We start from the raw sequence: 143,719 nt of genomic DNA, 5'->3' as shown, positions 1-143,719 counted from the left end.
AAATTTAATGCCTGCCAGGTAATTGTTTTGCATTTAGTTAATATATCAGTATTCAGTTGGGTATCCCAAGTCATTAGTCGTTGAGATGCAGTCTCTCTGTGAGTCAGTCATGTTTAACATTCATAAAACTGCTTGTCAAATAATGGCACTGTCGAGGATATGTACTCGGCTCGAGCAATCGCTGTGCACAAGCTGGTCGTGTGGATACAGGCAGCAAACATCCCGGTTGAAACATCCTTCCTCGCAATGTAGCTCAAGACTAGGTCAGGGCCCCACTCACAAACGTCTATACTTTGCATCTCTTTAAGCTGGACCACTTTTGACACTACAAGCCATTGCAGCGAAAACAGTGTGACACATGATTGTAAGCTCGACGTACCATGGCATCCAACTAGAAGGTCACATGGCTTGCAGCTCCTGCCGTGGTTAACTTTAAACTGAGATAGTTTGGAATAATGCTCTCGGTTTTTAGTGTTGCCCGGCACGGTTAACAATTTGGTGATATAGTGCTGCATTGAGAAATCTGCATTCGTGACTGTATCACCTTATGAATGCATACTAGCTATTAAACTCTCCATTCTGCAGAGAAATGAAATGCACTTTGCTTCCAATTGCAGCTACTTCTGGAACTTCATGGTATGAAGCACCTTATGGCTGCAAGCTCTGACCGATCTTGTTCTCTGGTCTGCGCAGGCCCATTGCAGGGAGTCACTCCGAGAGCCTCACCAGAGGTTCCTGCCCGTGGTCGTTCTAAATTTTTTTGTTGTAGGTATGCATCCTTTCTGTCTTTCCCTTAATTGTACTCGGGCGCTTTCTTTTCATTGTCGCAGATTTGCCTCAAAATTAATTCAGCATACAAATGGATGCTGTACAACTGTATCCCGCATATTTTGTTCAAGATAACTTTTCTTTGCGAAAGTTAGATTTTTTTATGAAGGTTAGTCTTTTTTGTTTCTATTTACAAATTTATTTGAGTTTCCATGGGCAACACTAAAACGTTATGCCATGGGCAAGGACAAGTTCACTGCTCTAACTTGTTCTCAACTGATTGCAAGAAATTTTGTTGATGTCGTGAAACCTCTTTCCAGCACTTGCTTGGCAGCATGAAAACAAATTATACATGGGACATACTCTTTTTTAGACTGCTTGCTCATTCTTCAGGTCTGCCTTCTATAGATGTCGTGCTACTGGAGAGCAGGTGAATTCGATTGTTGGTTTTGCCATTGCTTTTTTTTAGCCGTTGTCTTAATAGTTCTTTTAAATTTAAAAATTTTCCTAAAAAGCAAGTTGGCAAGAATATCTAGTTTGACTAGTTAGCTGAAAATAGTGATCTAGTACCCTTTAGTCAGTAAAATAGATAGTGTGTGCCGCTGTTAGTGTCAAGTAGAGATGCACGCTTTTTAGGCATTTTGCGCAGGGTGGTACCAATTTTTATTGGTTAGCCTCTTGGTGCGCCAACTAAACTCTTTCTATCCAGACACCTGCCCTTTGCTTTTATTTGGCAGGCTCTGGCAATAAAATAATATAGTGTTATTCCTCGGTGGCTTAATAACCTAAAGAAAGAAGTTTCTCCATGTTTAAACGCAAACTTTTATAAAGGCAAAAATGAAATAAGCCAGTAGCAGACGGCACATAGCCTCAACAGTGCTCCGCGCCAACAGCGTTGCGTCAAAATAGCGGTCTTCTCCTTTTTGCTGCCTTCTCTCTCCCTCCTTCGGCGCTCTCCTCCCTTTCCTCCTCTCCGGCACCTTTGTCACCACACCCACTGGCTAAACTCTCCCACTATACAGCTCTGCATTGCAGTAGTAGTTTTTTTTTTATAGTCTTTAGAGTTAAATGTGAATATTTGACAGAAATCTCCCAGGTTGGGGTGAAAGAGGGTTAAATGAATGCATTTGATCATTCGCCTTAATTCGGTATCCATCATTTCAAGGCCTGTGTGGCCTTGTCCTGGGGTGTGCCTATGACTGTGGCTGTGAAGGAGCAGTTTTTTAATAGGTACAAGTACAAAGTATAAAAACAAAAGGATCTATGTGCTGATCACGAAAGAATATGCTAGCCATTCTAATGTAGCTCTGCCAAGTACTTGATTGTGATTTGTTTTTATTTCCAGCTACTTGGTTGCCTCAAGATCTGGAGATCCTAGTGGCCACAAGCTTGGACTCAATCTTCTTCTGTGGTCCGGCCAGGACCATGGGGGAGGTAATCCCAGCAACAAGAGCATCACAGTATCTCCCTGCCTGTGACTTTCGATTAGCATCACGACAAGGGAGTCCTCATGCCACCAAGTGTTAGGTATGCTACTCGAAATAAGCATTCTTACCTATTCTTGAAGTGAAACAGCAAAAGCACTACTCAGCCTAAAATGCAAAAAAGCATTCAAATCTTGGGTTGGATGGAGTTCCAATTACAAAAAGGCGTCTGAAGACATGATTCACATGTGAACTTAAAGCCCACGGGTGTAGGTTCGACGGAGTCACAGAAATAACTTCCCGCAGATGGCTTCGCTAGTGCTATACCCAAGCAAATTCTTAAAATAATCATTGTGTTACGTTGGTGTCATCAATCTTATGTACCTAGCCCACCCAGCAGCCGGGAGATGTGAAATATAAAAAAATGGGAACTTGCACATTGTCAGCTCTGCAAAGATAATATATTGAACCGAGCGTAGCACGTTCAACTTAAGAAAGCAATTCAGTGCAGGCCTAGTTTTAAGGTTCACATATTTGTTATTGCCCTTCATAATGAAGGAAAAACTGCTTAAGTTGTGGCCCACTACAGGCTTTCTATTAGTGTTAAAAAGTGTTATGGCAGTTTGAACAGCTCGCTCCAAATATTTTCTTGAAATGCATAGGTTTATGGAAATTATTATGTGGATGTTTGCAGACAGTCATGGTGAGACCAATCTTTAGTGCCAAGTGTTCCACTTATTCAGAGTTGGTTGAGACTGTAAATATTGTAGGTCGCAAATTAAATTTTTATGGTATGCAATGGGCACAATCATCCGTAATGACTAGCTCTACCTAGGGGAACTTTATACGTTTACTACGGCAAGATGGTTTCGCAAAACTAAGTATTTAGTTTATTCAACTCCTGCACTAACCTTCTCTCTAGAAACTTTTTATATTCTTTACGATGCTGAGTTAGGATTCTGGAAGTAGTTTTTCTAGAACTACGCTAGACATTTCCAGTTCATCATTTTTCTCGCCAAGCATTCGAGAGAGCCAAACCCTGTAATATATGGATGGAACTCGCAGAATGATGCGACTGGCAGTTTGAAACATTCGGCACTGTAACAGTAACAATGACATGTCACTTGCCTATGTAGTGCTCATTTTCGCAGATCAAACTGCTTTTTCCGTCTGCACTCATTTTCAGTGGACTCATTCAGCGAACTCGCACCCGAGACTGCAGCGCTGGGTTCTGCGAAATAATTTGAATGAATATAGATGCAGCAGGTTTCTTTGAGTGTGCGTCTAACACGTATTCTTCATATTGAATCTGCTACTGTATTTATGACCATGTCCTTAATTGTATCCACATTCCAGCTTATTTTTATTTTGACATTTGAGTTTTCTTCAGTACTTTTCTCAACATCTGTGCTTGTTGAGCCGTACTCAAGACCATACATCTTGTCTTTCCCTATTACATTAATATATAAAACTGTTGATGCCGAATACGTACCGAATCTGTCGTGCGAGTTAAATAAGAACCAATAGAAATCTCTACAAAGGAAATTTTGTTAAAGGAGGCTGTATAATCATTAGAATAGCACATGCCATGCTAAAACAAAAAAAAAAAAAAATACAAATTCTTGTTAGGTTGGCAAGGATGACACTGCTGTGCTGTTTCTGATGTGTCACAAAAAAAAAATCAGTGCCATACAGTGTTCCTTGTGGAAATACAAACTGTCGAATTCGAAGCCTAGAAGTTTTATTCAAGAATGTTCCTCAATACAAATGTATTTAGAGATCTGAGCCACCGGCTCATACATGACTATGTGGTGAACATTCATTTTCATGTGCATTATAGTTTACAAGGTCTAGTCTGCATTGATTTATTGCATTCATGCTGAAACTGGGAGGGGTTCTCTGGGTATGAATAAAGATATAAACATTTCTTGAAATCAAAACATTTGAGAACGGACAAAAGAAAGGATCTGAGAACCTGATCTTAGATTCTCTTTTCTTTTTCTTCTCTAATTTTCTCTTTATTTCACCTGATGCATTTAGTTTTTTTAGCGCAGCTCTTAGCGCCCGTTTCCGCGTTTTGCGGCGTCGCTGTCGGCGTAACCGCCCAACTAAACGGTGCAGGAAATTGAATTAATGTTGCGGTCATGTGACGTTAATATTTCCGCTAAGTCTAGCTGAGAAACTGAATTTTTTATGGATGACATGACACGGTCATGCGACGTCATTTTCCCCGCTACTTTTAGCAGAAAATCTGCATTTGTGTTGAGGTCATTTGTGTTGAGGACAAGGTCTAGTCTCCATATATTTTTGCATTCATTCTGAAACTGGGAGGGGTTTCCGCGCTAAATTTAGTGGAAAACTTAACCCGCTAAATTTAGTGGGCACATTTTCCCGCTAAATTCAGGGAAATTTCCCGCTAAATGGGAGGGAGCCGAAGAGTAGTAGGGGAGGGGGAGGAGGGGCATACCCTCCCATACTCCTCTTCAAGATCTGTGCTCTAATTTCACATTACAGAGTATTCTAAACGTCTCATATTTCATCTCATGTTTATTCAACTTTTATATTGCAGGTGCGCTTGCAGCACAAATCTGGGTTGTGCTGATCCTCTACGCACAAGTTAGGAACTCCTGAATGGCAAGAGTGGGAGTTTGGTCTGACAGCTCAAGGGACACCATTGTTCAGTATTGAATTTTTAATTATCTTCTTTTGAGCAAAGTTAAGCTTTGCTGCTTGCAGTTCTTCTAAAAATAAATACCTGCAACCAAATTTACCAGGTCACGACATTTTGCCTCTGCTCTTAGTGCTCCTGGTGAGCCTTGGATAAGAGCTTACTGGTGTGCAAACATCATGTTTGTTTGAAACCACTCACTAATGTAGACTCGCTGACATCCAGCATTCCAATGAAACGCTGGATGTCCACAAGTCTTTCTTGAACAATGCAAGCGGGAAAGGAACCATACAATTGTATCGTATTGGGGGACATTCTAGAGAGTGTTTTTTTGTATGTTTTACAGACTTTAAAAAAGCCATGAAAGCTACATTTACGCGGTCTGTGCACGTGAGTTGCATGGCCAGGGCGGCATAGTATAAAAGACTAATTTGTAATGTTCAGTCGGGTTATTACAGAGATGTGCCAGACTTCTTTCAGAAAACTAGATGGAGGTTCATTCTAGCGTAGTTTTATCCCGCAAACCTAAATATCCCATTCGTTTTCCACAAAGATATAACTAAACGTGAGAAAACACAAAAAAAAACCTCCTACCAATAGTGACATCGTAAGAAGACCTTTCGGCCGCGAAGCGTTTGTCGCTTAAGGGCTGCGCGTCCAATCGCAAGTTTTCTAGGTATATTCTCTCGCATTGGCACCAGTCGGGACACATTTTTTTGCCCTTTTAAAAAATAGCACGTGCGTGCATAGCTTTGATAGGTGCTGAAGATGCGTGAGCAAAGATTCCGAAAGCTGCTTTTGTGACGTCGCTCTCCAGGGAAGTGCTTTCACAGCGCTTTAAAAATGACTCTATGCAGCCTCGATTCATAAAATTACCAAATAATTTTGATATTTGAGATTCTGGAGGTCATATGAAGAAGATTTAAAAGTGTTTTCTCAAATACAAAACCGCTTCAGCCTCTCTCTAAGTATAGTATGTTCCTGAAATTTTTAATCAGTGAAAATAGATTCATGGTTCCAATTAGAAACTTGCTAAGCGTCATCAAAACACACTAAATCAACTTTCTTTGTGAAGATTTAAGACAAGAGAAGCATTTTATGGCGTTCTAAAAAAATGGTCAATTTGGACGCGTTTCCAGACTTCGGTTTCTTACCAGAGCGCATCTTTGCACCTGCGGTCCTGCTGCCCGGTGGCCGCAGTGCGAAGCCGACCCCTCGCCTCCCTCGTAGGATGGAGGGAAGCAAGGCGCACATGTGTTGCGCGTCTAAGCCCCTGGGGAACAGGACTGTGGGCGCAGACATATGAGCTCTGATAAGAAACTGAAACCTAGAAACTCGTCCAAATAAAGCGTTTTTACAGAATGCGTAAAATGCTACCCCTGCATTATATCCTTCCAGAAAGAGTTGATTTTGTGGTTTTCAATGACTCAGCAAGTTTCTAATTGAAACCATATTTTCATTTTCACTAATTAAAAAGTTAATTGACAAATTGTATTTAATTATCTGACTGATTGTTACGATTAGGTCCCTATACTATGTACACCTGGCCGTATAACTCGCCTGCACAAACCGCATTAATTTAGCTTTCACGACCTTTCTAAACATATACGTAAAGCTTAAAACTAAATCGCCCTGTACAACAGTGACAAGGCGAAACCAGCATGGTGGAGCCATACGGCTCCACCATGCTGGTATCGCCTTTTCGCTGGTATAGGATGTCCCATATTACGTTATGCATGTATGGTTCCGTCCGCCTCCATGGTTCCGCCATAATCCACTACGCTGGTATAGGATGTCCCATAATACGACACGCTTGTATGGTTCCGCCTACCTGTATCATTCCGCCTTAATCCACTATACTGGAGCCGAGGTTTCGCTTGTATAGGATGTCCCATATTACGGTTACGCTTGTATGAGCCTTTTCCATCATCTTTCCATCATCGAAATTTTCCAATAGGGGTGAGGGGAATTCACCATAAGCAAAGTAATGAAGCCTAGATTCCAACATGGTCTCTTACGGGCGTGCCTGTCATACTGCCTGCAACTAATCTGTTTCTTCCAGGAAGGGTAGCGAGCCATCACCGAGGTGCTTTGTTGTTTTGTTTGGTTGCGTGCCTTCCTTGTATTCCTGTGGAAGGTGCTGTACTTGAAAGTGCTCCTCCGGTGTGCTTGTGCTGGGGTTTCCACTACTGTTGCAAGGGGAGTTAGAATGTTGTTGGAGGTCTGTTTGGGAGTGGTGACATGTCCAAGACGGTGAGCTGTGGCTGCGAGTCGACGGATATCCACGACCACCTGATCTCCAGTCTTTAAGACCAGTTTCGTTACAGGCGAGTCATCAAAGGTGTACAGATCTTTGAGTGCGTACAATTATCCACCACTGAAAGCCGTGAGCACCAAAAGGATGATCATCATCTCGTAGAGGAGCCAGACTTTTGTTGCTTGCGAAATCCAGTCAGATTGGTGTGTTGGTTTGCTAATGCAAAAAAACTGCCATATAGGTTTCATGGATGTTTCGTCAGGGTAAAGTTAACCTGCCTGCGGTGAGTTGTACAGCCGGGTACAAAAGTCCCCAGGATGCGCGAGCTGCGACTGAAACGCATTGCTCTGCCATCTGCCGGCGGGTCGCCTGGTTTTGAGATCACACAAAGGCGCATGCGCGTTCTACTGTGCCCGCAAACGTGTGTTTTCCCGCTATTTTGTGGCAGGGCGCCTAACTCGGAATTGGGCGCGTGGTACTGCCTCGGAGATGGCGCTTGCGGCTGACGAGCATCTGCTGCACATTCCGAAACTAAAGATACCGCCTGCGACATTGCGCCGCATTTCGCCATGTCAGCTCACCTTGCTTTATAACCAGTCGAGTTTATCGCTCAGTTGAGCTGCCGTGACTTCTTGCTTTATAGGTGCCGTGTCAGTAAGCGCTATCTCCGAGCCCCTACCACGCGCCTGATTCCGAGTTAGGCGCCGCGCCGCAGACCAGCGGGAAAACACACATGTTTGCAGGCACAGTAGGACGCGCATGCGCTTTTGTGTAATCTCGAAACCAGCCAACCAGCCGGCAGATGGCACAGCAATGCGTTTCAGTCACAGCTCACCCGTCCTGGGGACTCTTGTCCCCGACTGTACAAGCAGTAAGAAGAGCCATTCGATTTCTCTAACGAGCGATGCTCTGTAGTGATGAAAACAATCCAACCAGTCGTGTGTGCAGCACAAAATTGTGTACATGACGACACGCCACCAAAACCGGATTGACTGGCCGTGATCTTGTAAACATCAAGCCTAGCTGGCCTGCGGGATGTCGACCATTCTGCTCTCAGTGGCGGCTCCTGGACCCACCCTTATGCGAGGTAGTTGGGCATATCTAAACGTTTGTATCCTTTCGATTGCTTGTGCGTAGCAAAGCTGGTCTTTAAAGGGGCCACGAAACGATTTTCGGACTTCGGCCAAATAACTCCGGCAGTTGTTCTGCTCCTCAGCTGTACACCGCCTTCGGATCGCTCGATTTATGATGTGCCATGAGGGCACATTGGGGAAACCGGAGAAAACCGACTTGGGCGTCGAAGGTCAGGCTCGTCAGTCACCGGCCAACAGCAAACTGGGAAGCGGGGAGGGAACACTTTCATTGACTTCGGGTAGATGGCACCACTCAATATAATACAGCAGCTGTGACCTGCCGCTCGGAAGCTAGCGAACCGCCTCAAAAGTCATGTTGATGTTGCCGGGCAATGAGCGAGCACTCTGCGTGGCGTCTCAAATGTTGCCCTTGCGTGCAGACACAAAAATAATGCGATATCCACAACGCAACGGTTGTGAATTTCATGTGAACTCATCCTTTCGGAGGTTCATAAACCTGTCCCGTGTCACTGTAGGTAAGCAGGCAGGCCTCCGGCACCCGCTCGTCACCTCCCGTTGTGCTTTGGCTGCACAGGCTCTAGGCCCCATCATGCTCCAAGCTTACGAGATTCCAAAGCATTCTTGAAGGCAATAAGCTTGTGCCGTAGATGGGACAACTGCAAGGCCATGCTGCCGTTCGGGTGCTATTACTAACTATAGCGAACACAGCAAGCGACTATGGCCCATGTGTCTGCTACAGCAATAAATATGGGGCTTAGGAGTGCTGTCACTTGCACCGCTTTGGCTATCTAATTGTATCATTGTCTAGCATTGGTTGTATTAGCTGTGCAAAGTAGGTCGATGGAGCTGTTGGCACAGCTTGTACCATTGAAGCCAAAGCAAGCAGCTGCAACTCTTATTTTTGTGGTGACACCTGTCAATGGCTATACATCATTCAACTTGGGGCTTTCAGGGTGGCGTCATGTTGTCCGATTGCCGTGCTGTCTATGTGCATCTGGGCAATTCCACGGAATTCGGCAGGGCGAACGAAGGAGAGGGCACGAGCCAAGTGCGGGCATTTCGCCATTTTCAGCTGTACCTTGTGGTGGGCTGTACTAAACATCTAGCGGCCCCCTCCTTACTGCTTGTGTGATGCTGTTCGTTTGTGCAGCGCATGAATGGCTGTTTTGGGCTCGGTATGTTGTCTGCTGCTCCTTTCATGCGTTAATCACCTAGCATAGGTATTCCATTATTACGTCCAGAGAAATTTCACCTACTGGCGGCACTGCCTCCGGCTACTACGTCTATTGCACGAGAGACTAATATGGTTCCGATTTCATACTTTGCAAAACTCATAGTTGGTTCCCTCGATCCTTGACGCAAATGCACGATTGTTCTTACATACGAACCTAGAGACAGCTTAAGATTTATCGCGCTTTCAATTGTGCTGATACCAGCCATAGATGTCGACTATACTCGGTCTCGCAGGGTGTGCGCAGCAAAGACGAAGGCGAGGGCACGGGGGCATAGGACTGCAGTGAGCTTTGTTTGCATGAGCACTTGCGCAAGAATGGCACGTTTGAAAGCAACGTGCTCGTGCCTTTGCACCTGCTGCAGACAACTTGTGGGATGGAGCATAGGCAATGAGACCACCAGATAAACGCCAATCTAGAGCAGTGCCGCTCCATGGAAGTTTGGCGCGTCCACCTGAACGCAACTGCGAAGCCGTGGCTGTCATGGCCGGTCCTGGGGCGTCTCAGAGGGCCAAGTAGTGACGTGCTGGCATCGCCAAGTGGCAAAGCCAATAATCGCGCCAGCCTGAAAGTAGCGTGGCCTGTGGTCTGTGGGATACGAAGCAAGCGACGTAACAAATGAACTCTTCTCCGACTGCAACTTGTCGAGCGCCTGCCAGGGTGGGTTGTTTGGAGCAAAAAATATGGCCATCCACTCGAATTACAAATGTGCGATTGTTATTTACGGATATAATTGATCACATCCAACTTACTTCTGAACGTACCAAGCGTTCTGTCCCATGTGCCACATCTAAAAGGCAGGTATGTGACTTATATGTCCCCCCGCCCTCTCTTCTGTATACACAAACTCGGCTCTGTTACGTCACACCGCGGTGGTGGCGTGTGGGGCGCACTTTCGGTCTGGGGCTGTGGGCGAAAGTACCCCATGTGAGACGTGTATTCCTGCATTGTTTTGAAAGGAACCGGACAAAAACCTGCTCTCTCGTCAGAACTCTGCGACTGGGCCTGTACCAAAAGAGTCGAGAAAGCTTGTGCTCGGTTCGTCTGAGAACGTGGATATGTGCCGTTGAGAGGGAAAACCAGACGCCGCCGGACCACGATTGCTTGGGCGGGAAGCACTCTGGGTTGAGTTCACGGATACTTGTGGTCATCAGATTTATTTGATGAACATGAACGCCAGAAAACCGTCAAGTTGTACGAATCACCTGCGGACTACGCTGAGTGCGTCTTCAGGTTAAGCGGCCACCTGATCGTTCGCACTGTTGTGTGCTCTTTCAAACGTTTCTGCTTGTCATCTCCTCTTTTAGACGACACCGGCCCGTAGACCGAATGTTGGCCTGGTACTTGTGATAAGAAGTGCAGGCCTCAAGAGACTGAAGTCTGAAGGTTGTTAAGCAGGCTCGATATAGACAGTAGGTACAAGGAGATGTTGATCATTGTTACCAGTGGGCGTCACTGACTTGTTATGCCTGGTTCACTTGGTCTGATTGTGCTTGCGATTTTCAGTATTGACGTCGACCATTTCAGTTATGGTTCATGCTTTTGCAGCCCCAGCGACGTTGCAACTGAAAATTGCGAGCAAAATCTTATCATGCGAATCAGGCTTAAGCATGCATTCTGCGGCGTCCGCGCGGAATGAATCGCTGCATGTCGCATTATTCACGCAAAGTTTTGCGGTGTAACGAGCCCCGGTAATTTCGTTGAGGCCGCTCAAGTAGTCAGACATTGCCAGGAAGACGTAGAATCAACGATTCGAACGCGAAAAAGGGCAGGGGGACTCACACCAACGCCAACAACATCGCATTTCAATGGTTTGTTTATGGGCGACGGCAAGCTTCTTGCCCACACTCCATCGTGCATGCGCGGCGCCGGTGGCGTCCGCTAGGGGCGCTCCGGTTTGTTTGTAAACATGAGTTGGTGTATAACGCTGCCACAAATATCAACAATAATGTAAGCACCCTTGTTTGTTTTTTTTGGAAGGCTTAGCAAGCACTGGGTTTGAGGCGCGGATTTGTTTTTCGTCGACGAAATGCCTTGAATATGCATAATCTAGGGGGTTCAATGAGTTCCGATCCAAATTGGTGTAAAGCTTTTTCTGTTTTGTTGCCAGAGCAGACTGACTGTGCACATTGTTTATGTGCTTGTTTTCAGTTTTCTGTTTCCTTTGCACAGGAGATGGTTGCAAAATTGTGCCCTGTTAATCTCTTCATCAAGTATGGCATTGCATGCTAACCCCCACTTCTAAATTTGCACCTGAAATAGCTTAAATGTGAGATTTGGAACCATGTTGCATGCTAACGAATCATTTGTACAGCTCGTTTCTTGACGCAGACGACGCACCGAGGAAAAGTCCCGTCTGAGTGCTCTGGTTCATGGGTGCGTCTTCTCTCCGAGTGGAATGATCTGTGCTGTGTTTCTCCATAACTTGGCAAAAGGCAACGGCTACAGCATTTCCTCACCATCGCGGCAGACTGTTCCATCTGCGCCAAAAAGTACTGCTACCGTGGCTTTGTTTTGAAGAGCTATTAATCTAAATTTTTTTGAACTGTTATTAAAAGCAAAGCAATAACTTTTACAATGTTTTCAGTCATATCGGCATTCGCTGCCCTGCTCTTCCATCCGCCATGGCAACAACGGCAAAGGAGGCTGCTGTGGTGTATTTGCTGCCACAGTGTGAATGTGCATGCTCTTGTTCTTGCCTTTTGCCCGTTTGTGTATCACAAGCATTCACAAACAGTTCGATGCATTACTGTACAAGGTCATAGGCATGTTTTCTTTTGTACGTGTTTCAGTTAAAAAAAAAAAGTAGCATTGTGTTGAGGATGTTTAGACAGCGAAAGGTCGGCCTGCCTCGAATGGTGCCAAGCTTGCCGCTGTAGATGAGGAATTTAGCCAGGGCAGTATGACCGAAAGCCTGGGATCTTTAACGTGCATCATGTAGTAGTGATTACACAAACGCCTACTGGTATGATCCTTGTCCAGATCGAAATGAGCAAGTGCTGGGATTTAGCCCACGATCCCAGGTTCTGCAGCGCAAGCTTTCGCTCCACATGCCCGGAGCTGAGACGTGCTAGCCGACTCGGGCCACCGTTCCGCCATGTGTTTTAGTTGCGTTCAGCACTATTGTGAATTTGAAGTTATTTTCCTAGTAGTTCAAGCAGGGGAAATTGAAACTTCTATGGTACAAACCAACATTTTTGCTAGAGTTTGCAAGCCGACTGAAAGTATGAATGCCTTTTTAAAACCATCTAATGTCTTTAGGTACATGGGGTATGTTCTTCCCAAGTGTGCTAATTTCACAGCAGACTCCTCCGGCTTGCACAGACGCCGCAGTTTCTACAGTTTCCCAAATTAATGTGAAACAGAGTGTAGTGGATTGCATGCAGGCCTACCCTCTTTCACACTTGAAGAGGTGCAATGTTTTCAGGTGGCTGTAGGTAAACCTGGAATATGGAGAGGTTTATACGTTTCCCATCACACACAAAAGTAGTTCTTTTTTTTTTCTCTTTTACTCGACTGCCAAATTAGCAGGAACAAAGAAAATTGGACATTATTTGTCGAGAAGAAGGAAGGTCGTTCTGGCAGCGCATGGTGACACTTTGTCACGCTCTATGTGAGAAATTTGACTAGTGCGGGTACAACCGATAGCCCAAAGTCTTTAAAATGATTCATATAGCAGTAATGCACGCCCATGTGTAGGTGCAGTGCTCATCCAGGTCAAAACGGGCAGGGGCGATCAGTGCAAGTTTTCGCTCCACACACTGCGAGCTGCAGTGGGCTAACACACTCTGCCACCAGGCCCCTCCACATCAGCACGTCCTGTCGAAGCAACGTGCAATTATTACTACTGCTGCTGATGGGGGCACGCACACGTAAGGAAGGAAAATAACAGCCAGGAATTCTGGTAAGGGGAGGATGCCATACGTGATGGAACACAGGAACAGTCTTGGCTTGAATCCTTTTTGCTTCAGGATCACCATCACTACTCCAAGCTCACCACAGACTTTGCATTCATGGGAGCTTTCTCCAGCAACCGTTTCTTTTTATGAGACACTGCACCGCTTGCAGTGGCAGCTACTCTACGACACCTGCTCGCTGATTTACAGCTGCCCGGCCTGGTATGTGGAGTCACGATAACCTGTGGGTTGCACCTGTTGTGACTCTTCCTTGGCGGTTTCTTTAGCTTAGTTATTTTGCATGGCACCAAGGTTTAAGGTTCTCTAGGACTTCAGGGTCATGTGGTAACTGCATTTTCCAAAGTGTTTCTGACATTAAACAGCAAGCACCCTGGTTGTGCTTGTCACTATGCCACAGTCACCTGTGTGGTGCATGAAGCAGTGGTTTGAACCATTGAAGGGTGCACTGGTGTCTCTTAAGCTGTCCTGGGCACTCATCGGTAAGTAATATTTGTGCTGGTGATCCAATATTCAACGACAAACATTGCAGCAAGAAGTTACTTTTCAGTGTGCACACATTACTGTTGTACAGCCTAAAATATTTCAACGGTGAAGAATAGGAGTGACTTGCTTCAGGCTACTGGAACACGTTATTGTGTGGGCCTTTCTTTTATGGAGGGGAGGGGAGGCGAGAGCAGAAGAGTAGCAGAACAAGGCACAAATAAAAATTGAAAAAATCCGCAGCGGAAAAAAATAAATAAATAAAAGCAGTGTGAAGAGTTGCGTTGCTTACACGTCACAAACTCGTGTCAAAAACGCAGGCTATACTCTGTTTCACCTAGTGTTGTACCGCAGGAAAGGCTACAAGCGCGAGCTCCTTGCTCTAGAGCACAGCTCGACGGTACAAGTTCTCGTGCAACAAGGGCAGCTGCCAACGCTATGAGCTCGCGCTTCTGGCCTTCTCTACGGTACAACATAAGGTGAAACTGAGTATAGACGGAGAACGACTCATTATTAATCCGAGACGGGGACACAAATAATAAAACGAAGAGACGCGCGTGTGGTTGCCCTTCACTTTTATTTTTTTTTATTTTCCCCTTGTTTTTCTTACTCCGCAAAGCCGACATAGTACGAGAAAACACGCAGAAGTAGGAGAGCAAAGAGGCTCCTCGGCGGGCTTTGCCGTCTCGCGCGGTTCTGGGGTATTCGTATTCGAGTTTGGATCATTGGTAAAATGTATGGGCTGCGCGGAACTGAGCGCTGCGTGACAACCATACGTGCGTTCATCGGTGGTTTTGTACGTCACCACCATCGGCAAAGTGGGCGACTGAGCACGTCTACCGGTGCAAGGCGAGCTTCGCGCGGATGATCACGGAGGATGATGGTAAAAGCGGCCGACGCGATCGCGGGGTGAAACGGTCGACGGGACGATACGCATTCAACCGGAGTCTGGGTTGTTTAATGCACAAGCCCTAGCACGTCCACACACACACACGCACAAAGAAACATTACTTGTGAAACTGGAACGGAATTAACACAATACAATTTTCGCATAAAATGCACACAATCGCCGATGTCGTGTTCGCGTTGACAGCGCGGTTTGTCGGTCGTGGAAACAGCGCCGTCACTTTCGAATAGCCAACAAGATCCGACCCGACATGAAGAAGTCGAAAGCGCCATCCGCCGCCCTCGCGGCTCTCCGCCGTCACTCTAGCCGATGTATTTTTCTCCTAGCCGAGCTAAACCATTTGGCGTAGTCAAGCCAAGACGCCTTGAAGTTTACTTTTCGGCCGCTAACAGCGCTTGACGAGGTCGCCCGAGGTCGTATCACTCCCACCCCACCTGTCCCCTCCAACCCTTCCACACATTCCCGAGACCCGTCCGTTCCCCCTTCCTCTCTACCATAATGACCCGTCCGTTCCCCCTTCCTCTCTACCATAATGACCGCAGCCTTCTTAGCATACGGAGCGGACCACCCCACCCACCAAAAGCTCCCCACGTTATCGCTGAATCAGCGTGAGACTCACTCCCTCTCCCCCTCATTAGGGAGGGTCCCCGTTTTGAAGGCGGATTCCGGGCCGGATACCGAAGTATACCCAAATAAATAAATTCCCGAAGGAGCAAGCAAGGACGACGGGTTTTCGACAATTGTCGTTTGTGCCATATTTGAAGTGCGCTATAGCCGAAGCTATTTAGGGTAGAGATGTTAAACATCTTAAGAGTGATCTATGTATAGCCTAGGTAAGTATCGTTTTAAGATATGAATGTTGCTGTTCAAGAAGAGTTTCGAATATCCAGCATATATCTACGGGCAATTATGCCATAAACTTCGTAATTGTTTTCGTCTAAATTGTTTGAGGTATCGCATTTAAATTAACACCACAGACAGTATAGTTGCCATCTGCAGAACACAAAATAATGTATTTATTGTTTTTTCACGTTGAGGAATAAATTAACTCATGGGGAAAGATTTCTAATGTTGTTCAAATTCAGCAAATCATTAAAAAATTTTTTTTTTTTTTTCGTTTTACGTTTTTGGGACGTGTTTCTTTTAGTCTGTACACATTTTGGTAGGAAAAACTTGTTTCTAAGTTCTGGGCCTCTGAATCTGCAAGAATACAACGCTTCCGGCGGATTCTTGATAGTTTCTTTTTTCTCGCCAGCTTATTATTTAGCATTTATTGTTATGTTTCTTTTTTTTTATTAATGGCACAGCTATTTAGGTTGCAAAGACATTGCTTTAAATTTCCGAACCACTAAGCATGTGACGACTAGTGGCTTCTGACAACGAGTTTCTAACAATGACCATCTACGCGATCTTTGATGCTGTGATGAGCGTTAGTAGCTATACATATGCATAAACAATTTTAGATTAAAATAAGCTCGACCACGCCCTCTTCCCCCGTATTGTTTTCTTTAACAGTCCGAAATACACCCCCCCCCTCCCCACCCCCTTTTTTTGTTTCTTTACCCCAATTTTTCCTCTTTCGACGCCACCGGTATGGTAGAACACTCCTCGACCTCGAGTTTATTTATTTATTTATTTATTTATTGTACATACCCCCAAGCGCCGAAGCACTGCAGAGAGGAGGGGCAAAGCAAACAAAAATAAAACAAACTGACAAAAAAAAAAAAAAAAAAAAAACAATCGGCAAGAAATTCAAATATCAAAAACACACTGCCATTGGCAAAAGCAGTAAGGAATATCTGTTACGGACAAAATAAACAAAATAAAATTACTCATATTGGCTCACCAAACAGAAATGTAGACAAAGATTGGCGAAAAAGAAAATAATAAGGTATAGTTGGCGATATCTGCTGGAAGGTGGTTCCAGTCGTTTGATGTATGCGGGATAAATGAATAAAAAAAACTGTTTGTTTGGCAACGTGTTAAACCAACTTTATTCGGATGGTCCAGACGGGAAGAGTAATAGTTAGGCAATGTAAAGAAATGGTCTCGCAGCGTCTGATGATGGTACACTTTATGAAACAAGCAAAGTCGAAAAAACTTTCTGCGCAATGACAAAGAGGGTAACAACAAACTGGACTTCATTGATGACATGCTAGCTGTTCGATTAGAATTAGACATATTGAAACGAACAGCGCTATTTTGAACTAGTTCGAGAGCTTTATGCAGAAAGGCGTGGTTAGGATCCCAAATAGAGGCTGCGTATTCCAATTTTGACCGTACAAGGGTGTTATAAAGAAGAAGTTTTAAGCTAACTGGGGCCGTTCTGAAGTTTCGTCGTAGGTATCCTAACATGTGGTTAGCGTTAGCGATTATTATATCAATATGAGGCTTCCAGGTTAATGTCGACGATATAGTAACACCCACATAACGGTACGAGTTTACAGATTCAAGTTGAATGTCGATTAAGCGCGAGACTCTTTCGTAAACATAAAGCTGTGACAATTAATCATTTGTACAACTATCGTTTGATGGGAGTCTACATTACGGCAGTAAAACAAGATAACACATTTTTCTTTTCTGTACTGTCGGGGTTGGAGAGAACAAACCGGACGTATGAAACTAGACACACCGAGGGCTGGTGTGTTACCATCTTCCCGCACGAACAATGGACTAACTTCTTTAAAACATACAGTACCATCGCTTTTAAATGAGCTCGAAGGTGAAAATACTGACATTACTAAAAAAGCAAAGGGTATATGCTACGCTACATGCTATTGAAAAACAGTGATAACAACTTTTTGTAGATAATCGATGCAATAAGGTGTAGTACCTTGTTTTTTGCTTGTCCTGTTTGAAATGTCTCTGCTGCTTTGCCACAAGGGGTAGGGCCTCGTCAAGCTGCAAGCCATGCAACTTTTTGCCCTATCTCCTTTGTATATAAAGTAAAAATAAATTATTATGTTTATTATTATTATTATTATATACTAGCAGCTGTCTTATACTAAGAGTAAAACACAAAGTAACGACCAACTAACGTAAAACTAACGTCCTTTAGTCATGGGAAGTAACGAGGTCGGTACTTCGTTACATTTGCAAAATGGTAACGGAGCTTTGTAACGCGTTAGCTTTTTTCCAAGCAAACGAATAACGCTATTTCGTTACTTATTTTCGGTATCGGGCACAATACTGACGTCAGGGAACATCTTGGGCAATCCTTTGGCCCAATGGAGTTTCGATGCTCAAAGCTGAAGGCACGATATATGGTGGGTACTGTTCATTCCACGTCGCTGCTGTGGATGACGACATTGAGGCATAGTTCGACCCAAACATCGGGCCGGAGGGCAGCCTCGTCGGAAGGTTTCAGGGTCGACTGACGGAAAGCCGCGTATATGATGAGTGTGGACGTATAGACTGACACGGCGGCGCGGCTCTGTTTACCAACACGGCCGGAAGGCCTTGCATGCGCAGAAGTTAAGGCCCATACGCACATTCGCGTTTGAGCGCGGTGCGTTCCGTAGCGGAAAGCGGACGCGTTGCGTTGCGAAGACCGCTTGCGCCAAACTTGTACGCACAGTTGTGTTGACACGCAGTCAACCGCAGTGAAGAGCCAATAAGAACGCGCTATCGTCGCTAGTGGCTCACCAATAGGAAGCGAAATCCAAGGCAACATGGCGGCGCACAGCGACAGCGTTGAAGTGTTCGATCTTGGGGCAATCTCGCCGGCTTCCCCGACGTTTTGTCAAGCTTGAATCATCGCAGCCTTGGAAAATACAGTCCCCCACCGCTCCCTAAAGGGGTGTCCAAACAGGACACTACAAAACCCGCGACTCCGGCAAATCGTGCCGCGCTCTGCCGCGATCCCCTTCCGGCCGTCGGAGGGAAATTTCCCTCCGTCAATTTTTCCCGGGGGGAAACTTCCCTCCGTCAAATCTCCCCCTCGCTTCCTCCACGGCGGCCTTGCTCTGCTCATCACGTGGGTCCGGAGAGCCACTCACACGCTCTGTTGGCTGTCGGTCAATTGCTCAAGGCCTCCGTTCACAATACGGAACCGCGTCGGACGCCATCACGACGAAAGTGAATCTCGACAAAGAAAGCAGATCCGAGGCGGGCGAAACGCACCCTTCGACGCAGGAATGTCCCAAATCCACCCAAAGCTGGACCTCCTTGGCCTTCGAGCCGAGGCGACGGCGGTACGCGAGGGCGTTGGCGAGGTAAGACAGAGACGCAGGTGGCGTGTGACGTCAATCTGAAGAGGAGAGCAGTCGTGATCGTAAAAATTTTCACGACTCCTGCAAACATTTTCACGACTCCGACAGACCGTAAAAATAGAAGCGTCCGCTTCGATCTTCACGATTTGTCGGAGTCGCGGGTTTTGTAGTGTCCTGTTTGGACACCCCTTAAAACGAAAGAGCAAGCACTGCGACCGGCGAACCGCGTACGTCTCGCGGAGTCGGCCGGGTGGGACGAGCGAACACGTCAAGGCCCATACGCACATTCGCGTTTGAGCGCGGTGCGTTCCGTAGCGGCAAGCGGACGCGTTGCGTTGCGAAGACCGCTTGCGCCAAACTTGTACGCACAGTTGCGTTGACACGCAGTCAACCGCAGTCAAGAGCCAATAAGAACGCGCTATCGTCGCTAGTGGCTCACCAATAGTAAGCGAAATCCAAGGCAACATGGCGGCGCACAGCGACAGCGTCGAAGTGTTCGATCTTGGGACAATCTCGCCGGCTTCCCCGATGTTTTGTCAAGCTTGAACCATCGCAGCCTTGGAAAATACAGTCCCCACCGCTCCCCAAAACGAAAAAGCAAGCTCTGCGACCTGCGAACCGGATACGTCTCCAGACGTCTCGCCGAGTCGGCCGGGTGGGGCGAGCGAACACGTCACCCCCTCTCCTCTTTCGGCTTCTGATTGGTCGAACGCACCCGAACGCACCGCAACGCTTCGGAAAGTTGAACGAGTCTCTACTCGCTTGCGTCGCACTACCGAGCGTTGCGGGGAGGCGCGCGTCGCTCTGCAAGCGACCGCGCCTGGCCGCAAGGACTCCGCAACGCACTCAAACGTGTTCGAACGCGAATGTGCGTATGCACCTTCACCCTCTCTCCTCTTTCTGCTCCTGATTGGTCGAACGCACCCGAACGCACCCGAACGCACCGCAACGCTTCGGAAAGTTGAGCTCGCTTGCGTCGCGCTACCGAGCGTTGCGGGAAGGCGCGCGTCGCTCCGCAAGCGACCGCGCCTGGCCGCAAGGACTCCGCAACGCACTCAAACGCTTTCAAACGCGAATGTGCGTATGGACCTTTATGTGGGCAAGAGCGGCCAGGCTTTTCGTGTTTTCGCCATTGCGTTTTGTGACGTGCGCTCGTTGTTGACGTTGCAGATACGCTTCTAGCTCTATATGTGCGCCGTACTTTTTGTCAACGTATGTCGTATGTTATGCCCGACTATTTGAGCTCGATACCCGAGCCTGAACGGCAGCGGTATAGAGACAAACTGTGCGTGAACGGTGTTGCCTTAGACAATCCGTACGCCGTAAACAAGGACTGCTGGAGTTCCGATATGAAGTTGCCGCCACCGACGTCGATGGTTCACGTCGTCGTTTATTTAATTTTTTCCGCAAGCCAGTTCACGGCCGACACGGTGCAGGCGTACAAGTCTCTCGAGGCCTACAATTATATCGAGCCGCTTTCCTCGCTGCCGGCGGGATCAGCACAGTAGATCAGCAGACTGTGGGTCTGCGGAAGTGTATTTATTAATAGATTAAATACAGACAACGTCATTCGAGTCAAGGTATGATATTTTTCTTACCCTCATGACCGCAAGGCACGACAACCGGTAACACTTTTTCCGTTCTGCCGCCGGTCTCTTTCCGCATGGTATGCGTAGCGAGCAGTGTTGTAGGCGTTACCAGAAAAAAAAAAAAAAAGTAACGAAATACGTTACTCGTCGTTTTGAAATAAAAGAAACGCGTCACCGACCTACGTTTCCTCAAATAAAAAAAAGGAGTTACCGTTAAAAAGTAAGGCACGTTACGTTTGCATTACATTTTATTTATAAATTGACGGTAACAGTGTTATTGTTTCTTGGCGATAGAGTTTTTCGACACTGGGACAAATGGCGTAGGCGTTGGGGTTTTTCCGAAGTGGGGCTTTTTGCATGGAGAAAAGACACGCAAAATTTTTAATGTAGGTGGAGTGTAGTGCAGTAATTAATGACTTGGCGCCTATACTTCGTTACAACTTAAATCCAGACGCAGCCGAAGGTATACGAGCTACCGGGACCAATCAAGCTGCATCAAAAGAGAGAGTCACGGGGTCTTTCTTGTTTATGATTGGTTCAGCGATAGTGGAACACATACAGAATCCTGACGGACACCATGATGGTTTATTTTTGACGCTGTTGATTGGTCCCATCAGCTCGTAGCGTCGGCTGCGTCTGGGCTGAAAGTATAAAACAAAGTATAAAAGCACGAAAAAAAAAATTTTTTTTTTCAGATTTGGGAAGAATATGTAACGAGTAACGTAACCACTAGTACGCGTTATTCAAGATAAGTAGCAAAAGTACGTTCTCCGTTACTGTTTTGGAAAGGTAACGGGTACGTTATTACGTTACAAAAAAAAGTACCGTGTTACCGGCAACGCCGTTGCTTGTAACGCGTTGCCGCCAAGACTGGTAGCGATCCACCGACAAGCGCTTGGCCGGTGCTTTGTGCGCGAAAACCGTAGGAAGAAATACTAGGTGGTCTCGATCAGACGACGGTTTTCCTGCGTATAAGTAAACCTCGGGACGGAGATTGAAATGGGAGCCACACTTGCCTTCAAGAGAGTGCTTCCCGCACAGACGGTCGTCCGCGCGAGGCGACCATTCGTTTCAATCTACGGATATTATCCACCTTCTGCGCCTTTCAGAGTCCGCCCGGAACTTGTGGAAACTCACTCCGATACTTTTGCTGAACCTTTCGGTGCAATTGACGGCTACACAGCTTCGCGGCATGCTGAAATACTATGACGCCCATGCAAAACGCGCGCCCTTCTGCCCACACCACCCGGCTCCGGCTAGGGTGCCTCCATTTGTCGGCCGCTCCACTGACAGGGTGAAGACACCCGCCATTCTGTGCCGAACTTTGCGATGCTCTAACCAGCGTCATATTGCGTCTACCTCTCCAGAACTTTCGCTAAACACAAAATTTTTGCACCACGACTTTGTCACACACACTCCACAGGACCCACACCCAATGTGGAGCTAAAAGTGACCTCAGGCGCCATATTGTGGCGCTCCATTGGCTCCATTGGTGTCTCCACCCTGTCAGCGGAAGCTGCCGGCAGATGGAGGCACCCTAGCTCCGGCGCGATCGCAACGCCGCCGCAGCTCCAGGACGTCCACTGCGCGTGTCGGTCTATAGAGTTGATAAAATCACCTAAAAATGACTAGCACGGACAAGTTCCTATCAGAACGTTCGTGGCCTTCGTACTAAGGGGCACTGAACGTCTTTTGTCATGTTATATCTACTGATTTTTTCTATATTTTGTATCATGGAAACCTCGTTAACAACAGGCTCGTCCTTTACGGAAACCTGGTTATGCCCAGAAATACTGTCTGGGGAGTATTTTTCGACGGATTTTCTTGTGCATCGCACTGATCGTGATTTATCTCGCGGAAAGAAAACGGGAGGCTGTGTCTTGGTTGCACTCTATAGGTCTTTGAAGCGCAGCAGGCGCGTTGATCTTGAGACCTATTTAGAATCTGCGTGGGTAGAGCTGGAGTGTGATAGTAGAGAACGCGTTCCGATAGGACCTTTTTATTTTCCTCCATACATTGAACCGGATAAGTTTAATGATTGTCTCCTTAGAATTGAGGATATAGCAGACAAACTGGTTGAATGCAACCTAGTAGTAATTGGCGATTTTAGTTTACCAGACGTATGCTGGGAAACTCAGTGTTGTTTCAAGTAATTATTACGATGCAAAGAAGAGCGATCATCTTGCTGACTTTTCCTCTTTCAAGGGCCTGAATGAGTTTGACCTTTGCTTCTCATTCATTTATAACGCTTTTGTTACTGAAAGCGGATTTCTTTTGGTGCCGACTGACAAATGTCACCCTGCACTTGAGGTAACTATAACCTTGGATGTACCTGTCGGCCGTATACCGGCTGCTAGTCTCACTTATCTAGGCAAATTGCATAACGTCGCTGCTGGTGACTATGTGGGATTATATAACCGCTTTTCCAACTTCGACTGGTCCCCTATTCTGCAACCATCTGACGCCAATTATCAGGTTCTTCAATTCACCAAGGTGGTGCACAGGAAGGAATGGCTCATTAAAAACCATGAACAAGCAGACCAGTTCAAAATTTCCCTCCTGGTTTTCTCCGTATTTAAAAACAGTTTCTGAAGGAAAAAAGATTCTCTCACCGCAAATTTAGACAGACTGGTAGTCTTAGCGGGAACGCTGAGTTCGTTCATTACAGACGCAACTGCAAGCAACATCAGAGGATTGATCATAAGATATATCTGGAGCCAGTAGAGACCGACTTGATGAGAAATCCAAGAAAACTCCGTTTCTTGGATTTCCAAGAAATGAAGTTTTCTTGGAGAAACCCAAGAAAACTTCTGCCTCGACAACTTTCGTTGTCGAGGCAGAAAATCGATACATCCTGCAGGCTTACTTGCAGTTTAAATTTGTGACTGTATGTAAATTTTTTGAATATAGATTTGCGCGTTTTTACAAAAACATCATAGCAAAAAATTATCATTTTTTTTTCACATGTTGTTTCTACTGTGCCCCACATTACGCCGTATACAACCAGGGAAAGAACAATTTTGTCTTACCCAGATGTAGAACAATCTATGGCTTTACCGTGTTGCGGTGTATCTTGCCTACGTTTCTGAATACGCAACTTTGTGATCACCATGAGTGATATGTCTTCTTCTGCCCTCCGGATCGCTTTTCTCTAATTTGTCTGTGCTTCAACCAGGCACGTAGCTGGGATTTTGATGTGGGGGTGTGGTGGCCGCCCCCCCCCCCCCCCCCCCTTCCCCAAATCATACCCCATGACCTCATACTGCATGACAAAATGCAGTATGAGGGGGAGAGGAGGCCCCAGCAAAATAAAAGATTGCGGGGGGCGGGCCCCATGGGCCTTCCCCCCCCCCCCCCCCTCTTTCCTCTGGCTACGTGCCTGACTTCGACCATGTGTAACTTCTGCAAACTACGCGCACAACTATGTGTACCTCTATATGCTTTTCATTTTCTTCGTATTTTATTTATACCGCGTTTACACTATCGACTTGTAAGGGTGGCCAGGCTCGTCAAGCAGTGGGCGGCACTGCTTTTTTTTCTCGCCACCCCCTCAGTTTGTGTCTAAAGCTGAGATAAACGCTGACTGATTGATTGATCGAAAGTTACGTCACACTTTCCATGCTAAATTTAGCGCTTCCTGCTAAATTTAGCGAAGAAATCGGGACGTCACATGGCTTAGTGTTACGTGACTACGATCTCACATGGACATCTAACGTCGTGTGACGTCAAAGTATCACGTGACGTCCCAATCATCGCGCTCGATTTAACGGAGAACTGCTTCGGCCAAACATGAAGGGTAAACAGTTAAGTGGCGTTACAGTAACAGGTGACGTCTTACGACGTCACAATTTTCCCTCTAAACTTAGCGGGGAAACGTTTAACGCGATGCCGAAGTGTCCCGTGACGTGATGCGTCGTCGCAATTTCCACGATAATTTTAGCGAAAAAACAATGCAGGATGAAGCGGTTCTCATTACGTCACAGTGTCACAAGACAGTGCGAGTCCTCGAGATTTCCGCGCTAATTTTAGCGAAAAAACAATGCAGGGTGAAACGGTTTTCATGATGTCAAAGTGTCACGAGACAGTGCGAGTCCTCGAGTTTTCCGCGCTAATTTTAGCGAAAAAACAATGCAGGGTGAAACGGTTTTCATGATGTCAAAGTGTCACAAGACAGTTCGAGTCCTCGCTAAATTTAATGGTAAGTGTTTCTCGCTAAATTTTTGACGGCTATAAGGTACACTGTCCACACACCGGGATCAATATACTCTTTTGAAAAGTCGGCGCCATGGGCTCTTCTCGATATTGCTTTTCACGTGCTCTGAACACGTATTGGACACGAGGGCTGCGTCGACGTTCGGCGTGACCTCGGCTCATCTCGTATTGGAAGCGAGTGCTACGTCATCGCTCGGCAAGGACTCGGACCCAATCACGCGTTTCGTGCCCCACAATTGGCGACAATCAATCTTGCTTTGAAAAGGGCCTATTGCGAAACCTCTCCAATGACGACTTTAGCTGCGAAAACGTTTCTGCAGCGAAAAGGAAGCGAAACCGGGGCCCCGTCTCAAGCTAATTAAAAAAAAAAAAAAAACAATAGAAAAGAAAAAAAAAAAAAAAGACTGTTGGCTACGTGAAGATGAGACTTCAACTTACAATCTTGTAGCATTGCTCTCAAGCACTGACTTATTTAGAAGATTGTTACGAGTGCGTGTGCTTTCTTTTTTTTCCTGGAGTGCTACAGTCGTGCGACGCAAAAGGTTACATAAAACATTCCCCAGGTGAGGCTCGAACTCACAACCCCGGCATAGCTCACAAGCACTGACTTATAAGTACCGTGCGCTAACCAATTGCGCCACTGGGGAGGTCTGAAAAAGCTCCGGGGACTCATCACCGAGCCCTAGGCGCGAACAGAATAGCGCCATGACATCATGAGATTATTTTCTTTTTTCTTGCCTCTCTAGTAAAGAGGAAACAGCTGCGGCTGCTTTATCTGGGCAAATGGCGTTTCTTTCTTTTCCGGGCGCTTTGTGTCGTTCAGACGCTATTCGCGACTCCAGCAAAACGGACGCCGCCAAGCGGGAAAACCGGGAACCAGTCGGTCCAGGTCGCTCCGCGCCCCGCCGCGTCTCTGATGGCTTTCGCGGACACGTGCTGTCGGCGCGGGGGCGAGCAATGTAATTTGACGAAGGTCCGAACATTTCTTAAGTTTGCCTGAGTGTTCATTAGTGTGGTGTAGCCTCAGTAGATTGTTTCTTTACATCACGTGTTTGAAAGCCCGTTTACTCCACAACACACGGTCGAGTGCTTTCAATTTCTTGGATGAGGAGGAATCACGGAAAAACGTTTTGATTTCTCGTCTGTCTCTAATCACATTCAAAGTGGCGACTGCTTGGTAACTGATAAGTGGTTTCTTTATAAGGATGTAGAACAGTGGACTGAGGTCGACAGACGAAGTGTTTCACTGGAGGGAACACCAATGTTGCAGTCAAGAGAATGGGAAGGTTCGATAGCTCCTTTCCTTGAGTTTGGTTGTGCTCGATTAGCTTCAAGTTAATTTGAGCCACTAACACCGGCCGGTGCGTTGGCTATTCATCTTGGCAGCTTTTCGCCGAAAAAGACCACAATGAAGGAGTTGGGCTAATTTCGCAATTACTTGATTCAGAAACCTGCTCGCTGCATATGATTAATGAGGGAAATTATCTGCTTTCAAAAGGTGGGGGACGCGTCTCGCAAAGTTAGAAGCTGTCACGTCATTAGGATCTATCGCACCTCCAATATTTATATTATAAACCCTGTCGAAGCCAGCAGCAATATACGTCTACATTGCTCAGGTTGACCGGCCACAAAAAATACTCATTTTATCCGTTCAGGATTCGTAGTCAAGTTCAATGCAGAGAGGTCTGAGTGAATCTCCGATGAAGACTCTCCTCAGTTTGTCCGCATTCGTCTCCGTTCTACCGGCTAGAACCATTTGGCTAAGTTTAAGTAGCATCTCTCTGTCTGTTAAATATATTCTTATTCAGCAGTTCACCTAATACTTAGTTAACTAAGTTCATATTTCAACCCGAAGAATATACTCATATCGCTTTAGTAGGACATAGTACGTAATATAATACATAATCCGCATATTCGTCAAAATGACTTCTCGATTGCTACTAAAACCTGAATTGAAATACGAGTATCATTTGCTCGGTGAAGCGCCAGCGAGTTGACATGCTCCTTGGCTCAAGAAGCGCTTGCTTAATTTTCGTAATTTTCCTGCAGCCTGTGCTCTTGACCGAGCACACGACTGGAGCTGTTTCTTAAAATGCGGACAGGCACAAAGGCTCAATTTCGCGGACAGATAAGTCGCATGGTCGAGGCATGCGAGTTAGCTAAAAATTACTCTCGGTGGAACAATTTTGTAGCCCTCGCCGCTTTCCTTAGATGGTCAAAACTAATTAGAGTCTACTACCGTTTCTCCGGAGCCCATAGTTTCGGTTTTGATCGAAGTCTCTAAAACGAAAGTTTGACATGAAAAGAAGAAAAAAACACCGGCAAAACAAAACTATGCTCGGCAAGTTTATGCATACCGGCTACACTTAACTGTCTCAGTTCAAATACCCATAAAATTGGGCATTCAACAAAAGAAAATTTATTAAATTGAATGCGCCACCCATTCAGGCGGCCCGGCCGAGCCGACGCTAAAGTGAACTAGAGGAGGGGTAGTGAGATCAGGCGCCGAGGCGCGCCATGCATTGCTGTGAAACGGCGCATGTGGAAAGGTCCCGGATGTACGCGGTGGCGCTGCGGACGTAGTGGCTGTAGGATCCGACCGCCTGCGAGCGTTCCGGAGGCCCTGAGCGCGCAGCTTCGGCTTGCGTTTGGTCGATTTTGCAGCGTTTGCAGCTCGAAGTTTGCCCCCATTTTGAACCGCTCTTCACCCCGTGTTACCCGTGTCTGCTGTCGTTTATGTCCAATGAAGTACCATGCCGAATCGACGTCGACAACGCCACTGCTTCGCTCCGGGGTGCCAGACAGGCTATCAATGGCGGAAAGGCGAGCAGCCGTCGCTGTTCTCAGTACCCAAGGAGGAAGAACAAAGAAAACTTTGGGAACGGAACTTGCATCGCAAGGATAAGCTCCTCGACGAAACGTGTTCGGTGTGTGAGCTTCATTTTGAGCCATCGTTTATAACGCGAGACTACGTTCACGTTGTAAACGGAGAAGAGGTGCGCAATCCGCGCGGAAAGCCGCAGCTCTTGCCTGGCGCTGTGCCGACGTTGCTGCCGAATGCTCCGAGCTACCTGTCAAAGAAAACGTCGCAGCCGAGGCCCCCGAGAAAGCGAAAGAACGCCGATGCTTCCTCAGTTGACGGTAAAAAAAAGCAAAACACTGCCTCTCCAACTGCCTGCAGCAGCACTGGCAGCACCACACCGGTTGCAGCCGATACCGGGGCGTTTGATGAAGCTGATGAAGCCTGTATGCCCGAAGAATACTCCAAGCTGTGTGTCCCCTCCGAGTACTGGAGCTGTCACCGAGTTCCGAGCCTCAGTGGTCTCGTGTATTGTAAACTTAAAATGTGTGACAATGAAGTTTTATCCGAGAGAGTAGTTATTTTTTCACGAGACAGCAGGCCTGGAGTTGTATACACTGTTCATCTTTGTGGCCGCATGGCTGAAGGAGGACGCGTCGTCAGCTGCGAGGAAGCGGAGGTTCTTCTCCGAGACGTCGACTCGTATCGTCTCTGTGGAGGTGCCGTGCCGACGAGCGACGTGCCAAGATCCTACCTTACAAAGGGCCTTGAGGGGCAAGTGGTCACCCGTGAGGGCACATACTTCAGCAACCGCTGCACAGGAAAAGAACCAACTGAAGGTGTGTATCAGTGCCACTTGGGAAGAATTAAGAATGTCATGCCAACATCGTCTTTGTCAAATCGAACATAGTAAATTGCGATGTCTGATGCATTGTTATTTAAGCTGAAAGATGTTTTTGGTTTCAATTTTAAATGTTTTCTTTTTTTCTTCACAGGACAAGCATGCATCTCCTGCCGATACCTGAGAAAGGCGCTTCTAACACGGCGGTCAAGGGTTCAGCGATCAGTCAAGAAGCACGTTCGAAGCATCACTCAGAAGCTCCGTGCGGCTGCGCAAAAGAACCGAAGACTGTTGTCTCGCAATGCTAACCTCCAAGCCCAGCTCAAGCAAATGCAAGATGATAATGCCTCAAAACCTGACGAAGTACTACAGGCAAAGATTGCAACCTTGCCTCCCAAGCAGCAAGAATGCGTTAGGCAGTGTTTTTCAGCAGCAAAGAAGAGAAGCTCGAAGGGAAACACCTACTCAAAGGACTGGGTTCTGGAATGTATCATGATGAAAATGAAAAGTGCCAGGCTGTATGAACATCTTCGCAAACACGACATCATTTCCCTACCAAGCAAAAGTACCTTGAAGCGCTACCTCAGAATCTACAAGAGCGGGTATGGTTTCAATCACAAGGTGCTGAAACAACTAAAGCAGAAAACGAGGCACATCAGTAGCTGTAAAAGACGTGGTGGCCTTTTAGTGGATGAGATCAAACTTTCTGAGCACCTCACTGTAACACCTTCTGGACACATTGAAGGCTTCGTTGACATGGGACCTACTATGACTGAGGGGCAGAATGTTGTCTGTGACCATGGCATGATCATCATGTTCGTCCCTTTCACTGGTAAATGGACTCAAATTATAGGTGCGTTTGCCACCAATGGAAATGCCAAGGCAGAGGAGCTTGCAAAAGTTCTAATAGAGGCTACAATCCTGGCTGAAGCAAGCGGACTCATTGTTGATTTCCTCACTTCAGACGGTGCTTCATGGAACCGTCGAATGTGGAAAATCTTGGGAATCGGCGTTAAGTCAGGGAAAGTTACCTGCAAGCTTGAGCACCCTGTTGATTCATCTCGGCATCTCCATTTCCTGTCAGATTTTCCTCATTTACTCAAGTGCCTCAGGAATACGCTTCTCAAGTATCCATTGAACACCCCGGATGGAATGGTATGTGTTATTACTTCGTAACAAAACAAGCACTTTGCAATTTTGCTCTTTCTGATCTCGCGTTTCTTGCTATGCCGATGCAGAGTCATTTCATAAAAGCTATTATCAAAAGCATTTATATACTCGTGCTTAAACACGCATGTCTTTATGTGAAAAATGCAATATGGATGCAATATGTTACGGCTACTGTTTCAGGTCTCCATGCGGCCTGTAAGGGAAGCATTCAAGAAAGACTCAAGCAATGTCACCCTGAAGGCGATGCCCGGTCTTACATCTGTCCACCTTCAACCAAATGGATTTGAAAAAAATGAGGGTGTCCTTCGCCTTCCAACTCTTCGGAGACCGTGTCATCAACGGACTCCAGTTCTTCCAGGATGAGCTAGAGTCCTCCTGCAGCAGCTTCGATGCAACATTGTCCTTCTTTAGGTAAGCAGAAACCTGCTAATCAGTTAGTTTGCTGCCCTTTGACCTAATGAACCCGTCGGAGAAATAATGAAAACACGTGCTAAGTACCTTTGAAGGACTACCTGAGAGAAAATTTGTATTTGTTAAGTCTGTAGCCTCTGTTTACATTCCGGTATAATATTTTTAATTTTTACTGAGCAGATCATGAAAATTTAATTTGTCTATCGCAGCAGTTTTGACTTGTATCGACAATGGGAAGTGCTAGCAAACTGTATGAGTCTATTTGTATTCTTTCAGAACCATCAACAACCTGATCAAGATCATGACTTCCCGCTTCACAGCAAAAGCTCTGCGTCCAGGGTCCAAAGAAGTGGAGTTCTTGAAGGAATTTCTTGATTTTTTGTCTTCTTGGGAGTCCCATGCAAAAGGAGTGGGGGGATTTTTGAGCGACTCCACAGCAGATGGCCTTAGGGTCACAGTATCCAGCACTTTAGCTCTCTTAGATTACCTCACAGCACACGTTTTCAGCTACCTCATGACATCTCGGTTAAGTCAGGATCCCCTTGAAAATTTATTTGGGATTGTCAGACAATCTAGTGGCTCCAACGACCATCCAACGCCAACGCAATTCTTAATTATTGTCAACTGCCTGTCTTTTTATAATTTGGCAAAAGTAGCTAGCTCGGGCAACGCCGAAGTCAATGAAGATGTCAGTTCTTTGCTCAATGCATCTGATGGCTCAACTACAGAAGCCAGAGTTGCCGAAATCGACAAACAGATTGAGGCGGGAAACTTGGGGTCCGCAGAGTGCCTGCTCCGTAGCGTTCCTAGCGAACACAAAGCATACGTAGAGCAAAAAAGTGATTCCCGGTTAATACATTACATGGCAGGGTATGTAGCTCGCAGGTTCCTTGCCCGCAGCAATTGTTCAGAGTGCCGCAGACTTTTTTTGGGGAGCTCTTCCGACGAGGAAAACTGCGGGTTTACGAAAATTTGCGACAAAGGTGGGCTTTTGTATCCTTCCCACGCTCTCTTCCTCGCCGTGAAGAAACTGGAGGATATTTTTACTTTCTTTTTCAGTAAAACGCAGCTGTGCAGCAACAGCATTGTCGATATTATGTTGCTGGTGGAATCCCGCTTCCGCCATACCATAGGCTGCAGCCAACATGCAAGTGTGCTCACGGCAGCATTGGTAAAGTTTTACGTTTTAACAAGGCTTCACTTTTATGTGAAAGGGCTGAACCAGTCGCGAGAATCGCGTAGAAAAAAAAAGATGCACACAAAAATCAGTCGCTGCTCTTAGCTAGGATTGCTCCAAACACGCCCTGCGTTGCCCTTCGAGTGTGATAGAAATGTAAATACTGTAAACGACTTAATTTTTGCGAATCGCCTACAAATTGCGAAAAAATGGGTCCCTCGAACAATTCCGGTAAAATGTAAACACATTGGAATCTATAGTGAGATCCCACCGTGTCGCAAAAATTAGGTCCCGCAAACAATTCCGGTAAAATGTAAACACATTGAATCTATAGTGAGATTCCACCGTGTCGCGAAAATTAGGTACCTCGAACAATTCCGGTAAAATGTAAACACATTGGAATCGATAGTGAGATTCCACCGTGTCGCGAAAATTAGGTACCTCGAACAATTCCGGTAAAATGTAAACACATCGGAATCGATAGTGAGATCCCACCGTGTCGCGAAAATTGGAACCCGCGAATTATTTCAAAACTTTAGCTTTGACCTAAAAGCTGAATCTAAGAGAGCTTAAGTGCTGGATACTGTGACTCTATGCTGTGTTTATGAATTTCTCTAAGGCTTTTGACGGTTCCTCACCAGCGGTTACTAAAGAAGTTAGGCAGTCTAGATCTTCACCCTATGTACACCAATTGGATCCTTAATTTTCTCTCGCACCGAACACAATCGGTAATTTTCAACAAAGGAACTTCTAATACAATAAATGTAATATTTGGAGTTCCACAGGGCTCAGTTCTTGGACCGCTTCTTTTTCTTGTTTGTATCAATTTTCAGAATCGCCTTTGCAATCAGCCATTGAAGACTGGAACAGTCTACCTGAATCCGTTGCGGGTCTGGCGGACGTCGCTCTTTTCAGAGACGCCTGTGAAACATTGTTCAGTGACTTTTTCTTTAGGCGTACTGTGCGTGTACACCACCTGTATGTTATACCTTTATAGGTATGTGCACTTGCGTTACCACTGACTGTCGTCTGCTTGGTTAGTTGAAGCATACTGTATACCTACTTTTTTTCTTTTAAGTATGTGCGGATGTTTTGTCTTTCTCACATTCGCGTGTATTTTGTATTAGAATTTAATCAGCTTGTACCCTCCCCCCTCATTTAATGCCTTCGGGTGACTTGAGGACAATAAATGAAATGAAATATATGTAATCACAAAATATTGAGCCCACCAAAAATAAGTCGTTCACAGTATTGTGTTTTTGCTGAGTTTAACTAATAAAGTGTATTCATGTATAAATAACAGTTTGCTGTCTCACGAGTTCTTTTTGTCCAGCAGTATTTACCCAACAGGTTTCTTTGAAATTGGCTTAACGAGACGCATAATGATGAATCAATAAAGGAGATTAAACATTGGGAGTAGCTTTGCACGGTTTCTATATTAGGGATAAAAGGCATGGCCTGTTGAAACGATCGCATGCCATCCTTGAGGCTTGAGGTGTGATTGTTTAAATATCTAGGAACCATCAGTATGATCCTGTCTCAATAATATAACTAGCAATTTATGCGGCGAGTGAAGGATCTTGCCCATTAAATAGCTTCACCCTGTTTCTAATGACAGGCTCCTAACAAATTCACCTGCCATTAAATAAAAAGTGCAAGAACACTTGGGTTTCGAAACGCCGCCCAGGAAATTGGTCAGGCGGTGTTCGCCTTCCACGTCGCGCATTTCTGCTTCGTACCCCGCGCAAAGCGAACACTGCGTCTATTTTGTGTCGTGTATTTCTTTTAAGGGGTTCGGACCTAAAACGGCAAACATTTCGAGCCGAAAAGCTTCAACAAAGAGTCTTCAGTCGCGCAGCAAAAGCAATGCGAGCCGCCCTGGCCACCCGCTTCATCCAGCCCATGCATTCGCGACGCCCTCTCGTGCCGTCGACACGAAGTGCGGCCGCCGTCAGCGCGCTCTGACCTCACTACCCCCCTCTAGTTCACTTTACCGACGCGACCTGGACTTAGCCGCCATGTTTGTTTGGTGGTGGCGCCCCCTATAGGTCGCTGGAGTCGCGAATAGACCCTTTCAGGCAACATTTCAAGGGCGCCGCCATCTTGACGTCACGTGACCCTGCCGCCATAGCCGCCATAACCGCCCTTCAGTTTCTCGCCGTTCCTCCGCGCTGTGTGCTGCACCAGCTACTACCGGAGCTTTGTTTTCGCGTTCTTTTACGTTCCGCGTTGAAATCGTGGGTTTTCTTTAGGTCTTTTCGATATTTCGGGCTTTTATTTAATCATTTGATATCTCTATTTCAACATATCTCTTGTATTTTCTTATTTATGAAATGGAATCAGACAGCGAATGGGATCGACGATACAAGATTATGGCTTCAGAGACCATGTGAGTTCATCCCATTCTAACGTTCCTCTCGCTAATAAAGGGAAGTCAACACCATTCCGACATATGCAAATTTCAACTGACGCAGTAAGGCTATCCAGTCGTGTTTCTCGCTGCATGTGCGCGCTTGTTTTCGTAAAGCCGACCCGCATGTAAGCGATTTAGCCTTGCGACGAGACGAGCGACAACGACGAGAGTCAGCGACGAAGATTTCTCACTGTCGCCTGTTGCATCGCTCGATTTTTTTGGGTTTCTAGAAAACGTCGCTCACCGTCTTGGTTGCTTGCTCCCGTCGCTTCCACGCGCCTTGCCTCGTCGCGCGACTGCCCGAGCGACAGCGAAGCGGGTCACCGTCGCTTGTCTTGTTGCTCACCGAATCGCTTGCACGCGGTTCATATTTATTATCGAGGCGCCAATGGTCCAATGCTGTGTGCATGAAAATTGAGTATAAACCGCATGTAAGCGATTTGGCGAGCGACCAGATAAGCGACGGCGACCCGCTTCGCTGTCGCTCGGTCAGTCGCGCGACGAGGCAAACCACATGGAAGCGACGGAGCAAGTGACCAAGACGGTGAGCGATGTTTTCTAGAAATCCCAAAACCGAGCGATGCGACGGACGGCAGTGAGAAATCTCCGTCGCTCGTCTCGTCGCATGCAAAATCGCTTACATGCGGGTCGGCTTTACGGAAACGAGCGCGCTCATGCAGCGAGAAGCACGACTGTGATAGCCTTACTGCGTCAGTTGCAATTTACAGATGTCGCACGAGTGTTGACTGCCCTTTACTAGCGACAAAAACGTAAGAATGGGATGAACTTACATGGTCATTGAAGCCTCATAATCTTGTCGTCGACCCTTTCGCTGTCCGATTCCACTCCATTAATGAGAAAATACAAGAGCTATGTTGAAATATAAATATCAAATGATTAAACGAAAGTCCTAAATGTCGAAAAGACCTAAAGAAAATACAAGATTTCAACGCGAGACGTAAATGAACACGAAAACGAAGCTCCGGTGGTGGCCTGTGCAGCACACAACGCGGAGCAACGGCGAGAAACTGAAGGTGGCTATGGCGGCCCGGAAAGCGCGCGAAGGGCGCGCCGACTGGTGACAGCTCGAGTAACTGACTCGCTGAAAGCGTCAATACGAATAACTTTGCTTTGTTTCGCGTATCTCGAAAATTTCAGACGGTAAAATTTGTTTTAGTTGGGCATTCGGTGAAGGCGCAGAGGGTTTTCGTGTGCCCAACTGACTGTCGTTTTGCTGGTGCTGTCAAGGCTTCAGCTGCTGAGCGCAGCATTGAGTATTTAGCATTTCCACTAGCCCTATGACACCTAATATTTCTCAATAGCTTCGGGGAAAAAAAGAAAAAAAGATGGCTCACGATGCGTCCCACGTAACGTTTAAATATTTTTTTTTCTTTTGCACTGGTAGTTTGCGGCACGGTATTTTATATTTTATTTTTGATGAATCGCAGGGTAGCCAAGCTTGGGCAGCACTGACGTACAGCGTGTATAGTGTACTGTGAAGAACGTCTGATTTTGACCTGCTCTGCTGGTGTCCCTGCTCTCAACCTTCGAACTTCGAACGCGTCACGAGGTAGCCCACTCAGTGCCACAAAGAATGTCTTCACTCTGAGACAGACAGATATGTATGCACCCTATCGATATGCTGGAAGTAGCCTTGACGCCACCAGGAACATGACAGTCAGTTTAGCGCACGATGTGCCCTCCGCGCCTTCACCGAACGTCGAACTGAACACAAATTGAACCGTCTGGAACCCGAACACTTTCGGGATACACTAAACAAAGCAAAGTTATTCGTATCGAACGTTTGAACGACATAAAGAACCTGGAAAAAAAAGGAATGCCCAGGTCTTTGCCGCTGCGGCGCTGCTGCCAGCTCAAAGATGCTAGCATGGTAATAGATGCATGATACATGAGTCGTAAAGCGTAGGACCGATCTCGGCCAATGGGACAAGCAAACGATCTTCGCACCTCCCTTTCTTGCCCACCAGAAGAAACCTAAACTCCGAAAGCACGCTCGCTATGTCGGATGAGTTGGTGGCTAGGCAAATTCGAGGTACACTGCTACTCTCAAGAAATGAAGTCACCGAAGCGACGTGAAGCCTGAGCGCCTCTCGTGCAGTCTATGTGCTCGGAAACGCGCCGCTCCCGTAATCTGCTCGTGACCGTTATCGTGATTATCATCATCACAAATTATTAAACCTTACTTAAACCTGAATTATTAAATCAAAGGAGGTCACACCGTTGTATTGTTTTGAATAAACCCAAGCGTAATCTCTCCTGACCCTTTTTGATGGACTATGATTACTAACATCAAATAGTACTAACGCTAAGTCATTAAATTTATTAATATTTATAAATCAGGCGCACTACCTGAAGCATTAATTTATCGATAAACTGTGCAAGCAGTTCGGCTTTTTGAGCTAAAAATACACTGGCAATGCCGATGATAGAGGCGTCAGCACCGCCCTCGACGATTTCCTCAACTTTAAGAGTCATCAGTTTTTCGGCCTCCCACCAGGGGTCGCAACAAAACATCATAATAATTTTTCCCTGTTTTAGGGCGCAGCTCTTAGGCGCCCATTTCCGGCTTGAGTAACTTCGCCGTCACCGCCGGCGCCGGCGTAACCGCGCGTTGCATTATAGGTCATTTCCCATAATGACGTCACGTGTGACGTCACGAGGGTTACGAGTGACGTCACGACGGTCACGAGTGACGTCATGTGTAACGTCAGGGGGATGACGTCACATGTGCCGTCACCCTTGTGATATCATACGGCGGCTAAATTTAGCAGAAAATTCCCAGCTAAATTTAGCGGAAAAATTTTCCCGCTAAAATTAGCAGAAGAATTTCCCCGCTAAATTTAGCGAAAAAATTTCCCCACTAAATCTACCGGAAAAATTTCTCTGGGAGGTCACGTGACCTGGGAGATCATGTGAACCCCCCCCCCCCCCCCCCCCCCCCCCGAGAACACTCGACCCTCATTACCCTTCCCTCCTCCTCCTCAAGAGCTGCGCTCTAATGCGGCGTTACAGGGAGTTGTAAACGGCTTTAATTTTTTCCCCTTTTTTTTCGTTATTTGTTTGCCAGAATAACTTATTTTTTTATTGCTTCAATTATACGTAGAACGAAAACAACTTATAAAGAAGGAGTACAGGTGAACTGTTGGACTCTCACCAGGATGTAAGCAAATCCCTCACTGGGGCATGGTAAAATAAAGTTTCAGAAGTGGAATGAACAGAAAAAAGTGAAACAGTCTCAGGTGAAACCTGACGCGGTTTGTTGTTGCTAAAAAATGACAAAAGAAAAGTAAAAACTCTGCCTTTCCCCAGGTGAGGCTCGAACTCACAACCCCGGCATAGCTCACAAGCACTGACTTATAAGTACCGTGCGCTAACCAATTGCGCCACTGGGGAGGTCTGCGACGGCGGGGCTTTATATCGGAGAGTTCCAGCTGCGAACAAATTAGCGCCATGACGCCATTCGATTTTTTTTTTTTTTTGTTGTTTCTTTGAGTGAAAAGGCAGCTGCGGCTGCTCAGCTCTAGCTGAGCAAAGGGCACGTTTCTTTTCCCCCGGCTCTTCATGTCGTTGACGCATTCTACGATGAACTTCGCTTTGTTCACAGCTTTCTCGACGAACATTTTCGAATTCCAGGCGCTTCGATTCGGTTTCTTTTTTCTAGGTACCTCAGAGAATCTTCGTTAAACAGAAAATCTACGAACAACAAAAAAATAAAAACTCAAATACCCGAATATAATTTGGATATTAATAGCCTATATTTTTCTTGATGGTGTAGTCATAAATACCTTTATTTTCCATTCTGGTACATGAATGACGGAAGCAAAGAAGAAAAAGAAGCAGTATATCTTGACGGAGCACCTTGCTCCCTTGTAGTTTCATATAACATCGACTGCAATAAATTATACGCAGTAACAGCATACTCAACATAGTGCACAATTCAAAATAAACCGCTTTTTGCTAATTCATTTACTTATTTCTGTTTAAATCATCGCGCAAATCTTCCATTGTGATTAGAATTAAAGAAAGTCGATGGTATTGTTTAGGTGAGCCCTCAGTGTAGTATAGGGCATGTGTATTGTAGTGATTGCATATCATAATTATTTAGACAAAGTGACGCAGTCCACAGTTCCGCCGAACGAGTTGGATAGAAAATATATGCTGTCTCACAACAGCAAGATTCACTATTTTTTGTTTCTAATTAAAAACGGACCATCAATCTGTATACCTGTACGATCTAATGAGTGGTTAAAACGGATGCGTAAAGCTAACCAGAAACTTTTTTTAAATGTTTTATCTTAATAGGAGCCGGTAAATAATTAGTGGCAAAATGTACGCTGCTGATGTTTTCGTACATAAAATCGTAGACACGTTGCTAATGCAATTACTACGAAAAGTCCACATCAAGGCGTGTTTTACTATGTTCACGCTTTTTGATTCGAGATTGACCCTTCAAGGTAATATCGGCTAGTGAAACTATGTTCTTGGTTACGAACCGATGTTTTTGGTTTCCTCTTCACGTTGCGAGGCGTATGACCTGTTCGGGGCTCGTAAATGAACATGTCAATGATGTGATTCGCGTTTGTTACTCATTTTGTGCCCTAAATATGTCGGCATTTTTTTTCTCCTATCTTATGATTAAACTTAACTCATGTCTACACTAACGTGAGAGTAACAGAATTGCTCCATCAGAAGAGCCAATCAGAACCTCGAAGATCGAAGGTGAACGAAATTGGACGAAAACTCAACCGAGATGGGCGAACTTTTCGCCCTGTAAGGTTTCATGTCCGTTCAACTTTTATGCCCCGCGACATCAGTTCGGGGAGCTTATGTTGGGTGAGCACACCATCCATGAGTTTACCTCCGGTGAATTTAAGTTTAATGAGCATACTTGCGGTGAACGCACTTCCGGTGAGCGTGTGTCCGGTGAGTTTTTATCCGAAAATGAGGCGAACAAACAGTCAACTGCGCTCGCTGACACGCCAAAAAAAAAAAAAACTGTTCGAGGGTTAGAGGAAGTACGACCAGCCGGTAATTATCACAAGATCAGGAAGCTTTTTAATTGTATCAATGATTGTGATGGCCAGCATCTTCGCGGGTGCTTGTCGCGTAAATGCGAGGCAGGTGGGGGGCCGTTCGTAAAGTTCACAAGCGGTCGCGGGCCGCTTTGTTTTTTTTCTTATCGTAAAACATTGCTCATAGTTAACATTGTAAACATGTTATAACTCTCCAAATCCTGCCACAAACGCGCTCCACCTTATAACAATGGGTGACGACGACAACAAAGGCATGTCAAGTCGGACTCTCCGCCATGTCTCTCCGCCGGTCACGGGAGGTCAGCGACTGAGTTGAAACAACCGCAAAAAGAGATCGGCAAAAATCCTAAGTTCCATAGAAATCATTATTCATTCCACATCTAAACGTACAATAGATATATATGAAATTGTGGCTCTTGCGTCCCGATCGACTAAGACCGGATTGGAAGCTCACCTTCCGATGGACTGCCTTCGAAGCTGCGAGCCACCAGGCCCGATCAGGAGCCAGTTAGAAAACACGCGACATGTACAGCTCTGGCGTGCGCATCAGAGTGGTAAGAAGCACGCACTAATACCCGCGTCGGGGTCATCTCCCACGAGGTTTCGAATTGGCTCCTGGTTGGACCAGCCAGCCCGTAGCTTTGCCCCTATGTATACCGCTCGATGGGGGATAATCAACCTTTTGCGTCTTTCGCACTATCGCACAGCACACGCATGGAGTATTTCGTGACGCCTTATTTTTGCCCAAGTCAAACAACGATAACCAATGTGAGCACGACTGCCGCGATCATTAGTGTACATTTTTTCATAAATCTCAAAATGCCGTGTGCGAAGCCCCCAACAAACCGGGGAAATGTCCTGTACGCAGCACGTGACACATGAGTAGAGACAGTGAGGTGGGGGGAGGGGGGGGGGAGCGAATTCGCTCAAAGTCGCCCCCGGTGTCTGCTACAGCCGGTTCTGTATACAGGTTGTTCCCGGGATTCCTTTCGGCGCAGCGGGTAGCGCTGCAGGCTTAGCAAAAAACGTTCAAACCCGAAGACGCTTCTCTTTGTTCTTGCAAAAGCTGTTTAACGTAAGGGCGCGGTAAAAGCCTTGAAATTTCTAACAAGGTACGTCTGCGTGGTTTTGAACCTCGGATACTGTTTGGATTTGCTTATCCTGGAGGCGCTCAATAGGCGACCCGAATTGAAACCGTCGTTGTACTTCTTGAACAACGCCTCATCGAGGGCCCAGCCGTTCCCGGGTCTCTTGATCAGCACGCCGGCCCCTGGCCAGCCAAGTTCGTTCCCTGACGCCGGTCGGTTGCCGTACAGCGCCTTCATCGGTGGGAAGGACTTGTATGCGTAGAAGTACTCCACGTCCAGAGAAGTCACCCTCAGCGAGGCATCGGGATGTCGAGTTTGCATCAGCTCGTAGGCTACCCGGCAAAACTGGAAAAAGAGACGGAGACACCATTTCACTGAGAGTACATTCTTCTACTCTCATTTACGGTAGATGGCGCGCCTCTCCGCACAAAATCCTCCCCTAACGGCGTGGACAGAGTGTGTCTGAGGGAACACAGCCGCGTCGCGCCTGTCCCCTTAGAGATCTACTAAAAAAAAAAGTCAATAACGTTCAGCGTGGCTATTATATAGGACAGATACACCCAGCTGGCCGCCCTGTGACATGAATGAAATATCGCATTTTATACTGCTTTTCACAGTAAGTTCGAGCAAAGTCGACGCTACATTCCCGTGGAGCCAATGGAGCAGATTAAAAAGCGCATCGTCAGGGCGCTCGTCGCTTTTGTCGCCGTAATCCTGCGCTTTTTCGGTGCGTGATTTGTTTATCCGCTGATAGAAAACTCACAAAGAGCATAGAGTAATACATAATGTAACCTTACAGAGTGACCGATCCCATACGCCACAGCGGCTCACTCGACTCTCCGCGCACTTGTTGTGAAGCTGGTCTTGGATTTCTGTTTAGGCGCTTCCGTTCGCTACATGGCTGGAGACATTGATAGCTGCTATCTAAGAGAGTGGGTAACTATTACTGGTTCCGTTGCGTCACCTAGTCTACCGTTACTAACTATAATTTTTAATTTAGGTAAGAATCGACTGCTTAAATGCTCGCGTTAATTTTAAATTTCAGAGCACACTGTGCACAATAATGGCGAATTCAGGTGGCCAATCAGCGGCGAGCCCTTGCCGGTGGCACTGGCGACCAAAAACGCGCCAGAGGTGGACCACGTTACCCTCTCCACCCGAACACAGAGCGCCGGCAACTGGCGTTTTTTAGGGTGAAAGACTTACTTGTCCCAGTAAGCGAAAAGCTGGCGTACAAGGCCATAAAATAACGAATGAGTGGCACGCGCCGCTCAATCGTATGCTCAAGGACGACGCTGTGCTTGGCGTCGTCTTTGAGCCCTTGACGCCGTTCTCGACGTCTTCCTAGGGGTCGTCCTAGACGCCGTACTTGGCGTCGATCTCTAGAACTTCGTCCTCGACGTCATCCTATACGTCGTCCTAAACTTTAATACGTGTAGAAACATTACTCGAAAAGCCTTTTGCTCTCTCCTCCAAGACGTTTGTCTCAATAAAGTATATTCAATTCAATTTCTCCCGCGGAACTATAATGCTTTCGACCAGGGTTTGTAAAGTACCTTGTTACAAGTAAATGGAAATCGGTATCTAGGTAGTTTTGTTTTTCCTGAGGTGCAAACCTAGGTACTTTCATTTCTCGGTATCCGTATCTATATCTTAGGTACATTTTCCAGTAAGTTGTAACAAATTGAAGTGACTTTTTACAGGTACTTTTTTATTCACTTCGTCAAAATAGTAGAAACTATAAATCTTTAAGTATAAACACACTACCATGTGCCGTGATTAACGTAGAGTTGGGTACGACCTGGGAGGCACTGACTTGATCGAACGACGTTTTGGCGAACGAAGCCCGCCTGGTTCGCTAAAGTGTCGAGTCCTCGCCAGTGGCGAGGACTCGAAACATGGTTTTTAAACCCGACGACAAAAGGAGCGGTAGCGCGAGGAACGCGAGGAGGTGGAGCGAACATTCCATCGCCCAGGAGAAGTGTGTTTCAGCGTCTCGCCGCAGCGGGGCGTTCGTCACGTGGCTCTCTTCTCATCCGTTCTCTGCCGCTCTACCTGTTCAATTTCGGTGGCCGCTTTTCGTGGCGATCTGTCAGGCTTTGTCACTATAGAGGAGGCTATGGTAATGCATGTGCTACACACGTGGTTATGTTTGTATTGTCAAAGCGCTTAGAAGCTTGGCATTGCACGTGCTTGCACCAGCAGAGGAAGTTGGAGTATTCCAGCTCTGGGCTGTGGAAAAATCGCACCAGGAGGCGATACCCAAACCTCTCGCTGCGGGTATTCGCTGGACGCTATATTTGAGGGCGGTGTTTATAGAGCCCATGCTCCGAACGATCTCACGTAATTAGCCTGCTAAGAGCGGCAATATCGATGGTGCCGAATGCAAGTTGCCAAAGAACTGAGGACGCTCGCCGTCAGCACGTGCTCAGCAGCCGCGCACAGAGCTATGACCGTCAGTGAATACTCCCTAGAGCGTCAGCTCGCTTGACTTTGCGGAAAACAGAAACGAGCTTCGCCGACGCAGTTGACGACCAAAGAGACGCTCGAAACACTCTCCACGTGGGGGTCCATATCACAAGAGCGAATGACATTTTAGCGAACGGCGACATTTGAGCGAATGGTCGTTTTAGCGAATAACGGGGGCGCGCGTTAACCCATCCGTCGCGCTGCGCTTTACGCCGCTTCGCGGCGACAGTCTGCGGCAACTCATTACAAAAATATGAACTCACTTGGCCCACCCGAAAACGCCGCTTCGCGGCGTCCGACTATTCGCTAAAGTGTCGTTCGATGAAACGTGGGCGTTCGCTAAAATGTCATTCGATCAAGTGAGTGCCTCCCCTCCACGTGGTTGCGCTTTAACCGTCTTACCTTCGCCACAAAGAAAGAACGTCGAGAACTCCACACGATGACAGCAACAGCGCGCCGCGTCCGCACCCCACTACCTTGGCTGCTGTTATGGCGGGTCGTGCGTCTCGCCAAAGCTTCAGTCGCAGTCTTAACATTTTCAAAAACGTTCAAAGCTACTATTAGAAGCATGTAAATTAAAGTAGAACTATTTACTCGTGGTAGGCATATAACGAATGTATAAATAAGTAGGCACCACTGGGTCAGCTAGCGGGTGTTGTGATAGGCCGGCATAGGGCTTTAGTGGCAACTCTTTACGTACCACGAGATTACTCCATGCAAAAACGACGATAGCCGTGACGATTCACTTTTGAAAGTGCTTGACTAGCTTTACTAGGCCGTAAAGCGGCAGTTGGGGGCGAACTTGGGTATCTCAAGTAATCAAAAAATTATGATAACGGCATTTAACGCAATTCTAACTTGGCAGCAATATTCAGATGAACGACCATGAGAGCAAAAGAAGCAATACGTAACGAACATGGTTCACTCACCCCAGAGGACAATGTGCAGACTAGAAAGTCCGACTCGGCCAGCAGAGTGATGTCGAGCATTACACCGAAGAGCGCGGAGTTGTTTCGGCTGGTGTTCCTGGTACTTGCCTGGCGGGAAGCCACCTCGTTGTTGATCACCTTGTACTGAGGATATCTGTGGCACCAGAAGAGCATGTCGCATCATGTCGCTTGCTCACGGTATTGGGGACGATATCCAACCGTCGCGCCTCTGGTGGCCAAGTTGAGAACCTAACCCGCCAGACGAAAACCACATAATTGATTTGTTTGTGTTTGCGACACAACGCGAGACGCTGCGTCACGTGACGTGACGTTACGAGGTTACGTGACTTGACGTCACATTGTACCACGTCATGTGACGTCATCGCGTCAATGTACATCTAAACTTGAATTAGTGGTGTCAATTCACTCCCCAAAACGACTGTTTAATGTCTTGTGAACAAATTTAAACGGGCTCCTTAAATACAACATTCCATGCGTCATATAGGACTTTAATTACAGTACTCTCCCTTAATTCTATAATCCTGGCTGTCAACAGATCAATATAGTTAGAAATCGAGAAAGAGGAAGAGACGAAGGCGAGCGGGATAGTGCGCAGGCGAGTTGGTGGAATTTTATCTCCATGATTTATGAAATCTGCGACATAGCGGTTTCGTATACAAAGAAGGCGTTTCAATGAAATCATTTAGCTAGGTTAGAGACGTGTTTGTCCCAATTTATTTGCTCTACAACTGTAAGAAATGTTTCCTCCTTCTGCTCCAGTTTCGGGCTAAGATCATAATTTGCAGCGATAATTTGCAGCGATAATTATACTACATTACAAGAAGTCACGACATCCGCATTTTCGTGTTGCATTTTTTTACAGCGAAGCTGTTTATGGCTAGGGTTCCGTGGATTTTTCGTGCGCGTGACCAAGAACTCCACGCTCGCACCACCGCACGCGCCGCACGTGCACGCGTTCTCCGTATAAATGATTCGAAGTAAGTAACAAAAATAAAGCGTTGACGAACGCGCGTGCAAGATGTCTTTTGTTTAGGCTTTTGCTTTAGAACAGTATTGCTGCAGACGCCAGCTCATGCGGCGCGTGGAACACCATTCCCTTCATTCTCCTTGATGCTTGGGTAATTTAGCAATAGGTCTATTTCACTTGTTTACTCGTCGTAATGCGGAGGCAGCGTATAGACCCGCTGCTCGCGGGCAGGGTCCGCGAGCGCGTCCGCGAGACGCGACCATGTTATGCCGGCAGCACCATCCAGGCGGCACTGTAACGTTCGATTTTACACGTGCCACGTTCGAATGCAAGCATCTGTCACCATCTGTAGACGCGTGATAATAAAACGTCTAAAAAAAAACTAAAATAAAAAAAAAAAAATAATGCAGCTCGTGGCCTCAATGTCCCACTCAGCTTTATAATTTTATTGCGTTCTTTCATAGCTTCCGTGAGCCCGTATGTTTCACTTTACGTGATAGCGAAGCTGCATTTACTTGCAAAAACATGTTCCCCTGAACAATCCTCGCACTGCACGAGCGCGCGTGGTTGCAAGGGACACTGCAAGCTCGGAGCTCGCTCTTCTAGCCTCTGCTACCCTGACGCCCGTTCGAAACGCGAGCCAAATATTCCATTTGACTCGCCTGGAGCGCTGCTCAAAACTTGAGAGCTACGGGCCTATAGACCCGTTGCACTCGGGCAGGGGGCGCGAGCGCGTCCTCGAGACGCGACCATGCTATGCCGGCAGCACCATCCAGGCGGCGCTGTAACGTTCGATTTTGCATGTGCCACGTTCGAATGCAAGCATCTGTCACCATCTGTAGACGCGTGATAATAAAACGTCTAAGAAAGAAACTAAAATAAAAAAAAAAATAATCATCTCGCGGCCTCAGTGCACGTCCCACTCAGCTTTATAATTTTATTGCGTTCTTTTATAGCTTCCGTGCGCCCGTATGTTTCACTTTACGTGATAGCGAAGCTGAAGCTACTTGCAAAAACATGTTCCCCTGAACGATGCTCGCACTGCACGAGCGCGCGGGCTTGGAAGGGACACCGCAAGCTCGGAGCTCGCTCTTGTAGCCTCTGCTAACCTGACACGTAGAATGGAACTGAGTATAAAAAAAACTGCAGTCGGAAAGCGTGACGACGCCCGTTCGAAACGCGAGCCAAATATTCTATTTTACTCGCCTGGAGCGCTGCTCAAAACTTGAGAGCTACGGGCCTATAGTCCAGGCTCCCGAAAAGCAAGGCGTCTACGAAGAGCAACGGCGGGAACGGCACCGAGAATGTCAGCGCCAGCGGCGGGCGGCAAACACCACCGATGAAGATCCTGCCAGACAAGACGACGAACATCGGGAAAAGAGAACGCATAAAAAAAAAGAAAATTCTGTGTCATGGTTCCAGCTTCGTGGTCATCCACCCTCAAAGAGTGGAATGGCTCCTTTTTTTTATTTTTTTTCTTATTCCTAATTATCAATGATAAAAATAATCTCGCAAGGTAATACACGCCGTTAAACAATATTTCTATCTCAAGAACGGTTTATAGCTAGCATTTTATCCAATAAAACAAGTTTTGATTATCGAACGTCTTTACGATGGTTCGTCCACGCTGGAAGTCGTTTTTTTTTTTTCGCCGTATCATGGACGAGGCGCTCGATCGCCGTCTGCACAATAAAATATGTTTCTATAAACTGACTTTTAGCTCGTGAAATGCATTTTTGTTTACTAAAATGTGATTCTATACTATAGAAAATACACGCGCGATTCCCTTGCTTCCATACCGTTCCGCGGCGTCCGTCGGCCAACGTCCGTGACGTCACCGGAGGGGCACTACGGCCTTGTCGTCTAGGCGGTGTTGGCGAAACGCGCGCTTCGACGCAGGAGTCTACCAAATCCACCTGGAACCGGACCTCGTCGGCCTTCCTGCCGTGGCGACGGCGGTAGCGAGGTCGGAAACCACGGCAGAACAGATGGACCAGCAACAGACACACCAGAGGCAGGTGGCCTGTGACGCCAAGTCTGACGAACACCGACAACAAAGAAAAGCAGACGAGGCGAAGAGCAAAGCCGTCCTGTTTTTTCTTGTGGATGTCAAAACAGAAGACGAACTGCTGGACTCCAACTTCCACTCCAGAACGCGCGAAAAGTTGCTTCGCGCGTTCTGAAATATCCTAGCTGGTTGGACATCCTTTTATAGAATACGGCATGCTGGCGTCCGGCGTTCCCAGCTTTAAAGGCCCGTTCACACAGCGGCGTCTGACTACGTTAAGACTGCTTGCGTCGAACTGTTGCTATGGCGACCCTTGCGACGAGCCAATGGGGAGGCGCTGAGCTGCTCGACACAACGCAGTGCAACGCTGTCGACGCACTTGTGTGAAGGAGCCTTAACGAGTTCGACGAGGGCCGTGGAGACAAAGGCCTTTTAGTCTACCCACTGATCGTTCCAACCAGAGCTCGGTATTCTGCCGACCCCGCACGCTCTTGTCTCCTCCTCTTCCTTCCTTTCTGCCTGCACAGAGATCGTGAGCTGACTTACTTTTCCCGGATCTCGTCGACGACACGGAGATCGTCCGTCGCCACAAACACCCTCTTCTTTTCGACGTGTGTTGTAAGGGAAAGCTTGGCGTAGTAATCTTCCACGTGGACCATGTACTCTTGGACATCGTGACGGGCTGCCTCAATGTACTTGTCCCTCCTCCTAATATGCACTCTGTGGAAATATCTAGAATCAGATAGCTCTTTATGTAAAATAGGAGAGCAGCGCCCATTCTAGACGTGTGCAAACACCAAATGGATCACGAGGCCGCAGTCCTGAATTTTATACGTCGACTATTGAATCATTAGCTCGGGGCATGTATTGGACAGGCTACGCGAGCGTACGGCTAAAACTAGGTTTCAATCGGTCAGGACACGAGTCCATGCCGAACACTGACACAGTGCTCGTATTCAATATGTGGTGTGCGCTGGTTGTCAGTGACCAATACGAGTTTCGTTTCGGCCTGCTTCCAAACGCAGCCGACACTACGATGTAACGGGTCCAATAAATGAGGCTTCAAAAGTGCAAGACACCAGGCCTTTTCTGTTTATGATTGGTTCAGCGATGAAAGAACACGTCTACAGAAGCGTGACGAACACAGCTCGTGGCGTCAACTGCGCCTGGACTATGGTTAGACAAAGTATATAAAATTGTGCCGTAGGACGTTTCTGCGGTGTTGCTGGAGTAATCAATCAGGAAATAACACCACCAACAAATCCTGTTCCTTTTTGATGGGATAAAGCCTGACACGTAAAGGTTCATACGCCTCCCGAAGCTTTGAACAAACTGTGGCGCCCTCATTGTATGTACAAGGTGACCTGATTGGGCTTCGCTCAACTTTTGACGCCTTCACTGAATGTTTTTCTTTCTGTGTAGTGCTGAAGGACGGAAAAAAGCCTTTTCTTTCGCCGTCCGAAATCGGCTACATTCATCGCCGAAAGACAATCAAAAGTGTCAGATTCATGGCACCACAGTTATGGTATGCGCCTCTCTTATCCCTGGGTGGTGCCGTCAAAACATCAAACATTCCGACGCTTTTTTTTTTGTATTTTTATTTTTTATTTCTAACATTTTATCACATGAAACGGCGTCTCTTCAGCTCACGCTCTTAGCTTTGACGCGTTTTTCGACGGTACTCGAATTTCTGTTGTTTCTCTGCATTTTCCTCGTGATCGCGTTCCGCAGCAGAGCAGGCACGCTTCTGCGTGTGTGAGACGCTCAACACTGAACTGCCCAAAACTCTTAACAAGTTCCTTTTCGCAACGCCCCCTGGGCAACGCTGGAGCCCTCTATCGCAGTGAAGCAAAAGCGACACCGCGTGTCTCAAATGAATCTTTCCTCGATCTTTGGCTTGTTTCTATAATTTCTGATCCCGTATTATCTCAAAAGACATGACAACCGATGCCTGAGCAATCTTCCGCCCAGAAGCTGCGTGATCGTCGTTGGTCATGTCAACCCTCCGTCTTGAACCACTCTCTGCGCATATACTCACGCGTGACAGTGACAGGCGATGTAAAAGTGAGGCCAAACAGTGGGTCCGGCTAGCACGTAGCCTCCCCAGCCCTTATCGCTTAGCAGCGAACGGAGTTTATACATGTACGGATTCCGTGTCTTAGGTTTTTACAAATATATCGCGAGAATTATTCCCCTAGTCGGTTTTGTCGGTCAAGTCAAAATTTGTTAACATAAGGTTATTTAATTACACTCATTCAGACGAGCTCCCAAATTATTCAAAGGAAACTGTCGAAGGGACCCCCTTGGTAGTAAAGGGTTTGTCAGCGATCAAGTTGGCATCACTATGTATAAAGAAAACAAAAAAAAACTTGAAGACAAATTAAAAAAAGAACGAAACATGATTGCGGTATGTACATAAGCAAAATATAAAACCAAGTGAAAAGAGAGAGAAGAAAAGCCAGAAAGTCAAGGGAAAAGGAAATAATACAAATGCTGTGTGTGTGATTGTGGAATTGTGTGAATGGTGTGCGTGGAGAGAAGAAGGAATCGGGGGGGGGGGGGGGGGGCGGATAGAAATGATTGATGAATCATGCAGATAGGATGTGTGCATGTATAGCTTGTTTAAAGATACAGAATGATGGCATGGCAGTTAGGCTGTGTGGTAGGGAGTTTCGCGTTTTAGTAGCAATGTGAACGAAGGTGAACGCGCCGCAATTAGTTCGTATGTATGATGCAGAATGTGCAGACAGTGACGCTTCGGAATGTGAACGCACAGGATTCATGACATCTTGATGAGTAAAACTAATTGAAGAGCATGTTATCTGATTGGTGATGAACTTAAATCTCAACAATGCTGTACGATAATCAAGGCATTACTGAACTGTTAAAATGTTGAGGAGGCTGTATACAAATTGAGCACTTTCGTGCGATTTCTATGGGTTTTAGTGTTGTTTTATATGTCAATCAATAAATGCATAAACCGTACGTAATGTGAGTGTAAATAAAGCTATGATTAAGCATTTGGAGGGTTCGTAAGAAAAATATGTGCCTTAGTTTATTTAGAATTGGTAAATTTCGACATATCTTGTTAGTGGTGTCTTTTACGTGTTGATGAGATGTTAATTTATGATCATGTGTTAGTCCTAAAAATTTAGTATGGTAAACTCGGGTTAGGTTCATACTTCCAAACGAAAGCTAAGTTGTGTTTAATTTTTTTTTTTTTTTAGCAAAAATTATGTAGTTTGTTTTCGTTATATTAGGAACCATTTGTTGTAAGTTAGCCAGTTAGCTAGCTTTTCTTAAGTGTTATTAGCTTCCATGTATAGTTCTGCCACACTTGCATGAGATATAAAAATATTTGTATCGTCGGCATAAAGAACACAATCGTTTTGTAAATAGGCTGCCAGGTCATTAATATATATTAAAAAAAGAAAGGGACCTAATATTGAGCCTTGCAGAACACCGATGGTAATAGGTTTAGTTGTTGAAATTGTGTCACCTAAAGTGACAAATTGATATCTGCTAGAAAGATAACTTTCGATTAGATTAAGAGTAAAAACACGAACCAATTAAGCACTTAATTTATGTAGTAAAATTTCATGGTTAATGAGGCCAAACGGTTTTTTCTAGGTCTAAAAAGATTTCCATTGTATCTAACTTCATTTCAATGTTTTGCTTTGTTTTCTCTGCCATATTTAATAACGCAAGTTCTGTTGATTTTCATTTAAGAAATCCATATTGTGAAGGAGTGATCAAATTATTTTCAGAGAAGAACAAGTTTAGTCGCTTTAGTAGTCGTTTTTCGATCACTTTGTAATAACAGGAAGTAAGGCCATCGGTCGATAGTTTTATGGCTTTAGTTTGTCCCAGTATTTAAAAATATTGGAATAACTTTCGCTATTTTGAATGAGCCCGAATAAGAGCTAGTCGTGAAAATTTTGTTGATAATATCAGCGAAAGGCTGAGCGATGATGGAACCACATTTTTAGTATTATCGTCTGTATTCTGTCTCACCCCGACGACGAAGCCGTTTTTAGGGTGTTAAGGGTTTTATAAACTTTTTCTGGATCGACAGGGTAAAGACAAAAAAGTCGTGTCATTACGAGCTATGTTTGGCGTGCCAGTGAATAGATTTGTGAATGAAAGGTAGTCATTGAAAAGTAGTCATTCTCAAGAGGGGGGGGGGGGGGGGGGGGCGATTTAGCAGTTTCTTGTTTGTCCGTAATTATGCCTTAATCAGTGCTTAAGGCTGATACAGTTTGTTCGGTAGCACTCTATACTACCGAAACAATGTCGTTTTATGTGTGAATGTATATGTTGTATCCCACACCTACTTGGGCCTTCGATGGCTTGTAGTATCCTCTAAAAAAAAAAAAACTCTTATTTAGTGCATAATTAATTATTTTCCAGGTTTTTTTAGGATTCCTACTGGCGCTAGAAAGTTCAGTAAAAACGATACTGCTGTTTAGCTAGGTCAACCAGTTTCTTCAAACGAACATTACACGTTTTGTGTTCAGATTGAAGGCTTAGATTGAATGGATTGCGTTTTCGTTGTTTTGTTTTATATACATAATGTTTTTGTGATGGATAGATCGTTGTAGTCCGTGTGTTAGCCAGGGGATTTTACTGACTGATCTGCGGGACAGGGTTTTTCTTATCGTACCTTTTTGAATGGAAGATTTTAGTGTTGCTAAAAAGTTGTCTATATTTAAGTCTGCCGTGGGCCCTGAGTATACGTTCTCCCAAAATCAGGGAAAACCAAAAAACTTCGATTTTCATCTGCCCTTAAATAAGAACCTCAGCATAACTTCATTGTTCGGAACCGCACACCTGGTAATTTTTTCTTCGCAAGAAACCCTGATAAACTTCGATCCTGTTTGACACCGAAAAACACGAAGTAAAATCAAAATATGTTTGTTTGTTTTAGTTCCGACAAGACAAGTCAAAACATTCAATCGGTCTGTTTTCTTTTCTTTTGTTGCTGCATTTTTCTCGGATTTTAAAAAGGGTCATATATCGGCGTGCATTTATTTATCGATTTTTAATTTACACTGCTTTTCAAAGACCCTATGGTATGTATGATAATAGCATTCATCCTTACCCGACGATAGGGTGCTTGTATCCCCTGGACATCTTGAAGTCCGAGATTCTTTTTAATGTAGTGGCTTGGAGCCTGAGTATGTATCTCATCAGCTGTCCGTACCACCAGGCGTAGGGGCTTCCGTGATTAGCCACCAGGGGTTCGGCGATGGCGGATGGAAGCTCAACGATGTCCACCCTAACCCCACCCGCTGCACAAATGTTTCCATTTTTAATAAAGTGTCAGTTTTATTGTTTATACAACAATGTTTATAGCCCCCCTTTTTGTTGTCTGGAATGTTTGGAAATATTAGTGTCGGTAAATTGATCTAAATCACTGAAAATTACTAATCGCCCAATTCTAGCGATGCCAATCATTCTGGTAGATGTAAGTGGCCTTCGAAAAGGTCTCCAAACGTTTTGGCTAACAGGCCTGATTGAAGACATGACGCAGACTAGAGGGCTGGAAAGGAAATACTACAATATAAACGACGAAATGCTAGGTAAATATGCCTAAATAAGAATTTAAAAACAAAAAATTCACACTAGATCAATAATTAAAAGAAGAAATGTAAGGTGGGTGAATATGTGTAGTTCATTTTTTTAACCCAAAATATGAAGATATTGAAATTACAAAATAATTGTGACCCAGAAAACTCACTGGACATAAATGGAAGCGCATGGGAACTGTGGCATATTCACACTGGGCAGAAGGCTAACCAGAATGGTCGATCTGATGACGTAGAATGCAAAAGTTATGACGCTAAGCACGATATACAGAGAACGGAAAGGAATTGTTTCCTACGTTACGCAGACATGAAGTAGGGAACTACGAGTGTGTAATGTTGGTGATGACAATGAGCAATAAATAATATGGCGAGAGAACCCGGGTTTGCATGCGGTTTTCAAGCATGAGATGCTTTATAACGGTACCCTCAATCCCACACTTCTTTGCGTCCATCAGTTCGCTACATTTAGCGAGAAAAGTGGCGTCGCGTGACCTTCCGGAAATTCACGGCACATGACCAGTACGTCCACTCCGTTTCACCACTAAATTTAGCGGGAAAATTAATGTCGAGTGGCCAAACCATCAATTCAGTTATTCCGCTAAATTTAGCAGGGAATTGATACGTCACTATACATCAGTTCTGTTACCCACTAAATTTATCGGGAAAATCCACGTCCTGTGACGTAAACACCAAAATCCAGTTTCGCCGCTAAATTTAGCGGGGGAAATTGACGCACGTGACTTGACATCAAGTTACCTATACACCGTACAGTTTCCCCGCTAAATTTAGCGGGGAAATATAAGACACATGACACACCAGTTCTCTAACCCCCATGCCTCCTCCCTTCCCCCTACTTTTCTCTTTCCATCCTTCCAGCTCCTAGCAACCTTTCCTGATAACCTATGTCAGGGGTCTCAAACTCATTTGAGTTTGGGGGCCAGATATCCCACCCCCGAAAAGTCGAGGGTCAATTTAAGAAGGTGACTTTTATGGAGAACGGATTTTATGGTCTTGCTTCTTACATATGTAGGTTTGATTCGTTTTGAGGACTAAGTTAGGCTCTTCCTGCTGTGATAACAAGAATTAAAATGACACTGCCTCGCCATCATGCTGATATGTTTTGTATAGAACAACAGAGTACGCACACTGTATTTCGCGTTGCTCAATTCACTCGGGAATTATTCAAACTCAAATTGTTTCGAAAAACTTTCTTCATACGACAATTATTGCTTTACTGACGATTTTTATAGAACACCCTGATAAAACACTTGAATTTTTATGGTGATATTTTCTGAACAGTAGAATTCCTAGTTCATAGCTTTATCTTCAGCAGTCGCTCCTGCTTAGTGAGAGTTCATGCAACTGAGGTGAACAAAAGCTAGCGAGCAAAAACTAAAACGAAAGAAAGCGAATATGTTATAAGAGCACAGCTACGCATCGAGCAGAAATGAATCGGTGACATTAGATTATTATGGCGCTTGCTCGGCGCGTAGCGCTCCAGACACAGGGAACAAAGGCTCGTAACCGGTTACTTGCGGGCCGTGACCCAGCGAGTCACGGGCCGCGTGTTTGAACCCCTGAGCTAAGTGATGTTCCTCCCAGGGTGTCCTTCCCCATCCACCTTTCTCTCCACCTCCACCCATCTCCAATACTATATTCCTATAATGTGCTATAATCCCATAACGATTATCATCCTATCAGGTCCTATAATGCATTTTATGCGTTATAAGACTTTGAAGGTAACGTCCCTGCCAAGTTTTTTTCTCGATCTTTATTTCGCGCTTTTGGTACACGTCGCGGCGCTAATTCTTTACGCCCGCCTATTTCTGCTTTTGTAGCAACGTTCCTCCGACCCTGCACCACTGAAGAGACAGCGGCCAACCACAGGCCGGGGTTTGGACACCCCTGCCCTAAAATGATACATAACATTTAAAGAGACCACCCCCGTATGTACCAAGAGTCCCTATATTCATCGATCGCAAAAAAGAAATAAGAATTTCCCGTGACCACTTTTGTCCCGTAATCACTCTAAAAAAAAACACATTTTTGGTTTTGTTTATCCGCAAAAACACCTGTAAAGAATGGCCAGGCTGAAAGTATGTTTAAGACGCAGAAAAACTTTCTGCGAAGTGACACTGAGCATGACGCACCCGCGTGAGACATCGTTACTGGAACGCGCCTAGGACCTAGGACCGAGTCTAAAAAAAGCGGTCCTCGATTTTTGCCTGGTGACGTTGTGGAAGTGCCACGCTTCCACCGGTCACGATCCTGGCGGTACGTGTCTCAGCAGCAGCGGTGATGGATGTGGCAACGCCTGTTCTGCCGCAGGTCGCTCTCTGGTCTGACAGTCCACGGAAACTCTGGCAGTCAAGAGTTGGGACGTCGCGACGACAGCGACACCCGCGTTCGCTCGTGCTTTTAGCCGGAACTTCTACGACAACCCGCCAAGATCGCGACATCCAACAGCATGACAAACCTGCTTTTGTGACGTCGTTTGTCACCACCATAGAGTTATAGCGCAGGCTGACGTTTTCCTATAGAGTTTTCCGCTTACTCTGGTGTACTAAAAATTGTATTATTATTATTATTACTATTATTATCATTATTATTATTATTATCCGGCCACTTTGTTCACACATCCGTTATACGCAATGAATAAAAATTGACAACAACAACCTGGAACGAGCGAGAGAAAAAAAAAATAAACGAGGTAGTGATAGCTGGCAGCCGAAATAACTGGCAGCTGAAAGTGACGACCAATCGGCCGCCGCCATGTTGCAAATTTTCGACCGTAAAACGTGACGTAAAACCTTATAGTTTTACGTCTAGATTTTAACGAACTGCCGCGCACAAGTAATTGCTTATTGATTTTTGTTAATTGTACCAGCAAGATAAGTTATGTCTCGTTTGTTTCAAGTCCAAGGTCTGCACTTACCACAAAATCTCAAGCAGCTTCGCAATGCCTCCGCTAGATGCCGTCAGCAGCGGTGCTGTATCTTGGGTTTTTATCGGAGCTAGACACTGATTTCTGGAGCTAACAGTATTTAAAAGGTAGTTTATCATGTTTTTTTTTTTTTTTTTTTACGGCGATCGCACTACAAATCTTGACTCAGTTTTGCGTAAAAGCCTCATGATTTGGTACGGTCACGTGTCTAGTGGTCAAAATTGTACAACATGGCGGCAGAAAAGCGGAGGTCACTTGCCTGGTGAACGGGATACCAGCTTATCGCTCTAAGCCTCTCTACCTCGTTGAAAAAATACATAAGAGGCAAAACAATAAGGATTTGACGACCAGTGATAAAACCATGAACAGCTTCCGGTTGCGTGATGAGGGAAAATGAAGCGATGTTTTTTTTTTTCCCATACCGAATGTCTGCGACTCAGAGAAAAGGTCTATGCAACTAAACATATTTTCAGTCAAGTCATTTGCCGAACTCCGTTCGAAGATTGGCAGCAGTAGACTCTCCCCAAACGCTTAACGGGAATTTAGACGGACCAGATTTCTTTGTGTTGTAGTGTACATCACATGCCTGGTGTGAAGAAGATATGTGGATCGACTCACAGCCTTTACAAACACGCCCTAAATGCAAAAAAAAAAAAAAAACGTAAAAAGAAAACGGCGCCGATTTTTTGAGCGGGCGATTAAAATCGCTGTTGCAGAATTATATTTGTTCATACGTTTCTGGTCGCTTTAAAACAATTTTATTGACGTCAGAGACTTTGGCAATATTTGCTGGCGCCCTGTGGAACGATTCGTTACGATTGTCAGCGACCTTTAGCAGCGTGACGGGCCCTTCATAACCTGTTTAAAACGCTTGTTAATGGCTGAAAGATCGTTTCCTTTCTTCCCTTCCGGCAAAAATTAAAATTAATGCGTGCTCGTCGAGAAAGTGGGGGCCCGGAGTCTGCGAGAAGAGGCATGCATTTACTCCACCGTTGCATCTTTATACGGATAGAGCTCGAACGGAAATTATCGGATCTGTTTTAAAGAACCGCTTAATGGATTTTCGCATCGTACAAGCGAAATAGACCTATTGCTATAATACCCAAGCATCAAGGAGCATGCAGGGGTTGGTGTTCCACGCGCCACACGTGCTGGCCTCAGCAGTAGTAAATTTTCTAAAGCAGATACCTAAAACAAATGGCATCTTGCACGCGCTTTCGTCAATGCTTTATTCTCTCTATTTACTTCAAATCTTTTATACGGGGAAGGCGTGCACGTGTGGCGCGTGGTACACCAATCCCTGCATTCTCCTTGATGCTTGGGTAATATAGCAAATGGTCTAATAATCATCGATCGCAAAACGTTGGGAGTTCCTAAAGCCGGGGTCCCACTGCTCATGCATCATACAAAAGACAGTCTGCAAACACGAGTCACCGCAATATCCGCGGTTCGAATGCCGCCTGCCCAGGTTTCTCCTTGAACTCACTGCCACGCGGCATTCGAAGCACGGATCTCGCGGTGTCTCTCGTTCGAATCTGTATGCAGGCTGTGTTTTGTGTGCTGTATAAGCAGTGTGAACCCCGGCTTAAAGGTAGCCTCGGTGATGAAGGTAGAATGCGAACGTCTGTACCAGGTTGCTGACTGAACAACTAAGACGGGTTTCGTAAAGAGTGAATTTTAGTTCGAATCACGCGGCAGTGTCGTCCACTGGCGGCGGCTATATGACATTACCCAGCATAGATGGCGCTAGTTCCCCGTAAGTTGCATTGAGAGCCTCCATTTAAGAAGAGAGAATAACTCAAGCTATGGAAAGGGTTTGCAATTTCAGGGCGGACGTCTCATGCACCGATTAGTCGCAAGTGCGCATGCGTGGCTTTGTCGTCGTGGAAAGGAGGAAAGCGATCGGAGAGGCCGAGACGCTTGCAGACGACCAACGCTTTCGTCGCCACCTTGCAGCTCGTACTGCCAACGTGGCCCATATTCCAAGTGACGCGCTCTAACACTTTGTAATCTAGGCACACCAAAGTTGCCCGGAGCTGGCGCCGTCTGTGATCCGATGCGTGATGTATCGGGCTCCCGTACTTCTGCTACCATGGAGAATCAGAGCTGGCCAAATTACTCATATTTTGTAATTAAATTACATTACTAATTACTTTGCTGAAAATTGCTGAAATGTAATTAAATTACATTACAAATTACCACAGCCAGAAAGTAATTAATTACCATTACAAATTACTTTTAAAAGTAACGACATTACTTTCGCATTACTTTTGTATACTTTTAAATATAAAGGAGCTAATGATAACTTCCTTTTACAGGTAACTTTATTTACATTATTTACACAGTTCATGGCACACAGCTAGAACTCTCTTTTGCATGTTTACCGATGGACAGAGGAACGCACGCGACTGATCCGTTTCCCACCCCAACCCGGACAACTATTTTTGGAGATGACTGAGGCCCATCGCGGATTATCTCTGGGAGGGGGGAGAACAATTGTCATGGTTCGCAAAATCGCGTCGAGGGCCGTTCCACCAGGGGCCTTAGTTCGACCTCCTTCCCCTCCTTCGTTTCCCGAGAATGTCGAGCAGAAAAGCTCGAATGGAAGGCACTTACCAGCCCTATTTCTCACAGTGGAAGATAACACAGAGAGGGTACGCAGTATGCATCAGAAAAAGTAAGCGGAAACTTTCCAGAGGGGCCAGAAAACGTCGAATGCAAAACCGCAAAACATAGGTAGAGGAGAAGAGGACAGGACGAGCGCTGACTATCAACTGATGCTATTTATTCAGAAGAGGATGAAGTGCGCGAGACTCGAGAGTGCCAAAATGCACTTTTTTCATCAGCCACCCGCGCGGCAGCTATTTGCACGGGAATGGCCTGTGCCAGCCGGCGTCACATTTTCTTCAACCGAAAGCGCAACCAGAAAGCAAAAGAAAGAAAGATAGAAGAGAAGGAAAGAAAAGAAAGGAAAGAAAAGAAAAAGGAAAAAGAAAAAGGAAAAAGAAGAAAAGAAAAAGGAGAAAAAGCACGTGCTATAGTTTGCTGACCCAGGCGTGGTAACCTTCGCCACCTGGAGACCATTGAGCGTGCGATTGCCTGTCCTCTTCTCTTCTATCTTCCTGTCGTCTTTGCGCTGTTCAAACACTAAGTATGAACCAACTAGCCCACCGCAGTACCTTATTATAGGTAGAGAATCGCGCTGAGCTGGTTTTCACAGTTCAAGAGAGTGGCAGAAAATGTCTAGCTGATAGCGGGCGCGAGAGTCGCACCAGCCGCATTAGCATCAGCAACATAGCGGCGGCCAAAGAGCGTTTTTTTGGAAACGTGTAGAGGAAAAAGCAAAAGTAAAATAAAAAGGAAAGCGCTCTTGTGTATTGTGGACACAAAAAAATATGCCTGGTGCGAAAATGTAATTAGGTAATTTAATTACAATTACCGTCGCTGGAGTAATTCATTACATTACTAAATTACCTGCTACAAAAAGTAATGAATTACATTACTAATTACTGGAACAAGTAATTAAATTACTGTAATTTAATTACAGTAATTGCATTACTGCCAGCTCTGTAGAGAATAGAAGGGTAGGAGAAGGCATGACGTCAGCCGCGTAGCCTCCACAAGCCATGCTCCCTTGACGCCTCGCCGCTTTCTCATTTCCCTCCTTACTCTCACCACATCACGTGACAGTAGCTAGCCTTCGATCTAATAAAACCTACCGAACGGAGCGCGCGCAAGCCTGCAAGGAATCCTCCCACAATCAACCATCCATCTCGCACGTGACATGTCACGCGCACCAATCGCCAGACAGATCTGCGGTCACGCTGGGCACAAAATCAATTAAACTTTTTATGACTGGGCTTCACCAATATTGCAACGTGCCCCCTCCTAGTACTTCTAACCTCCTTGTCTGCTACTGACAGGGGATGGCGATCCTTCATCAAAATCGTCAAGAAATCAAGTAGCAAGGTTCGGTACATGTCCGTATCGGTAGGGCTAGGACGTTCTCGCCCTCCTTTCACCGATGGGGCTATCACTGGGTGAAATATGAGCATTTTTTTAAGAGAGTTTATACCTTGACACCATAACTTTATCAAAATTTTACCGAAGATTTTCCAGGTGCGCCAAACCAGTTGAAGCGCGAGGTTCGACAAAAAGGTTCGGGATGTCCTACCCGCTACCCTTATCGTGATGACTCAAAGAGCTCCCTGTTACCTTCTGGGATTGGGTTCTTCGTCGTGTTCCTCGTGTCGGCGTCCGCACAAGACGGGCCCAGGATCGGGAGGAACGTCTTGACCCACTTGTTTTGGGGGGCGTAGCGCCACACTGAGGTGTCTACCACCAGCGTCCTACCACTGCGCAAAGCCTCCACCAAGCACCAGAGCAGGATGTGGACAGCCGATCCAAATCCGTAATTGTTCTTGAGAGGACAAAAGAGCTTCGGAGCCGCACTGCAATTGGCCGGATTCTGGAGAAACAGGCAGAAAGTGTGAGTATATAAGTTCGTTTCACCCGAAGTATGAGCGCAGCCCACGCTGGGTACTTCCATCTCAAACGTCCCAGACATTGGGCTCGACCATTTTCTACGTTTAAAAGAAAATCCGTGACTTTTTACCCCAAGGTCCTTAACCTTCTCCTAAGATAGTTTCATAGATTTTTTTTTTTCTTTTCGTATCGTGAGCGTGGTTTCAACTTTTAAAATGAGCGTGAAACTACGCATCATATTTTTTTTCGAAGCGCTTCATAAATTGTTTAATTAAATTCGAGCAAATTTTAGCTCGCTTTGTTTTGATAATTAAGCATATTTAATTGTTCAAATATTTTTTTAATCCAACGAATTGCGCGAAAGAAAGCACTTTTTCCATTTTTGTTTAATTATTACTTAGCGCCTGGCAAACATATATATATATATTTTTTTTTTGAATCCCCATTTCACAGACGTATTCTAAAGAGGAAAAAATGTTGAGGCTGTACAACAAAAGTCTTCGCAAAAAAAAATATTCCCAAGTTGCAAAAAAAGTTATCTGTTGCCTAAACACTGGTCTATTCTACCCTAAGGTGGTCCAAGTGAAAATATGAAACATAACGGCTTTAGAAGAATAGTTTACGGTTTTTCATTTCCGAAAGTGTAATCTAAATGATTTTTGTCTAAATTGAGCAAAAAAAAATAATACCGGTTTTTGCTGCGAAAGTCTCTCTTTTAAGTTTCAACCCACCAGCGGAGGGCGGTGGAGAAAAGCTCACCGGAGAAAAGCTCACCGCAAAACCTGCAGATATGGAGAAAAGCTCACTGATCTTTGTTTTAACTCAGCGAATTCTGCGTCAAATGTTGCCATTTAACATAATTCGCATTCGCCACTTCATTAAAAATATGTCAATATTTTTTGTAATACTCTTGAAGTACATTGGGCATATTTACTGATTCATCAGAATTTAGTAATCACCCATTCTGTATATTAATAAAGCCGCAAGTACAAAATCAGAACATCGGACACCGGTAAAAAACACAACAATTTATTGACAACTGGCAGTGTGCCGTCGGAATAGTTCTGTCAAATAAAGAGGTTTGTTCTTCGCAAACTAATACGAATAGCGGTGGGTGAACCGTTTCAGTTCCAAATATTGTGTAGTGCCTAATAGGTAAGTAGGTGTTTGTTGATGTAATCAGTGTCGGCTACGCTGTTTTCTTTCTCTTAATTTCACTAACAAAACTTTAGTTGCGAGAACAGATTCGTCCTCCTGTCGTGTTTGTTGTTTTCACTCTGTCGTTGTTTGAGCGATTTTCATCATGTATGACGTTTACCAACTCGCCCTATTCGCTACCTTACAGAAGACTACTTCGTACATAGGTCACGAGTAACAACGGTGCCAGTGTGCAGCTCTGAAAGTCATGGGTAACTCGCCGTAGAAGGGCACTGTCACACGAAGGGAACGCCTGGAAACACCAGCACGAACGGCTACAAAACGTGTATGTCCGGCAAGAAAGAAACTTCAATATTCGACTGACCGTTTTATCCTGTTTTCAAAGGGTAACAAAAGCTTCAAAGAGGAATTCAGGTACCGCGTTATTGCGCATGCGCTTTCGGATGTTCGCCATTGACAATTTTACCTTTTAGGCTTTATGCAGACATTATTAAATTTTCGGACTTTTTTCTGTTCTTCAAGTTCATAAACTTTTGAGTTGGGCTTTCGTTGCTTACAGAGTAAGCCACAGAAAACACTCGCCAGTAATTATTAATTTGGGAGCAATATTATTCAATGAGCTTAACAAATAATACAAAAAGGACATTTTTTTATAAAGCTGACGAATTTTAATGATAATAAATTGATATATGTTACGCATGATCCAACAGCCTCCATATAAAAAGAAGAAAAAAAAAATCGGTGAGCTTTTCACCGCATCCGCTGGGTTTTCTCCGCATCCGGTGAGCTTTTCTCCGGTGAGCTTTTCTCCGGTGAGCTTTTCTCCGGGATTCACCAGCGGAAGCCACTGGCTTCACGTGAGCCGTCGTCTGTCACGTGCTTCCACAGCTCTCACTTCGAAGTCGACGCGCTTCACAGCGCTACGAGTCAGAGGACTGCGCGATCCGAAAATCTGAGAGCGCTCTGAAAGAACCCGCCGAATATACCTAGAGCACCCGACTTCGACATACCGAATGTTCATCGTCTTTTCAAGGTGCTCCGAGACACTGGAAATCGACCAGCCCATATACTATGAGAAAGGAATCGAAGAGGTTGTTGGTTCTATGACAATTATAAACAAATATTTCATTAGATCTTCTATTATGCTTTGCAGGCCTCATTTTACGCTTTTAGACATACATTTTATGCTTTCCGTCGAAGTTTAGATATATAATCTTCGGCGGCACGATTCGACGCGTTAGTGCGTGCCACTGCGTGGTAACATTCGAGAACATTTAAAATAATTATATTCCCTTTATCAAACAAACAACAAATGTGATCAGAAGTTGCTTTTAACGCTGTCTTGGCGAGGCCACAATAATCAATCGTTTATTTTTAGACATCAGCAGAAACACAAGGCCCCCGCCTCGCCTTGTTCCCTTATTTTCGCTGAATGCAATTAAATTACGCTCTTTCAAGCACATAATTAAAAAAGTAAGTTTTTTTTTACTACTTTACGGTTTTATTCACACATGCCTTGTTCTCGGGGCTTTTTTTTTACATGCAAGGAAACCCTAAGCAAGATCATGCATCCCTAAACTTATTTCCACACTTATAGACTAGAATCTAGATTATCAGACAATCATGTGTACGCTGAGCAAGCTCTAAAACATGTAATTTCATCTACTTCTCTAAATGCTCTTGATCAATAGCAAGACGATCGAAACACCTTTCAAACGACAAACGAAGTAAGTAATGTGACACTGACGACGAAATTCGCCGTTGTGACGTCTAGATAATTGTCGCCTTTGGACCTTTACTTTTAGAGCGTAGAAAAAATTAGTGGAATCTTTTTGTGACCGTTCGATCCGAACATTTCACAAATTGGCTCTACAGGATTTTTGCTGAAAAGATGACGCGTGGGCAGTTAGCTCTGATTAGAAGGATTAGTGGATCGACGCAAAAGCTATCTGTCTTTATCTCTTACCTAGTGCATATCCCTCCAATCAGAGCGAACAAGCGCGTCGCGTCTGCTCCTCGTGCAGTGTCTCACGTTCAAACGCGTTTGGACAGAGTGACCAAGGCGACTGGCCTTTGGGTCTACTCACTCATCCTTCTAATCAGAGCAAGCCACTCGACGTCACCACGCGCTCTTGTCTCCTCCTCTCCCTCAGTTTCTCTCAAGAACTCAACTCTCCTACGTCACGCCGCGGTGGTGGCGCGCCGGACGCACTTCCGGTCTGGGGCGGTGGGCAGAAGTCGTCGTGCCAGACATACATTCCTGCGTTCCCTTGGAAGAAACGAGACAAAAAAACCTGCGTTCTCGTCAAAATGCTGCGACGGGGGTTGTACCAAGAGAGTCTGGAAAGGTTTGAAGATCAGTTTTTATGTGTTCCCTCCGTTCGCCTGAGAACGTGGATATGTAGCCGTGAAAAGGGCAAACCAGACGCTGTCGAACTACGATTGCGTGCGCGGGCAACACTTTGCGGTCGCCAGATGTATTTGCTTTGTTCCAACATAAACGAGAGAAAACCGCCAAGTTGTCCGAACAACCCACGGGTTCAGTGCGTCTTCAAATTCGCACGGCCGCTTGATCGTTCGAACTTTCGTCTGCTCTTTCAAACGTCTGCTTTTTGTCGTCTGCTCGTTCAAACAAAAGTGGCACGCGTAGACCAAACTTTGACCCGATAATTGCGAAAAAGAGTATGCAGACTCACACAGACGCCGACAACGTGACATTCGAGTAGTTTGTTGACGCGGGACGCGGTGCTTCTTGCCCGTAACCCAATTACGCATGCGTTCGAACTGTCGTCTGCTCTTTCAAACTTGGCTGCTGTTTGTCGTCAGCTCGTTCAAACGACAGCGGCCCGTAAACCAAACGTTGACCCGGTAATTGCGATAAGAACTAAGTGCAGGCCTCAAACCACTTTTGAAGGTTGGTTGGGGTAAGTAGGCTAAGTGTAAACAGATACAAGAAGATGTTTATCATTATCGTTACCGGTGGCCATCACCGACTTGTAATGTCCGATTCTACTTGCAGTTTTCAGTATCGACGTCCACCATCTCAGCTAAGGTCCACGCTTTTGCAGTCCGAGCAAAGTCACGTCTGAAAACAGCGAGCAGAATCTCATCGTGGGAGTCAGGCTTTAGCGCCCATTCTGCGGCGTCCACGTGAAATGAATCGCCGGACGTCACATTATTCACGCAAAGTTTTGCCTCGTTAGTTTTGCCGAAGCCGCTCACGTAGTCAGACATTGTTAGGAGGACGTAGCATCAACAATTCCAACGCGAAAAAGAGCACGGGGGCTCCCACCGACGCCGACAACAACGCAATTCAATGGTTTGTTTATGGGCGACGGCGGGCTTCTTGCCCACCATCCACCGCGCATGCGCGGCGCCGGTGGCGTCCGCTAGGGGGCGCTCCGGTTTGTTTGTAAACATGAGTTGGTGTATACGTGTCTTCCACTGACTCACTTGGTCAGACATAATGACATAATGACGCGTGAGAGCGTTGTTTCCGCTGCGTTAACGCTTCTGGCAACCAGAAAGAGGGGATGACTGGCATAGGTCTGGATCCCAACACACTACTCTCCAAAATGAATTAAAAAAAAAAGAATAAACTAACAATTTCTATAAGGATTAAGCTTTAGCCAAATTGACCGAGGAATCTACTTACTTGCAAATCGTGAATCGTTTGTTGTACGTAGTTTTGAAGTTTCTTCATATTTTCCGCAACACGGTCTTGCATACCATCCATATTCTTTAGACGCTTCACGTCCTCTTGCGCAATTCTGAATGTGTCGTGACCACCACGAAGTAACGAAGGTGAGTCAAAGATAAATGGTTCACAAATTAGTAGCGAACACAGCGTACATTCAACATGGTATACTGCCTGACGAACACCTATCCCACAGGCTAAGAGAAAGTGGGACACACCATAAAATGCTTACATCATACTGTGGTCGTTTTCTATGAACCCCAAATGATAGACAGTCATGTTTTTGTTTTTTTTAAACTACGAGTGACATGTTTGCCTTCTCACTTTTTGGCAGACATCTATATTTATTGATTATATTGACTGTTTCATAACCAAGCAATGCAAATGAAGCCTGGAGCTCATAAGAGGAGGTCGTTTCGACTTACTTAATTCTCGCAGGCCGCATAGAAACAAACATCGGTTCCAGTAATTTTTTTTATGCTTCCGCTGTGTCATTCCTACGCACTGACTAGAAGAAGGTTTCTACCGTCCAAAAATCGCTTTGCTTTTATATGTAACACGAATCTTATGCTGCAGTGCAAGAAATTTATGGTGATCCGCGTGCCTGAACGACGAAAACGACCTCCTTTCGTCCGCCATTTTGCCTGACCAGCGCGCCCCCCCTAGTTCACTGGAGTCGCGAACACCATTTGTAAGGGGCGGTAGCTTGCGCCACCTAGCCGAAGTCTAAAAAGACAAAGATGGCGACCGCCAATGTTTCCTGGCGGACTTTTGGAAAGGGTCTATTTTCAGGCTAATCAGAGTCGATAAAAATTTCGCCGAAGCTCCTATATCTAAGGTTTCATTGAGAAGAAATACATGTACATCCCTCGTAAGATCGTAAAAATTCAAACAAAAGGCTAGCTCACGCAGTCGCGTTTTCTTACGTTGTTTTAGTTATGGGCTGCTTACGTCTGCTTACGCTGGGCATCACGGGACATCATCCGTGCTTCTTTATGAAGCGTGGCAACCAGGCCAAGGAGTAATTCTGCACGCGACATAAGGAGCACGGATGTATCGAATACTCATGACGTAACGTAAGGAAACGTGAGTAAAGGCTTCTGTGTGAATGGCTCTTTATTCTCCGCTCATTTGCAGTGGATTCATGACGCTGTTTTAAAGCATGCCAACCTCACGCCTTCAACGTTTTAATTTAAGTTATTTTTCTTTTAGGGCCCGAAAGCATTATAGAGAAAAGTGCAACACTGTGACATATGCATACAAATATAAAAACAATAAAAACGCACATAAATATAAAATTACAAGGAAACATCGTTTAACAAATTTGAAATAGCAATTCTAAGCTTAGTAAGTTATAGTAATTGTAACCATACAACTGGGGAAAGGCGATTCCAGTCAATCGAGTTTCGGGGCATGGAAGAGCAGATGTGCTGTATCGGCGGGATCCTACATTTTAATTAATCATTGGTTATCGTTGACGTGTAAGATGGTTATGAAAATAGCGCCTGAGGCAACAAACGTGACTTATCGCATAAAGCAAACTTGCATTCTTTGAAGACAACGGAATTCTGACTATCTGTAAATGGGAGGTAAGGCTTTGGATATTCCGTCATATTAAAGAGAAATTTACCTGACGAGTAATCTTCTATATGACAACTGATTCCACGATAAGGCGAAGAAAACAACCAGGGGAAAGAAACGCTACAATGTTTTCTCTCATGTTCTTGTTCAATGAAGCATTCAACAAAAACCCGAAGTACAAGCCTTGCTTAGTAAGATATAGATTATAGACGCTTTAAACACGCGCCAGATTGAGCCGCCATAGGCGACCTTCTCTTGTTTTACCGACATACCGAGTCATTGAAGCGAGCGTTTACGACAGAGGGCTATGTTGGTGACAAGGACGCAGTAGCACCTAAAGCAGCAATAACCTATCCTACTGTGGTTATGCTGAAGTGAAGTGAACGAAATAAGAGGAAACAAAAACTGAAGTTCGGTTATGGCGGCGCCCATGCACTGCTGCCGGAAAGCGTCTACATATCACGTACCTCAAAAAGTCCATAGACTTCTCAAGAATTGTTGATTTGGGCTCCTTTTTCGTCTTATCCTTCTTGGTTCTTAAATAATATATAAGAAAATTCCGCAGGTCGTTTATTCCAACTTGAAGTCGGTTGTAAATTGTTGCTTGCTTGTCTTGAGACACTAAAAAAAGAAAAGAAAGAGCTGATTGAAACAATAAATGGAACTCGCTTTCTATTCCTTCTTAGACTTTAGGGTTTTAGTAAGCACTTAAAGATCACGAAGAAGTGACCCTCGCAAAACGCTGATATTGCCACGAAGAAGAAAAACACGGGCTGTAGCAGGTGCCTTGGCAGCGTCGTCAAGCACGTGCCTGCGCCAAGCAGTTCGAAAAGAAAAATAGTAGACGTTTTGTTTGTTTTCCCAATAATCGTAACAATGTTTAAAAATATAATAAGTGCTCATCGCGCAGTAACAATTAAAAGCACGTGCAGTTTCAAACAAAGCTACCTTCAAGCCCTCGCAAACAAAGGACAGCCATTTGTATATAAACATGCAAATGCTTGCGAGGAAAACGCAGGTGGATACATTTCGACTGGGGCACGCCTATATGCATGCACGCACACGATGCACAACCAGTAAACTTTCACGCAGATACTCAGACATAACTAAAAACTTTCAGCCTTTCCAGAAGGCTGAAAGAAGGAACACCAGCGAAGCTGTACTTTGGTGGGAATGAAGTAATGACCGGCCGCAAGCCGGGAAGCCATAGTGGAAAGGCTGGGAAGATTGCCGCCATCTATGAGTGACGGCGGGAACCAGACAACCCGCAAGCCGGTTATTGCCGCCGCTGCTAATAGATGGCGGTAGCTGTCCAGAGTTTTGTGTCGAGATTTGTTTGCCCACGGACACAATACTGGAAAACTAGCCCTTAACTGCTCTGCTGTTAGAACACGCATACTTGAACACGCACACACATTTAGATGCGCACAGCCATACACAAACGCAGACGCAGATACCGGCACCCACAGGCGACTCATACATACAAAAACAGACACATACATACAAAAAACATGGGTATTCTCCAGCACATAAACGCCTTAAAAAGACAAGGGTCTGCTTTTTTTACATACACAGACACCAACTTACTATACACACATAAAAACAAACATAAAACCGCTGTCACTCAGAAACAAACGCATTCAAACTCAGCTTAGCAAGCGCAAACTTACAAAACAGGATCATCATATATCGTGGTGACTGATATCTGCAGACTGTCTAGCGTATAATGTATAAGCAGTATGACCCCGCCTAAAAGGTACTTCTAGTATAAAGCGAGCACCGCAATACGACCCGCAAAAATTGCGTAATAAATATTGAAAATTTTAAAAGAACGACAACACGGACTTCAACATATAGTAGTATCAAACCTCGTGCTCAGGCTCAAAGAGCTACGCCAAACAACGTGCAAAGACAAAAAAAAAAAAAAATCAGCATGATTATTTTTATTTAGGGAATTACAAAGTTTTTATATACGGAGCTAATTTTTTTCTAAAATTTTATACGTGATACAAATTGCCATCAAATATATCAAAAGGCGCGCTTGTAGCGCTAGCCGCAACATGTCCAGGCGAATATCTCAATTCGATGATTAAATAAGTATTACAAATCGTCTATCTACGTCCCCAAAGCAGCTGTTCACCCCTCTACCACAATATACAAAAATGTGTAAATATAAGTTAAAGTAGCTCAACGGTAACAATACTTTTTCTTGAACTCATCTGCCTCGCGCCATGCTGTCGATGACTGGGTTGGGAGCGCCTCCCCGCGGACAGACGCCCCCTCGTTCTCTTTTTCCGACGACGCCCTCTCCGCAATTACTTCCAAAAAAAAATGAAAGACGTTTAAAACTCTCTGTAATGCCGAATTAGAGCGCAGCTCTTGAGGAGGAGGAGGAAGCGAGGGTACGGAGGAGATGGTATGCCCCTCCTTCTCATTTGTACCCTCTCCTCGTCCCTCCTCATCTCCTCCCCTGCTCCTCGCCTCCTCCCCCTCTTCCCACTCCTCCCCTCCTCCTCCCTCCCGCGCAGTGCATTATAAAAAAACGTCCCATAATGCAACGCGCGCGTCACCGCGGTGCATTATGGGACGTTTCCCGTAATGCACCGCGCGGTTACGCCGACAGCGCTCAAACCGGAAACGGGCGCCTCAGAGCTGCACTCTAAAAAGTAACGTGGCAGTTACAAATTTACTTAAAAAATTAACGTATCTCGCAAGTAATCCTTTACTTGTAACGGATCGCTTCCCAAGTCTGGTTCAAGCGCAAATGGTAATTGAGACCCTCACGTGTTTAGATGCAACTTCACACCCCTTTTACATGTTCTCTCTCTCCCTCTCTGTCAGCACTCCTTAGATGGCTTAAATCTCCCCCCCCCCCCCCCCACCCCCCCACACACACACACCTTAGATGTTCAACCATGAACTAGAAGCAATTACAAGGCCCAAGAGAAACCCTGGAGATGTATGACTCACGTTTCACCATGGTGGAATCAAACCTTTCCGTGATGTTGTTTGCTGATAAAACGATGTCAGTATAGCTGAAAAAAAAAATAAATAAGGGGGACGTGGTTATAACTGAGGATACGTTTGATGGAACATGCACTGCAGAAATTTTCATAACTTATCGTACACCTTGAACGAATTGCGAAACCTAATCAATGTCGCGTAGCATTAGCTTTATTTGAAAGTTGGCCTTTTACATACACAGTCTTGTAGCGACGTTGCGCATTGATGATGGTACTTCTCCTCAAAAATAAACCAGAGGCATTTTTAGAAATTACTTAATATTTTCTACTATACAGGAATGTGGCGAATACAGTCAACACCTCCTACACAACTTTCAATGCCTGCGCGTCACGTGACATGACGTCACGTCCCGGAGGCCTGCACGGGCACTGATTGGATGCGAGTACTTCGTCAGCGTTCGCGTGAGACTCGTTTCCTATCACAGTCCCACGCGAAGGCTGACGCGGCACTCGAGCCCAATCAGTGCCCGTGAAGGCCTCTGGGACGTGACGTCATGTCACGTGACGCGGAGGCTTTGAGAGCTGTCTAGGAGGTGTTGGTGCAGTGCTGTCAAATAAAGCTTTCTGAGCTACACGCGCATAATTTGGAAGCAGTACTACTATTTAGTACTACTTTTTGACGCCAAGAAATATTTAGATTCACTCTGTTAATTTAAATTAGCTAATTATTTCCAACAACTTGCAATTTGTACAGATGCCTGCGTATTATATTGTCATTTATGGTTTAAATGTTATGTCTAAAACACTGCAGAATCGCGAACTTCCAGTGTTATTTATTTTTTTCAGTTTTTGAAGGTGATTTTTGCATTCTCGGGCCTATGTTGCTCTGGAACACAAATTTCTATGTGTTGGTTCAATCTGTGTACATGCCTACGCAAAGTAGCGTACATGTGCTTAGAGTTCGGCAAACTTCCTACTCTTCTTTGTTTAAAGGTAGCTTTTGGTTGCTTGAGAAAAAAAAATCATAGACTTGCGCCCTTACGTTTTGTTAGAAAATACACTCCAAGTTCTTACATCGCTTCGTGATGAAATCCTGTATTATATCAGGCTCGTTCTACTTAGCACAGCTGTTTTCTAACCTGTGTTCTCAGCAGTATATTTCTTTTGTTTTCAATTTTTTTTTCTCGTACATGTAATATTTGAAAACTCGTTAGCCTCAGCGAATTTTTCACGTCGATCAAACGGTAACACTCAGCACATGCCCGCTTCTTTTATTTATTTAATAATAGAGTACAATTTTTATTTGCTCCTTAAAATAAGTTCAAATACAAATCCCGCATAAGCCAATACTGGCTTTTGCGTGGGACGCGACAGATTCCTCGGCATTCTTTTATTACAGAATCATGTAACTTGCACTAGAGCGCGCCGTTGCGAAAAAGATGGAGTTTCTAGCTCGAGAAACATATAGTTACAGTCTCTTGCACTCTTTCATTAAAGAGCCATAATATATGTGTTGGATTATGACACTACTTGCGTCACGTCGGAGGCAGTGTTTTGTGCCAAAATAAAACTGTAAATGAAGATTTTCTGCCGCAAAGGTTGGATTTTTCTCATCAAGGACCGATTTTGATAAAACCAACTTGAGGGTAATTTTTTTGGTTTATCGAGATGTACCGAAAAGCCTAAACCACAGTCTCAGGTCGTGCGAACTGGGCACAAAGTTAAATCAAGATACTGTTATTTCTTGTTTCGAAGTGGGAGATATCGCAATCGTGTCTTGAATTGCGACACTTCGTGTCGCTGATGAGGAAATACCTCTCTACTTTTTATATTTTGAAGCGTGCTCAGGCATCGATATTTATAAACGTTGAAACATGCTGATGCATCAGTGTTTATAAGCGTTTTATTTTAGGATCTCGTGCCAACGAGCGTGTCTTTTGTCGAGATCTAGAAACAGCAAAGTCGAGATGGGCCTATTGCCGGAGCGATTGGATCAATGATTGAACGATTCGAAATTAATGCATGAGCATGTTTCAACTTTCAGCAACAGAAATTGAAGGTTTCTTTCCGACTACATTATGTACTAACTTTGAAAACAGGGAGAATCTAGTCGCGTCGTGATGGTCAACATAGGTTCACGGCTCTCTGGTATCGCACAGGAGATCGCAATTCAGAAAAACCGATAGAATAATGGAAAAAGACAAGCGCCGAAAGCTAAACGTACTGATAAGGAGAGCGTACAAAAACGCGCTGGGGCTACCGGAGCGTACGGCGACCGAGAAACTGCTTAAACTTGGGGTGCATAACACCATAGAAGAACTTCATGAAGCTCAACTAGTGTCACAGCTGAAGCGACTCTCTTCCACAGTGAATGGAGCGTGGCTTCTGGACAAACTGGGAATGGCAGTACCCGGCGGTTCTCACGGGCCCGGAGACGCGGGGGAAGAGCTGCCGGCTGAGACCCGGCAGAGATTCACGATCAGTAGAATCCCCCGCAACATGCGGGGGATTCTATTATGAACCAACTGGCCCAACGCACCATTTTGTTGCGATAGAATAACTTTTCGACAATTTCTAGCCACACTCGGCGGCGGTAATGAGCCTTGAACAATGTGTTGTAGTTGATAAAATAGTCATTGTCAACAATTCAAAATATTAAGATAAATTCAGTTACAAAAAGTTACAAATTGAAACAGCAATTAATCACGAGTAAACTTGCAAGCACCTTGCGAGCGTGCCCCATATTTACCGATGGTATAGCCGTTAAAGGGGTACTCCGCCGATTTTTGAGCTACCTCAACTAACTATATTTTCTGACTCCCCGGCCTTTGCCCTTTCTGATATGCTATTTAGTATCGCGAAATTCATAATAGTTATTGCGAAATCGGCAAATGAAAATGATGCAAAAAAAAAAAACATTCAAATATACCCGCCCTTTTCAGGGCCGTGACGTCAGTGGAAGGTTAGCTTGCCAGTCGGGCGAGCAGTCTAAAAAATAGAATATGCCAATCATTTGTTCCGTGCCGGAGCGCGGGTCCTGGAGCGAGCTTCCAAAGCATTAATTTGACACCATGAAACGGCTTCGAATCAGCTGAAAACAAATTCTAGAGTCCAAAGAGTGAACCCCTGAACTTCCAATGACGTCACTTTTTCATTGTTGCCAGTAGAGACTTTCAGTTTGGAAAACACGGTGAGGACCAAAATTGTAAATTCAATAACTTCGTGAAAAAAAATTATTTTGACCTAATATTTGGGATACTATTTTGGCGATGTTGTTTGGCGAGTTTAGCAAAATTTCAGGCAAATCGGGGACCATGAAGAAATCGGCGGAGTACCCCTTTAAGTGCGGTGCGCGCTCCATTCCCAAAATGTTCCGAGCAGAGTCGAGAGGATGGCGTTGGGGAAAAATCGTTTCGGTTGACGGACGCAACGCACTACCCCGGGAGATCGGGGTCATGTGGAAAGCGATGGAGGTTAAAGACATTGCAGCCGCACTCGCTTGGCCAGATTCTGTGCAAGCTACATAAGTCTTCGGACAGTATTCTACCCCTTTCTGTCGCTATTCGTGCACCCTATAACGGAGCAATGGTGTCCCGATGACCGGATGAGACTATCGTCATCAATAAAGAGAAGAAAGCGCGAACGAAGTTCGGGCAATACAGACACCCAACACAGGCGAAGCCTCTCATCCGGGACTTTCACTCTTTCTGACACTCCAGCAAGGGGAAAGCGCCGGTAGCACTTTCCCCTTTTCTCTCTCGCCCCCAAAATGGCGCTACCCACGATAAAACGGTCCGCCGCGTTTTCCGCCCAGCGTTTCGCCCCAGCGGCAAAAGCTGGGCGGATTCGCTAGCGGATCCGCCAGTGTAAACGTGATGTCCTGCCCGTCCTTATGTTCATTCTTTAAGTTTTATTAATCTACCGTAAGAGCTGCTCTCTAAAAAAAAAGAGAAACCATCTGGTTCACGCTGCTACACGCAGGTGGTACAACACAAAGCAAAAGCATAAACGTTTTTTTTTGTTTTTTTATTAGGTGAACACTTAAAAGCAGATCCAGCAGATACGAGCGTGCGCAGTTTACTTTCTTTATTGAGTAGCAGTACAGTGTTCTAGAACACGGTACTAGCAGCTTCAACAAGATATTTTTTTACCGCTTTCCTCCCTTCACGTGCATAAGACAAAACAAAATTTTCAAAGCAAATCCCCCCTCCCCCTTCCCCTCGACATACACAGTCGTGAAGTTTGAATATGATAAATGATCCACCTAGACACATTTGTGAAAAGTTTCAACGTACTCCATTCATTAAACTAATTAAGCGTCTTTTTTTCTTTACGCACGAATATCGATTACGAATACACTCTATAAAGCGCCAAGTATACTTCTTTTACTTTACGCTCCACCGCACGTTACATGGCGCCCGGCGCGTCGCTGTGGTCTCCGCTGGTCTCCGTACCCCTCCGGAAGGTCATGTCACTCATGCGATATTGCGCGACATTGTACCATTGGATGGGTTCCGATTGTTTGTAGCGCCCGCTCTCCGGGCGCTCGTTGAGCAGGAAGAAGCGATGGGGAGTTTTCGTAGGCCGCGTTTCCCTCTCCGCTAATTCTTCCGCAACGAAGAAGCCGCTACTGCGCCTGCGCGCCGATAGCCTTGGCTGTACAGTACTGGGTATCGCAGCGAGTTGCGGTGAGTGTTGCGGGACGGCGAAAATGATCTACGAAAACTCCCTGATAACACCCTTAGAACATGGGCGGACGGAGGTAGGTCTGTGCACCTCCATTCTCCGGTCTCCTTAACGCGTCTTTGACATCGGAAATCGTCAGGAAAAAACAACTGCAAAGAAACCTCGGTAACACGCGATATTGCTTCGCTTTCTTTTCACTTTTATGCCGCTGTGCCAACCTCGCCTCCGTGGCGCAATCGGTTAGCGCGTTCGGCTGTTAACCGAAAGGTTGGTGGTTCGAGTGCACCCGGTGGCGAACACTTTTTTTTTCCTTTTTTTCAGCGGAGCTGTTAAGGGCTACGTTCCCCAGAATCATGTTCAATAGCAAAAAAAAAAAAAAACAAAAAAAAAAAAACAAAACAAAAAATAATAATAATAATACTGACACGGGACCTTGTACAGCTACCGCCATCTACGAGCGACGGCGGCAACCAGGCTGGTTGCCGCCTTCGCTAATAGGTGGCGGCAGCGGGAGCGGAACGAGCGGCGATGTGCGCAGCAGCGGGAATGGTTCCGCAACCGCTGCGAGGCCGCTATCGCCTGAAGTTCCATTGCGCCGAAGGCTTCAGATTCCCTTGCGAAAGAAGAGCAGATCGCTCGCCTGGAAAGCCACCGCAAAGAACAGAAGCTACAGCTTCGCTGCTCTTCCTTCTTCAAGAGCGTGAAAAGGCTGAAAGTTTTTTTTTTTTAACGCTATTGTATTTTTTTATGGATCATAAAAGTGCATTAAGGTACTAACAATAATATCTCATTAGCATTGAAGTGTAGAGGAACTTCTTTTCGCATTCTTATGTAGCAACAGACTGCCCTGTCTGCTAAATGGAACCAATCGTATTTGGATCATTGACAAATATTTCTTTTTGTCCTATGAGCGAAGGCGGCAATCCCGATTAAGTTTACAACCAAGGCGCAGCGAGTGCATCCGTTTTGTGGAATCATGAAAGGCGAACCTGACCATTAATCAGAAGATTAGTTATCAGAAGCTTGTAAAGAATTATAATTGAGAGTTCAATCTCTTCCAGGTCACAAAGAAAATAAATTACTCAAAACTCAAAGCAGCACTTACTAAAAAAAAAACTTTGCAAAAAAAAATTATAAAATTATTTCGATTTTTTTTCCTGCTCATTGTGCGTTTTAACTGGCCAATAAAATTCCTTAACGCCGTGCTGATATGTTTTATGACTTTTACTTGATTTGTTTATGTTAGTCCATATTATTCCATAAAAAAAAACCTCACCTTTTCTACACGTTTTGTCTGAAATACGACTTTCGTTTGCTTTTTCTATGAAAAAATCTACGACTAAATATACTTCCGTGGTGAATTAATACGGCATCATAAAAAAGATATATATATAATGGGTGGTTTTATCTCAAATCGTGCAGGCGAAAAAAGTCGAATTTTTAATTTCGATGAAAAAAATATACGTTATGGCGCCGCTTCTAAAAACGCAGTCGCCACAAACCGAAAGTTCGTCGGAGGTTTTGTTCTCGACTTATGAATTTTTAAAGAGGCCGCGGCGAAAAGCAGTGTTTTTCACACCCGTCTTGGGTCGGATGTTTCGCTTGATCTCCCGCCGTGTACTTTTAGTCCACATTATATTATCGTTTTTTCAAGCACTCTGTGGACACATTTAAAAGGCTCCAGTACCATAAAATAATTTTAGGCGTTTTTCTTTTTTTCTGTCAAAATGTCAAAAACGCCCCCTCGATCAATTGTTGGCGAAATTTGACAATTAATTACTGGCGATCTACTTGGGTTATATTGATACTTTTTATGTCCACGGAGAGCCCAAAACAGGCTCTTTATATGTTTATAAAATGACTCGGCTGTATGAAATATCCTTTCCGGTACGTTTACGTTAATATTATGCGAAAACCAAGAAGTACCATTTTTGAAATTGATTTTTTCAAAAAAACCATTTCTTATTTTCTTTATTTTTTGTTAAAATGTAGATGTGATAGTTTTCTACACGAAAATCAAGTCGAGAAAGTGTATATTTTGTTTGTATGTTCTATATTTAAGCATCAATATCGTAAAAAAACGTGTTTTTACGGCTCGAAATGGACTTGCGAATTGCGCGTCTTCACAAACTTGGAAATATTACTGCCTTTTCCAACCTTCCCACATAACAATCAAATAAAGTAGTTCCACGCTGTTATATTTATTGATTATTTAAATTTTATTATAGGCGCCAAGCTACATCGGAGGAGTTCAAAAGAAAAAGCAACACTTCTTAACAGACCAGCAGGTGTCTTAAATTTTTAACGTGTAGGAGTCGGCAGACGTCGTATTGATTTGGGGCCCTCGTTGGCCTGCATGAACGTCCCGCCCTTTCGGAGCCAGGAGATGACCACGACCTTTCGCGCTCGTTGTGTTAGATAGGACGGCCCGTGACAAAAAAGCGAGCAGCGCACCCTGTGTCACGAGGAGTGAAATAAATGGCACGAATGTGTCGTTGACGTGGCGAACAGTGACAGCCACCCAGGAGGAGTCCGTCCAGGTATTGCACAAGGGAAAGCAAAGGAATCGTTGCCTGAAAGGATGAGGACACCACGGCCTTACAATATCGACGGTCAACAACTGTTCTGCCAGCCAAAACAACGCCGCGTGCGCGCTACAACCGGCGGCGCGGGACATAAATCCCGCAGACGCAAACACGAAGATGGGCCGGTTTCGTTAGGGATAAAAATTCAAAAGCGCAAACACCAAGGAAAAGAAGAGGGGACAGGACAGAGCGCTCTGTCCTGTCCCCTCTTCTTTTCCTTGGTGTTTGCGCTTTTGAATTTTTATACAATGTGTAGCCAACTAGCCCAACAGTTAATTTTGATTCGTTAGGGATGTGGGGAAATTCGAAACCAGCCATCCGTGCATGCGTGAAACGATACCGCTTGTTTGCCCTAGCTTCGATCGCGCCCTATCCTTACCTTGAAACGGCCGTGCTCTATCTCTCTCCGGGGAGATCCGATAGCACCGAAGGGTTATCTATTAAACTCGAGGAAGAAAACGAGAAGGGACTCTTTAAGTTTAATTATCCCCACCAACCCGCTCGTTCTGTCCTTATAAAGGGTTATCTCTTTTGGAAACAGCAAAGCCCGGAGACTGGCATTAAAACGAGCGTGTTGGTAAATATACTTGTGTTTGTATTCTGCCCGGAGACTAGTTAAGTCGAAGTCAGCCTACTTGTTAACTAAAACCGTTTGTGAAGAGTGGGCTTCTCCCGAGATGAGAAGTTAGCGCCGGCTGACGTATTCTTCTGAAAAAGGGAAGGGGAAAGAGAAAGTTTGACTAACTGCAGAAACTATACCTCGAAAGCTCCTCTCCCGATATAAAGCTTGAGGCATAGTCTCGGTTACCTACTCGCTCATCGCTGCTCAAATCTATTCTTCACTTTGTTTCGCACAGCCACTGTTCCGCACAGCCGTCGTAGATATGCGTAATAGAGTGAAGAACAGATTTGAGCATCATCTGGACACCGTCATCCTGCCGGGCTTCAGTGTCGTGGGACCGTCTCGTGTGTGTTTCTTCACCCCGCTGAACTTTGTTTCCAGAGTGCGGTTTTTTTCTTAATGTTTTTTTTTTTTTCAATGTTTTCTTACTAATTTTTTGTCAGCGCTGCTCAGTTGTTGGGTTTATTTCGTCATGGCGTAGCGGCCTGGCGGTGACGTAAAGAGCGTGTTCGTACGCATTTGGTTGCGTCCCGTTTAGGCAATGCCCGGAGGTGTTGGTTTTTGTTCTTGCCATGTGCGGCAGAGTTTTCCCGTCTTTATTAAATTATTTTTTTTTTTTTTTGCCTTTACGTGTTGTCGACTTCTTTGTCTGACTCTCCACCAGGCGTGGACCTTGCCACCGCCTTGCCACCGCTCGAACCTAAATACTTAATTTTTTTTAACACAATTTTCGTTAAGATCGGAGTTGGGCAATTTAATTCCTATTTATTTATTTTTATTTCCTACCCCTCTCCGTGACACACACTCTGTGTGTTTCGGACCATTTCTGCGTCATCACTTTTGTGTATTACGGAAGTGAAAGGACATTTTCTGGTGACCTGTGCGACGTGCGGTGAACAAACCCCATTGTTTGGTTTCGGAAAGAATTGTGTATAATATATCGACGATGTGGTGACTTTCTTTGTCTTAGTAATATGACAACTAATAGCTAGTCGTGCTAGTTTACTGTGAAAGGTTTATAAATCGAAATAATACAACGTCTGTGCCTTTTGGTTATTGAAAATCTACTAGGCCTGCTGATTTAGTTAGATATGTATCTCGTAGTTCCCTCTCTTATCAAAACATAAATAAATATTCAATGCCATAAAATCCGTTTATAATTGATAACAAAATGCAGAAGAAAATTCAAGAAAACGTTTTCACAATTCATAGAGACGCATGGGTCGCTATGTCTGACTTAGGTCTTGCAAAACAAAGACGTCCTTTTCCGATATTGAGACCTAAATATAAAACACACAAACAAAATATACACTTTCACGACTTGATTTTCGTGTAGACAACTATCATATCTACATTTAAATAAAAAATAAAAAAAAAATAAAAAAATGTTTTTTTTGAGAAAATCAATTTCAAAAATGGTACTTCTTGGTTTTCGCATAATATTAACGTAAACGTACCGGAAAGGATATTTCATACAGCCGAGTCATTTTATAATACATATAAAGATCGTGTTTTGGGCTCTCCGTGGACATAAAAAATATCAATGTAACCCAAGTAGATCGCCAGTAATTAATTGTCAAAGTTCGTCAACAATTGACTGAGGGGGCGTTTTGACATTTTTCCGGAAAAGAGAAAAACGCCTAAAATTATTTTATGGTATTGGAGCCTTTTAAATGTGTCCGCAGAGTGCTTGAAAAAAGATAATACAATGTGGACTGAAAATCCACCGCGGGAGGTCAAGCGAAACATCCGACCCACGACGGGTGCGAAAAACACTGCTTTTCGCCGCGGCCCCTTTAAAAATGCATAAGTCGAGAAGAAAAAATCCGACGAACTTTCGGTTTGTGGCGACTGCGTTTTTAGAAACGGCGCCATAACATATATTTTTTTCACGCAAATTAAAATTTCGACCCTTTTTGCCTGCACGATTTGAGATGAAACCACCCATATATATATATATATATATATATATATATATATATATATATATATATATTTAAACCGGGTGTTTGTGCGAAGACTTTCAAAAATCCTAAAACTTAAAGCGTAAAAAAAAAGAAAAAACTTTCTTCGGAAACAAACTACCAGCCACGGCGGACGTCAGGAATTGCCAAAAACATAGTAATTAGCCAAATAATTAATTAAAATTTGTTAATTAACTTTTTAATTAGTGGAAATAGACATATGGTTCTAATTAGAAAGTTGCTGAGCGTTATCGAAAACCACTAAATCAGTCACTTTCAAAAAGAATTTCGGCGCGTGAGAAGCGTAGTAGTGCACTAAAGTTACCGCTCTTTGAGCAGGTACAAAGCTAGCGGTTGCGATAAGGCGCCCGCGCGATTTTTCCGTCTCTTATCTAGCCCCAGCCTTGTACCTGCTCAAAGAGCGGTAACTTTAGTGCACTACTACGCTTCTCACGCGCCGAAATTCTTTTTGAAAGTGACTGATTTAGTGGTTTTCGATAACGCTCAGCAACTTTCTAATTAGAACCATATGTCTATTTCCACTAATTAAAAAGTTAATTAACAAATTTTAATTAATTATTTGGCTAATTACTATGTTTTTGGCAATTCCTGACGTCCGCCGTGGCTGGTAGTTTGTTCCCGAAGAAAGTTTTTTTCTTTTTTTTTACGCTTTAAGTTTTAGGATTTTTGAAAGTCTTCGCACAAACACCCGGTATATATATACACACTTCATAACTTGACCATCAATGTAGAAAACTGGTCATACCGCACCGCGCACAAGGTCACTGATCGTGACAGTACTATGACAGAACATACCGAAACTTAAATTCGACAAAATAAGAGGTTGCACTTTGATATTGCACGTATCTGATCTCATTTGAAGAAATCAAACCCCTGAGAAACCAATTTCAGAACTTGGCGTACCTCTTTCCGGTTGTTGGTGGGGGCGGTGTACCGGATTCTGTATTTCTGCAATCAAAAGCCAGGCGTAAGCATTCTCAAGCAATACTTGTCCGAGAAGATTGACTTTAAAGGGATACTACAACGAAATTTCGACGCTCATTTTTCGGTCTCTATGTGTTCAAAGGAGCAGCATCACATCGAAAATACCAATATCTTGTTAAAAAGTCACGAAAAAGAATTTTAAAACGAATTAAACGATTAGCAAAGAGCATCTGGTGGATGTCGCTAGCGCCTCGCTTGTAATGCCCGTCTACGAACGTTGACAGCTAGTGACGGAGGTTGTCTCGCCTCCGGCCACGACGAGAGAAGAGGGGAAGGAGCTCTTCCCGAGAATGCCTTTTGTATGTCGCAGAAGTCGCTATTGTCCCCCTACAAGATTACAGAAGACTAACCCGTCACTGAAAATTCGTACAAAAGCAGCCGCCTTAGGTGACTGGAACGACTATAGTCGGTTACAGGTTAAAGGGCAACTCCGCTCAATTCCAAAGATTTCGGGAAAATGAGTGACTTCGAATTAAAAAGCCCGAGTAAAAAACACTACGTCGTCTGCTTCGCGAAAAATGGGATATATATTTTTAAATCTAATTTTAAACACGAGCGGAAATCGAAACCGAAACTTCGGCTCCGTCTGGCAACATTGGCCTCGGGCCGCCAAATACATGGTCATCACGTTGTACGTGATGTCACGTGATCCTCGGCCCAACGACGGGCGGGATTGGGGCGGGCGTGCGGCAGGCGCGAGTGTCGTCTGCACCGCACTCTTCGTCACGTTTTGGTGTCTACGGCATTCGACGACGTCTGCACAACTGCGGCATAAGTCTGCGACTCTGCGCACGTAATGTCCATAGTGTAGACGATACTCCGAGAGGCAATAATCACAAACGGTGAGACGACGACGGTGGTTGTGACGCGGAATACGGCGATAACGGCGAAACCACGGCGGGCGGTTGGTCTGCTCCCAAGAAGCGGGCTGCGCAGGCGCGTACGCCAATCACGTGGACACCGCTGAGCGCCGAGAGGCAACGTTGCTGACGTCATGCGCTACACTCGATCGGAGAAGTAAAAACAAGCAAAAGGGGGCCATGATGATGACGTTTAGCTCAATGTTGGCTCCGCCCATGCCGTAGCCTTGACTGCGCTGTTGGTTGCGCCTGAATTCGCCCGCTCAAGTCAGCCGATTTCGGCAACTTGGCGAGTTGCAAAGTTTGCTGGACCGTTTAAGAAACATTTAGACAGAACTGCGTCGTAATATTTGACATGTGGTCTTCCTAGGCGATACCGAAGAGGACTGCATTGTTTTTTCAAAACCAAAAATGAAGCGGAGTTGCCCTTTAAGAAGGTAGCGGCGAATGCCCCTCAAAGGGAATCATATATCCCTACGCCACCTCCGTATCCAATAGCGTCCCGTCGTTTCCGTGACGTCGCGGCCAACGCGCGAGGAGGGTCTTGCCTTTTGTACATATTTGCTTTATCGTTCGACTTTCACTTGGCATTGTGGAAGCCACTAGAGGGAGATTAGAGTTTCCCCCCTCCGATGGAAACAAAAACGACTTTCGGGCATTAGCTTCCCCCTCCAATGGATACAAAGGCTGCTTTCAGGGGCTTGGTTCCTTCTTTAATGAATACAAAGGTCGCTTTCTTAAAAAAGTGGGATCGGAGACAAGTTAAAATCCATTGAAGCGGAACAAGGAGCGTTTCCAGTGAACTCTTCTTTCGACTGTGGAGAGATTTGAAATGGTCGCATCACGCTTGTGGGAGGAGCTTCTCCTACCTTCTTGACTTGCCTCGCCGTAGCTTTGCTCGTCCTGAGATGACCTACGTCACGATTGCGTTGGATGTCACGTGGTCTCCGCTGGGCCTTCTCCGAGCGCTTGCCAGGGACAGCCACCAGGCTCAAAATACAAACGTGCGATTGCCATTTACGGATATTCTGGATCATATTCAACCTATTTTTGAACACAAGGAATATATTTGAAATTTCGTTGAAGCATCCCTTTAAAAGCATGCTTCAAAGGCTCCGGTAGTGCGGAACGCGGGGCGCGGCAAAGGTTTGCGGGTTTAATAGAAATCGGGAGAAAACTGCAAACCGGCAAACAAAAACTAATCTAAAAAAAGAGTTTCATAACATGATTATTACTTTTTACAGCTTTAATTTCTGCTAACCCAGAGCCCAGCCCATGCTGAAATATAAGTAAAGCTGCTGCTTCCCTAGGTAATAGCACCCCTTACCTCTCGCTCCCCTTTATTTTCGGTACCGGGACGTCTTCCAAGCATTCGAGGCAGACGTGTGTTCCCCGGAGGATGAGGAATTCCATGCACGTGTCCGGTTTTCTTCAACGTAATCCCCCACAAAAGCCCTTCTTTTTTTTTTCTTTTTTTACCGGAAACAAAAACGGTAACCCCAAAATGCCGAATCTGCGTGAACAATTAACCTCCCAAGAAACACACTTTAATTCGAATGAGAACTGTAAAAGTGTAAACCGTAAAAAAGTGTAAAGTGTGAAAGTGTAACTGTAAAGCTTGCTGGGCTGGTCCTTTCTGCGCTGCTCTTTTAATATGTTGAATCAAAACGAATGCTGGAAACACTGAGCCCCCAAGGAATGCCACAATGTACGCCCCCTTCGCGTGGTTCAATGAGGCGACGGTTTCATGCAACCCAAATCGCCGACCCCGTTTGCAATAGAACCTTTTCATAAATGCGCTCCATCTGGTAGCTGCTGCGCCAGTTATCCGAGTTGGCCATTGTTTGGGAACGTACTCTGAGCACCTATTGGGAACCAGAGTTCGTTGCATCAGAATTCGGCCCAAACTCGGCTCGGCTCGCGTCAAAAATGACTACTCCGTCAGCGTTTCGTGAGGACTCGGACCCAATTACACATTTCATGCCAAATGGATGGACGCATGGATGGATATCAATGGCTATACCCCAGTCTTGGGTAAGTTACTTTTAAAAAGTAATTCGTTACAGTTACTGTTACTTTCAGAAAAAAGTAGTGAAGTTACCGTTACAATTACCGCAACAAAAGAGTAACTCGTTACAGTTACAGTTACTCTTAAAAAGTAACGACGTTACTTTTCAGTTACTTTTCTATAACACAAACAAAATTTGAAAAAAATAGAAAGCGCCCCTCACAACGTTTTATTGCATAAAACTAAAAACTACGCTTTTTAATTCCTATTGTAATTTAGCAGCAGTTGCTTTTCGAAGTTAGTGTTTGAAAGTTTCCGTGCCAGAGTTGTGGCGCAAATCAAAATACGAGACATGTGCAGTGTCCTCCACGTGTATTGTTGTTTCACAGTTGATTCACCCGATTAAAAAGCGCTTGCACAGAAAAAAGAAAAACCACAACATAGATAGTGCTTCAAGACACTAAGGTGTAAGTGTTCAGTCACAAAGTACAAGCGCGTGCGTAAAGATAACTAGATATTTTTTCATAAAATCTACACGTGGCAATATTCGGGTCGTGACTCGCGAGAAAGAACGTATTCACAACTCTGTGCAAGGCCAACTTGACACTCGAAATGTCGGAATAGACGATTTGTAAAGCGCAAGGAATGGCTAAATTGCACTCGTTCAGTGATATATTATTCATAAAGCACTGGAAAGTAACGACAAAAGTAACGTCGTTACTTTCATCGTTACCTCAGAAAAAAGTAATAGAACTACAGTTACAAGTTACAATTTTATAAAGTAACTCGTTACAGTTGCAAGTTACAAAAAAGTAACAAAATTACAGTAACGCGTTACAAGTAACGCGTTACTACCCAAGACTGCTATACCCTTTATAACGGGCGGTAACTTGCGCCACCTAGCCTAACCCCCGAATTCATAGATGTGACTTCAACTGAAGCCGAACTTCGACTTGCTCAAGTCCGCCTTAACACCAAGTTCGACTTGAAAACGCCCAAGCTGCGTTTTACGTTTCACAGACGCTCCCGCGAACTTCCTTCGTCAAGTCCCGTTCAAGTCGCGAGCGGTCGCGGCCCTCCTCACCTGGGAGCGAGAGTAGGCTGCAGTTTTTCTCGTAAAAGTTCTTTCAGACTTTAAAATAAGGTACTTCTCTCAATTTTCTTTATAGCATGTGTTTACCAAACATAAATCGCGAGAGATCGTAAGGGGAAGTTTAATTATTTTAGTGATTGTACGCGTTTTCTGGACATAATGATGATTTCGTCTAGCAACATACCAAATAGCCGCCAAGCACGCTCTTCGCTCGTCCGGACGCTCCAGCCTTCCCTTCTGTGCAAGTTTTCTTCTGTTAAACGGTAAAACTTTTGAGATTCCCCCAACCCTTGAGCAGCAGTGGAATGGCCACTAAAAAAAAACAATCGCCGCGCTTCACCGCTGATGAAATATCTATTCTATCGGGGCTTGTCGGCAAGCATAAAACGATCATTGAATGCAAAAAGACAGACTCCGTATCTTCGAACCTCAAAAACGAGACCTGGGAGAAACTCTGCAATGAGTATAACTGCTTACCGGGGGTTAGTCCACGGGACTCTAATCAGCTCAAGAAGTGTTGGGGGAACCTCAAACAAAAGTGGAAGAACGAGCGCTCGGACGAGAAGCGCAAGACCCACAAGACAGGTGAGTGTTCTGTCCCTTCTCGTGCATGTTACCAATGTTACTCGGAGTGATCGATCTACTCTAGCATTTGCGATTGGCGAAAGATCACATTTGGAAAACTTTTCGCGCTTCCTTTTTGTCAGCGTGTGTCATTCCGCATATCCTTCAGTACAGTATATAGAAAGATCGTGATATGCGCAATGTTTCGAGTGCCGTGGAATATCCCGCTCCCGTTTAGATCCACTTTAGCTCCGTTGTACTGAGGCACACTGCAGATGTCGACATATCTTCCGTAGGGAGCGGGGAAATAGTTGTTTTGCATGCGAAACGGCATGATATGGCATTGTTGCAGTTTACTCTTACGGCGTTATTGCCTCATTGATCAACCTACCTTTCCATTTGTTCCCTGTGTCACAAAAATATTGTGCTAAAATGTCCCAGCCTCGTCTATTTACAGGAGTGCTTCTTTAGAATATTCAGTATGTGCCTATATCTCGACTCCTTTAATCAAGTGACTTGACATACACGATTGTTCCTTAGGAGGGGGGCCGCCCCCCACACCGATGAGCGCAATTTCTGTGCTTGTGGGGGCAGTAGCGGGGCACATGGCCACCCGCCTTGACAACGATAATGACTCCGACGGAGCGGCCTACCTGCCCCCTGTCCAGAACGAGCCAGTGGTGCGGTTGCTGGAGGGCATGATTGACTGCGACCCAGTGTACGAGTATGCAGGTACAGTGTTGAGACACTTTGATCTACACTTTAGGCCACTTGTAGGTTGCGTGTGATGGAAAAATATAAATAAAGAGACTCAGAACTCCAGAACGGTGAAGATAAGAAGGAAGATATTTACAGTCGTAAGAAAAGTAAGTAAGAAATAAAGCGGTGTAGATATATAAACTAAGTTCAGTTCGGCAAACCCGCTTACGGCCCGGTGTTGCACGTTGTGGGATATTGCTACCAACACAGGTACCGATAGAGTAACCAAAGGATTGTCTCAACAGCGGCGGCGTCTCAAAGGAGCCGTCAAACCTAGCAGCGCGGTCCCCACATCTCCGCGGCAATACAGACAACGTTTAGGGCTACATTACCGCGGGTCGGTTCGATCAATTACCTCCGTCGGTGCCAATGATCGTCTACCTTGTCTCACTCTCTCGAATATAGCGGAAGAGAAGACACACGTACCAGAGTAAGGACAGAGTCCAAGAGCATTTATTAACATACTCTTTCAAAAGAACTACAATGTCCCCATCCAAAATGCCCCCCGCGCCGGCAAGGTAAGAAAAGGTCCTTACCTGGCCAGACGCGGGGTTCCGGAGAGCCAAGACCGGGGAAGCATCGGAGAAGTCGCCGACACACGTCCTATCTCTTTCGCGGTCACCCGGACGAGTCCCTTTCCCGAAAGCGGGAAAACAAGAGGCGAAACCTCCTCGCCTGTCAGCAGTGATCCGCATCTGAGCGGGGGAATGGAAATCGGTTTCCCCGGGAGAGAGTGAGAGGAGAGCCTCCCAAGCCAGGCGGCCCTCCGCCTCACGAACAGGTCGGAGCTCACGGCGAAGAAGTCCGAGCGTTCCGACCCGCGGCCGTTATCACAGCCATCGGGGAAGGGAGACCAGAGGAATCTCCACAACGTCGGCATTGACATGGAGTTGGCAGGCTCGCTTGGCACAAGTGGATGTTTCCCAGCAAGCTTGGTTAACAGCCCCACGGGCCTGGATTCGTCTGTCCGGGCTCTTCCTTGGCTGCCAGGACTACTGCTGTCGAGCCGGGTTCCGTGTCGTGCCCACACTTTTTTCACGTATCACAAGCCTGTGTCATCTTCCTCTCATCACGTCTTCCTTTTTCATTATATCCATCTCTTGCTTTTGCCTTGCTGTCTTCGTCTTCTAGTTACTCACATCTTCACCATGTTCACTGTGTCTTCTTTCTCGTTTTTTGCTCAGTCCAACTCACAGTTTTTATGTATGTCATTTTTATCATTCTTGGTTCCCCCACATCATCACAGTGTGCACCTCACAAGGGATTGGTAACACAGAATCCATTCTATAGCTTTGTGGTAATGTTGCACAAATTAACCGGCCACAATGGCGCCCTAGCGTGGTATGCTACTCACTCGCAGGAATTTCACGGGGCTTGGTTTCTTCTTTCGGTAAGCCTTTTTCCACTCCCTGTGTTTCCTACCGTCCCGTGCTTCGGTCATGTTTGTGTTTGTTGTATTGGTTTGTTTTTGACCGTTCGTTTTGTGACTGCGGCAATAGTTTCGCACACTTGTGTTGGTTTCTGGGGGGGCGTTTCTTTTTTTTTGTGCTTGCAGCCATGCGCACACGGGAGCAGGAGGCTGCAGTGGCCGCAGCGGCACAAATGAACCTGCTCAAAAGGTCACGGAGATGTGCAACTTCGTGATGCAGCGCATGGCCCTTACGCCTGGCCAGCAGGAGACCCCGCCGCAAGAGCCCCGACCACACTTGACTGTACCAGTCTACATGGGGTACGACGACGTTAAGTCCGTGGCAGACTTCCTGGGCAAGTTGCAGACGTACCACCTTGCCTTCGGTGCCTCGAAAGCCTTCATCATGAGCCGCATTGTCCCGCTGGCGTTGCAAGCCAGTGCTAGAAGCTAGTTGGGGTTGCAGGCCCCGTTCACGAGCTTGGCGGACTTCCAGACAAGGCTTCGAGAAGAGTTCCTGCCTGTGGGCTACGCAACGCAGATTCTCCGAGAGCTCGAGGCAAGGCCGCAGCATTTGGACGAAAGTCAGGACCGGTACGTTCAGGTCATGCAAGAGCTCTTCAAGAGGGCGGACCCGAATACACCGGAGTCGGACAGAGTAGCTCGGGTCAGAAGACAGTGCCACCCAAGATACCACGCCTACCTCATCAACCATACCTTTGAGGCCCTTGAAGAGTTAGCCCGGGGTGCCTGCCTCATCGAGGAAGCTCTTCATGCTGAGCGGAACTACGTGCCGCCGCCACCAGCCAAGTACGCACTCAAACCAGCATGCCCCGAGGCCTCCACACAAGTGGGCTGTTCGAATGATACCTCTCTTCCCCACCACATCAACCGGGAGAGTTGGCATGACATGTATGGCGTTCGCCCATGCAAGATAAGCGGGTGTTCGACTAACTCTCATCGAGAGGTCCTTGGAGGTCACAGCAGGGCCTGTGAGGATCTCGGGCGGGGGTTGCCACGACAGGTGGGAGGTTGTTGGCCGTGCCCTATCGCAAGTTAGGGCCCAACGGAGATCACTATCCAAGCGGACCATCTTTATCAGTGTGCTCTTGCAAGTGCTGGGGAAAACTGGCACGCTGCGGTCGAAATCCCGCAGCCATGCAGCATTGACCCCCGCCACAACGGAACAACCCCTCCCCACAACAGCTAATCGCAAGCCTGGTAGAGGCCCTCCCATAGTGGTTCTTTACCCGATCACTGGAGGCGGGCGCCTCGGTGCGGGTGACCTAAGCAGGCAACTGTTGTCGGACTGCTGCTACGAGTTCGAGCAGCCCGGCCACCAACGAAACCAGTGTCCAAGACTTCTGGACACTACAAACAAGAGGTAGCACAAGACGGCGGCAAAGGGCTGGAACCAGAACAACCAGGGAAACTACCACGGCCGCCGATGCTGAAACCAGGCAGCCACTGGCTGAAAGCCGTTACAGTCTCGGAGAGCAGTGAGGCCGCGGCACAGATTCCATCGCAATGTTGGATCCAGCCCGAGCCTATCATCATTGAACCGTGCACGACGATCACTTTGCTCGGTTTTCCTTTTGCCGCAATTTTGGATTCTGGGGCCGCTATCTGAAAGGGGATTTCGGTTTCGTACTCTGCAAAGCAAAAAAGATAGTCTCCGGGAATGCAAAACGCTATTACAGCTGGCTTCTCTGACAACGTTCGAGAGGCCCGAGAAAATCTAGACGTCGCCCGAGTGCAGCAGTCGTAACAGTACAACCAGGGGCAACGTGACCTACAGTTCGAGTTGTCGCAGTTTAATTTGGATACAGTTTGAGCCTATCATCATTGAACTGTGCATGGCGATCACTGTGCTCGGTTTTCCTTTTGCCGCATTTTTGGAATTCTGGGGCCGCTATCTCAGAGGGGATTTCATTTTCGAACTCTGCAAAGCAAAAAAGATTAGTCTCCGGCAATGAGAAACACAATTACAGCTAGCTCCTCTGACAACCTTCGAGAGGCCCGAGAAAATCTAGACGTCACCCGAGTGCAGCAGTCGTAACAGTACAACCAGGGGCAACGTGACCTGCAGTTCGAGTTGTCGCAGTTTAATGGGAATACAGCTCCATCTCATGCCGTGCAATTTATAAACATTGTACCTTGTGCTAACGACTTGTAATCCAGATATGGGTTTACACATCTTGCGACAGGAGATCACTATGAGCCTGGTAGCCCCTCTGTGGACATCGGAGAGCCAGAGGCGAGTACCAGTGCCGCAGCAGCCCCGGATCCCCCCACCGAGCAGGCTGTACCTGCTCCTGCAGCTGCTTCAAGCTGCAGCAGCGACAGGGTGGCGGCTAGTCACGACGAGGCCAGGCCGGCCAGAGGGAGGATGGTGCTGCTGGAGCAGGCTCTTTCAGCAGAGAATGATGTACGTTGTTCTCTGCTGAGGGCAGAGTCTGCCCTCCGTATGAGGCTCCTTGAGGAGGAGCAGCAAATGAAGGTGGTGGAGCACCACGTGCGGCTCCAGGTGGAGCAGACAAACTTAAAGATTGCTGAATGGAAGTTGAGGGAGCTTCAACAGGGAGGCGGAAAATAAAGAGCAGTGCCAACGCCTCGACTTTTGAAGGGATCTAATTTATTTCACAGAAGTTGAAAGCTGGGGCTATATCCAGAAAGGGATAGGGTGCGATTTCAGCTTGTTTCACGTTAGGTATGCTTTGAGAAAATGCACGATTACATAATGGCTCCTGCCTGTCATCTATTATTATCATTTGAACTAGTAAAAAGCCACTGCACAGTCACTACAGCAAAGGGTCTGGCAATATTTTCACATTTTTATTGGTGAAGAAACAGGAATAAAGAAAACATTAAAGGCATTTACGAAATACACTAAAAAATACTCATTTACATATAAACATACCTGCAGACGATGCTTATAGGACAGTTTCAGTGGACGCCGTGCTATTTACTCCAGTACAATGAAAAAAAGCCACTTTCACGAAAAAAGCTTTAAAGGGGCAATGGAATGATTTTCGTGCTTGATGCAGATACCGGTTAAAACAAATCCCCAAAGTTTATGAGCTATGAAACATGCTTGTGTTTTTAAACCCGTGCAATAAAAAATGCCGAAGACAAAAATGAAATAAATGGCAGCATTTCCCCCTTTAACTTGCAGCCAGAAAAAGTGGCCAAGTGATCTGGAGACGATTATATGCCACCAACGTTCACCATAGCACAGGACACGCACCGAATTGCTAACATTGTTGGTTTGGCTATTGTCGTCGTTGTAGCACTTGGACACGAGCCACTACCTGAATGATTGTCAACACATGCCCAAATCGAGTGCTCACACAATACTACAGGGTCCAATCTGCGAGCCGCATTCAAATATTGTCACTGGGAGGTGGGACTACACCGACAATGCGACCCCTGAGCTTTTGTGGAGTTTTGTGAAAGAGTGATTGAAAGAAAACGCTTGCCTTTACCTGTGAAATTACACTGCAACGAAAAATGTTTCTCGGTCAGCGGCATTGCATTCAAGTATACTTGGGTTCCTCTAGTGCCAGTAAGCTTGTGTAAAGCGAAAAACATTCTAACTGCATATTGTTCCACCGCCCCTTTAAGGCAAAGCTCGATCAGTCATTGCTGAAGGGAGCTTCTTCGAAAGAAGCTTCTACTTGAAGCTTCGTTCAATTATTCGCTCCCGTGTCTGTATGCCTGTGAGGGAGTCCTCCACGATGTCCACGGGTGGCAGGTGGACTGGCCGCGTGGCCCTCCTCCTGGGTCTGCGTGCCCTAGGCACAACTGGTGGAGCTGGGGGAGGTGGAGGCTGTGGGTCCTTCCTCAGGCAGGCCAGGTTGTGTAGTGCAGCGCAGGCTGTGATGATCTGTACGGCCCGACGTGGCTTGTGTTGCAGCCTCATATCAAGACAGGGGAAGCGCCGCTTCCAGATGCCAAAGGCCCTTTCCACAGAATTCCTCGTCTTGATATGGGCCTTCTGGTACCTGATCGTGTGAGGGAATATCATGATTGGCTAATTAAAATATAATGTTGCCTGTAGATCCCCTTCATATCTTTCTCCCGAATAGCTTGATTTCAAAATGCTTCAGCACTAGCTGCAGACAACGACAAACAGGAGAAGCTTCACTTGTCTCGCCTCTAGCATCAGCATCATACATTCGGTAACACTTTGGAATCTCGCGTACCTCGTGCCTGCATGTGCAGCCAAAGCATGCCAGAAGGTATTGAGCCTGCTCTGGAGGCAGGGCAGAAAGACTTCCTGCAGTTCTCACCGTGTCAGTGACTATAATCTTTAATAAGGGTAGATATTTGCGGGGCTAATGTTGCCACACCCAGTATCTAACTTATTTTGTTCGTACATTATTTAACCATCGCAACTAGCTCACAAGTTCTGTAGTGTTACTACTGTTCCAGATTTGTATATAATGTTTTCCTTGTCTCCACACATAGCCCTACATTTGCTCAGGCACTTGTAGGATTTACTTGCCTGCCTCGTGGCGTGTTGGCTGGACCGGGATCTGCCAGGGGGGTCATCAGGAAGAAGAAGCAGGCGTAGCCCATGTCCCCAAGCAGCACCCCTGGCACCCGGCGTTCCTCGTACAGCACCCGGACACGGGAGTTATCGAAAATCCGGCTGTCGTGCACCGACCCAGGCCAGCTCACAACCACGTCATAAAATTGCAGCTGGGGGCCGGTGACAGCCTGCAAGTAGATTGCATTGAAATGAAACATGAAGACATGAATAAGAAAAATTAGTGGCAATGGTCCCATCGAATGAAGCTGTCGTAATACTTGACAAATATTTTCATTACAAAAACTGCTCAGGTGATGTGTTCTGACAATGTCAATATGAACATTGCAAGCTGAATGTAATTTTGAATTGGAGAAGAAACATGGCCAGAGAGAAATTTTTTCTATTAGCAAAGTGAGAGGTACACACTTGTAACAATTTACAGCTGTCACTCCTGTGTCTCAAACTATATACACATAATTAGCACAAATACTGAACACAGGTGTTTAGAAAATTGCTGCCTATAGTCCATTGCCAGACAAAAAGGTAGGACGGGGGTAAGACGGGCCTGGGAGCAGGAAGCAGACGGAACGCTGGAGAAGAGAGGGGGAAACCTCCTCTCTTTAGCCTTCTATCTGCTTCCTCCTCCCTGGCCCGTCTTACCCTCGCCCTACCTTCTTGAGTTGCACCCTATAGCCACAGTTAAATTTTGAAGATTTTACTGCAATGTAATATCAACAATAAAAAACCTTCCTAACTTTTTTCTTTCCTTTTTTAGCACATTAGGCGTGCTCGAGCACTATGCTAGTTTGAAGGTGTGCTTTCTTCTAAGCGCGCGGCTGAGCTGCGGCGAAGCGAGTCACAAGATTGCTGTGTCCGCTCCGCGGTTATTGCTTCTCCGCAGTGCATCCGTGCTTGAGAATCGCACTCAAGGGGGCTAACCCGTTGCAATCAACACTTCGAAAAGTATGAATATGGCAGTTCATTTGGTTGCGAATATCAACGTATTATTTGAAACTACTATTAGAAAAGGATATTCGTGCAGCCCTACTCTTCGCACATAGTGCTAAGGCATCAAGAAAAAAAGAAAACTGTACTTTCTTAATTTTCAGTGGCATCGCCAACCATGCCATGTGCCAGACGCTTTAGAGCAGCATGTAGCGGGTTATTCGTTCTGGCTCAGTTTGGCGCAATGGGCGCAGCAGTTCAACCACTGCATATAGCGAGGCAAAGACGAGAGGGCTTCGACCAAGAAAGTTCCAAGTTATACATGTGTAATGCTTGGGGCAGAGTATCCAAATTTCATGCAGTCGAACATGAGTGCATACTTCAGTGAATGACATCTCGCGATCGCGCAAGCGTTGCTCTAACCTGATGTTAAAAGCTTTTAAACTCAATTCGGTAAACCGCGGAGAACTTTGCACGATCGTTACCTGGACGTTGATGGAGAAAACTCCCTTGCGGTTGCGGAACACTTCCGCGTCGTCGCCGCCGGGGCTCTTGATTCGCACGTGGGTGCAGTCGATGCACCCGGTGACGGCGGGGAATTTCGCAAGTGCGAAGAAATCCATCATCACCGTGTTGAATTCGGCGGCACTGGGGAAGTGAACGAGGTCCCGGAACAGGTGCCTCGCGATCAGCTGCGTAACTACTCCGACCGCGCGGCACACTGTTGGTTTGGACACGTTCACGAGGTCCCCAGTCACAACCTGGAAGGTCCCGGCACCATAAAACCGCAGCGTGACCAGCAGTTGCAGCATGGGGGTCAGCGGAAGCCCCCTGCAGTCGGTGCTCGTTTGTAGCGGCAGCATCCCGAGCAGCTCTCGCACGGTGCCCTTCGTAAAGCGGTACCGCGCCAGGAACTGCCCGTCGTTGTAGCGCTCCATTGGGTTTTCCCGGTCCCGAATCGATGGTCGCGGGACTCGTGGCAAAGGGAACGCGTCCCCGAAGACGACATCGCACGCGCGAGTTGCGAATTCGAAGGCGGAGATCCGCTCTGCGGCGTCACTTCGCCAAGCCGCCATGTTGGAACGACTACGAAGTCGCGTTCAAGATAGGTCCAACCCAGTCTTGAAATTTGGGCACTTCAAGTTCGGTTCAAGATCGGTTCAAGATCGGTTCAAGTTAAGGTGCATTTATGAAGCGCGCTTGCTCGTTCGGAAGACTAACTTGAACAAGTTGAAGCTCGACTTCAGAGCAAGTCACATCTATGAATTCGGGGGTAAGTCTAAAAAGACTCAAAATATGATTCCTCCCGCCTTTCTAAGTCCAATAAGACGAAAGAAATTGCAACCACCAATGTTGCTCGATTAACTTTTGAAAAGGGGTATATATCAGGGGGGAAAATTTCGAAATAAAAAAACAAAGCTCACCCTGATTCAAGTTGTGGCTGTGTTTCGAAGGCAACCTGTGAAGTCACCGCAGGTTTGGACCAGTTAATGCTCACGTTCAGACCCTCGTGCACCACGAGATAGACCGACGCCAGGGAAATAAGTAGGGCTACAGCCGCTGCGCACTTTCCGAAGATGCCACGTTTCATATCCAAGGTCCGTTTCGTATCTAGAAAATAACGATGGTGAACATTTTTGCCGGGGGTGATGCGCACCACTTGTATACGTCATACAAAGGACCGTCTGCGTGCAGATTCGAACGCGAGTCACCTCGAGATTCGTGCTTCGAAAGCCGCGTGGCAATGAGTTCAAGAAGGAAACTCGGGCGCGCGGCATTCAAACCGCGGCTATTCCGGTGACTCCTGTTTGCAGACTGTCGTTTGTCCGATGTATACGAGCAGTGTGACTCCGGCTGAGTTGCATTTCCGTACAGCTCTTAAATTTGTGCCAGGAACAGCGCTAAAAAAACGGCTTGCTTTCATTTCTCTCAGTCAAGTATAACTGACCGCCTTATCCTAAAAATGCAGTAACGTATAGCGTATGCCGTTCAAATGGTTTTGAACTTCCTCAAAAAATAAATAAATAAATAAATAAATAAATAAACAAAAAATTGAGTAACTGTTTTCGTATTATTTTTGCAAGATTTATTAGTTCCACTGGCTTAACCGAAAATAGGCTCATTAATAGAGATTAGCTACATTGATCAACAGCTTAAAAAACGCCGGGAGTGTATTATTATGTGGACGTTTATCCGCGTTCTTATCATCTAATTCGGCTACCTCATTGGCTGCCGCGCGACGATAAGATTCTCGAGGCATGCATCACCTTGCGTTTATTAAGTTTGGAGCGCGACTATGTGGAGAGCAAGTCGTCTGCTTCTTGCTCAGGAGTTGTGACGTACGACAGAACGACGCCAAGCTCTGATTGGCTCATTGAAAAAACAAATAGTGGGTAGATCTAAATTCTGGGTGCCTCGAGGTCTACTCACTATTTGTTCAATCACCCAACGACAGCTCGGCGTCGTTCTGACGTCATCGCAACCCCGGCGCAAGAAGCAGACGACTTGCTCTCCGCATAGTTTCAATCATCAAGTTCAACATGAATAGAGTGAAGGAGAGACAAGTACGTGGGCACGAAGAGGGGATGAGAGTACAGTCCCGTCTTTGTGTCCACGTCCTTGCCTCGCGCTCTTTATGTTCAATACGCTTGAACGCCTAAATTTATCAAACCCTGATGAATTGCCTTATATATATATATATCTGGTTGCATGATCCAATTGCACAGGCCAGTTATCACAGCAGGTACGCCGAATAGATAGGGGCAAGATAAAAGCAAAACACGAAAGATGAGACACTTCTACTTTGCCAGTTGGAAAAAGTATGTACTCGTTTCTTTGTTAGCGAGACTAAGTAACGCTAGGGACGTTTGCACGCAAGGAGAAATCAACCGCACGCCGTGAAACGACAGGCTTACCTTGATCGAAATAATTGGATGACTCGCTGTGTGATTTCAAGAGGTATAAAATATGGCTGTACAATGAATGTATATGGCTATACTTCGGTTGCATTTACACGCCGCATGCTGCTACGTCTGGACCGTGGGCGTTACACCAACCCAACAGACACCCGTGCTCGGAGGCAAAAAGTGACAACAGAAAAACGTTTTCACTATTTTTTATGTTCTGAAAAAAAAAAAAAAATAGAAGATTTTGAAACCTACTTTTTGTTTTCTTTTGTTTTTGTGGTTAAAGGAATATCAGTGTTTTCCGTTGTATGTTTCCCAAACAAAATACGCAGTTCAGACGAACTTGAAGGAGCTTGTTACTTGCTTTATTTAAACAGGTGCAGCCATGCGGAAGCTCGTGTTTCTGAAGAGGCAGCTAGTTTAGAGTCCATTCATGATCGGCACTTGACGGAAGAGCGGAATATGCTCCTCGCTTGCTCGCTTTTCACGAGGCTTCTCAAGCTGTAAAAAATGCTACAGGTGTGTCGTATAGCGACGTCTGAGTCGTTCGTCTATCCATAGTTTGTCAATACGGCGTTCCAAACAACGAGCGGCGTCGATATATGCGTACGCACGTACGCAAGCGCATAAGGGTATTCCATCAATAATTTACGGATCCCCAGGTGGCGGGTTCGAATTCCGGAGGAGGTACTGGCCGCAATCCGGCGGTGGCTTATAGCGAACAAGGCATCGTGTAACCAAGATGTCGGTTGCACGTCAAATAATGCCCAGGTTGTCGAAATCAATCCTCAGTTGGGGCTTGCCGAAAACAGGGGCTTGCCGAAAACCACGAAAACGGATTTTTAATAAAAAAAAAAAAAAAAAAAACACCGGTTAGTTTGTGTTTTACGTTTTTGATTATGTTGCTTTCTTTGGTCTTTTAGTTTGTTAGATGATGCAATGACATATATGAACAAGCAACAAAGTGTTAAATGGTACCTTGTACACAGATTTAAGGTGTTTGCCCAAACAGGTTTTAGGTATGACTCAAGTAAGTGTATAGGCTCTGCTTGAAGAGCCAGAATATCGCGCTCCTTTTCCTTTCGCCGCTAACTCCGTATTGGCGGAGAAGCGATCACGTGCTCCGAGCTGGATCCAGCCTTCGTGCTGGAAAGTGATATTGCCGGCGCCGAGTTTCGGGCGGAGAAGATTTCAAGTTTTGTGTTTGCGAAATATACATCCTACACTAAAATCCAACAAACTGGGAGGTTCCATGACCATAGAACATTATTTGTAGCCACTGGGTACACTATATTCTTTGATAACATGAGCGACGTTTTAATCAATGTTTCCAAAGTCTGAGAAGCAAACGACATGGAGGATGATCGCAAAACCCAGTTACTTTGCGCAGTTACCTCTTACCTTTGCTATCCCTCGAGTCACAACCCCTTCGTCAGCACCACACATCATGGAGGAGTGGTAAACCATTTGCGAAACCAAAAGAACCCCCCCCCCCCCCCCACAACAAAAAAAAAAAAAAAAAAAGAAGAGCGAAGCGAATTTGAAGGAGCTTGCTCGGCCGATTGTTGCAATTAACCAGAAAATATTACGAAGCGTGAAAGAAGGCTAAATCGCTCGCCACCAGATGGCAGGGTCCAGCAGAGTAATTGCGACTAGTAGGCGCTAGGTACCTCCCAATTTAGGGGATACAAATATATTTCATCCCCTCACGCCACCACTGCCTCCGAGCAATTTAACACACGTTTTGCGTAACACAAGAATCAGGTGAACACATACAACGAGAGCATACATATACACAACTCATGCAACCATCAATACAACATCACACTACCCAAATTACTAGAACCGATATCTGCGCTTCCGCCTTTTACATTCGTCGTTTTGAAGGTACTTTTTTTTCGATTAGCACCTAACCATAAATAATATTCCGAGCAAGTTGATTTTTTTCACTGTAATTTCATACTCCGAAAGTATTTTGAACGGGTCAAAGGGTGATTCTCTTAGTAAAACGTAAGCGCTCATGCCGTAATTATTTGAAAGCCGATAAAACAAGCCACTCCACTGTGGTTCTAAGTCATCTGTTCGCTTCCCCGCACAGCATCTCGCAGCCAGTTTTTCTATCGCAGTATTTTTTTTTTTTTTCAATTTGTTCTGTCCAAGCGAGTTTGCAATTATCTTCTTGAATTAATCTATGTAGAGGGGGCATTCACTCAGCTGGAAGCGATGCATCACGGGCAGAGAAATCGCTTTTCGATCAACAGGAATGCAGTCAAAGTCGCCACTGGCGGCAGATGCCAAGTGTACGGAGCTACGTCGTGGGGAGCTCCTCAACTTCTAGCGCTCATCCCACCGTGCCACTTAGAAGGCAGTTTCTCCAGGAACCGTAGTACATTTAAACAGCAAAATAAAGGTTAGCTTTTTAATGAGAAAGCATTAACTGGGTCCCATGGAGCGAGCCGACGTCATCAGCTTGGAAGCAGCGCCAAACGGCACCTTTAATCCTTTCTACAAGTGAAGCCAGCTCCCAGCTATGAAACCACACGAAAAGCCTAGCAAAATGGCGCCTAGTTTCCCGATTTTAAAGGAGCGGAGTAAAGCTGATGGATTTCGGCTTCGGTCCCACTGGCTGGCGAGTGTCGACGAGGCTCCCATTGGCCGCTGTGCGTCAGTTTCACCGACCACCACCCCATGACGCTGCGTGTCTGTGAGCGCCGGTAACACGAAGCGTCCAAGGTCAGAGCATCGAGGAGTGCTCGCTCTTCCGTCGACGCAAATACGTCGCAGAGAAAATAGGGGAGCGGAAGAATGACATCCATGCTTTCGCATTCACAACTCATAAGAAGTGCTTAGGTGTACCTCGAGCCTTTTATCTTCGATTTTACCTACCATCTCCTTTATTGCTTAAATTATGAACTGTAAATTTACGTGCTCTCCGTCATATTTCAAGACTGTTCAGTCCTTCTCAGAGAGCGCAATCGCTCTCGAGGAGGGTCAACAGGACATTGCGGAAGACAGTCACATTGGCCACTGTACGACAGAAGCTATGGTTCCGACCAGCGTTCCAACATGACCCTACTCCGTTTTATTTCAAAATGAGCCGCAGCCAAACGCTACGAACCATTCCAGCAAATTTACTGCATCGTATGGACGTGTCATGAGACTGCTCGCCCCGCGCGCACGATCCCGTGGCACTCGCATGGCACTGGATTGGCGTTCATTGTTCGTAGCGTCCTCCAAAGGCTTTCGTAAGGTAAAACAGAGCATATCCGCAGGTTCATCGATTGAAACGTAATCTCTAATGCGGTCTTAAACACTTTTGTCAAGCAGAATATTAACCTGCGACACCCCATCCCCTCCGATCACAGTTCGAACTGCGACATCAATGCCCGACAGTTTACGTCATCTCTCCTTGCTGTAACACCACTGATACACAAACATACAGCCACGTTGGCGACAATTCCAGCCTTCGCTCACAACGCATAACTCTGCCATCGCGGTGTTGCTGCTATGTTGCTGACACGCGGAAACGCAAAAGCAGGTTGATGGTCGGTAGGAACTCGGCATCGGGAAACAGCCTAACGCAAGCACAGAAAACGCGGGCACCCGGCAGCAAAGACGCAGTTTCCGCTATTTCATTAACGTTGTCAACGTCGTCACGTCGTTCCGCAGCATGGGGAGGGTATCACGTGACTTTTTTGATGGCCAGCCATACAAAGTTTATACGGTACTTGCAATTGGGGGGGGGGGGGGGATGATACGATACTATACGATGCGCTACGATACGACACATTACGGCACGTACAATACCACATGATACGATACGACACGACACGAAACAATACGATACGATACGATATGATATGATACGATACGATACGATACGATACGATATGATGCGATGCGATGCATGCGAGTTGAGTGGTTGGTCGTGTGGGATGCGGCCGTAGCGTATACCGCCCGCTTCCGTTCGATAGGGTTTACGTGGGTGAAGCGAAGTCGAGGCGGACGAGGCCGTGGCGGCGAAGACCCGAGGGGCGGACGACGAACCGCGATGCAAGCGTGACGTTTCGATTAAGTAATGTAAGCGTGACGTTGTGCATTGCTTAATGTCACAACTCAGATTGCGTTTTTGGGTCTAAACTTATGTTTCCGCATCGTCATTCGTTGAACTGTCTACGTAAGCTGTAGTGATTGGCTCTCCGAGTGTTGTGCGGGAAGGTAGACGCACGGGGCTTTTAAAGAGTGTACTTTTTGTTAGCATAAAACAAGCGCATATCTAATAACACTTCTGTGAAAAATACATATATTTTACCAGGTTTATTGTCTTTTCTTAGGTTTTTTACTCCACTGCTATCGATGCTACACACTTGGTCTCCTGGATCAAGTGTGGTGAGTTCACATATCCCACTCGGTGCGGCACTCTAAAAAAAGCCCGTGCGTCTACTTTCCCGCACAACACTCGGAAAGCCAATCGCTGCAACTTACGGAAGCAGCTCAGCGAATGACGACGCCGAAACTTATGTTCAGACCAAAAAACGAAGTCTGAGTTGTAACATTAACCGCCAAATTCACAAACCTCACTCAAACTGAGGGGCCCCTCCACTTCCTCGAGGAAGGCTCAAGGGCCGGCGCTGGCCAATCGCGACGGCGGATCCGTCTTCGCGATTGGCCACCGCCGGCCCTCGCGCCTTCCTCGAGGAAGTGGAGGGGCCCTTCATTTTAAGTGAAATTTCCGAATTTGGCGTTAAGCAATTCATGCGTGACGTTCCGTACAACTCAGACGGCGTTTTTCGGTCCATACATATGTTTCGGCTTAGTCATCCACTGAGCTGCCTCCGTAAGTTACGGTGATTGGCTCTGCGAGTGCTGTGCGGGAAAGTAGACTCACGTTTCTTTTTAGACTTACTTTTTATTGGCATAAAACAAGCGCATATCTAATAGTACTTCTCTAAAAGTGCATTAATTTTACGCAGCTTTATTGTCTTCCATTAGGTTTTTTTACTCCACTGCTATCGAGGCTACACACTCGATCTCCGGGATCAACTGTAGTGAGTTCACGGATCACACTCGATGTCAAGTGCGTTCTTCGATGAGTGACACTAAAAGTAACCTTGCGGCACCGCACGAGTTACACAAGGGGCGAAGTGCACTCGCTTCATTTGACACTAAATTAGCCAGTTTGACCGGAGGTGTTACTCTAGGTAGGACTACAGGACATGTGTTGCAGATATTGAAAACAAAAGTCAAAAAGTCGGATGACCATCTTTAGGCGTTGGTGTTTACCTAGCTGTTTTTTTCTAATTTGCTAGGATCTGCGCATCAGTGCATCTTAATTCAAATCAAACAAAAGTTGCCTCCTTCATAAAGAAACTTACTGGCCACGAATTTTCTTACTTTTTGGGTCGGCACTCCTGCGCGAAAGCACCCTATAAGAAAGACGCCGAGCTACAAAAAGTTAATTCACTCAAAAAAGTAGGGCATTTTTAATTGGTTCAGCACCTGTTAAATGTTACAGGATTTCAAACTACAGACTTTTAGTTCTCCTAATAAAAGATATAGTATTGTGGTAATTTCTCATCATGCGCTGCAAATAACTTTGACAATGATGTTATAAGCGACCTATTATGCATCAGAAGCACTCCCGAGATATCACGAGAAGTGCCCACATTAGTTTTCCCGAATACTGCGAATCCTTGAGTCTTGTACTACAATACTGACAAGTACTGCAATATATTCTAGTACTGCAGTACCAAGTACTACAAAACCCCAAGTCAATTCGGAAGTGTTCCAGACGCACCGATAGATGGCGCCAGTGTGTCATTTCGTTGTAATTAATCGCAACGCAATCGATCAAACTCAGATGCAGATCCGTGAACCAGTCGTGAACGACAACGTTTTGCTGTATCACTTGTGACAGGCATTTATTCCTAGCTTAGGCTGGCGTTTTACTTTGATCAACTAAAGCTCCTGTCATTCTTTCTCTGTAACTGATCTGAGAACATCCAAATATTAGGGCTCTTTTTGTGATACCATAATACTCGCAAAGAAACTGCGCCCCAAAAACAAATTCACTCGAAACAAATGGGAAATCTGAAACGATCGAAACGATACTTAAAATAATGTATGCATCATAAGCGCACGCAGAAAATACCTCACACGAAGCAACTTGCCGCAAAAAAAAAAGAAAAAGGTTGTTGAAAAACTCGCACCATTTATGTACAAATTTATGTTGACAAGAGAAACCTAAAATTGACTGGAAAACGGCAAAGGAGGGCAATAAATGCCATTAGAATTATATACGTATCTATTACTGTATTCCTACTTTTGTAGAAATAAAATATAATGGTACAAACAAATTATTCTAATTTTTATTTGAATATCCCCCCGATGATACTCAATAGCGTAAACAAAGGCAGTTTCCTAGTGTAACTCAAATAGAGATAATCATGCTCTCATGATACCAGGATGGTAAACGATCACGTTTTTTTAATTAAATAAATGAATCAATCTTATTTGATTTGAGTCAGATTAATTTTATGTATATTCGAGTAATTTTATTTAAATCCCTGTAGACCGAACAAGGTTTTTCTTTATCACTCCTCCTAGACGTATTTTGAAAATAGCAAGTTAATTTATCAGTAATTCACATCATTAGCAAAAATGCGGAAGAAATAATTGCTGTATATTTAAACGTTTAAGTTATATTTTTATTAATAACTTATTGATTGAAAGCCCGCAGCCTGGGGAACAAAAATAGCATTTTTTTAGCGCAGCTATTTTTCCTGTCTTGTTTTTCTTTCGCTTTTTGATCTGCTTGCAATGAGACATTACTTTTTGTCTGTGTTCTCGCTCTCTGATTTGCTCGCAAAGGAGCCTTATACGTAACGGACGAACGAAGTCCCAGGCAAAAAGAGAGTTCAACACGCTGATTTGCTCGGAAAAGCGCCGCCTTTCGCTCGTATTCATCCGTCTATAAATATTTCTTGCTTGGTGAATCTTGGATTTAAAGACAACATAAATACGCATAGAAAATATCAAATGATAGACAAAAAAAAAACATCTTCTGGGGATTTTTTTTTTTTTTACGGGAAGGTTTTATTTAAACGTTACTGGAAAACAGGTGCGCTTTTAATTACTATTTAAATCATCCTGACGTTTATTCTCAACTTGTACCACCCAAAAGTAATCACATGGTTCACACAATCGCGTTCGGGTACGACCCCAATTCCAATAGATGGGCTGGCGCCGTGTATCGGGGATAACTGAAATACTTCCGTTTCGCGTATAACTAGACTGAAAGTCTCAAAGAATTTGCGGGATCAACTACACGCAATATGCGAAATGGTCGCTTATGTCATTAGACAGTTTTAGTAGATCGTACGCTAAAGCCTTGCGTACGCAATAAAATTGCGGGTCGGGAGTGCGCGTGCGCAGAACGCAATAGAAGAGCTAGCGTATTGCGTACGCACGCAATGCTGGGGATTTTGCGTTGCTGGCTAGCGGGCTTTGCGGGACGTTCTCGAGAGATCTCGGACCCAACGAGAGCGCCAGTTTCAAGATGGCGGTTACCTCGACTGGCGCAGCAAAGGCGACGTGGTGTTTTCGAAGTTCTGTGTTACGTGAAATTGCGTGGTGTTCAGCTCGGCAATTCTTTCCGGGACCTACGGCGGTCGAATCAGATCGCCGTGCAGCTGAAGGAGTGCACAGTGAAAATGTTCGCCGCTTGGAATGTGCGTCAACGCTGCGATCTGCTATACGCTAAGCCTATTCGCACAGTTCATCGCCGACGGACGAGCGACTCTAAAAGAAATCGCCGAAGTTCTCGCTATGTACTGGACATCAGTAGGTCATCAATTTCATTCCGCGATAGCATTGATGAAAGGTGCCGTTTCAAAGGGAAGATTGACGGAGGCTCCGTGATCGAATTTGGCTACGCACTCTTAAGCCTGGTTCAGACAGTTCCGTTTGACTGCGTTTGACTGCGTTGCGGCAGCGAGAAACCAGGACATCCCTGCTACTTACACCGCGTGCTAAGATGATTCTTTGAATATGATTGCGCGCTTCCCACGAAGCACAGATGTGCCGGTGCAGGGCCGTACCCAGAAAAAAATTTCGGGGGGGGTTTTCGGAGACAACGGCGGCCATTTTGTCTTATTTTCGCCTATGAATCATGTGCATCGGTGGCATATAATGGAGAGTCATAGCAAACCAAAGAACCGGTCCCGGTTTGGTACCCGGTAGCCGACCGGTGCCACTGCGCGTGCGCATAGGTGGAGATTAAAATCGGCTGGCTGCAAGTGCACCGACCAGGGCCGTGCCCAAAAAAAAATTTGGGGGGGGGTCAGAACCCCCTAACCCCCCCTGGTTACGGCCCTGTGCCGGTGACTCGCTTTCGGTTCTCGACGCAACGCAGTCAAACGCACTCAAACGCAAGTTTCTGAACCGGCCTTTACTCGTAGCCACTGTACCCCGCAGAAAAGCGCGCTTGACGAGGCAGCTGCGGCTTGGTTTAATTTGAAATAATAAAATGATTGGACACGTTTTCATTTTCAATATTTCTTTCCAGGAGCATGGTTGCGCTAGAAGCACGCGGAATTCTGCAGCTCTAGCAAATCTAACCAAGATCATGCGCAGTGTTCACTCGAAAACGTAACGCACAACTAAATTCGGTCCGAGCAGGTCATTTTTAGCGCACGCTATACTATTGCGTATTGCGTACGTAAGAGCCAGCAACGCTATACTAAAACTGCCTATTGTCAGAATTGTATCAAGCACACGGTGAGAGAATTACGCGTAAAATATACGCAGATCGGATCAGTTCCAGCAATACCCGACGGATGGCATTAGAGTGTTCCCCCGTTGTAAGCTGCACCAAGTAGCTGCAACGCAGTCGACCACAGCCAAAGGTACACATGGGAACCAGCCTTACGCGTCGGCGCCTTGGTTTGCAATAATCTTATTTGAAGAGGCACTGTCAAAGGACTAAGGAAACCAAGTGCTACCTCAAAGGGCGTGCCTATGAAGGTCCTATTTGTTGTACAAACCTGTGTGCATGCAACTTCGAAACATACAGATGTACGAAGAATACGGTGGTCTGAGCGTGCCTGAGGATTGCGCCCGCAGAAAATTCTCTCATGACGTCTGCATAGAAACACCGTGTCTTTTTGTGTGACGCACGCGAACAGCGTGAACGCGGCGTTAGGCTTGCGACGGAGGCGCGGCAAAGGCCGCGTAGTCGGCCACACTGTACGTCTGCGTCGTCTTGAACCTGGGAAACACGGACAGCGCGTCTTTGGTCGCACGTCCCTGTACACGGCCCATGCTGAATCCATCGGCGAATTTCTTCTTCACTGCCTCGTCCACGGAAACGTACTTGCTTGGCGCTTCGATCAGCTGCCCTTTGCCCGACCAACCCAACTCGTGCGGTAGCGCGGGCCTGTTCTCTTCGAGCGTCTTCCTGGGCGGAAAAGACACGAAGGCGAAGAAGTACTCCACGTCTAGAGACACGGTCTTGAGCGACGCGTCTGGATGGCGGACTTGCATCAGTTCGTAGGCCACCCGGCAAAACTGCAAAGGGAATTCGATGCGCCTTGAATATAAATTTAACGCGTTTTTTTTTACAATGATCGTAGTGATAATATTGATTTCTTTGTCCCGTACTCCAGAGCAACCAGTCAGTTTCTTCGAATGTGCCAGGCGGCACATACAAAAGGTACCATACACAAAAAAAAAAAAAAAAAAAAAAACTCTATTGCATTGCAATTTCATGCAAGACTAAATTGAAAAGGTGTACGCCAAGTTCTTTCTGAGAAGGCAATACGGCGAGCAAGTGTTCTAAAATGTTTCTTTGGCACATCGGAACGCGAAGAGGGGCACGCCCATCAACGGGCACCATAGATAACGTGTGAGAAACGTGCGATGACCAGGCAAAAAAACTTGCACTGTCACTGGCTGAAGTCGGGGGTAAACCGACGCACGAGCTGCCCAAGAAGCAGACGAAATTGCGCATCGAATACTCTGCAAATACATCAACATGAAGCGTCATGTTTCCAAGAAAATCTGAAGCGGCTTTGTATGCACATAAAAACATTTAAAATCATATTCATTTGGCCTCCAGGATCACGAATATCGAGATTATTTTTCAATTTGGCGCGCGGAGATTGCAGGAAATAATATTCAAAATATACAACCGAAGCCTCTGCATGCTTCCCGAAGTTACGTCATAAAAGGAGTTTTTGGAACCTCCGCCTCGCGCATCTTCAGCGCCTCTCAAAGCTATGCACGCGCACTCCTGTTATTTCCAGAAAAGGCAGAAAAAGACGTCACGACTGGGTCGCTAAACTCGTCAAGCACAACTTTGTGTCCGAAAGTTGCGGAACGCGCTAATTGGACTTTCGCTACGCTGACGTCGCGCCGAGCGAGGTGTCAATCATTCAAAGCAAAGTTCATCGAGGCGCGCGTGCGGCGCGTGAGGGGCGCGTGCGGCGCGTGAGGGGCGCGAGGAGCTCGCTGATTGAACGGCTTCGCCGATGACGTAGCGCCCATTTGTCCCTACATCCCTACGCCAAGCTAAAATTAATGCTTTGCAGATTGTCCCTAGGCGAACTCCTGACGCTCAAACTCCCTCCGAAGTTTGTGTTAACAAGAAACCTCGTTTGTCGAAGTTGTCGCTGACGTCAAAGTGACGTTTCCGAACTTTGCGGGAGCCGTGGTTTGAGCTCGAGATCTTCGCTTCGGATCGAGGCGAAGTTAAACTTTGTCAACATGGCGGTGCCGTACGCTGCGGCCGAGCTTATCTTCCGCCACCGTCGGCGTCGCTACTGAGACCACTGGGGACGCCTTTCAACTCCCCGACGACGACTTTCGGCGACAGTATGGGCTATCGAAAGCCGTTGTGCGTTGACTCTGCGACGAGCTTCGTTCGCCGCCTCGAACCGTGGAACAACAAGTTCTCTGTGCGCTCCGGTTCTTCGGAACCGGTAGCTTTCAAGGCATGGTGGCGACTGACGAGCACCTGTCAGTCTCCCACATGACTGTGAACCGGGCTGTCGGAGTTTTCGCGGCTGCCATCGCTTTTTTTAATTTTTTTTCTGTATATCCGAAGAGGTACTAATAAGCTGGTATACAATTCAGAATGTCGGAAAACAAACAAGAACCGGGGTAATTCTTGGGTAGGGTCGAGTCTCCCGGCAGCCGGCAGAATTATTTCCCCGAAATTCTACTGGCAGTCGTCACTCATTGGCGGTCAAATCAGTTCATCGAACGACGTGTCATCGACAGATCGTTTCATCGGCACGCGATGTAATCACATGAAAGAGATTGTCTTCTGTTAGAGGTATATACACATTAAGCATTTTCCCACCTTTAAACATGTAAGTGGGGTGTCCCATAACTAACACACTAATAAGTGTAGCGATGGACCTTATAAAAGAAATGTAAACTTCACACCTTTAAGAATGTGTGATTTTTTAAACACGTTTCTTAAAACGTATGATAATGCCTACAACTTTTTATAAAGATGTAAAACTACAATACCCCTTCTCGTCAGGCACGTAGCCAAGGGGAGGGGGGGGGGGGGGGCACAAGGCCTGGCCTTCCCGCTCCCCCCGAAATTTTCCATTTTGCTGGGGCCTCCTCTCCTCCCTCCCCCTCATAGAGCACTTTGTCATCGGCACCCCCCCTCCCCCCCCCCCGCCTCCCCCCCCCCCCCCTCCCCTTAAACGAAAATCTGGCTACGTGCCTGCTTCTCCTCAAGGTGTAATTACCACAGTACGTTTCTTTTTTGGGGTGTACACAGTGGCCCGGGACCCATTAATATGACTGAAGAAATAAATTACACAAACGAGTCGCCGAAACAGCACGTTGCTTCTTGGCGAGTGTCGAGGCAATATCGTCCGAAAACCGGCTTCAATATTGGCCGGATGTACGGTTTTGCGCCTCGTCCCTACATCCCGCAGGTATGGGAGTACCGATGCAAATAAACGATTTATGTTAATAGCACTGGCACCACTGATTTCTTAGGAGGCTAGATCGTGGATAGAGGCCTGTATTGCTGGGGTCGAGCGGCACCACCGGCAGTCATCGCTTGACACAACTCAATTTTATTACATTAGTAGGTTGTTCTCTACCATGAAACTTCTATCATGTTTCCGCAAATAACAGTTAATATTGTGGGCAAGAATATTAAACGCGTTAGAATACCAATCTTGTTTAACTAAATGTTGTGTGGTTGAGGGTCCAGGGCTACTTTGTTGGGCGTTAACTGTGATGTGTTTAATGAGACAAGGGCTACCGAGAGTTGTAGTGGAGTCATCCGTGATTTCGGAGTCATCAAAGCTCAGCAAACGATAAGTTAGAATGCCTTTACTGGGGATTTTCGCATTGTTTTGACCGCTTGTACATAGTGCTTCATGGTGAAAGCTTTTTCTTAGAACTCCTGTGAGGGCTTCCGTGATAAACTGAAACTCGGAGCGTGCCGTTCAGTCGCTCGACGTGCCAATTATTTAGCAACCGAAGCAAGCGACGTCGGTAAAGTCAATCGTGCTCCGGCCAATTTTTTTTAATCGATGTTCAAACGCTTGACGAATGTCTATTTGATCTCCAAGAACCCGACATAATCATCGCAGCACGTCATAAAATGCTCGCCTTCGAGCACCGCGTACAAGCTTCCAATTTTTGCATGTTTCTTCCTTAGACTTGCGTGTATTGCCTCATGATGTAAAAGGCCAAAGCAACAAGGACGAAAACGAAGGGAGAACTAGACAGGACGCGGCATATTGCCTGTCGTCAAGCAATGGCCGCCGGTGAGGCCAGTGACGGGATACAGACTTGCACTGTGAGAGTTCTAATGCATTACACCCGCCGAGTGCTGCACGGAGAACAGGCCCCGAACGAACTTGCCGAATGCACCCAGTGCAGACTGATGCTGTCGCCATAGATGTTGTAGAAAAGTACCGGCCTCAAACCGAAACTAGCGCCTTTTTGTTCGACGTGATGGGTGGGAATGCGAGAGTGCAGTCGCTGCCATCGTTTAAACGTTGGTTGCTGCAACGTGGAACTTACATTTGCGATGACTTCCACTTAAGCAACTCGGCTGTCAGAGATATCTACAGACGGCGTAAGTTTCCGAAACCAGTTGACTACAAAACAGCATACGCTTGAGGAAATTGATGGCACTGTACGCGCAAGAGCTTGATTCGTTTTAAGCATAGCATTATGAGTGAACCACTGAAACGATACGGCTTAAATCTAGTTCTTTGGAAAATCTAGCAATACGTTTCGTAAGACTTCTTATTTCCCTGGTGAAGGCATTGAGAACGAGAGCTTTCTCAAAACAAAATATGACGGGGCAAGATAGCTGCCGTTCAGATATGACTTTGCTTGAGTCTCGGGCAACGTCTCCATGTTTAGCCTTCCCGGACGCTGAGTGAATGCGTCGCAGGTTTCTGCTGTGGGAGCTTTGTCGAAAAATGTTGCACTTTTCACCCATACACAAATGATGCTAGATCTCGCGGCCCCTGTGGTTGTCCTGGGCCTTTCATTACACACTGGTAGGTTTCAGCGTCTGTACGGCTACAAAACGACTCAAATTTCGCAAATAAAAGACGGGCCGTCGATTCCTCCTTTCGTGAAATATCAGACGCTTACAAATCAAGCTCGCGTTTGAGTTTGTGGACCGCGGGACGCGATTTCGAGCAGAAAACCAACTTTTTCTTTCAGTTCCGCTGTGTGAATGCCTCATCGTAGCAGACGAACTCTCGTCGTCTGCTCTCGCTCTTCGCCTGGCCGAGGCATGACGGGATTGTCGGCGCTAGAGAGCCCAAAGACGACGTACAGCGAGCGGCGTGAACGCTCGCCTCCCGGCGCTGTCTCGTGCTCTCGTGCACCGCCTAGGGATCGCGGGGGATTTTTCGTCAAAAGTTGCGAAGTGGAGCGCGCGCAGGGAGGAGGAAACTTTGCGGCGTTCTTTTGGTCACTCCCCCCGCTACGTCAAAAAACGAAGAATGTTTTGCTCCACGAGTTTAGCTACCCTGGTGTCAGTGCGGGGGAATATACCTTGCAAGCTGGCAGTGGCACGCTCTGTCCACACGAGCGACACGCGCTTGACAGCCGAAACATCCTTTTCGACTGGAAGGAGGTTTTCCGTGTTTTCTCGCGTTTAGTTACATCTTTGGGGGAAAAAAGGAACGTAGTATTCATATTCAAGAGATAAAATCACTTTAGAATCCACCTCTAACTCGTTTTTGTGATGCGAAAGCATTAACTGCCTGATGCAGCGGGCCGACTGAAGCGCAAAAACGGCTCCTAGTTTCCGCCGCGATCCCAGAAAGAGCGATTCGCCTTCGATTCCATTGGCTGGCGCGCGTCGACGGGGCTCCCATTGGCCGCTGCGCCTTGGCCTCCGAAACCCCGAAGCAGGCGCGCGCTAGTGCGTGATAGAACTCCGCCGCGAGCAACGAGCCGTATGCAATGTTTGAACACAAATTAAGCAAGAAGATGATGATGTCTATTCGGATGGCGTAATGTGCGATAGCTGCACAGGAAAAACGAAGATTGACGTTCTTCAGTACGCAGCAGACAACAAAGGGAGCGGACGAGCAGACAATAGAGGGAGTGGACGAGCTCCTTACATGCGTTCGCATTCACAACTCACAAGAAATGCTTAGGTGTACCTCGAGCTTTTTTTTGTGTGTGTTTTTCAAGAACCTTTCTAGCTTTTCTTTTTTCTTCTTTAAGCAAATCTACATCCTCACCGGTGGTGTTAGTTTAGATTGAAAACATAGCTATAATATGCGTCAGCCTCTGCAGACACGAGCCAGCGCCTAAACTTAAAATAAGGATACCCAATCACAATCCAAGTGACTGCGAACTACTTTCTGCAGAAACAAAACGTGACGTGCAATCCTCTTTTTTGACGAGTTTTGTAACGAGAGTTCATTCGCTATGTATTAAAAGTCGTAAAAGCATCTCTTATCAAAATATCTATCATGCAGAATGTCAATGAAACGTTTTTCCGCTATACAGGCTGTGTATGTTTTCAGTCCCAGACAGGCGTCTCTTTCGAACGCCCAGCCACTGGCATACGCCGGCTGCCATCTGTCGTGCTTTGACACGCGAGCACGGAGCGTTTATCGTGCTCTCATCCTCTCGGGACTGTAGTAAAGAACGCATTTGCCGCCTTTCAGCAAAGATATATATTTAAAAGATGCGCTCAAGTATGCGGTGCTAATTAGGGGTACCCCAGTTTAATTTATTCTTGATCGACTGGAAAAAGAAACAGGTTTGGGCACAACGCTTACGCAAGCGCACAGAGCTTACGTTTTGCACCATACTAAAACTCTCCAATGTGATCGGGACTTCCGGTACTCTTTCTGGAGCTTCTCGCTGAAGCCACGGTGGCGGATCGGTGTCCACACCCACACCTTGTCTCCGGGCTGGAAGTGCACGTTCCGACGACGAAGATTATAGCGGCCAGTGTCGACACGTTGTTGGGCTTGAATCTGGAGCCTGGCGAGCTGACGGGCTTCTTCCCGTTGGGCAACCACCTGGGCGTCGTCGCCTCCACTGACAGCCGGCTCGTGGGGTAACATCGCGTACAGCATTGCCGTAACTTGGCGATCATGAACCAGTTGAAGTGCGTCACCCCGGTGCTCTCTCATGGCCGTGTTGTAGGCAAATGTGACGTACGGCAAAGCCTCGTCCGATGTCCTGTGCTCCACGTCGACCTACACTGAGATCATGTCGGCGATGGTTTTGCTGAGTCTGTCCGTCAGCCCGTTGGTCTGCAGGTGGTACGCCTTGGTGCGACAATGGCTGGTGTGGCTGAGACGAAGGATTTCTTGCGTCAGCTGGGCCAGGAAAGATGATCCAAGGTCTGAGATCAGAACTTTGGGAGCGCCGTGCTGGAGGAGTGTGGACTCGATGAAAAACTTGGCGACTTCCACAGCAGTCTTTGAAAAAAGGGCTTTCGTTTCGGCGTATCGCGTGAGATAATTTGTGGCGACGATTATCCATCTGTTTCCTTGCGTGAATGGTGGGAAAGGACCAAGTGGATCCATTCCGATCTGCTGGAACGGTGCAATCGGGGAAGAAATCGGCTGCAGGAGACCTGCCGGCTTCATCATCGGTTTTTTGCGTCGTTGGCACTTGTGGCAATAACGTGTGTAGAGGTGAACGGTCTTCGGGAGCTTGGGCCAGTAATACATTTCACGAATTCGGACCAGCATACGGCTGTAACCAAGGTGTCCAGATGTCGGGTCGTCATGGCAGGCTTGGAAGATCTACGTTGTTACCAGCTCGCCATGGTTACTAGCAACCACGGCGAGCTGTTGTCTCCGAATTTCTTTTTGTAAAGTACACCTTGTCGGAGGACCAAATGTCGGCAGGGCTCTCAAGAAGAGACGGGGTATAGTACCCCCTCGTCCTTCGAGGTGCTCGATTAGCGCGCGCAACTCAGGATCGTCTCTTTGACGTTGTGCCATGTCGTCGGTGTTCACTGCGCCACGGAAGCGGTCGTCGTTATCGTCGTCGTTGCTACCGGGAGATGTCTCGAAATTGGCTCTAAACAGGCAGTCGGCGTCGCTGTGCTTTTGGCTTGACTTGTAGACCACAGTCACGTTGAACTCCCGCAGTCGGAGGCTACATCAAGTGAGGCGTCCTGAAGGGTCCTTTAGGTTCGCAAGCCGGCAGAGCAAGTGGTGGGATGTGACGACGCGGAACGGGCTCCCGTACAAGTACGAGCGAAACTTCGCGATTGTCCAGACGACCGCAAGACATCACTTTTCAGTCGTGGAGTAATTTATCTCCGCTTTGAACAGTGTCCGATTTGCATAGGCGATGTGTCGCTCGGTGCGTTCTTGCACCTGAACCAGTACTGCACCAAGTCCTGCGTTACTCGCGTCCGTATGAATCTCGGTTTCCGCATCTTGATCGAAGTGTCCAAGAACAGAAGGAGTCTGGAGTTGTCACTTCAACTCGTCGAATTCCTGAAGTTGCTCCTCAGCCCATTCGAACTTCTGGGCGTTCTTTGTGAGGTTCGTGAGTGGTGCGGAAATCTTTTCGAAATCGCGAACGAGGCGCCGATAGTACACACATAGTCCAAAGAATCTTCGCACGGCCTTCTTGTCTGTCGGCGCTGGAAATGCCACGACGGCGCGAGCCTTCTCTGGGTCTAGCCGAACACCATCGCTGCTAACCACGTGACCTAGGAACTTCAGTTCGTCAAGGCGAACCGATACTTCGATTGCTTGAGAGTGAGACTGGCGGTCTGTATGGCTTGGAGAACAGTTCGGAGTCGTCGCAAACGCTCGTTGAATTCGCTTGAAAACACTACGACGTCGTGAAGGTAGACGAGACAGCTCTACCACTTCAACCCAGCCAGTACGGTATCCATGACATGCTGGAAAGTTGCTGGTTCCGTGCATAGTCTAAAGGGCGTCACCTTGAACTCGCACAATCCATCTGGCATGACGAATGAATTCCCTCGGTCCCGTTCGTCGACTTATGGCGAATTCCACTCGTAGATCCGGAGCGCTTCCCAAAATCCGCGAGGGAGGCAAAATTCCGCTCCGTGGGACCCGCTCCGAATCGACGAAGGGAAGATGAACTCGCTTATTTTGGAGCGACCCCTCCCCTCCGCTATCCCCTCGGCCGTTCAAAATGGCCGCTGCTCGAACTCGACGAGCCCGCCAACGCCTCAGCCGACTGATCTTTCTAACGCAGAAATAACACGCGACACGGGCCGGGCAAAATTATTCGTATCACAGCGCCCAAGTCGCAAATAACGAAGACGTCCGCGTTCAATACCTTCACATACCTTTCGGCCGCATCGAAGCGGCGGGGCACGGACAGCGATTGCCAGTGGTGCAGTTCAGATTTCTGGTACGACTTTAATAAACACAGAGGTAATAAATCATCACTTGCACGGTCGTTGCCTAATCACTTCTTGCTTTACTGCACAGGAAAACGCCGGCGGAATGCAGTGTAAAAAGGTAAATAATCTTCGGCTGCAGAATGAACAGGCCTAACCCTGCGTCTGCCTCCGGCTTTTATGTCGTTCCTTTTCTCGTTCCTTCTCTCACGATCACAGATATCAACGCTTACGATTTACCACGCACCACAGTCCCGGCTTTGTATCCCGGATCTACGTGAGGTAGAAGCGTTCAAGCCGTCACAATCCCACGTAAACAACCGACGCACCCGAACACATCCAACTCGACGACCCGACCGTGGCCCGACCGGCCCGGCGACCTCGCCAACCTCGCCGCGAATGCGCACTGCGCATTTAGAAGGCAATGACGTAGGGCGCCCCGTCAACTTCCGGAAAGATCTGTGAAATCCCGCAGAGCAAGTTCGGCGGGGTTTGAGGCGCTCCGTGGAGCGAGCGTTGCCAGAGATCTACGAGAGGAAGATGACCAGCTCGAGCCAGATCTGCGAGCGGAATATGCACGCTACAAATGGAGCGCTTTTGGAGCGCTCGAAATTTTCGAGCGGAATTCAGCATTAGATATGCCAGTAGCCGCTCATCAGGTCAATCGATGAAAAATATCAAGAGTGGCGCAGCCGGCCTAGCGTGTCGTCTATTGGGGGAAGGGGGGGGGGGGAGTGGATAGACGTCTCTCTTCGTCATGGCGTTCAGCTGCCGGTAGTCCATGCAGAACCTAAGCTTTCCGTCCTTCTTCTCAACCAGTACACTGGAGAGGTCCACGGATTCTTGAAGGCTCGATTATGTCGTCGTTCAGCATTTCTTGCACTTGCAGATAGATGACCTTCCTTTCTTTTACGGAGACTCGGTATGGCGATCGATGCACAGAGAGCGCGTCATCTTCGGTAACAATGCGACGCTTCGCAACGGTGGTGACGACCTCGCAAAGCAGTTGCTGTATTCGGCGAGGAGATCACACAGCTGCCACCGTTTTGGACCCGGAAGCTTAGGGTCAATGTCAAGCTGCGCTGGTGACGTACAGTCTTGCTGAGGTGGCGATGATTCTTCAGTAATCGCGACGATTTCGGCAGAGTTCCGGAGTTCCTCGACATGGCCCACAGCTGCATCTTTATTGAGGTGTTGCGTTTCATAATGGAAGTTCGTCACGAGGACCACAGTGCGCCCATCCTGAAGTTCAGCTACTCCTCTTGAGACGCCCATTTCTCTTCCCAGAAGCAATTGAAGGTTACCTTTCAGAACAACTTCGCCGCAGGTAGCTGCATCGGTCACGACGGGTACGACAACACTTGATCGTGGCGCAGGTTCACGTGGTCGGCAGGGACTCGGACGGCGGCTGACGGAGTTTGGAGTGTCTGTGAAGGCGGAACAGGTGTCTGCGGCGTCATTCTGTTTTCTCCAAGGTCGATGACGGCGCCGTATTCACACAGAAAGTTCATGCTTAGAATGACGTCCCTGGAACAGTCTTGTAGAACGACGAATTTCACAGAACACGCCTCGCCTGAAATTTCGACGCGAGCAGTGCACCTTCCGGCAAGCGTGATCAAGTGTCCTTCGGCGGTTCGTATCAGCGACCCTTCCCACGGCCTCGTCACTTTTCGAAGGCGTTGAGAGAGCCTTTCACTCAAGACTGAGTAATCTGCTCCGGTGTCCACGAGTGTTGATGCGTTGTGGCCGTCAATAACAACGTTTAAGTTTTGGGCACCGTTGCCGGAACGTTGTTGCAATGCGTGGCGTAGGGAGAGTGGGAGCGCTCCGGCGTTCGTGGGCTCTTTACGTCGTCCGTCAACGGCAACTTCACCTCCGGGAGTTGCCACGCTTAGTTTTCCCTGCGGGAAATGGGAGACATGCTGTCACGGCGCGACCGACGGAAGGGCGATTCGGGACGTCGGGGAGATGGAGAACGGGAACCTGGTGGTGCTGTCGGTGCTAATGACGGAGGGCGACGTATGTATTCCTCGGTGTCACGAGGGCGTTCTCCATACCTTGGGCGAGGGCCGTTCGGCGCAAACCCTTGTAGGCCCATTTGACGGTACGGGAACATCCGGTAGACGTGGTCAGCCTTACCGCAGTGGTAGCACAGTGGTCGTCTGTCGGCTGTCCGCCACACGTCGGTATTTCTCGGCGAGGGTCGCTCCGGACGGACGTACTGGACCTATCCTTTCTGACGCCGAGGATACTGCGGCATCGGAGGGTCTCGTCGGGGTGGTGCCGTGGCCTGGCGGTTAGCTTGCGGCGGTCGTCGGGCCATGGCAGCGTAGTTCAACGTTGGTTCCTCTGGCGTCGTCGTGTTGATGGGAACTTCAGGCTGGACGGCTCCGTGCTCTTCTTCTCGGTCAACATCGGCAAGCGATAGTGAGGACGGGTTATCCGCAGCTGGGAGCATCTTGTAGAGCTCTTCCCGGACGACTTCATGGATGATGCCGCGAATGCCGGGGGTTCTGGGACTGATGTCGTATCCCAATGCAGAAGCAGCAGCGATGCTTGAATGCCAATGGTAGTGGCTGGCTCTTGTGAGGAGGGCAGGTTTCATGTTCGTGACTTCCTTGGCAAAACTTTCGACGGTGGATAGGGGGTTGCGGACAAGACCTCCGAAGATGGCGTCCCTTGCTCCTCGCATCAAGATCCGCAGCTTCTTTTCGTCGGTGGTTGAGGGTCGGCGCGAGGGACCTGCAGGCGCAGAACATCTTCTACCAAACTGGTGATAGTCTCGGTTGCGCCCTAAGTCCTCAATCGAAGAAGGTCCTCGGCCCTCTACCGTCGATATTAGTTCGTGAATGTCTGTCTCAGTGGATCCTTGCAGGTGGTCCACGAGGTCAAGGAAGTTACGCGATTCTCGAACCAGTGCCTGGTTCGAGAATCGGGGTCTTGACTTCAAGCGCGAAGTCAAGACCGCTGTTCGTCCGTTCATCGGTTGTGCTGGGCCACTCGCGATCGCACTGCTGTAGCCAGTGCTCGACGTCTTCATAAGGCTCACCATGGAATATTGCGGGCGTACGGGCAGCGACGGGTAGGGTAACGTCGGGTGGAGTGGTTATATAGTCGCGGTCTTTGGTTTCTGCGGCAGGGGTCCGAATTCCAGGAATTGGTCTTTGGTACGGCGGCTCGCTCGGGCATCGGCATGTTCTGCGAAGGTTTTCCGGGGCTGAGCACCTCACCGTTTTGGGATGTCTTCGGAGGGTCACGCTTCACGGGCGCAGAAAGCGATACCCCGCAGCTCCACCAAAATGTCAGGAATGACAATTGATGAGCCGATGGTAATTGAAGAAACTAAATGTTTAATGGGGCGAACTTCTGCCCAAAACAAAAAGAAAACAGAAGATAACAATAGAGCGTCACTGGCGTCGATGGCGGCATAACAGCAGGATCGAACGCTGGGACGAGACTGACTCCTCTCGCCATGTGGAGTTCTTTATGTACACTCATAGATTTCTGGAACATTCGGCGTAGAACTTTCGGCACGTAGAACATTCGGAACTCAATCAGACGAGAATTTTCTCGAACTTCCAAAAACGTCAATTTGAAAGAATGAGTAAAAGAACATTCCGCTGACTGGAATCGAACCTATAGACCTTCCACGCGACAGTCAAGCGCGGTAACCATTCGGCAACGCACGCGCTTGCTCAGCGACGCGCCTGGCAATATTGAGATCCCCGTCACTCCGTATCCAAGTTTTGCGAAAGAGAGTCTGAAGGAAAATGTTAATATTCATCCCCAAGTCTACGCCGCAACATAAGAACTTCCCGGTCAGCGGCGTTGCATGCGGTCACACTTGGGTCCCACTAGTGCCAGTAAGCTTGTGTAAACATTTAAACTCAATATCGTTGCACCGCCAGTTTAAAGTTGTACTACGTGTCACTCAAAGTTACAAGTTTCTACGAAACTAAACTTCTATTCATTGCGGGCTTGAACTAATCTTGTCTACCGCTAGTCTGCATTGCGTTGTAACCAGAAAGACAACACAAAAATGCGCTTTGCGGTCGCGCTACTGACAAATCATACAAACACCACCTGAGGCGTGTCTCTTCCTTTTATGACGGTGGGGCCGCGCTGATCACAAAAAAAGGAAGAAAAAAGAACCGTCTTTAGACAATTTTGAAGCACACACATCTGCATAAAAGAGAGGCTCTTCAAATAAAGCTTGAAGAGTATCCGCCAATTGTTCTGTCCTCACGACTGCACCGAACTTTGTGTTGTTGTTTTTTACGTGATGTAGGAGTGGTGTGAGTGTGGCTTTATATTTGTTGCAGTGTTTCACTCACCCCTGATGACATGGTGCAGACGAGAAAGTCGGAGTCGGCGAGCAACTGGAGATCGAGCAGAGCATCGAAGAAAGTCGACCTGCTGCGCTCCGCGGCACTGCGAGACGACCTCTTGGCGGTAACCAGTTCGTATTCTGGAAATCTACCGATAACGTGAGCGCTTAGAAGTCAACTTTTGATCACTTCATAGACAGTCGTATACTTGTGATATTATTGGATTACCCGTTCAATGCAAAAACAAAGGAAGAATATATCTAATATCAATATTGATAACTTTTAAGAGTATTTCTTGAAGGTAAGTAAGTTTTTTGCATGTAAGAGTGTTCGTATATTTTGTTTCGTCAAACAATTGTGTCCATGTGTATTAAACAACCAGCCAATGACATAGCATTCAAATCCTTAACGGTGCGAGATATGTTCAGTTGAGGTACTCCGTCATATAGTTTCAATATTAAACTTAAGTTATTATTTGCATTTTAGTTACCCAAGTAATCCTTTACCCCAGCCGTTCATTTATGTTCGTTAATGACCAGCAGTTGTCATTAAAAATCACAACTTTTGCAATAGTCAAATCGGTTCTTCTTGGAAAACTCTAAAGAGGTTGTTTTTGTGAGTACAAACTACGCGTAGTCGAACCTTCCAATACTGAGCAGAAAAACACACAGGTACACCCGCCGGCAATATGAAGGTGAACACTTTACCTGGTTTCTTGCCTGTTTTACGGCTCCCTAAAGCTATATTAACTCCCAACGTCTCAAATAATACGTGGCTTGGCGGTCTAAACTTTCCGTTCTAGCCCTCTTCTGTATCAAAGCTTGTTCCAAAACTTGCAGGAGCGTCAAAAACAAGAAGAGAGCTGTTCACCTTCATATCGCTGACGGTTGTTCACTGCGCGACACTGCTAGCGCGAACGCAACATTGGCACGTTTTTGTAGTTTAGTTCGCAAAGGTGTTGGCCGTGGGCGTACCAACCGGCGGGCAAGGGGGGCGCTCGCCCCCCCCTCCCAGTTCTCAGAGTGGGGGGGGGGGGGGGGGGGCAAGGCATGTGTTTTGCCTTCCCCCCCCCCTGAAAGAGCCGCCACTGGGCAGTGCAAACACTGGCCTTCGGCGCCCAAGGGTTACCAAGGGATACCAAGGGCACCGCCCCCCGGCTCTGGGGGGGGGGGGGGGGGTGAAAGGGGGGTCTAACTTGCCCCCCCCTCAAAAACAAGTTGGTACGCCACTCGTGTTGGCGAGCATAAACTTTCACACCTTAGGTCAGTGCATCAAATGACTACTCTCCACCACACTACAGTTCGCTTCAGCTTAAAAGGAAGATGGGGCACTTCTACATTTGAGAAAAAACGCTTGAATTGCGTTCATTTGGCATTTAGAATAACAGATATCAAAATTATATTTCAATGCGACGCGCCGGAGAGCCACAAGAGCAATTTCAAAATAGGTTCAAAATGGTGGATACTTGGGCTAGTTGGAAGCCGGCACTCCGAAGCCAGTGCCGGCTTCGGAGTGCCGGCACTGGACATGCCTAGGACTTTGAGAGATTGATTTTCATTTTATTTTGTTTTCCTTTTCAGCTATAATTATTTTAGGTGTAATTTTATTTAATTTATTAGCTTTTTCACATCTTTCTCTTTTCCGATATATGTTCATGTGTGTAGTTTTCTTCCTTCTCCTTTTCATAGTAAATCGTCAGTTGCGAGTCAGCGCTTGCCTGTTCTGTCTTCCTTTTCTGTCCCTCTCCTTGTGCGCTGTTTAATTAAATTCAAAATAGGGCTGAAGCCCCGCCCCCCTAGCCTTTGGCAGCCAAAATAGCCGTCGATGACGTCACGGACAGCGACAGTCTTTCGCGTTTTTCTCGCGTTTAACAATACTTACGCAGCAAATGGTTTGGGTATTCGGGTTCACGGGGTAAAAATACACTAGAATTCACTTCTAACTCATTTTTTCCAAGAAGCTCCGTATCATTTTTTCCAAGAAGCTCCGTAGCTTCCCTTTAAGTCTAGAAGCACCTGACGCGACTAGCTAATCGGACGATTAAATCATCATTAAAAGCGCAAGTCACTGGGCTTTTTTTCTTTATGATTGGTTGAGCGATGATAGAACACGCACAGAAACAATGACGAACACCACGGCCCTTTTGACACTCTCTCAATGGTCCCATCAGCTCGTAATGTCAGCTTCATGTGACTTCGGGTGAAACGAGGTATGATACTTTTGATAACATCCCCTTGAGTATGGCAAGAAACGAAAACCGCGGTATCTTGTCCGCGCTAAGAGTGTCGCGTTATGAAACGGTAAAAAAGACATAGTTTCTGCAGTTTTCACAGAGTGCACGCAACAAGCAAAAGCTGCGTTGCACGTCATCGAAACTTTCGAGCATTCCTTAAAGTGGCTGTATAACACGAGAGCGCACGACACTAGAATGGCGGCGGGAGAGCTTGCGACAGGACGGCGCCACGACACCATGAGCGCCCTAAAGCCCCTCGATGTGATTGCGTTTGTCTTGCAAGTAGGCCAAATGCACGAGTGCACGAGGCCCGTGTCTCGAGCAGTCCTTGGAAGCAAATGGCGGCGCAGCACTGAAATGAGCCGCCTTGGGAAGCGAATGGCGGCGGAGCACCCACTCGTGGCACGTGTCTCGCGCGTTTCCAAAGCAATGGTTGGTGGTACTTGTAAAAACGCCCTTATCAAGGGGCTTTAGAGCGCACGACAGGAGAGTGCAACAACACGAGAGCGCGTGTCATTAGAGCGCATGTGTGCGCCTTGCGAATGATCGACATTGGAGTCTGCAAACATATTTTCACGGAGCTGAAATTTTGATACCAAAGGGAGTCGCATTTCGAACGCGTAAGTGATATCATTTAATTGGCTGAGTTCGGGGACCTATGGGAAGTCTACAAAATGCAATTTTCGCAAACTCGAAATAAAAAAACAAGATCCTGAGTTTCGGAGATGTAGTTGTTCATTGATTACCGTTCTATAATAATAAAAAAAATAAACATTCAAAGGCTGAATGTTTGTGAAACATCGCGGAAGTAGTCGAGGATATACACCTGTATATGGTCTCACCCTTCAACTATAGCTTGCTCAAATTCTTCGCTACGCGAACGTAGGTGGCCTTGCCGATCCTTTGAGGTTCCCCACAAAGGTATACTTCCCCCAGCTACCAAACTGCACTGGAGCGTCCAGTAGGGTACATGAGTCTACCGTGAGCGCAGATGTTTCGTCAATATCACGTTTAATTCTGGCAAACGTCGGGACAACGTCGAATTTGGAACGCGCTAGACAACAATTCGTTCGTTCCTATGATTAGTGACGAAATATGAAGCTGCACTCACATATCGTGCAGTGCTGGCTGTCGCGTAACAGATAATACAATGTATAACAGCCCAGTTACTACGGAAGAGGATTCGATAGATGAACGTTCTGCCACGGCGAAAGGCACCTTAGTGATTGCAGCTGTTCTCCTGCGCTCTCGTGACGCGCGCTCTAATGACACGCTCTCTCGTGTCACGGCACTCTGCAGTCGTACGCTCTCGCGTCGCGGATCTCTCTGGTGTCGCGCGCCCTGCCGTCGGAGCTCTCGTGTCGTGCGCTCTCGTGGCACCCTCCCGCTTAAAATAGCTAGAAACTGTAGGGGAGACCAAGAGATGGCGCCAGGAGCGCATCGTGATCTAGATAAGCGCGTGCGCCGCGAGACGCGGGGTACTTTTCGCCACTTGATGCTAGGGTAATAAACGTTGTGGGTCTGCTTCGTCTGCCCTCGTCTGCTTCGTCTGCCCGGCTGGCGCGTCGCGCCAGAGCACACAAGCTCTGAACATGGTGTCAGAAGTGGGATACACCTGCTCGTAGTCAGCGCTACCGCCATGCCGGACGAAGAAAAGAGCGTCCACCTCGGGGCCGCCACGGGGCTTCAACCGCCGTCGCCGTTCGTCTTCACGAGCCCAGGCGAATGGACAACGTGGATTCAAACCTACGAGGACTACGCCTTCGCCACCGGTCTACGTTCTGCAAGCGACGAAACGCAAGTAAGAACGTTGCTTTATTGCATGGGTCCGCAAGCTCGTACCATACTAGCTTCGCTTGGCGTGCCAACCCCGGAGACGCAACCGTTTGCCGCCGTCAAGGAGAGGCTGACTCAACACTTCGTTCATCCGGCGAACGAAATTTACGAAAGCCGAAGATTTCACCGCAGGACTCAGCAGCCTGGGGAAACAGTCGACGCGTTTTTCACGGAGCTTCGAACCCTAATCAGACGCTGCAACTATAACAGCCCCGAGATAGAAGACCGCCTAGTGCGTGACAAGTTCGTAGTCGGCTTATTGGACGAGAAGCTATCGGACCAGCTGTGCCGTTCCACACGACTCACCGCTGACGAAGCACTTTTACAAGCCCGCCAGCACGAAGATGCTGAGAGGGAGCGCGCTTTCCGTTCGGCGCAAGCTGCAGCGGCCTTGAACGTCGACGCGACGAAGAAAAAGACTGCGTCATCCGCTCCGTCGTCGCGCGCACGTAACCGGCAGCAGCGTTTGGACAACGCAGTTTGTGGCAATTGTGGGCGTTCTGCGCATGACCGCAAGGATTGTCCAGCACGGAAGGCAACTTGCAATTTTTGTAAAAAGCAAGGTCATTTTGCAGAAGTTTGTCGCGCGAAGAAGCGCAAGGAGAAGTTGGGCTCCGTCGAACTCTGCTCTGTTCGTACGCAACGGGCAAGATACGTCGAAGTAAGCGTCAACGGCCACGTGACAAGGTTCAAGGTGGACTCGGGAGCAGACGTCACCGTCGTTCCGCCGTCACTTCCAGGCGTTCCTCGCAAGCTCGACGCAGTAGAAGGAGAGCTTATCGGCCCGGGGAACCAGCCACTGCCTGTTTTGGGCACTTTCCAAGCTACTCTGGCGTGGAAGGACAAGCGCACCGTCCAACAGCTTTACGTCGTGCGGGCTCAAACTACACCGCTTCTAGGGTTACCTGCGATAGAAGCTCTCGGCGTGGTCAAGTTTGTGAACACCACCTCCGCCGAGTCCGCAAAAACAGGTGGACGTGTCCCGTCTATCTTTAAAGGACTGGGCGAACTCCAAGAAAAGTACACCATTCGTCTGAAGTCAGGGGCTCAGCCGTACTCGTTGAGCGTTCCAAGACGAATACCGCTGCCGCTCTTCGACGTCGTCAAGAGAGAACTTGATGGCATGGAAGCTCAAGGTGTCATCAGAAGGGTTGACAAGCCGACAGCATGGTGCTCCGGACTTGTCGTCGTCCCCAAGTCGTCGGGTGGGTACAGGCTGTGCGTCGACCTGACCAAGTTAAACCAGGTCATCGAGCGGGAGCGATACGTCCTGCCGACGGTTGACCAGATCCTGGGGCAGCTAGGCGACGCCAAAGTGTTTTCAAAACTCGACGCGACCTCCAGTTTCCACCAAATCAAGCTCAGCGACGCAAGCGAAGAATTAACGACGTTCATCACGCCGTTTGGTCGCTACTGCTACCGTCGTCTGCCATTTGGTCTGGCGTCTGCACCCGAATATTTTCAACGTCAAATGTCACGGGTCCTGGAGGGGTTACCTGGCGTCGTGAATATGATCGACGATGTCCTTGTTTACGGTAGAGACCTTGAACAGCACGATCAACGCCTTGCTGAGGTACTGGGACGACTTGAGCAAGCCGGGGTCAAGCTCAACGACCAGAAGTGTGAATTCCGGGTTCCCTCGGTCAAGTTCCTCGGAGTCGTCGTCGATGGAGATGGTATCTCGCCGGATCCTGACAAGCTTCGAGCCATTCGGGAGCTACCTCCGCCAACGGACGCTGCAGGCGTTCGCCGTCTACTGGGGATGGTGAACCACATTGGACGCTTCCTGCCGCACCTTTCAGACGTAACTGCCCCCATCCGTTCACTTCTCAACAAGTCAAGCGCATGGTCCTGGGGAGCAAGCCAAGACGACTCGTTCAAGCGGTTGAAGGCTATGCTGAGCTCGGAAACCTGCATGGCAAAGTACCATCCACGCTATCCTACGATACTGTCCGCAGATGCAAGCTCATTTGGCCTGGGAGCGGTACTGCTGCAAGATCAGCCGTCCGGAGCTCGTCGTGCTGTGGCCTTCGCTTCAAGGTCCTTGACTCCGACTGAAGCACGCTACAGTCAGACAGAAAAGGAAGCTCTCGCCGTGACCTGGGCTGTTCTTCGGTTCGACCAGTATCTGCGCGGGCTTAGTTTTACCGTGGAATCAGATCACCTGCCTCTCGTCGCCCTGCTGGGAAAAAAGGAGCTGGAGTTGCTGCCACCGCGAATTCAGCGAATGCGCATAAAGCTGATGCGCTACCAATTCGACGTTCGGCACGTACCAGGTAGACTTCTTGCCACGGCGGACACGCTGTCACGTGCCCCTTGCGATGTCCGGTCTTCTTCTACAGTATTCTCCGTCGAAATTTTCGCTAGCGAGATATTTAAAGGTCTTCCACCTCCCCTCGCTAACAGGCTGGAAGAGGTTCGTCGTCGACAAGCTGAAGATGGAGAATGTTCTCTCGTCGTCCGCTACTGCCAAGAGGGATGGCCAGACAAGAGGAAGCTGCCTCCCAACTTGGTGCCGTATTGGAAAGAGAGAGGAAGGTTGACAGTCTCGGAGGACCTTCTTCTGCTGGACTGCCGCCTCGTTATTCCTGCTGCTCTGCGTAGCAACGTCCTGGCCCTTCTGCACGACGGCCATCAAGGACTTCGCCGCTGTAAGGAGAGAGCCAGAGAAAGCGTTTGGTGGCCTCACTGCAACAGCCGCATCGAACATTTGGTCACCAGCTGTGACAAGTGTGCGGAAACAAGGGTTGTACACTCGGAGCCCTTGATGTCAACGCCTACGCCAGATCGGCCATGGCAACGCCTAGCCATTGACTTGTTTCAGCTGAAAGGCCGTGATTATGTTCTCATGGTGGACTATTACTCTCGGTTTCCGGAAGTCGTCTCCTTGAGCTCTACGTCAGCCTCAGCGGTTATCGCGGCTATCAAGAGCTGCTTTTCCCGACATGGGATACCGGACGTTGTACGGACAGACAATGGTCCGCAGTTTGCTTCACAGGAATTCGCAAACTTTGCTCTGTCATACGGTTTCAAGCATGAGACCAGTAGCCCTCGGTACCCGCAGAGTAATGGCGCAGTAGAGCGCATGGTGCGCACGGTGAAGGATCTTTTGTACAAGTCCGAAGACCTATACCTAGCGCTTCTCACCTACCGGGACACTCCGGGCGTCGCGGGAGTCTCTCCTGCCATGTTGCTGATGGGTCGGCGGTTAAAGACGCGTCTTCCTGCTCTGCCGCAGCGACTCGCACCAGTTCAACCAAGCCACGAGAGGTTCCGGGCTCAAGACTCCAGGAATAAGGTCCGGCAGGCGAGAGACTTCAATCGCCGGCACAACGCTCGCTCTCTTAATCCTCTCAAGCCAGGTGACAGCGTCTGGGTCACGGATGCCAGCTGTCAAGCACGCGTCCTGAGCCCTGCCCAACGACCACGGTCGTACGTCGTAGAGACTCCCAAGGGAATCCTACAGCGAAACCGCCGGCACCTGGTGCCCTTCTCGTCGACCGTTACTGCGAGGGAGTCTGTCGAGCTTCCTGCTGCCGAAGAGCCTCCAGGACAACCACCCGAAGAAGGTCAGCCTGGGGAGTTGCCCACTGCGGGCTGCTCTCCACCCTCTCTGGATCGTGCATCTTCCCCGCAAGGTGTTACAAGATCACGCTATGGACGTGCCATCAAGCCACCAAGACGGTTGGACTTGTAAACATCGCTTTCTTTCGAACTGTGTAACTAGAGTGCAGTAACGAGCTCCGGGTGGAGATGTAGGGGAGACCAAGAGATGGCGCCAGGAGCGCATCGTGATCTAGATAAGCGCGTGCGCCGCGAGACGCGGGGTACTTTTCGCCACTTGATGCTAGGGTAATAAACGTTGTGGGTCTGCTTCGTCTGCCCTCGTCTGCTTCGTCTGCCCGGCTGGCGCGTCGCGCCCAGAGCACACAAGCTCTGAACAGAAACCATTAAACATTTGCCATTTCTTCATCGTACCAAGTATAGTCACAGCTTAAAGAAACGCAGGGCGCGGCATATCATGTTCACGCTCCTTGACTCCTGATTGGTTCTTTGGCATTCCAATCAGCTGATAGCCAACCTGATTGGCTGAAGAGCGCTAATACAATGCTGAGAACTCGCCACGCCATGCGTTCTTTAAGCTGTCAGAGACTACGCGGGCCGCAAGATCGTCTGCTTTTTGCGCAGGGGTTGCGGTGGCGTCCGAACCTCGAGGCAGATAGCATTGAGGTCTACCCACTATCCTTCAATCAGAGCCAATCAAAGCTCGGCGTTATGACGTCGCTGCAACCCCTGCGCAAGAAGAGGACAAACTTTCGCTCCGCGTAGAGGAATTGTGACACCCTGTTTGCAGCATGCATACCATATGTAAATCTAACGAATCGTACCTGTTTTTTTTTGTTTTTTTTTATCAGAGCAGAAAAACAGAACATATATGTGACGAACGAAACTTGGAGCATGTTTCATTCGGCATATTGATATTTGAATTGTGTCACCGAATTATGTTTGCGCGCGAGATACCGTTACCCAAGAAAGACATTTTATGAAACAACGGGTGGAGGCGAACTAATTAACTCACCTTCTTTCGAATTCGTCCGTAACGTACGGATCGTCGGTGGCGAGGAACACTCGCTTCGTAGTAACAGCTGTGACGAGGGACAGCTTGGAGTAGAATTCCTCCACATGAAACATGTACTCGTCAACTGCATGGTAGGCTTCCTCAACGTTCTCATCCCTTCTTCTGATGTGCACTCTGTAAAAATAAAAATAGAAGTTGGCTCCCTATCACGTGGCCGCTTCTTCTGGCTGCGAGTTGAGAAGGTGAACGCTGCTCATTTCTATTCATCTCTTTCCGCGACTGCCACTGTCCGGAGAAAAAGCCAACGCGTATTTCGGAGGTTATGAATGTTAAAAAGTGCATGTAAGTGGTATTTACTGAAATTATACAAAAATCATTGCACTGTCCCTTTAACACGCAGCACGAACAAATGGTTACGTGGTATGGCGGCAATCATATGTCGCCAACGTCTATTATAGCAAGAAGCTGGGGTTGACAAAACACAAGGGTGCGTGCTATACGTTCCACACACTGGTTCGGCTATATTCCCGTCATTGCAAAGATTGGACACGAGCCACTACGCGAACGCTCGTCAAGGTATTGATTGACACGAACACAAAATAGAGTTCTCGCTCACGCAGTGCTCGTGTTCAATTTATGAGCCGCATTTGAATATCGCCACCATGGAGTAATCCTCGTGACAACGTAGAAACTACGATTCTCGCGGCGTCTTTATCTTTGAAACTACTCGGTGACAAATAAGCTTCTTGGTCAGTGGTGTTGTGTGTGAGTATAGACGCTTTTGCTGTTTACAAAGATGAAAAACCGTTTGCTTCGCATCGTACTTCCGGTGGTTTCGTCTTTACAAGCTTGTCTAGCTTGCTTACGTCTCAAGTGCTAGAAAGCATAAATGCTACACAGACAATAAAGTTAGCGAATCGACGAGGGCTTTCGGCTGGACAATCTAACGCGTTGGAGGAGGCAAGTGGGTTTGCAAGAATGTTGGAAAACTTAACAGATCTCGGGCTTCTTCGTTCTTTTGGCGCTCACCTTGAGAATCGGTGGTTGAACGTTTCATCGACATTTCAAGCCGCGGTGTTAAGGTGGACTTTGTTCAATCTTTTATATGTTTTCTGTTATGCCAAAGACTGGAGCACCGACTGGTGGCGTTTGCCACGAAAAGGGGTCTGTACCCATGGGTCATACCATAAACGTTTGCGAACATGGCGCTTTGACGGATGTCCTACACGGACAAGCACGTGCAGGGAGAGCGTTAACGTAGCTTTGGGAGGCTTGAAGTTGCACGAACTTGTTCGCACGAACGGGAACATGGAGGCGACCAGGCGCCTTGTTTGCAGTCGCTAATAAGTCAATGCCAAGGTGAGGACGGCAGTGTGGTCTTTTAGCTGTCCCGCCTCGAGTGCAGACTTTCTATAGGAGGTATTCACTGGGCGCCATATTTGAAGGCGATGTTTAGAGCGCATGCTCAGAACGAGCTCACATTAATAGTCTGCTAAGACCGGCAACCTTGATGGTGCTAAATGCACGCTCCAAAAGGACTGCGGAAGCTCGCCGTCAGCACGCGCTCGGCAGCAGCGCACACGGATATGGCCGCCGGTGAATACTCCCTATACCTTCGATAACGCTTCAACGTCTCGTGCACCCTGAGCGCGCGCGCGCAACCAAAGCCCAATGGAACGCATTGAGCGCGCGAGGGGGGGGGGGGGGGGGGGGGGGCGTGCATTCGAAAGGCAACTCCTTTTGTTCTCCCTCTGTCAGTGACCATAGTGCAGTCTTGTACACATTACTCCAAAAAAGTAATCGCTTACTATTACTGTACTCTTGGATAAAATGATTCAATTAGATTGCTTGATTACTTCACTCTTCGAAAAAATGACTACCCTTGGTAGTTAAAATGGCGTTTTGGAAGCTTTGACTGCCCGAAAGGGCGAGTGATTAGCCTTTGGGTGAGGTGACGACCTCAACCGCTGTGGAATGACCACTTTTCTGCAGGTTATAACCGGCGGGGGGGGGGGGGGGGTCACTTTCGAAACCGATATTTACGTGCAGGCAGTCGTAAATGATATTAGTAACTTAGACAACTACACAAAGACTACACAATATGTCCGTCTTTATCTTTCGCGATCCTTCCAGTTCCGCGTAGATCACGTCTGTTGTGCAATTTGCGTAAATTGGTGGAATGAGCATTTGTCAGCGCGAGCAGCAACACTGGTTCTCCTTGGGTTCTCGACGCCATGGAATCAGCTGACCGTGTGTTTGGTCAAGTTTGACGTGATTGTTTTGTGTTGTGATGAGGTAAGGATATTCTCTTTGCCGTGTATCATTGTGAACCTTACTTACCTAAAAACGTCACTAGTCGTATCTGATCGTATTGAACCATTCAACACTGATACCCAGGATCGACAGAGTGAACATGCTCAGAGGTATTTGACTGGGTACGCCGCCCTCACTGCGGTTCTGAGGGGCTATGTTGCACGCTTTGGACTCCCAGGAGACTAGGGAGAAGGAAGTGACGTCAACAACGCAACAAATGCAGATTGGATGTTGATTTTGTTTTCTTTTGTCAACATCCAATATGCGTTTGCTGTATCGTTGACGTCACTTCCTTCTCCCTAGTCTCCTGGGAGTCCAAAAAGCGCAACACAGCACCCCTGATCTCCCATCTGTACGTACGTAGCGCGTCAACTTTCCAAATCAGTAGCAGGTTCCAGCTCAGTGGCAATGTAATAATAGGCTTTTACAAGATTCTTGAGTCGTCACGGGTGCTATTTGTGCTGTTACAAGCGCCAGCTCGAGCCCGAACTCGCGCCTCTTTCGCCGCTCGTGTTCTTGAGTTTCGATGTTCTGCTGTACTATTCATTAAACCTAAACCTAAAAGTCAACCACCTCTACCTCGTCTCCCGTCAGGACACCTCATAAACCGCTCTACCGGCCCTTCCTGGATGTCTTCTGCTGCCAAGTAACAGCCTGATCGTCGAACCGGCAACATCGTCCATCCATCAGAGAATCACTACATTTTGGTGCTTCGGCCGAGCCTGTCGGCCCCTCCCGTTCTTTCGACTGTTAAATTCTTTCCAAAGCAGAAAAAGGGCCCCTGCGGTTTTTCACGACGTTCTTGCGCTCGTACTTATTCAATTTTAGGGGCGAAGCTCCTTAGGGTCTACCCTTATTCGTCCGGCGTCCGTGCTCTCATCGATCTTGCTGGTGCTCGTGCTCGTGAGCTCACGTGCTCACGTGCTCGTGTAAAAACAAAAAAATAAAAAAATGATGAAAAAAAATGTTTGCGCAGTCGACAGGTTTCGAACCTCTGGATTTCTAGTCCATCGCCTTAACCACTTGGTTACGACTGCGGGACGAGTAGGAGGCCCTGAGATGTGGTAGTAACTCACGAGCTGGGGATGTCATGGATGAAAGGTTGCATGTAGCCGCTCAACGTCTATACAGGAGAGGGTGCTGCGGTTAAATGCGTATATAATCGCGTTCCATACCACACATTTTCTTTCTGACATGGATGAAAACGAAGGAAAGGCTCGGCATGCAGCGGCTCAGCGTCTACGCAGACAAGCACCACCAGAGCTTCGCCTCAATCAACATCATTCACCACGTGGAGGTGTTTCGCCTGACTCAAACTTTGCGTTCAAACATGGAGAAACCTAATTCATTAGCTTTTTGAGCTACCGAGGAATGCCATTATATCATTTTCTTGTTAGAGCCTGCCAAATAAAAGTAGAGAACCGAAATTTGGATGTCGATCCCATGCATTCCGCCGGGCAAATGAATGAAAATAGCGCCCCCCCTCCTCAGCTGAAAGCAGCAGAGGGTTCATGCGCATGCGCTCACGCCTCTCGCTCTGCGCCGCGGGCTGATTGGCTCACTCGGGAAGGGAATGTTACAATGGCGAGATCATAGACTGGCCAAACTCTCCCCATATATGGCTCTGCTGCAATGGAAACATTTTATTTAGGGCAGTAAATAAGCTTCTGAGGTTCTTTGCAGTGTTCCAACAACGCTTCTGTTCCTTTATTTCTTTCAGGGCAGTAAATAAGCCCCTGAGGTTCCTCACGGTGTTCCAACGCTCGTGATCGTTTAGTGTACCAATCTACCCTGCAAGACGTGGCCTTTAAACCGTCTGATTTTTTCCCTTTGGCCGGTCGCTCTGCTGTACCCAGTTTTGGACTTCATCAAATTTCATTGCATTACGACACGCTGCCCAATACTCCTTTCACGCCAAAGCCTGCAGTGGAAACTCTGTGCCCACTGGACCAATCAGCAGCCTTTATTTCATCACCTAACCCGGTTGTCTGCTCGTGGGTATGAGCGGGAGCGTGATCGGGTGGCGAAAGAGATGTATAACTGGTCCAAAACTAGTCCAACGAGGGGGGGGGGGGGGGACATCGCTTCCACCGCAGTCTCTGCTTAGGGGTGAATAGAATATAGCCAGCGCGCAAGGTTGGCCGCCCAGCTCCGGCCTCCCGAGGAGTTGACGTTTGCAAGACGGCCGTTGTCTTCACTGGCCTTTTCTCTCGAGGCCCTATGGCGAAGAACCAGTATGCAGCAGCACCCGCCACGAAGCTTCATCGACGGCTGCCCGTACGCGGAGGAGCTGGCATCTCCTCCGTTCACGACGGGTGCTTACGGTGAATCGCAGTACTGTGAAAATAATTGTTTCTCTTTCGATGATTTCTTCTAGAAAATGTTTTCATCATTAACGCCTGTGACCTCAACAGCAGCCGTTGAGCCGACATGTTCCTCCGATTGCCACTATCTCAAATATGACTAAAGGCTTGTTCACACTCTTGCAAGCGAGTACGACCGAGAGAGACAAGACCGGTTTTTAATCCTCTTGTGACTCGACCAGCTCCGCAGTAGCGCGCCCGGTCCTAAGAAGTCGCAAGAGGATTAAAAACCGGTCTGGTCGCTCTCAGTCTTCTCGGTCGCTAGAGTGTGAACGGCGCTTAACTTTCCACGTATATAAAGTTTTTTTCCATATCATTTCTCGTTGGCTGGTTGTGTGTTTCGGAAGAAAAGTGCCGTGTTCTGATGTTCTTCTCATTAGAGTTCCTGTATCATTAGAGTTTCTGCACGGCAACATCTGCGTGATGAACAAAGTGAATTTGAACATCTTGCTCGTTGCGTGGACGCCGAGCCCTCTCTGATGTGTTGGTGTATGAGTGGTTGTTAAATGAAAAGAAGACATTACGAGAAGAATGTTAAATAAAAATAATAATTTCTTCTTTTTGTCATCTAGCGGTTACTACTACACTTTCTAGGTGGCGCAAGCTGCCGCCAGATTTAAGAAGTTAAGTGGTGAGCAGTCATGCATCTATTGATTTTTTAGCAGCTGATCGCTGACCCTGGGTCCACTGGCACGCCGGGCTTCCCGATACGTCCCTACCTCTAAGTTGGTAACAATAATTGTTCTCTATTGTAGCAGGCTGGCTCGCGGACCCCGGCCTCGGCAGCTGGGACCGAGTGTCGCCACCATCGGCCATTGATTTACACCAGCGAATTCATGGGACTCTATGGGAAAAACGAGAAAAAGTGCCGTTGTTTCCCGTTTCTAAGCTGTTGTCGGCACTGACTTTTTGGGCTACCTTTCGATAATCCCATAACTAGTTTACGTACACACATTAAAACTGACAGCCCTCGCGGTTCTTAAAAATAAATATTTTGTGTTCGAGAGTGACTCCGCTGGCGAAGAATGTAGTGCAGCTCATTGAGGCGAGAGTTACTAGAGTTACCGCGGAATCGCTGGCCGTTTCGTTGAGTTGGGCTTAGCAGATGACAAGGTCGAAGGCTTTGCTACACGGAATTCGCTCATTCCCGGAAAGCCGCTGTCGAGATAGAATTTCTTTGTCATTCATCGACTTTTCGGCTTCCCCGAGGACGGCCTCATTGACGTGAAGGTCCTTTGTTTACTCTACTACGCGAGCAAGCTTGCCAGTTCAGCCGTAGGTGCTCCGGTACGTTTCATTTTTTTTAATCGGCGACCAAACCTTTCACAAATACCGATTCGATCTCCAAACACCCAACAAAAGGATCGATCATCGCAGCACACCATAAAATTCTTGCCTACGAGCACAGCGTACACGCTTCAGTATTCTTACTTTTGTGCATTTTTCCCATAGACTTGCGCGTATTGCCTGGTGTCAAGCAATGGCCGCCGGTGGCGACACCGACGGGCTCCCAATCCGCGATCCAGCCCACTACAATAGAGATCAGTGATAACAATCGTAATAATTGTGCTCCCCGCCACCTAAGTGCTGGTTCTCTGTCCAAGAGCTGCGAAGTGCCGGCACACTCGCACACGAATGAATATCCACGTCGGAAGAAGTAGACGAAAAAAAAAAAAAAAAGATCAAAGAAACAAAAAATAGTGGTAGCGTGGGTGCGAGCCGAACGCCTCTCGTTGATGTCCACGAAGTTGCCCAGCGATTCATCGCCGCATACGACAAGCATAGGTTGTCTTCACTAAAGTCAGCATGCCCATTCCTCGCGTAACGATTTCTTTTTCGAGCGTTCTCCGCTGGCGGTAAAAATACAGTCAATATAGCGAAATGCCGTCGAGGGCAATTGCGACGATTTCGGTACACACACTGCCGTCCTTACAGGATATATGTACGATACCGGTGTCTAGGCACGGATGTTTAGAGTGTCTGATGGCGCTTGGAAGGCGTCGTCGAATTTGCGTATGCGCTCTATTCTTTTACTCGGCCGAAAAGCCGTGCTCTTCGCTGGGCCTTACCGGGAATTCCAGCCTCGCTAACCGGCCGCCATGTTGCTTCAGGGAATAGTTAAATTTGACTTCCTGCGTTTTGACTACGTGTGGGGTCGTCATATTTACCTTAGGAGTCGTTATATTTGGGACAACTTTTCACCACCCCAAAGGTGGTGAAAATTTATCCTTTGATTTATCCTTTGAGTGACGAAATGAAAAGTAATTGTCTGTTCTTGAAAAGTAACGGTCACTTTTCCGATTACTTCAGAATTTCAAAACATATTTTTTTGTGGCGGTTTCAAAACGAGTTTTTTTTGTGCTGTCTATATATTTATCTATTTATTTTGATACATACCCTCAGGGCCGTTAGGCATTGAAGAGGGAAGTGGTATACACATCAACATAAAACAAAAACTTAAGGTTACAAAGATTGCCCTACACAGTAAGGCACAATACATGTGAAATAGTTAGTCAGTTACATTACGAACGGCGGGTTGAAATAAATCAAAATCCTGAATTATTGCAATTTGAAAGGGAAGATGGTTCCAGTCATTTGAGGTGCGTGGGATGAAAGATAAAAAGAGGGATTAGTGTCGCATGGTGTACTGTCTACTTTATGGCGGTGATCTAACCACCATGATATATATGACAGGGAAATGAGCAGTGCACAGCGCAAAAAATGCGTGATGGTAAATTTTGTGAAAAAGAAGGTAAATTCGCCCAATTTTGCAACTTTCTCTTAGAGGTGGCACACCGAAGTTAAATTGCATTAAACATACTCGCGATGCGTTTATAGTTGGAACAAATAAAATAATCATTAGATTAGAAACTACTTTATGAATCCACTCTTTTTGGTAGACCGTCCCTTTATCGGAGACTTGGTTCGAGGATTTCCTGGTAGAAGTGCATGGGAAACAAAAGGCAGCAATAGACCGATCTCACCAAGTGTTCCACGCATGCGTGACGCCGCCATAACTGTAGTTCACAGGAGGCAGACGCCAGTTCACGAGACGGCTCGTACCGCGCCTCGTGCTCTGCTCGCGCAGACCTCCAGCGGGGTTGTCGCGCGTGCAGAAAGACTACAGCCCTCACGATGCATGGAGGCAGCGGTGGCGTACTTTAACTAGCTGGTGAGATCGGTCTATTGGAGGGGAATGATATCATTGTAACGGTTACAAGTAATTTTATTTATTTCAACAGTAACCAAACTATTCTTGTGATTGCTACCTCAAACTATTCTTGTGATTGCTACCTCAAACTATTCTTGTGATTGCTACATCATTACAAAATCACTGTAAAATTAATCGATTCTAAGTAGTTTGATTACTTGCAATGAGTGCCGTAAAAGTCTGCTATATTGCCACTGCCACTATGTCAGAGGAAAGTACGAAAATTTCAAAGCCGAAATTGCTGCACCTTTTTTTTTGCAGCCATAGCTTCGCAGCGCTTTCTTGTTTTTGTGAACACTCTGTCGGTCACTCACCCGACAATGGGATGTTCGTAGCCCCTAGCCACCTTGAACTTGTGAATTTTCTGCAGCGTTGAGTTGTTGACCCGAAGGGCGTAGCTCATGATCTGCCCGTACCACCACGCGTAGGGGTCCCCGTTATTGGCTACCAATGTCGCCACAATGGCGGATGGCAGATCCTTCATAGGTTTCCGAGGTCTTGTTCCTGGAATTAGATATTTTCTATTCATTATCTGCTGTCGAATTTCTATAAGAATTGAGGCCTTCGAATATCTTTTTAACCCCACAAGAGCTCGCGGTAAAAAAGTAGCAAAACGTAATAAAGAAAGAAACAACTTCTAAAGTTTTTGGATATGACGGGTACATGTCACAAAATAACCAACCTAAAAAAACAAAAATCTTCCTCACATTTATTTTTCGAGACAAATTTTGAACTAAGAGCGATTTCGAAACGTACTTCTATTTTGTGGTAGGCGTCTCAAAATAGAAGCATGTTTCGAAATCGCCCCTAGCTCAAAACTTGTTACGCGGCGTGAAATAAAGATTAGAAGAAAAAATGGAAGCCGTTTACAATTCCCTGTAACGCCGGTTAGAGCGCAGCTCTTGAGGAGGAAGACGGAAGCGTACTGAGGGATAGGTGACTCCTTGAGGTCACGTGACCTAAGGGGGCTCGCGCGACGTCAGGGGGGTCACGTGACCTCGGGGGTCGCGTAACTTCAGGGGGGTCACGTGAACTCGGGGGTCACGTGACCTCAGGGGGGTCACATGGCCTCAGTGGGGTCACGTGGCCTCAGTGCGGTCACGTGGCCTGAGGGGGTCACGTGGCCTCAGGGGGTTACGTGATCTGAGGCGGGTCAAGTGACCTGAGGGGGGACACGTGTCCTGAGGGGGGTCACGTGACCTGAGGGGGGTCACTTGACCCGAGGGGGGGTCGCGTGACCTGAGGGAGGTCACGTGACCTGTGGGGGTCATGTGACCTCGGGGCGTCACGTGGCCTCAGGGGGTTACGTGATCTGAGGCGGGTCAAGTGACCTGAGGGGGGGACACGTGACCTGAGGGGGGGTCACGTGACCTCGCGGTTACGCCGACGCCGACGGCGACGCCGCTCAAGCCGGAAACGGGCCCCTAAGAGCTGCGCTCTAAAAGCCCTAAAAGGTAGACAACAATAAAAGCAGGACCCCTGGCACGCACCCGGAAACATGTAGATCTCCGTTTCATTGTCGGGGGTACGAATGCTCGTGCACGCGGCCCCCGTGACCGGAAGAAGCGATTTAAGCCAGTCCCGCCCGGGAGCATATTTCCACATCGTGCTGTCCAAGATGAGTGTCCTTCCTGTTCGGAGGGCCGCCACGAAGCACCAAAGAAGGTCATGCACAGCAGACGCCAGTCCGTACGGATTCGTAAGTCGACAGAGAAGCTTTGGTGCCGCCGTGCAATTACTGGGATTCTGGCGAGAAAAAAAAAAGTTACAGCCCAACAGTTTTGATTTATTCCCATTGTTGCTATCTATAGAAAAGTAAAAAATATATATATTTTAGATGTCTATAAATATATCAGAACTTACATAATTTATATGAAGCATTCATTAGTCATTATGCTCTTCTATGTTCTCATAAGTTTACTGGGGGATTTGATTTATTGCTCAGTCTTTTGCTCGGGAGTGCCAGATGTTCCTTATTAATCGCTCCTAGCGTCCCTTTTGCGCCAATTGTTTACGTAACTACATAAGTATGATTCTACCTAAGTTTCAATTACCACGAACCAGGGAACCCGAACAAAACAGTCAACACATATGGTGAACTTTACGTAGTACTAGGTTTGTTTTATTTTATATTTTTTATAAGCTAAAGTGCGAAGAATGACAACATATATATCATGTCCGTATTAAAATTGTATGTATACGTTCAAAAATTACGCACATGAGCTCTATGCCGGGTTAATCGTAGTACTTAGGTAATTTTCCACCTTGTACAAAGTTGTTCGCTAATTTTTAAATGGTCAACATGTGTAAAGTGGTTTCAGTTCTTAAAGTTCCGAGAGGTCATGTAATACCTGAATACTCGAAATCGTTCGCTGGACGTAGCTTTGAAGAGCTGCCATCTTTGCAGAAACATAGTCATTCACTCCCTCCAATCGCTTCAGGACCTCTACGTTGTTTTGAATGACCCTAAACGTGAAAGCAATTTATTACACCACTCTTGTAGGCAGTATATATTGTTTAGGACATTCATTATGTTTGCATATACTATGTATAGTCACTGGCGGCTTCATAAATGCAGGGCATGGCTTTCTGTGTTCACGCTTCTGGCTTTGTGATTGATTCTTCGCTGTTCTTAATGGCTGATGTCGCGATATCATTGGCTGACAAGCGATGAGAAGTTGCACGAGGTTCCCCACGACGACCTGCGTTTCTGAAGCTTTGAGGGACTACACGTCCAGCTCATTTTCTAAGACTGAAAATAAATAGGGCTTTTCAAATAACAAGTTGATTAATTGAAATTAACGCTAGGAGTAAGAGCGGTTGCCTCCACCACGACCGCTCTAAGCGCTTGGGGAACAGTTGTTTGTTGTTGATTTCTTTGCGCAAATTTATTTTATGTTTTTAAATTACGTGTGATTATAGCAAACATTAGACACTCGCACAATTTTGACTTTTTTTCTTCTTCTTGTAACCTAGCATTTCACTATAATCATCGACAGTAAAGATAAGTAGTAAAAACATACATAAACTTACGCACAGAGAGTTTTCAACTATATCAGCTATAAATGTTCATCTGGCAACCATATATTTCGTACAAATTACTGGTTACAAAAAGTGACGGGACGTTTTGTTTGCTCCTCAAGCTCACTCTCCTTTGTTGATTTTATTAGTACGTGTGTGGCCTTCCACAGGTTGGGATGCTCGAGATATGTTTAATTTTTAATTTTCCTGACGTTCAGCTTCACAAAACGCTTGATTATCCTTGCAACAATACCTAAAAAACAAGCGATCTGGTGGTGATTCATGGTAACAAAAACCCGAGACTCAGGAACACAAAAGGGGACGTTGTGTCGTGTTCGTCCCCTTCTGTGTTCCTGAGTCTCGGGTTTTTACTACCTTCATTATCCTTGCCTGTGACGGACAACAAACGTGCAGTTTGGAGTATGCACAGCCTGTCAAATTATGTTAAGATATTCCCCACCAATTAGCATTGGGAACAAACTATTGATTTCCAATAAATTGCTGAGTAACATGCACAAAAAACGTACCAGGAACTGCACAACTGGCCAACTCAATTCTACGGACCATAAAATTTGCAGAGAAACAGCTCAGGGCACCATATTATCGGGAATGTTGTGATCAGATGTGAAGTTGTCATGAGGTGTGCTAAACAGCCAGCCACATTCCTGGGTCAAGCCGGTAACTGCCGAAGTGTAATTTATTAAATCAAAGAAAATCTAATTTGGAGATGTTTTTGATAGCCCCGTACCCGTCGACTACCACGAGAGCGCTTTTACAGAAATGTGCTTTTTGCCAGGTATAAGAGGAAAAATGCTCTTTACAATAAGTACCTTAGAAACTCTCTTGACTTGAAAGCAGCTGCTCGGCCATTCTTCACATTTCCCATATGATGTGCCAGAAATCTTCTAATGTCTTTTATATCATGCTGAAGCTTAAGATAAGTGGCCGCTTGCATATCTCCAATGTCTGTAAAAATAAATGCACAAACTCAAATGTATACTTATGGGTACTTAATCAAGCTTGCCATGTATACAACCTGTGACACACGACTCACTCTGCCTTTGCATGCAGCGCTGGCGGAGGTAATAAAGTGTCAATGTTCCAGTATATCAGGTTATTAATTTTAAAAGTTTTCCTGCCGGTCTGGGCATGGTGTCAACAGGAAAATTGTTTGTTTTTCGAATTAGACGTCATTCGTCTCTTATATGCGGCAACCTTTTTTCAGAAAACAGTCGCAATTTTCCTTACATTTTTCTGACAGATAATTGGCGGCTCTTGTACCTCACGTACTAAGCACAATTTGTTCTTGCTAAGTAAGAACAAATAGTAAGAACATTTTGTTTTGTTTTTTTATCTCTGGCAGGGTATTGGCCATCATATTTGTTTAGTTTATTTATGCTGCAGTTCGGTCTTTCCGAAAACACTTAGTGTCGCTTCTATTTGCAAAAATGAAATTCGCGAAAGTTTGGGGTATTTTATATATCATCTTGAGTAAGGTATGGCGCTTATACAAAATATCTTTTTAAAGAAATACGTATGCGATATTTGAAAATCCTATTTTAGCAGCAAGTTCTCAGCTACCAGATATAAACCGAGCTTTTACCGGCTTACTTGTTAACATCGTTGAATCGAAGGAAGTCTTGTTTGTCGTAGCTTTCACAATTTCGTTAACATTCCTGAAAAAAAAATAAACTGGACTGGAGAAAAATTTTTAAAAAATTTACGGGAACTATACGCACCTAATTTCCTGTGGGGAAAATTCAAGTACATAGCATACACGACTGGAACCTCCGTAATTCAAGAGAACCCTTCAAGTTAATTTTAACACTATTACACTATTTGTCTGCCATTAGTGATACAGCGATGAATTGGCTAAACGTCGTAATTGTAGTTGATTAATATTAGTATGACTGTCGAATCATTTTCAACTTTTTTGTGTAATCATGTGTTAAGGGGGCACAAAACTGGATTCGGAGATCGTCTATTTATGGTGATAATTCAGCCTACGGGCTCTGAGCATCCTAAAATTCTCGAAATTACACTTAAGGGTGGCCGGCTTCTGCATCAAAGACCTAATCAAAGATCATGACACGCCCCTTTTTTGCGCTTCGGAGACATTAGGGGGCGCTGTAGGACGGCGTTTCCAAAAAATTAATTTCTGTATTGCGTCTCCTATCCCCAAAGATCTGACGTAAATATAATGCAAAAGGCGCCTAAAAAGAGCTATAATAGTGACGCTCAGAGTCTCCATGCAAGTTAATATTTTCATTGGTCAAATTTTAAGGAGGTAATAGAGACCCAAGGCCCGAGTTTGCCCCCCCCCCCCTTGCTCCTCTTCACCCAAAATAAAAATAGTGTCCGTGCATTTCTATTTCTGTGAGTTTATTAAAGCGTCTTGGCATTTAGAACTGATCATTTTTATTGAGTGAATTCCAACGAACAATATGCCATTAAAAATCAGGCTTCTACAAAAAACGCTTGAGTGCACCTTTAGGCCTACCTTCTCGAGGTTTTAGCTCGAACAGGCAATGGCGCTGCACATATAACTTTTTTTGTAATAAATTCGTGAATATCTTTTCGGTTATGAAGACGTTGTCCATAACATAATATAACAACAAGAACACATCGTTTATAACATTTTCTCGGGCAAACTGCGGGTTATGTACGCTTCTGCGAGGTTATTTTTGTGTATACAGACATACATATACTGGTCAGATTAGCATCTAAGTGCGCTTATCAAGAACGGGTGTTTTCTGAACGGGGAAGATGTATTTTCATTACATGATCCAGGCCATTTTCTGAAATTTCCCATTCGCGTCCTGGATATGTCTTCGTGCTTAAAAGGACACTGAATCGAAACTTCAAATATACCTCTCATGTTCAGAAATCAGTTAAACATGATCAACTCTATCTGCTAATCATGACGATGACACGCTTGTACTTTTGAACACATCGCTAAATGTTTCGTTCCAAAGGACAAATTCCAGCGAGCGCTCCAAGATCAGCCATCGTAGAGCGCGGTGCATCACGGGAGACGTGACGTCAACTGTCCCAGCACAGGCAAAGCTGCTTGGGAGCTAGCGTGGTTATGAGCTCCACCACTTGGTGTCGTCAAAGCGGTATAACGTAGGTGCCATTCCCTCTCTCCGCAAGAGGTGAATAGACTGGGAGAGAAGGGAAATCCGGTTCAACAGAGCTCGCGCGCACGCAGCTGGCCGCCGTACTTTCGCGGAGCGGCGCTGCTTTTAAGTTCATGGAGACATAACGACATTCGGTTTATTCCTTTCAAATAATGTTTTGGTGTCATTTCGAGCCAGAAAAGTTGGTGTTTCCCTGGTGTGGCCAGAACGGGGTTGACAGTTAGATAATAAAATACGGTAGAATTTCGTTGTAGTATTCCTTCGTATACAGTTTCCTGGAGGAAGTGCTAAAGATTTCCTCGTTGTTACAATGGTGGCACATTCAAAGTGAAGCCAATGAACCCTGCAAACCAATATAATCATTTCGTAAACAAAAATAAAGACTTTTTTTATATATACGGCATACTAACTGTACTGCGAGCAGGTGTCGTAGTAAGTCGCTATTCTACGCCATATTTTATGTTGTCTTGATGGTTATCTTTGTGGCAACTAGCAGAATTTCGCAAACGTTTATTGTGCTGCAGCTGTAAATCTCTGAAATGCTGCGTAACTCTTTCGATTGCCTTTTTCGCCGATACAATGCCTAAGGAAGTGAAACAGGTAAGACTCTGCGGTTCTCTATCTAAAGAGTGCGGCGTTTCGTTAAGCAGGGATATGCATTTCTATCCTTACTTATATCTTTAATTACCGAGAAAAGCACCTTACCTATCGCCAACTTGAGTAGATGCTCTCGGCAAACAATGTAAAGTGATATTGGAACTGCAGTTATAATTTGAAAAGCATATGCTTAACCGTGGGTTCCATGTCAATAGATAGAACGCAGTTTCCCATAGGAGCACAACGACAATAATGGCGCTGAAATTGCCGATATTGCGGTAGTTCAAGATATTCATGGCGTAAATCTGAAATAATTGTCATAAGGAGCAGAGTCAGTAGATGCACTGAACGGGAATGGCGAAATACGTGAAGGTTTTCGCTCTTCGGCTGAAACCTAAAACGAATGTTTCTCTCGAAACAATTCCAGTGATTTCGGAGTAGTCCCCCCACTGAAGCACCTAATTTAAAACCGATGACGACGTACCCCAAAGGAAGGCAACACACGACACCTCTCACAAAATACGTTTAGACAATAAACACAACACAATAAGTTGAAACGTATTTTGTGTCGTCCCCTTTTGTCGTTCGTCGCCTCCAGTTTACGAAGTCCATCTAAAGTGGGTTAAAGTTATTCGGTTCGTGTAGTGTAAACGAATAAATTCTTACTCATAAATAATGTTCCTTCAAAAATCAGACACTAATACCCATGGAGTATTCAATGAGTTCTCGCAAGAACTGCACATTTCAGGGAGTAAGCCCCCACGCCATAAAATACCCAATCGACAGTTTTGCAATAAGTTTCTGCACATCCGTCTACCCTCTCCCCTCGCCTTACTTTGTGCGGTCGCCGTTTTAGGAGGGCTCCGTCCGGCACGACCAACATTGTCAGCAGATATCTTCGAGCTTATTGACGGGAGTATTTTTTAATGATATTTTTTGTTGTATTAGCAGTACGGGATATAAACAGCAATTGCAACCCTGCATGATGCCAATGTATTTCGACGGGCGGACGCGTGTAGGACGACCCTTCATTTGTAATTCGCAAGAAACTTCCAGACGGCGCTCTTTACTGGAAAAACTTCCCATCCAAACTGATCCCGGAAAAGGAAAATCCCACAGGAGGTTGCGTCCTAAAGTTTACAATATTGAGAAACGAAAACGTGCACTCGTACTACATTCCATAGATGTATCGAAATTGGAAATCTTTGTCGCTCGACTAGGATACATTTTTTATGGACAAGTGTGAACACAAGCAACGCGCTCTCGGTTTAGCGGGGAAAAAGTTTGATCAGGTGAGGACCTGCCAGGAGAGCTAGACTAGAAACGCTAAATTAGCAGCGCTTAGAGGGTCGGAACTCCTTTCCACAATTTTGGTGTGGGCGCCACCATCCTAATGCTCAATGCAGAGCGATCGCAATTGCTTCGAAATTGACACTTCCTAAACTGCAGAAATGGCGCCAAGAATCTCGGGTTATATCGTTTTGCTTTGTCGCGGACTGGTTAAACACATGTGGTGAACGAAAATCTGTTTTCTGCGATTTCAGATGGAGCTTCACACAACTGGCGACAACGTTTTTGAGCACCAAGGTGGCTGAAGTGTTTTTACCATGGAGGTAGGAAGCTTCTGGAAGCGACATCATGGCACCAGATAGGAAGCCGGGGAGACTTCCGGTTCGGAGGTGCACGCCCATAACGATTACCAAAAACACGAACAAAGCCTTAAAGGGGTTATGACACGAAAATTAAACGGATAGCTTATTCTTGAAATGGAATGCTCACAAGCTACTTAGTGTATACACCAAGTTACACGATTTTTAGAGCTATAGTAATTGCAATAGTCAATTTACGAATTTTTATCATTTTCATCTGGCGACCAGGCAACACTACCCGAGCTAGTCACGCCATGGTGTCCATAACCCACGTGACCATGAACGCTCTTTCATTCTAGGCGCCCCCATGATGGCCCGAGCTCTCCTCGCCGCGGTACGATCAAAACCGCTCAAACCACTTTTTCGGTAACCTGGAAGCTATTCTTGATCTCGCCCCCAGCCCGTTGACCTTCCACCCTGCATGCACCTGCCAGATATTCCCGGACGACGGTGACTACGGCGAGCCCGTCCGCAACTCGCCGTCGCTGTGGCTGGTCGCCAGCGGGTCGCAGTCAAAATGAACAGCTTCTAACACCTGTTAATAACAATCACTCTCATCGCTGCTGCGATCATTGTCGAACACTTTGACAAGGCGAGCGATGCTGTAGACGTAATCGTCACGGACCGCATGCTCGAAACGCGAAAGGTAAACGAGGAAGCTGAAGCTCGAGACGCCAAGAGAGCCAAGTCTGTGAGTGCGTGCAAGGGAACGCCGCGCTGGAGGCTGGCTACGTCAGCAGCCTTCAGCTCCACCCGGCCGGCCCCTCCGAGGGATCCGCACATAAATCGATTTATCCACAAAACTGTCGCGCCATTTTCAATACAAATTTATCAGGATTATAGGAACATATAGTGGGTTTTGGCAGTTATGTTATCTCATATTTTATTTTTGGCGTGTCATAACCCCTTTAAGACGCCATTGGACGGACTTGGGCACTCTTGGACGCTGTAGGCTGGACTTGTGCGCCTCTAGGGGAGCTCCCGCCGACCGCGACCTCTAATTCCGGCTTCACTTGGAATGTTCTCGTTTGGCTGGCTTGAGCCGGTGTGTCGCCTCCTCTTCTGCCTGCCTACCTGATTTTTGCTCTGAGGCACATCTTCCTCAGTAAAGCGCCGTTCACACACATGCATTCGAGTGAGACCGAGAGAGACAAGACCGGTTTTTAAGCCTCTTGCGACGGCGTGAGGCCAAATGCGCTGCTGCGTAGCAGGTCCTAAAGCCATCGCAAGAGGCTTAAAAACCTGTCTCTCCCCATTCGGTCCTACACCGCTGCAAGTTTGTGAACGGGTCTTAACTTTAAGCTATATACCTTTTACACAAGGGCGCAGCCATCTTGAATGTCGTCACTTATGGTATGCGGATTTGATCTCTCCACGCCGCTGGAAGGTGTTAACGGAAACTGCGTGATGGTCACACATTTTTGTTTTAGCTCCCCTATATTTTCTCGCATATTCCAGGTTGAAATGTTTTATTATTTTTAGTACCGCATACCGGATACGGAACCCACGTGACTGAAAACGGCAGGAAACAGAAAACGCTTATAGGCATGAGACCGCACTCACCCGGAAATACCGCAGATGGATCAGAAAGGAATCGTTACCAACGCATCTACAAACACAGCGTCGCCGGGAACCCAACCAAAGCTGCCGAAGAACACGAGACGCAGCTGTTGTGTACACTGCCTCCTGAAAAAGACTCGCGACGATTTAGGCGAGCAAAATGCGCGAGAGCGACTATGAAAACGTCACGAACCCTTTTGTATCGCAGCTATTTTCAACGAAAAAGAGTATCTAAATTCGTTTTTGTTGAAACGCACGAGAATTAAGTATCTGTATGTTGTATTGGCATACGCAAAAATGGAAAGTGATTGAGAAGCTTTGCCGGTTAGATTATCTGGTTTCTAGTAGTTCACCCCTTGGCTATCGGGGATCCGGTCCCACGGCTGTCATCTTGAATGATTACAAAACGGTTTACAATTTATTAAAGTAAATAGTAGATACTCGAAAGTACCTTTCCTTACATATTCCTTGAGTTTTGGGGGACTCTAGGGCAAGCTGGTGAAGTCACGGGTTAATTATGCAATTAGATAACTAACGAGTGAATATTGCCATGCGCTT

General features: G+C 46.5%; 4 protein-coding genes and 3 non-coding genes across 8 annotated transcripts; 2 read left to right on the top strand and 5 right to left on the bottom strand.

Moving 5' to 3' along the window:
* Window positions 1-25,314: 25,314 nt before the first annotated feature.
* On the bottom strand, window positions 25,315-25,406 carry Trnai-uau. The gene is given in 2 exon segments: window positions 25,315-25,350; window positions 25,369-25,406. It is a non-coding gene; the product is annotated as a tRNA-Ile (tRNA).
* Window positions 25,407-36,893: 11,487 nt separating this feature from the next.
* On the bottom strand, window positions 36,894-36,985 carry Trnai-uau. Its single transcript is given in 2 exon segments — window positions 36,894-36,929; window positions 36,948-36,985. It is a non-coding gene; the product is annotated as a tRNA-Ile (tRNA).
* Window positions 36,986-39,695: 2,710 nt separating this feature from the next.
* On the bottom strand, window positions 39,696-51,240 carry LOC115323017 (alpha-(1,6)-fucosyltransferase-like). Its single transcript, XM_040206350.1, has 4 exons — window positions 51,209-51,240; window positions 46,654-46,839; window positions 43,112-43,265; window positions 39,696-40,058 (listed from the first exon to the last, which is right to left on the bottom strand). Exons 1-4 carry the CDS (start codon window positions 51,238-51,240, stop codon window positions 39,696-39,698), a joined length of 735 nt encoding a protein of 244 aa, XP_040062284.1.
* A 22,190-nt stretch (window positions 51,241-73,430) lies between these two features.
* Window positions 73,431-73,504, top strand: Trnan-guu. Its single transcript has one exon. It is a non-coding gene; the product is annotated as a tRNA-Asn (tRNA).
* A 9,657-nt stretch (window positions 73,505-83,161) lies between these two features.
* Window positions 83,162-88,969, top strand: LOC115326347 (myb/SANT-like DNA-binding domain-containing protein 3). 2 transcript variants are annotated; one of them, XM_042293195.1, is made up of 3 exons: window positions 83,162-83,931; window positions 84,451-84,642; window positions 88,285-88,969. In XM_042293195.1, the coding sequence occupies exons 1-3, from the start codon at window positions 83,652-83,654 to the stop codon at window positions 88,671-88,673; spliced, it is 861 nt and encodes a 286-aa protein (XP_042149129.1). In that variant the 5' UTR covers window positions 83,162-83,651; the 3' UTR covers window positions 88,674-88,969. The 2 variants fall into 2 exon arrangements, with proteins under 2 accessions (XP_042149129.1, XP_042149130.1); XM_042293196.1 differs by lacking the exon at window positions 88,285-88,969 and adding an exon at window positions 86,225-86,617.
* A 180-nt stretch (window positions 88,970-89,149) lies between these two features.
* LOC115324640 lies at window positions 89,150-92,632 on the bottom strand. Its single transcript, XM_040219074.3, has 3 exons — window positions 91,844-92,632; window positions 90,585-90,799; window positions 89,150-90,081 (listed from the first exon to the last, which is right to left on the bottom strand). The coding sequence occupies exons 1-3, from the start codon at window positions 92,630-92,632 to the stop codon at window positions 89,751-89,753; spliced, it is 1,335 nt and encodes a 444-aa protein (XP_040075008.3). The 3' UTR covers window positions 89,150-89,750.
* An 11,028-nt stretch (window positions 92,633-103,660) lies between these two features.
* On the bottom strand, window positions 103,661-137,282 carry LOC8053149 (alpha-(1,6)-fucosyltransferase-like). The gene is made up of 8 exons (XM_042293629.1): window positions 137,270-137,282; window positions 137,046-137,181; window positions 135,546-135,660; window positions 134,685-134,940; window positions 133,509-133,698; window positions 125,308-125,481; window positions 116,666-116,807; window positions 103,661-104,029 (listed from the first exon to the last, which is right to left on the bottom strand). Exons 1-8 carry the CDS (start codon window positions 137,280-137,282, stop codon window positions 103,661-103,663), a joined length of 1,395 nt encoding a protein of 464 aa, XP_042149563.1.
* Between the last annotated feature and the right edge of the window lie 6,437 nt (window positions 137,283-143,719).

This window comes from Ixodes scapularis, unplaced genomic scaffold (assembly GCF_016920785.2).
Source record: "Ixodes scapularis isolate PalLabHiFi unplaced genomic scaffold, ASM1692078v2 PGA_scaffold4__175_contigs__length_147842914, whole genome shotgun sequence".
In the NCBI taxonomy this organism is placed as follows: Eukaryota; Metazoa; Arthropoda; class Arachnida; order Ixodida; family Ixodidae; genus Ixodes; species Ixodes scapularis.
This window is presented reverse-complemented; position numbering and strand designations above follow the sequence as displayed.

Bases quoted from the DNA above. Each gene is read 5' to 3' on its own strand.
- LOC115326347 (XM_042293195.1), top strand. From the start codon at position 83,652: ATGGCCACTAAAAAAAAACAATCGCCGCGCTTCACCGCTGATGAAATA. The intron at 83,932-84,450 runs GTGAGTGTTCTG...ATTGTTCCTTAG, and splicing joins GCGCAAGACCCACAAGACAG to GAGGGGGGCCGCCCCCCACA. The intron at 84,643-88,284 runs GTACAGTGTTGA...ATCTTGCGACAG, and splicing joins CCCAGTGTACGAGTATGCAG to GAGATCACTATGAGCCTGGT.
- LOC8053149 (XM_042293629.1), bottom strand. The intron at 133,699-134,684 runs GTGCGTGCCAGG...ATCTAATTCCAG, and splicing joins GGAGATCTACATGTTTCCGG to GAACAAGACCTCGGAAACCT. The intron at 104,030-116,665 runs GTGAGTGAAACA...TTCCCTTTGCAG, and splicing joins TCTGCACCATGTCATCAGGG to TTTTGCCGGGTGGCCTACGA.
- LOC115324640 (XM_040219074.3), bottom strand. From the start codon at position 92,632: ATGGCGGCTTGGCGAAGTGACGCCGCAGAGCGGATCTCCGCCTTCGAA. The intron at 90,800-91,843 runs GTCTTTGCCTCG...ATCTACTTGCAG, and splicing joins TTCTTGGTCGAAGCCCTCTC to GCTGTCACCGGCCCCCAGCT. The intron at 90,082-90,584 runs GCAAGTAAATCC...TCACACGATCAG, and splicing joins GCCAACACGCCACGAGGCAG to GTACCAGAAGGCCCATATCA.
- LOC115323017 (XM_040206350.1), bottom strand. From the start codon at position 51,240: ATGTCCAGGGGATACAAGCACCCTATCGTCGG. The intron at 43,266-46,653 runs GTAAGTCAGCTC...CTGGTGCCACAG, and splicing joins GTCGACGAGATCCGGGAAAA to ATATCCTCAGTACAAGGTGA. The intron at 40,059-43,111 runs GTGAGTGAACCA...CTCTTTTTCCAG, and splicing joins TCTGCACATTGTCCTCTGGG to TTTTGCCGGGTAGCCTACGA.